General features: G+C 40.3%; 1 long non-coding RNA gene across 2 annotated transcripts; it reads right to left on the bottom strand.

Annotated features, from left to right (window-relative positions):
• Window positions 1-58366: 58366 nt before the first annotated feature.
• On the bottom strand, window positions 58367-121195 carry LOC132398912 (uncharacterized). 2 transcript variants are annotated; one of them, XR_009513843.1, is made up of 2 exons: window positions 121141-121195; window positions 58367-63207 (listed from the first exon to the last, which is right to left on the bottom strand). It is a non-coding gene; the product is annotated as an uncharacterized LOC132398912 (long non-coding RNA). The 2 variants fall into 2 exon arrangements; XR_009513842.1 differs by lacking the exon at window positions 121141-121195 and adding an exon at window positions 65654-66016.
• Window positions 121196-144179: the final 22984 nt, after the last annotated feature.

The raw sequence follows: 144179 nt of genomic DNA, 5'->3' as shown, positions 1-144179 counted from the left end.
AGCTGAATCATGGACCACCTACAGCAAGCAGCTGAAAGCCCTGGAAAAATAACACCAAAAATGCTTATGAAAGATTTTGAGGATCAGCTAGAAGGATGGTTGCAATAACACCAGCATTCTGGAAGAGGCTAACTTGAAGAGCAGCTCCACCCATAATAAAGCAACACTAACTCTGATAGATAGGCCACATCACTGGGTGACTAACTCAAATCTCCCCAAACAGATTTTTTACCCCCATTCGAAGGAAGGTCAGTGAACCCTTGATGGGTAAAGGAAATGCTTCAAAGATAATATCAAATTCAGCCTGAAGAAATTTGACATTACTTCTAAAAACTGGGAAGATTTTGGACATCTGTTCAAGAGGGAGTTGTGCTCATTGAAAGTGGCCTCCACTGTGCCACAGAGAAATGCAAACAGCCAAAAGACCCAATCACTAACCACAGCCACCATTTACTCCTGCCCACACTGCAGCAGAATATGTGGATTCTGGATCAACCTCCACAGTCATTTGAAGACCCACCAGTAGGCAATCTCTTTGAAGAATGTCATACTCAACACAAGTGATTACATTGCACTACTATCTCTAAATAAAAGTGAAGTTTGGGATTGTGAGCTTCATTTCCTCGACTGACTCAGTTCCAACAACACCCAGGAAGCTTGATACAATTCAAAATAAATCAGCCTGCATAAAGACTATCTTAAATAAGTTTCAATCCTCTCTATGTGGAATAGGGCTAGTGGACAGAATGGGTCATGTAGACTTTGAACCTATCTATTATGAAAGGCTGTACTTGTTTGAAAAGGCCATCAGCTTTATGATGATGAGTCTGGGTACAGAGAGGAAATTAAGAACCTGTTGACATGGTGATCAGATTTGGGAACAGCTTCTTTCCAACTGTGATAAGACTGCTGAACAGATCCTGACCCGGATCTGGGCCGTACCTTCCAAATATCTGGACCTGATTTGCACTACTTTACTTTCCCCTTTCTATATTCTAATTATGATCTATAATTTTAATTTTTATTATATTTACTTCATTTTGTGCTTCAGGGAGCACAAAGCACAGAAACAAATGTAACCCCTTGGGTCACCTCAGGCTCGCTCAAAAACAGACAGTACACCATATGCGATTAAATGAGTACAATTTATAAAGGTTACTATAACTAAGTGATTAATAACGATACAGTATATATGAAGAAAAAATAAAGAAAAGGCGCCAAACTTATCAAAGTCCAAACCACTTCGTGCACAACCATTGGAGCTCAATTACTGAAGTCTTCTGGCCACCATTCGTTCCCCTCCGAACTCCTCAACTCGCAGCTCAGGACCATCCAAAGTGGTTAACCAAGCACATCTAGCTTCATCTCCTCTCCTCGGAGTACCTCCTGGCCTCGAACCCCTGCTTGGGGTCCGTTCCTCGCCCAGTTTACAGCATCACATCCTCTCTCTCTCAACCCCTCACGCCGATCTCCCCAAAAGCCTGCCAACAATAGCTTACAGACTCAGAAGAAAGAACAACATTAATCCCAATTGGCTTACAAAGGAATACAATTCTCGTTATCAGTAAACTTTAACCCAAACAAGCTTCCAGCACTCTCTCGCAACAAAGAAGCATTCCTGCTTTTAACAAAACAAAGAAGCCATTTTGATTACATACACAGTAACAAAGGAAAAAGAAGAAACCCCCTTTACACTCTCCCTCCACCAAATAAAAGTCATGTCCTCATGACTACTAAATAACTCGCCACCTTTCCTGCCAACACACCGTAACCCAAGCACAAGCAGTGACATCTCCTCCCCACACAGTAACCCTCACGCCCTGTTCCTCAGGCGCTACTTAGGCCAACTATCTGGGAGTTCCCTAATCCTTCTGAGACCTCCGTACCCCCTCACCCAAACCCTTCAGGCTAGGACACAACTGGGAATACCTTGGGCCCATTACCAACTCCTCTCTCAACCTCTCACTGATGCCCCCCACTGCACACAGCTAACCCTCCCCACTACACCTGACTCAGTGGGGGAAGGGCCAAAGGTCTCTTCCTCAATCGAGGGAAAGTCAGCAAAAGGCAGCATGTACCACACATCCAGCACATTATTCATCGAATCTGTATTCTTCCTCATTCCTGTGATCGGTAGCTGCTGTTTGATCTTCTCCAAACAGAAACATGTGGCCTGCACTGCTCCTGCAGTCTCTTCAGCCTCCTGTTCAGTATTCACTGCACTTCTCTCCAGCTTTTTCTTCCTCATGACTTCGTCCAGATCAACTTTCTCCAGTCTCGCCGTCTTCATTTCAAACTTGATTCTGTAGAGACTGTCACTCACGAGCTGCGACCTTCGCCAGCCCTGGAACGTGTCCAGAAAACACTTTAACTCTGTAGTTCTCAGCCGCTCCTGCAACGACCTCACTTCATAATCTCCTGAGGCAAATCCAAATACCAAGAGATCATTCACATACATCAAAACTCCAAACGCCTCCACATCCCCTATGGTCTTCCACCTGCCCCGCAGGAAGGTTGCAAGGGCTCCAGATATGCCCTGTGGCATCTTTTCAGACCGAAAGACTCCTAGGGAATTTATAACAGCCGTCTTCTCCTTGTCGGCCCCACTCATTGGGATCTGGCAACATCCACTCCTCAGATCCAGCACCTTAAACCACTTCGCACCACTCAGACAGGCCATCGCCTCTCCGGCCCTCAGGGCCATATTCTGGTCACTGACAGTGCGCCTCTTCAACGCAATACAATCCACACACACGCTGCCTACATCTTCCACAGCTTCAGGGGCCAGTCGCCGCAACCTCTCTCTCTCCGAGGTGTCTTCAGTGGTCAACTCCCCTCCCTCGTGGTATTTCGCAGCATCCACTAAGAGGGTCTCACCCTCAGATACTTCCCCCGGGCCATACCACCACCGGCTCTTGTTTGAATTCGGTATCAGCTGAATGCTGTTACACACGTCCACACAAGCAGCTCGAAACTCTGGGTGCATCGACAATGCCTCCAAACAGCACTCACCCGCCTCCTCCGGGCAGGCCCCCAAGCACACCAGCAGGATATTGGTTCTCTCTAGAACAGAAATGCTGCCCATCTCAACAGTGTCCAGACACATCAGCATTAACGATTCATGAACATCAGTCCCCTCCACATTTGCCTCTAAGAACTCCATTTTCACTGACCAACAACCGTCGTCTGGATAATCACCGGCACTGGTACCCCAAATCTCCAGTGTCCTCAATGTCGTCAAGGGTAAATGCTTTCAATAACGGTTATAAAACAAACTGTACAGCAACTTAACCGGTGCCCTGGTGCCAAGGATGGCTTTAACTTGACTTCCATCCATCCGTAACAACACCTGTGCGCTTGGTCCCTCTAAACCTTCAGGAATAGGGTCTGTTCCTTTCGGGAGTTCCTTGGTACATTGCTGGGAACGTACTCCCCCAGAGACCCCAAGCCGTTCCCCCACTGGGCCTCCTCTAAGTTTCCCGACACCTCTGGGATCAACGGAACAACTGATCCCCTTGACAGATCCCCTTGGCACCGCAACTAATTTATCTGCCCCCCTAGCCAAAAGGGATACCCTGAAAACTTTCCACCAATCTCCTGCCACGGATATGTTAAGTCCCCCAGCTGCGGCATTTGACTTCCAGTCGAACCAAAAGCATTTTCCCACACTTTCCCAGAACGGGCAGCTGTCACTTCGAAGTAATTGCGCCCAACAGTTCTAACAACGTCACCAGCCCGCCTACTCAAACCTTCAATCAGTCCCTGTCGCTTTCCCTCAGCCAAGCTCTGCCACTCACCCAACAACTGAGAGGCCTGCTCCACCCACGCCTCTGCCCCTTTAGGGCTGGACATTATTCCAACAACCGGGCGGAGCTCACCACTGCTGAAACATCCCAACCTATCACTCCTCACTCCCCAAACAGTACGGACAACCCATGGTCCCACCACCATTTCGTCAACGCTAGTCGGAACTCAAACAACGCCCTCTGGGGCACCAACAGCCACCCCACCCAACACACACGCAGCGATAACCAGCAATCACACACCCGCAAAGGCACATCAGCTCTTCGCCGCAGACATAATTTAAAGAGGGTGATCACACAGCTTCTACAGAAATCAATCCCGGACGAGCACCCCACAATGTAACCCCCGGGTCGCCTCAGGCTCGCTCACAAACCAACAGTACACCATATGCGATTAAATGAGTACAATTTATAAAGGTTACTATAACTAAGTGATTAATAACGATACAGTATATATGAAGAAAAAATAAAGAAAAGGTGCCAAACTTATCAAAGTCCAAACCACTTCGTGCACAGCCGTTGGAGCTCAATTACTGAAGTCTTCTGGCCACCATTCTTTCCCCTCCGAACTCCTCGACTCGCAGCTCAGGACCATCCAAAGTGGTCAACCAAGCACGTCTAGCTTCGTCTCCTCTCCTTGGAGTACCTCCTGGCCTCGGACCCCCGCTTGGGGTCCGTTCCTCGCCCAGTTTAAAGCATCACATTCTCTCTCTCTCAACCCCTCACGCCGATCTCCCCAAAAGCCCACCAACAATAGCTTACAGACTCAGAAAAAAGAACAACATTAATCCCAATTGGTTTACAAAGGAATACAATTCTCATTAATAGTAAATTTTAACCCAATCAAGTACCAAAGAAAAAATAAGAAACCCCCTTTACACAAATATCACTGTGACGATTGTACGCTCTGGTATCAATTGTCTGGTGACAATAAAGTAAAGTAAAATAAAGTGAAGCTTTAAGTTCCTGTCCAAGTCACAGATCATTCTTTCCTGAACACATCTAGCCATTTCTTCAATGACACAGAATTGAAATACTGAAACGCTCTAAACATTTTTCGAGATGTAATTTGGGATGGTGAATAAGTAACAGATTTGTTGGTATTGTCAGCAATTATCTTCCAAATAATTGATCCTGAATTATTTTTCTCTGCCCAATACATCATTTCAGATACCTATGTACTTGGTGTCAGTGATGAAATGGAGAGAGAACACAATGCCTGTTTAAGTATATATTGATTCTTATGACCTTACACGGGTCTCATTTGTGTTAGGATTGCACTTGAAACTCTGCTTTCCGAGGATAAATAGTGCCCATAGTTTTAAAATTATTTCTAGAGCAGATCAAAAAGGTTATTTGTATATTACTAAAGGATATAAACAATTAACATCTCAAACAGGCCCTGAACTATTTAGTATAATGCATCTATGATTTTTATTTAATTGAAAATTTCTATATATTCCCAGCAGTATCGGGAGTCTTATCTTCTGAGATCTGCACTTTATCTCCCAAATGGTCAACAGCTGAGTTGCACAAGTGATGATGCTTCTTAAATATTCAACAGCAGTAATCATTCAAAATTTCCATGTCAGCAAGTCTTCCCTGAACATGAGTAACTGCAGTCTCTTCTCCTTTGGCAGAGCTACAAATGCTCACTGGGTTGTCGACCCCTGCTGCAATGCATGACTTGGGTTCAGATAAGATCAGTTGTGCAGAATGTTTAGTTGGAAATTACAGAAACATATGCTGCTGTTGAATAAGGTATGGGCTATGAGCCAAAAAGACTCCTATGTAGAATGCTCAGAAATAAAGAATATTCGATGAGTGTTGTCTTCATCAGATGGAACTGGTCATTAGAATATTCAGTAGAATAAAAATGAATGGGTGTTATAATTAGCAATAAGTCTATCCACCAGATTGTTTCCCACCCATGAAGGTTTATTCCAATTTTCTCACACCATTTCACTTTTTGCATTGAGATATTTCCCAAATTAATTTAGCATTATAGTATATGTACAGAGCAATGGCTCCCCCAGTGGTTTATTGGTAATCCAACTAGTTTATTTTGCAACTTGCAAACAATATTTTATCTATAGATGTGGAGTTCAGCACTAATTCTAGCACTACAATGGGCACTCCTCATTGGTAGTCCTACTCAGTCACTGGCATTCAGTTCCATTAAGGATAGACGCCAGGAAGTGATTGCAATTAACCAACAAATTTCTTAATTTTAAATAGTTATTCTATCTCATGCCTAAATAGAATACACACCAGGGACTGTTTATTAGAGAATAAAGGTCATTGCTGATATAGTTCACTGGTGCCTTTGATACCAACAAGGAATGTATCAATTGTCATTTTGTTCCTCATTTGCTTTAAATGAACTTTTATGCATATGTATGCCAACATATTATGTCCCATAGCTGCTAAACATTTGCAAAGCTAAAATCAAAATGGTAGAGTTAATTATCGTAATTTTGTAACATATGGTTAGATCTTCATGTAAAAATCAGTGAGGTTGATCTACGAAGTCACAAACAATGCAGCTTAACAAAAGGTATTATTATACACAAAGGGAAACAGAATTGTATAAAGATACTGAAGGGGAGGAGGAACATTAAGTGAGTTTGGCAATGGGAGTACTTGGCATTGCATCACAGGGAAGGGATGCATCTGGCAGACATGATTATCAGTACACAGAGTTACTGACCCCATTTGGGTTCTCAGGGGAATGACAATCTAAATCACACTGCTTTCTTATGGGAAAGAGCAATGTTCAAAGGCATATATGACCTAACCACATTCAAGAGAGATACAGCAAGAAGGTTATATGCTTAAAAATACAGCTTACTTTATAAGTGAGGGTAGAAATATTGACCACAAATTGCTTTTAAATAGCACTAATAGCATTGTGAAGTTATGCTAAAATGCTTCATAAGAGCTGCCAAAAATTTCATACTGAGTTACACAGATGTCCAAAAACTTGGTAAAAGATAACAGAGTTTTAAGGAGGAATTCAACAAATAGACCAGGCAGCTGAAGGCAAAGCCATCCATCAGCAAGAGATTTAAATCAGAGATGCACCAGAACAGCATAATTGAAGGAGCAGACAGTTCTCAGAGGGTCATAGAGCTGAAGGTGGTTTTAGGGACAGGGAAGACTATGTCCATGGCGAGACTTGAAAATATGGGCAAGTATTTTAAAGGGAACAAGGTGCAAGAACGTTTGGTGAGTATGATTTAACACAGGGTAGAACAGGGGCAACAGTCTTAGATGATCTTGTTTATGTAGGAACGTGAATGGAGGTTGCAGCTAGAAGCAACAAAAGCAGAGCAGCAAATAGTTGCAGGCAGGATGGAGTCTGGCTCTGTTGCAAAGTTGGACATTGCAAGCTCATCTAAGGGTCAAACAAAACCAAAAACTGCAAACAATGTGGATAGGCTCAATCCATTGTCAGTTTGAGGAATATGTTTGCATCAGGGATCAGAACCTCAGTCTTTTCCATACATTGGGGAGGGGGGCAGAAATTTATATTTATTTTGTATACGTCTCAGACAAACAGGGTGAAGTATCAGAGAAATATGAATGGGTAGGAGAAGAGCCAGGTGTCATTTTATTTTTGAGGATTTTGCTGAAGACAACATATGAATGGGGAATTAAAGGAGAAATAAGTAAATTCTAAATGCGAGAATCCCAATGTAGTGTGCATTTCAGGCAGTAGAATTTTCCTTTCAGCAATATTAGAGAACAATAGTCTAAACCATGGATGTTACATTTTGTTATCTGCTACCTAACTGGGGCCATTACCATGCTAAAATGAACACTAATTTCTGGGCTCATGTACCAAATAGATGGGTCCTGCAGCTCAGTTTATGTCTTAAATTACAGCAATTCATGCTATAATCTCAGGGTTTTTTTCTTGTTTTTATTGAGATTCAAGATAATATTATGTACACAAACTTGTTCTGCCTCCACTAGATGAGAAAGGTGAGATAACCAAAGCGTTAGTAATATCAAATTCATTAGCAGCTCTGCGCCAGAAAATATCTTGTCATCAGCCAGCTAATATCAAAGCTCCAAATTTCTTTTTGAATGCTATAATTTACAGAGTATAAAGATCAGTCAAAGATAGTCAGACTGTTTCCAATTCCAATTCTGTTTGAAACAGTTTCACCATGAAAAAATTGTGAACCAATGTCATCTAAAACCCAGAGTTTGAATCACCAGCAGCAAATTCAACAATCAAAAGGTCAAGTATTTCCTTCAAAGAAGGAATTATAAAAGGGCCTCTTACTGAGAAAGCCTCAACAATTTCACTTCTCCATATCAAATAGTATCAAAAACTTGGAAATACAATCACAACAGTCATGTTGTACAGAAGTAAATAATTTAACATACGAACCTACTCCCTTGATAACTACAGACCTGCATTCTCATTGTCAATGATGTTGAATATTTCTGAGATCTAATGTGATTAAACATTTTGCAATACTCAGCTTACATGATTGACTTGGTCACTGATTTGAGAGAAAGGTGTATGGAGCAATTGTTTGGAATTGCATAAAGTCAGAGCAATATTCATAAAGGAACTGGACTATCTGCTTCTCCCACAAGATGTTGTTGGATTGTAAATTCACCACAACTTAAGGGAAAATAAAAAGCCCCATAGACATCTGAAGGGTGAGGTCCAACAAAAAAACCTGTGACCTACAGTTCTGGAGTTCAAAGTTCAATTCCCATTCTGTAAGGAGTCTCTGTACGTCCTCCCTGTGGAATGAGTGAGTTTTCCCCAGGGGCTCCGGTTTCCTCCCAGAGTCCAAAGACATATCCGGTAGATTAATTGATCATTGTAAATTGTTCCATGATTAGGCTAGGATTAATTGGAGTTGTGGGGTTGCTGTGGTGACATAGTTCAAAGGTCTGGAAAGTCCTACTCTATGCTGTATCCCTGAATAAATCATAAATAAATAAACTGATAGTGGGATGAAAGTACCTGCAATCTGCTGAGAAGTACGATATGAATTGGTTTTCCAACACTCAAATTCATCACCAACTCAAATCTCCAAGGACCCACCCCACTGAGAGCTAAGAGAGGAAGACTTATCAAGAATAGAGAGAAGATCAGATATTAGAGGCTGTTGGAAGGAGATTTTCAAATACTCCTCAACGACAATTTCATCTGTGACACAAGTGTCCTTGTCACCACTCACACAGCAAACAATGAAATACAGCCTTGTTTCTATTCCTGATTAACATAAAATCAAAAAAGACTGTAACCCAAATGAAAAATGAAGATGTCCCAGGAGCTGCTGAAATTCTAAAACCTGACAGACGAAGATTTTAGTCAAACATTCACAACCTCCTTTCCCAGATTTGGGAAGTGAAGTACATGCAGGAGACCTGAAAGATGATATAACTATGAACATCACCACCAGACAAGTCTGATTACATTAACTACAGAAGGATATCTGTGTTTTCTGTCACAAGGGAAGTTATAGAAACATAGAAAACCTACTGCACAATACAGGCCCTTCGGTCCTCAAAGTTGTGCCGAACATGTCCCTACCTTAGAAATTACTAGGCTTACCCATATTTTTCTAAGCTCCATGTACCTACCCAAAAGTCTCTTAAAAGACCCTATCGTATCCACCTCCACCACCTTTGCTGGCAGCCCATTCCACGCACTCACCACTCTCTGAGTAAAAAAAACTTACACCTCCTCTGTACCTACACCACAGCACCTTAAACCTGTGTCTTCTTGTGGCAGCGTTTTCCACAAAGCCTCCTCCCAGTGAAGAGCAGGATTCCAGAACGTAGTGTGGTGTGACAACTCCAGGAAAAAATTAGGGTGTAGCACCAGCCATGATATATTGCCTTTTTTGGCCTTGCAGAAGCTTCTGATCAATAAATCCAGACGCATTTTGGAGCATCCTACACAAACATGAATACCCACAAGAATTCATCTACATCCTATGTCACAGTAGAATCAACCACTGTTCAGATTTATTTTAAGACATTAAGATGTAGAAGCAAAATTAGGCCATTCAGACCACAAACACCACTCTGCCATTCAATCATGGCTGATTTATTTTCCTGCTCAGCCCCATTCTCATTCCTTCTTCTCTTAACTTTTGACTTATTCATTAATCAAGAACCTATCAACCTCCGCTTTAAATATGCCCAATGACTTGGCCTCTACAGCCATCTGTGTTAATTAATTATACAGATTCATCCTCTGGCTAAAGAGATTCCCCCTCTGTTCTAAAAGGTTGATCTTCTGTTCTGAGATGGTGCCCCTGGTTCTAAACCTTCCCACTATTAGAAACATAGAACATTGCAGCACAGGGACAGGCTCACTGAACCAGTTAAATTAGTAATCAAATGGCCAACTAAACTGATCTCTTCTGTCTATACATTCTCGATAGCCTTCCATTTTCCTCACATTCATGTGTGTATCTAAGCATCTCTAATGTATCTGCCAGTATGACTACGTCTATTCTATGTCTTTCAATATTCAATAAGCTTCAATGAGATCCCCTCTCATTCTTCTAAACTGCAATGCATACAGACCAAAAGCCATCAAATGCTCCTCATACATTAACCCTTTCATTCTCATAAAGCTCATCTGGACCCTCTATAATGCCAACATATACTTTTTTTAGATATGGGGCACAAAACTGTGCATAACACTCAAAAGATGTCTGACCAATGCCTTATAAAGCCTCAACATTACATCCTTATATAGTCTAGTCCTCTCAAAATGAATGTTAACATCGTATTTGCCTTCCTTACTGCAAACTGAACTTGCAAGTTAACCATTAGGGAGTTCTGCACTAGGACTCTCAATTCCCTTTGCACCTCCGATATCTGAATTTACTCCACATTTGGAAAACAGTTTATGCCTTTATACCTTTTATCAAAGTGCATAACCACATGCATTTCTGCGCTATAGCCCATCTGCCACCTTTTTGCCCATTCGTTTATTCTGTCCAACTCCCTCTGCAGACTCCCTGCTTCCTCAAGACTACCTGTTTTTTTTATCTCTGTATCATCCCCAAACTGTGTCACAAAGCCATCAACCCTATTATCCTGACCATCAACATGTAACATGACAAGTAGCTGATTTACCCCCCGCCCCGCAGAACACCACTTGCCACCAACAATCTACCAGCAAAAGACCCCTTTGTTACCACTCTGCCTTCCAGTCAGCCAGTCTCCTATTCATGCTAGTATTTTTCCTGTATTACCATGGGGTTCTATTTTATTTAGTAGCCTCATGTGCAGCAACTTGTCAAAGGCCTTCTGAAAACCCAGCCAAACTGGTTTATCACCCACCATTGCACCTCACCTTCAAAACTTTTCCTTCTGGGAAAAGTGAATTTGCATTAATCTACAGGACAAATGTTACTTCCACTACAGAACCAACAATCAGGGCCACCTGACATTAATCACTGAACTGTAATGCACAGATGACACTTCCATATGTGAACGTTCCGAGGCCAAGTCTCTGTCAACTCGTTCGTGAAGCAAGCACAATAAGTGCCCATGGCAAGACCCTGGGAAACGTGGACCATTCCCTGTATTTTGAAAGCCACTCTTAAAAAAGGCAGATGTTAATGACGAAATTCTCCATCACCATCATTGTGTAACTACAGCTTCTGGTATCCAAGAAAAAAAAATGGTATTTAAAGATGAAGATCTGAAACATCTGGTAACTCTCAGAGTCTACCAGCACACTCTCTGGTATTCTTCTGAGACATGGACAAGCAGCGACTGTCAGCTCAAAGCACTTGAGACATACCAAGAATGATGTTTTCACAAACTCCTCCAGAACTACTGACGGGATGGTGAACCAACGTCAACATCCTCTCCCAGGCCAACATTATAGTGCTTCAGTTTCAGTGGGTGTGCCATGCTGCTCGCTTGACCAAACCCATAGACCCAAAACAGACATTCTACCCCAGGCTCAGTCATGACAGGAGATTACTAGGTGGAGAGGGGAAATAATTCAAGCTACTTAAAAAAGTATTACATTTCCAGTGACTCATAAATCTCCTGTACATGACCATTTAGAATGGATGGGGAAATATGCAACGGCATTGAGAACTTTAAATCCTTTTGCTACGAGCACAGAGAAGCCAAGCATAAATGGAAGGATGCAGCATCTCTCAAACTACCCACCCAGTAAATCACCTCTTAAGACGTTTGTAAAAGAGTCTACTGATTCCACAACCCTTTTGTCAGCTACCTCAGAGCCTCCAGAACTGGTGTAGGAACAAACTGCTGCCTGTAAAGAGTTCACAAACAAGAAAAAATCTGCAGTTGCTGGAAATCCAAGCAACACACACACAAGATGCTGGAGGAACTCAACATCTATGGAAAAGAGTACAGTCGATGTTTCTGGTCCACCTGAAGGGTCTATTCCACACTGTATCTCAATCAATAATAAAATAAATAAAGTTAGCCTTAATTCCAGGAGATTGCCTGAGAAGAAGAGAAGAACTAGCCAATATTTATTTCTTTGCCAATATCTGAAAGAAAACAGATTACCTAGTTATTATGTCATTATTAGCAGTGGGAGCGTGCTGTGTGTGTAGATGTTGAAACATTTCCATGTTGTCATAGGTTGTAAAGCACTTCATTTAGGGTGTCCTAAACTGAGAAAGTGCAATAATGCGATGTTTTTAATCTTCCTTTCTTATGATAAACATCATTAATATCACTGATGATTAACATCATTATTTTATATTGACTATAGCAAGACAAAAGGTTGCTTAATGAATTTTATAGACATAGTGGGCCAAAGGTACTTTTTTCTTGTTGTATGATTCTTTGACACAAACTAGATGGATAAATTAACAAATTTCACATCACATGCCGGTAATAATAAACCTGATTCTGAATTTTTCAGACGGTGCAAATGCATTATCACAGTGACCATTAGAAATACCCAGTAGGCCAGGCAGTACCTTTGGAGAGGGAAACAGTTCATATGTTTGGTTGATGACCTTTCATCCGACTATAGAAGCAGTCTGATCTCTTTATTATTTCCAGCATTTTTAATTTTTATTTTAGATTTCCAGCATCTTCACTTTTGTTCTTAGGTTTCTGGCTCATAATCATCAGATACTTATGAAGAAACCAGAGTGCAAATAGATTTGAGACTGATGAAAAATATTGTAATGTAATTATTATACCTATTTTCACAGGACAAAGTGTAAGTTTTACAATGTTAGTGAGATATAGCCAGGCTACTAAGCCTGTGCACATCTCTTTACAGAGTGTTGGTAGTAGAGTTTCTGACAGTGCATCAAGCACATATCATCATTCCTTTCATTAATATTACTTGTTTATATTGTACCAGGGCAGCTGTATATGTTGACTTTTATGCTCTGGAATTTATGTTTTGTGCACAATGTAGGGCAGATTTCTGAGTATATTCGCCATGGTTTATAAGTCCCAGTTATGCATTTTACATCTAGCTTGCCTGTTTTCTTCACAGTAGTGGGAGGTGGATACAGTGCATCTTCTGCCTAGAATGGTCAACCCATTCAGCAAGAATAAGCTTATCTCATACACCAGCTTCTGAGGTACCTAGCAAAGCTGTCTCTTGCTGGATTCTCATGTCTACTCCACTTAATGAATTAATTGCATTACAGCATGGCTGCTAAGAGAAATATTCTTAGAATACAATGAGAATGTGCAACCAAGCAAGTTCCAATGCAGACTAAATGACTTGTAGAGAGTCCGGGAATGTATTCAACAATTGGAAAACTTTTAATAAGCCCTTAATATACAATGAAACATCTAATTCTTGTAACCAAATTCATAAAATGTATCTTCCTTGTTTTCATACAAAAGCCTTATTGTGCAGTACAATAATATGTCTCATTCAAAATTCATTAAGTCTTTACATACATTTGCACATATTAGTTATTTATCTTGGGTTATTAAGCTGTGATTACAGAATTTTTTATATGATTGAGGAAAGATTTACTGTCAGGAAATACCTATTGGGAATTAATTAATCCAAAATCTGGAGTTCATCCTCTCAGGACCTGTTTACGTAAACATTCTTGTAAACACAGATTGAAGTAATTAACACCTCTTAGGGGACTTGGCACTCACATACTGGTACTGTGATATTCCACAGCATTCTTCATCACACCTAACCTGCAATTTTGGCACCATTCTCAAGCTTACTGACATTTTATTGGAAAAAGATGTGTTTAACATGTTTTGTATCAGTAAGGCAAAGTTATCACCAACCTACCACCACCTAAAACCATCTGTGAGAAAGCCATTTCCCAGGTCCACAGGTGGAAAGGTGTCAAGCCATTTGTGTTGCTTGCATCATAAACAGTTCTGGGTAAATTACAAACTGTTTACACTGGATAATTGGAGAGGTTTGTCATCCTCTAATATAGGTGAAGCCGATGTCTTATTTTCCCTCTTTCTTCTCAGGCAAACCACTGAGAAGTGCAGAAGAACCATTATTGAATTCAAGTGGGCAGCAATTTGTGACATGTGAGTAATTTGTGCTGACCACTAAATTTCTGTGCAAACATCAGTCTTCTACAGAGATAAGAGAGCACATTAATAAGGCTACAGCATTCTTCATCTTGTCGTATAACAAGATATACATTTTTTCACCTTGTTTTCCTTGTATATCAGAGCTTACTACTCAATTTGCAGCCTTGTCTTCATGAAAACTTTTTTTCCAATTTTATTTCTTCTTTGTTGAAAACAGTAACACTTAATGGCATCAATCTCACAGATGGCAGTAGCCCTTGCCCTTGCCCTTGCCCTTGCAAGAGCCAAGACAGCAAAATCTTCAGCAGGCTATTTGGGATTGGGACAGGAGCTGCTGCCCATGTCCCTCAACCACTGGGGGCATCAAATCCAGCTCCACGACTGCTTTCAGTGAACCTCAACACAAATCTGTTGTCCTAAAGGGTCAAAAAAGTGAAAATGGAAAACTGCCTGTGATTTAATTCCTCTCCAATCAAAAGACTCTTAGTCTGATACTAATATTGTTATAATTGAGGCACCAAAAATAACAAGCTTTGACTGAATAGTCCCATTTCAAAATAGGTGATGGTAAATTTTATCATTAGCCATACCAACTTAGCAGGTCCTTTGCCTTGATTCCAATTCAGGTGCAATGACAAATACAATAAAAATGACCAATGCCTTGCATTATGGCAAATAAATTCAGACATGCCCCAATAGTTTTCTGTCCTGATTATCTTCATTTTAGGATGATGGATGCAGATTCCGTCATTTCCATTATTGTAGGATAAAGTTCCAGAACGGAGTTAAAAACCGATGTTGCTATATGCAGAGCTGGTACAATGTTGCTCATGATTCATTTTCTATTGACTGATTTAAAGACCCTAATGACAAATACAAAAAAATTTTTGAAGCCTAACATCAACCACTAAAGGAAAATGATAAACTCTGCAACTCTGTTTTGTATCAATCCTGTAAAGTGCTTTGGTACATATTATTGTTTGAAGGGCATTAATTAATCAAAGTTGTTGGTGAGAACTGTTTTGTTTTTCTCTCTCTTTTTACTTGCTTTGTTGCAGAACAGGAATGTTGTTCCCACTGGACCCAGCTACCTGTAATTGCTTGTCTTCTCCATTTACATCCATTTTGGAAATGCAACTACATCGGGATACTCTTGGCCACAAGCTGCAGCTTAAACGTGCTGGCTTCTGGCTTATGTCCTAATAGTTTTGGGGCAAGCGTGTGTACTTGCTTCCACTATCTCACTTTATATACATTTCTCAGACAATTATTGGGAGGTCTCATGATCCTGTTTTCCACTCTCCGCCACCTCCAAAAAGACCCAAGTACATTATCTACAAAGAATAAGTCATGAATTCAAGATGTGCTGCAAAAATGTCAGTTCCAGACAGAAATCTAACATTTTACCTCATATTCTTAATTTTAATACCAAACAACAGGTGAGTACAGATAATCAATTTTGGCTTGTAATTGTGTTAATATCTGAGAAGACACATGGACTGATGTGTATCAAGAATAATCATATAGAGGGAAAACAAATGTAAATAAATTGGAAAAATATTTAGCTACCTTCAATTTTTCCCCTTGCTTGTCAAAATATTTCAGCAGAAACTTAAGGATTATGCAAAAAAAAATTACAGCAAGAATCTCTGGACTCCAAATACATTACATAGTGTCAAAGGTTCTGAAATGTCATGACAAACATGATCTCACCCAATGTAAACATCAGCAGTAATATCACAAACAAGAGAAAATCTGCAGATGCTGGAAATCCAATCAACACACACAAAATGCTGAAGGAACTCGTCAGGCCAGGCAGCATCTAAGGAAAAAGATAGAGTCAATGTTTCGGGCCGAGACCCTTCAGCAGGACTGGACATTAACACATTCGGGACTGGATCCTCCATTTTTTTCATCTGAGGAAATACCTCCAGATTCTTTACACAATAAAATTGTGAGCCTCCAGCAGCAGCTCACTCGATTATTAAGTTCGCCTGTTTTCATTATGCAGGTCTCGGCCACTTTCAGCTTACCAAAAAATCTGATTTTTGGCTGTTTTCTAGGTAATGTTGGAATCTTCAGACCAAGTTACACAGAAACAAATACACTGAAAAAATACATTAAATGTATCAGTTTGTGTAATTGATACAGACAACCATGTGCTGCTGTGTAAAGTAACACACAGAGTAGACTTTGAAGTCCAAGAGTAGATAGAAAGTCATTTATACTCATCCATGCAATGATGTTCAAGTGACCTTAGTAAAGTCTTTGATGCAGTTTCAACATACAACAGTAGCAAGGAGCTTTTTTTGTCAGTGAAGAAGGGTCTTGGCCCTAAACGTCATCTGAGTTCTTCCAACATTTTGTGCTTTGTTTGTCATTGTTAGGGCTCCAGAAGTAATTACATTACACAATACAGATTCCACTAGCTTTCTTTATAAATGCTTAATTGATAAAGTTTAACGGCAAACTAAAACTGAGCTGAGTTGATGTAAAATTATCCAGAGGTGTGAAACACGACAACTGCTAGCTGATCTGTTGAGAATTTATTGTATCTTCTGTTTAAAGTATTGCTTTGAATTTATGTGAAACTTTAGAGGTCTGTTTTTCTATGTACACATACACTTTTCCACTTCCAAGCGCAGTTGACCTTCAATTAAATTTTTATTATTATTTGTTACTTATTTATTTATTCTAGAGATGCACAGTGGAGAGTATCCCATCTGGTTGGTCCATGGTCTGGTATGGAAACACCATTGCCCATGAATGAAAATGCCTACAAAGTCTAGTGGAAACCGTCCAGTTTGTCACAGGAAAAGGCCTCCCCACCATTGAGCACATCTACAAGGACTGCCACCACTAGAAGGCAGCATCCGTCATCTACGACCCACGCCATCCAGGCCATGCCCTCTTCTTGCTGCTGCCATTGGGAAGGAGGTACAGGACCCTTGAGACCCACACCACCAGGTTCAGGAACAGTTACTGCCCTTCGACCATCAGGCTCCTGAACCAGTGTGGATAACTTGACTCACCTCAACACTGACTGGTTCCAGAACCTATGGATTCACTTTCAATGATTCTACAACTCATGTTCTCAATATTATTCCTTAATTAATCTGTTATTATTATTACTATTATCTTATTTTTGCACAGTTTGTTTTCTTTTGCACATTGTCGGTCTTTGTGCATCGTTTTTCATTGATCCATTGTTATTCTTTATATCTACTGTGAATGCCTACAAGGAAATAAATCTCTGGGTAGTATATGGTGACATATATGTACTTTGATAACACAGTTACTTTGAACTTTAAGTAAGATTAGTGAGTCCATCACCTTTATTCTTATGACTACTTCAGTGTTTAGTCACTGGAGGGATACCACCAATGCTACTGCCATAATATTCTCCATATCCACTTAGCTATATACACTAGTATGCTCTCTCAGGCTAATAGTCCCAGCAATAAGACTCAAATTATACTCAGTTGGTTCTTTTGGGCAAGTGTCATCTTTTGCATACCTGAACCCAGACTCCCAATGCAAATATTCTACTCCAGATTTTACCAGTTGCACAGAGAAGACAATTCAATAGTGTTCGCAAATAGTCTTGGAAAACTGTAAAATCCTGACTGACTCCTGAGAATCTCTGGCCCACGATCCCTCAAAGCAGAGAAAAAAACATTCAGATGGTGTTTGTTTCCCTTGTAAATAACAGAAGGAATGGACCATGTAAAAATTACAGACCTGTCTGTCCCATCAGGCACCTCCTGCCTGAGGTGAAGAAACATACAGTTCCCTCCTTGACCTCATCACTCACCATAGAACCCAGAAAACTGGAGTGGAGGCACCATTCTCAGTCCTGGCACTATCGGAATGTAAGAAGATGGTTTCTCTGCAAAGCAATGAAATAACCATTTCTGCTTTTAATACCATTTTTAATGTATATATCTGAAAACCTGGAGCTACTTTTGACTGCAAAATTCTTGACCTGTCCGAGAAGGAAAATCTCTGAAGATGATTGAGTGAACTCCCCACTGGTTACTGAACCTCAGAGCTGACAGGAAAGGGAGTTTCACTTTCCATTGTAAAACTCTGGATCTCACATCAAGTCTTAACCGAGTCCATTATAAAAGGAGAAAAATTTACACTTTGAAGAATGAAATATGATAATCCATACATTAGACTGCAGTCAAAATTATGCCCTTGTATGTATTAACAAGCTTGTTTGGAGAAAGCTTCATATGTGTGAAATGAACAATGACCGTAAAACTACATTTGGTCGGTAAAGATAACATCTATTTCAGCGCAATCGAGTTTGCTCCGCCCCAGTTTTCTTCCTCACTTTGTAATGTTTGATCCACAGCTGTCTTATCCTCGACAAGAGTTCTGATCCGTTCCTGTTAACAGCAGTGAACAATTTGTCCCCAGGCAGGAAACAGGTAACATCTGTCAGTGAAATTTAAAGCACCTGCTTCCTTAAAAGATTTTTCAAACCTCAACCAAAGAGATTTTTCATTCCTGAAGGAACTTCACCAGCAAATGCACCAAGTGAAAACATTGGGTTTATATTCAAATAACAATAAACTGATTAAACTGACACACACAACGGATATTTAAGGTAAATACTTCAAGGTCCTCTGAAACTAGGAAACATTGAGGCTGATTTTTAAAATCATGCAAATAGATTTTTATCAATGTGGTAATATTTTAATTACTTTTAAAATTGTGCCAAGAATTTGGATGTTGAAACAGTCCTAAACCTAGTCTATGTGACATCTGGTTTCATATATCACAAGCCAATTGCAACATGAAATTTGGCAGGTTTAGGCAAAATAAAAATTAAGCTGAATTTTTTGTCATTAAGACTTCTCATGATTCAAGATGAGTAAAGATAGAGAAACCAACAAAGAAATGAAATAGCTTTTTGTCATGAAAATACAGGAAGCTTTTGCACATTGTGAAAACAAGAATTTAAATAATACATGACAAATTATAATTATTATAGAGGATTGTATATACTGAAGAAAATTGTAGACAAGCAAACGCCCCAAGTGGAAACAATTAGCATGTAATCAAGTGAGTCAATCAGATGTTGAATGTAGGGAAACAATACTTTTTTTTAGTTTTATCTCCTCTTTATTATGTAGTAGGCTCTGAGTGATGATGTCATTTAGTTCTGTGTCTGAGGCACCATTGGTTTTTCACCACTTTAGTTGGCACACAACTGGGTGGTGAGGTATTCTTTGTTTCAAAAAGCACCTTTAAAAGTAGCTCTTCCATCTATTCAGCAGCTTTCTTTAATCAGCTCCAGCTGGTAAGCATGTCTATGCTGAGGAGCTCACATCAATGGAGGTAGCTTGAATCATGTAATAGTTATAATTGGATCTTCCATCAAACCTACACCACACTGATATATTTGAAGTTTTCCTTGCATTACAGCTTACGAGCAGCATTGCATACTTCTGATATGATGCAATGTGGAACAGTCTAAGCCTACAGAACCAGGTTTAATATCACCTACATATGTCGAGAAATTTGGTAACTTACTGGCAGCAGTAAAATGCAATGCATGATAAAATAGAAAAAAAATTCAATTACAGTAAGTATATATGTTCACATTAAATAAGTATTGCAAAAAATACAAAATAATAAAAAAGAACTAGTGAGGTAGTTTTCATGGTTTCAATGCCCATTCAGAAATCGGACGGCAGAGGGGAAGAAGCTGTTCCTGAAACATTGAGTGTGTGCCTTCAGGCTTCTGTACCTCCTTTCTGATGGCAACAATGAGAAGAGGGAATGTCCTAGGTGATGAAGGTATTTAATGATAGATGCTACCTTTCTGAGGCACCACTCTTTGAAGATGTTCTGGATACTGTGGAAGCTAGTGCTCAGGATAGAGCTTGCTAATTTTACCAACTACACCAGTAATCTGTCCCAACTCCTTCTTCACCGCATTGACAACTGCATTGGTGCTGCCTCCTGCACCCATGCTGAGTTCATCGATTTCATTATCTTTGTCTCCAACTTCCACCTGCCCTCAAATTTGCTTGGTTCATCTCTAACCCATCTCTCTCCTTTCTTGACCTCACTGTTTCCATCTCTGGAGATACAATAGTTTTCCTACTGACATCTTTTACAAATCCACTGACTCTCACAGTTACCTTGTCTATAGCTATTCCCACCCTGTCATTTGTAAGAATGCTATTCCTTTTCTTAGTTCCTCTGCTTCTGCTACATCTGTACTCAGGATGAAGCTTTCTACTCCAGAATTTCCAAGATATCCTCTTCTTTCAGAAAATGGGGTTTCCCTTCCACTCCTATCAAAGCTGCCCTCACAGACATCCCCTCCATTTCCTGCATGTCCGCCCTCATGCCATCCTTCACCAACATTACAGGAATAGGACTCCCCTAGTCCTCACCAACCACTCTTTCTTTATTCATTCATTGAGATACAGCGTGGAGTAGGTTCTTCCAGGCTTTCGAACCAAGCTGTCCCGAAGACCTCCAATTAGTCCTAGCCTAATTACAGGACAGCTTACAATAACCAATTAACTTATCAACTGGTACGTCTTTGAACTGTGGGTGGAAACCGGAGCACCTGGAAGAAACCCACACAGTGACAGGGAGAATGTACAAATTCTTTACAGGCAGTGACAGGAATTGAACCCGGATCACGTACCACCAGGCACATCTTTCCCTCAATCCCTTTGTTTTCCACAGGGATCATTCTCTACTTGACTCCCTTGTCCACTCATTCCTCCCCACAGATCTCTCTTTTGGCATTTATCCCTGCAGCCACGGCAAATTATATATCTGCCCCTGCATGTCCTCTCTCATTTCCATTCAAAGCTCTTAACAGTCCTTCCAGTAGAGTCACTTGAAAGTCATTTATTATATCCTGTGCAGCTTCCTTACAACAGTGAGACCTGATGCAGATTGATGTTTGACCTGATGCTTTGTCGAGCACCTTCACTGTAACAGCCAGGATCTCCTGCTGATGATCTATTTCAATTTGGTGACTTCCTACTCACATGTCTATCTATGGCCTCCTCTACAGCCATGACGGGGTCAAACTCAGTTTAGAGGAACAACCACCTCAAATTCCGTCTGGTTATTCTCTAACCTCATGGCATGAACTTCGATTCTTCCAACTTCCAGTGGGCTCTGTTTAACCCTTCCCTCTTTTTGTTTTCCCTCCATTCTGGTAGCTTTCTCACATCTTCTCCTCTCCTTCTCCACCATTTTGACTTGAACATCACCCCCTTCTCGTTTCCTACCTCCTTCCATGTTCCAATGTCCTCTCCTAGCAGATTCCTTCTTCCTTAGCCCTTTACCATTTCCACATTTCATCTCCCAGTTTCTCACATCCCCCCCCCCCACCACTACTCATCCACTTTTCTCCTCACTTGTTCTTACTTATCACCTGCCTGCCTTTTACTTCATCCTCTAGTGCTGATGAAGGGACTCAGGTTGAAACTTTGACAGCTTATTTCCATCCATTGATACTGCTTGACCTGCTGAGCGCCTCAAGTATTTTTTTGTGCTTCGATGCAATTCTTAATGTCTTGAATGACTAATTTAGTAAAAAATAGACAAAATATGAACAATAAAACAATTAAATGTTTCATTCTAATATTGGTAGATATATAAGTTGGCAGAAAATTGATGTTAATACAAAAATTTAGAGGATACAGCATCAATGCTTTGCCCTATACATTAGACGCCAACCATTTATTAGAAGCAGAAAGCCAGCAATGTAAAAAGGGAATCAGTTTCATGGAATCAAATGTTCCCAACCACTCATCAGAGGGAGCTGATTTGCATAGAGGAGCAATGACCAAGCTGATTTCTTTCTCTCTTGAGAATGATAATTCTAAGGTTAATTGCAGTATTCCTGTATGAGAAATTAACTAACTCAGAACAGGCCAGAGACTGAACCTTATCCCTTCTCGAATTTGTATGACCCTTTGGTATATTAAACAATGCATTTACCTTCTGAGCCATAGAAGAATAAATGTCCTTTGATATTCAATATGTATGTCCCACTCCAAAAATACAAAATTTCAATTCTTGCCTTTTACTTTTGAAATATATTTTTCCTTGAATGTTCAACATTATCATTGTTTACTAAAGCATGTTGTTTTAAAGCTAACATTTTACGTTTCAGTTTAATTCCACTTCGTAAATAGTTACATTGGAGACTTGCCAACATAGCATTTTTTTAAAAGGAATAGTTTAACATAACACATCTGGAGAAAACCTGTATGGGGTCAGATGGATTCAAGCAAGAATGGTTGGATGTCATCCAAGCTTTTTACCCCTATCATTTAAGTGAATGGTCATTGTGATTCATAGCAAGACCACATTGAGATTTCATTATGACTGCTTTAGAAATCTGCAGTGAAAATTTCACCTAGTCCAAACCAAGCCAAAGTGAAGAGAATGTTAATTACAATTATTTAGTATACCATCCTCTTTCTTCTGCCAGGTGAAAGATAGGATCATGTTATAAAAACAACATAAAAAGTTCATATAGGAAAAATATGTAGCTTTTTCAGATTCCTTTGGGCTCTCTGAATTAATAGCTTCTTTTCCAGTTTACATTTCCCTGATGGATAAAACAGGTAGGGCAGAGGCCAGTGATTTTGAGTCATTTCCTCTTTCATTCCTTGGCAATGTATCTCCTGCCTCCTGTTAACTGTCAAAAAAAAACCTTTTTACTATACAAATTAAGTTAGTCCAATAAAATGACCTAAAATTGATTTCTATTCTAAACAGCCAATTCCCACCCCCACTCACTCCTCCTTCATTCAGTCAAGTTGGAATCATGGCCTCTTCTGTAGTTTAACTTTTGCCTGTCATTAGTCATTACAAACATGACCAGATAGGGAAAGAGGATAGAAAAGAATAAATAGTTAAAGTCATTAAAGACCACTGACAACTGGATTGTAATTGCTGAGTTGGTTGGGCCACTCATGTTCTCAGTAATATTTTTATTTGCACAGTTTGTCTTTGATTGCACACTGATCTTTGTCGGACTTTGTTTATCTGTAGTTTTTCATAAAGTTCTATTGTACTTCTATTTTTCTGCAAGAAAATTAATCTCAAGGTAGTACATGGTAATATAGCATATATGTGCTATGACAATACATTCACTTTGAACTTTCATGCATTACATTTGACCTTTAGAAAGGTCAGGCTCAATGAAGATAGGTACCTTCTTGAAAGCATAAGATAAGCTGTGAATATTATTTGTGTGCATAATATAAATTATGTAACAGCTCTTGAAAGAAGCCTGAGAGCAAAAGTGAACCACATGCCGATGAAGGATTGATACACAAATGAAAACTTTTCACTTTTGAACATCTAATCAATCAAACAAAATTACATAATAATGTTTGAGCAAAAGATTAAGAATGTTTTTGAGAGAGAAAAAATTTTAGAGCTATTAAGGAACATTTTGTTGTTCCTCTACAAAAGTAATTGCATCAATCAGCCATTTCCTGCTTCTGATTGTTAGATGCAAAAGCACAACAATTTAACTGGACAGAACATCTGACAAGTCCTTTTACAAGCCTAGGCTCCTCCCTGTCCATTATACACCAAGGAAATCCAACAGCATGAAGATAAATGGCCTAGATCTCATGGAATTAAATACTAAATCAAAATATGTAAGGTCTCAGTTCGTTTCTAGACAAGCTCAATACAGGGAAAGAATTTGGTTTCATTACAGGTGAATTCAATTGCATCAAGATCTCCAAACTTCTGCATTGAATGGCCATTGAGGATGGAGATCCATGACTCTCCCTCACCACAAGTGTTCAACTCACAATTCTGTCAAAGCTATTTAGCCTTCTGCTGAAAGAAAAGCAGAGATGAGTCATTCCAAATTGATATTTCATCTGCCGAGGTTTGACTGAAGAGCTCAAAATTCACCTTGATTGAGCAAAGTTATAATAACCAAGGAAAAGAACTGATGGCTGAAGCACTTCCTTCTGAATTTAAGCAATAGTTTCATTGGTAAATCTAGCCACAAGATAATAAATTTGATCATCAGGCACAGCATTAGGGTGGGAGAGAAAGTGTCTGTGAACTTGTTTAGGATGATAGAAATGTAATACTGGGTAAAGCACTGTCTGCTGTCTTGGCCTCACCAAGACACCATGAGAAATAATGTGGTGGGTTACCCTTGCCTGTTAAGATATATGGAGGTTATTAGATTCCTGCCTGGAAGGTGGGATTGGCACAAAAAGCTGGAAATGCAGTTCAATGTCCTCTGAAAGAATAGTATAGACAATTCATCACAGATTGAATTCATCTGCCAAAGTTTTCTGAATAACATAAAATTCACATTCATTGAACAAAAGTACAGTAACGAAGGAAAAGAACCTTTCCTAGTTTTAGTTCATGATATTCCCCTTTTTATTTTTTTAAACCGGCATTGATCTGTGTCCATCCAAGTGATACATCTACATGAAATGTTGCCATAGAAAATCAGCATCATTCATAAAATATCCTCATCTCCCAGGCCATGCTGTTTTCTCGCTGCTGCCATCAGGTAGAACACACAAGTGCCTCAGGACTCACACCACCAGATACAAGAACAGTTACTACCTCTCAACCATCAGGCTCTTGAACAAAAGGGGATAACTACACTGTCACCCGAAACATCAGCAGTACTTCTCCCTATAGATGCTGCCCAGCCTGCTGTGTTCCACCAGCATTTTGTGTATGTTGCTTGAATTTCCAGCATCTGCAGATTTCCACATGATAACTACACTCATTCTATTTCTGGTATTCCCACAACTGATGGACTCTTATGATTTCATGCTCGTTATTTATTACTTTGTAATTAAATTTGCATTTGTACAGTTTTTTGTTCAGTGATCTTCTTTACAGTTACTGTTCTGTAGATTTGCTAACTATACCCACAAGGAGTCTCAGGATTGTATGTGGCCAGATGTGTCCTGATAATAAATTTCACTTTGAACTCTTTGAACTTGTTTTAACTTCTGTTCAGGGTAAATAAGTTCGCATTAACAACATAGAAAGAAACAAAACCAGTTTGTGATGATAACCATAGTAACATACAGATGCACGGCAATGTGATCCAATTATCAGGCAGAGAATTGTCTAGTAAAATGGCACATTTGACAGACTCCACCAGTTTTATCTGGAGCTTTGTATGAACGATTTTTCATTCACACATAATAATTATCACATGGGGAATGCAAACTTACTTGTGCAATATTCCCACATAGCTAGAGACTTTAAATCATTATTCTTTAAAATGCTGCTGCATCACAGAAGGATAACCATGTGCCAGGGAAAGTGTATGGTCCTCTATTATGAAATCAGGCCTTAATGGCGGACAGGAGAGCCTCTTGAATGTTTCATAGACAGATTTTGGTCACCTAATACTAAGTGCAATAAAAATATATCTTCACAAGCACTTCATTCCTATGATCCTTGTTCACATATTATGGCAACGGATGTTGATACCTGGGATGAGGGCTCCAGCTAACTAAAAGAAGGCCTCACTGGCAAAATGCTAAGAGTTCTGACTTATTGGATGAGAAACCAGTGATATCATCTGTGTTGGGAATCAGCTACAACAGTTGAGGGAAACACTATCCAAGAAATATTCAAGTAGCCGTCCTGCTTCCATTATGGCCTGATTTCCTTCTGCAGGATCATGCACGTCCCCTGCCTCACATTTACTGCACACTCACTAATAATGCTGCAGTTAGGGAATGCTGATTCAGAATGATGCAACTGATGCAATGATGTTACATATAAAAATGTTACCTTTATAGAGCTTTTCGAACCGGTTATGTTCTTTCTTTCATCAGTACGACTATCCATCTGACAATAACGGTAGTCAAGAAGAACCTCATTGTCAGTCGAGAAGAAAAACACTGAAAATGATCCTGGTAATAGTACTGGTGATATTGCTGTATACTGACACCATTTCCCTCATCTTTTCATTACTATTTCAATGCATGGGCACAACAACGAAATGCAAGCTTTAAAATTTCAGCTACTGGCAGTGCCTTTTTAAACAATTTCTTCTGACGTTATTTATCCTTAGTTATTCATTCCTAAACACTACGTGAGGAAATATTTGTGTGCTATACTTGGCTCAGTGTTAGCACTCTCATGGTTACTGTGATTCCAACTGCTCCAACAGTATTTTGAGAACATTCAGTAGTTGTCCTAGGATTGCCAAAAGAATTCTACACTGGTGGAGCTGAAAGCAGAAGATTCTATGACAATATCAAATAAAGCAACAAGGGACTTCTTTTGGCACACTAAACTACGCTTATCCTAAGCTACTATTAAAGCCGGTTACTACATTGTTACCATTACAATGGTGGATCCTTGTTCTGTGTGCTTTAACTGCTATTCCAATAGCTCCAAATTAGAAATTCTTCATATGTAGAAAAGGACATCCTGCTCGCAAACATATTTTATGAACACAATTTATTTCTTTCACTTTTCTTAAAGTACTTCTGATCACAACAAAAAGAAAATGACACATGTTAGAAGGGAGATCAAGCATTTCCAAATGAAATTATAAAGAATATCTGCAATTAAATGGTTAATACTATTAATAATTTTTAAAGTTTAGAATACAGCTCACCAGAAAAAAAACACTGCTATTTAGTAAAGCTTAATATAAACTGTTAGGACATTTCCGAAGATACATTGCTTCCTTCGGAATTTGTTTGCCCTCAAAGGATCAGTCTAATTCACTGGAGTGACCTTCTATAGTGCTAAGCATATGTGCACAAACATGTCAGCTAGCTAGTTGAAGATTGCATATTTTCATGTAATACATTTTCTTACAATATAGAAGGAAGCCATTTGGCCCTTTCAATCTCTACCTGCCCTCAGAAGTATCCCATCAATCATTTTTCCCTCATATAGTTCCCTTGTGAGCTACTGTCAGTCAGATGCTAGTTAACACAGCCCTAGTGATGGAGGATTGAGATAATTATGGAGAAGGATAGGAATGAAATTTTAAATTGGAGAAAAAACAATTTTGACGATGTCATTAAGGATCCGGCAGGTGTGGATTGGGATACTGTAGGCTGTTTTCTAGCAAAGGGACACTTGGTAAGTAGGAAGCTTTCAAAAGTAAAATATTGAGAGTACAGTTTGTATGTTCCTGCTAGAATGAAAGGCAAGACTAAGAGATTAGGGATTCTTGGGTTCCAAGGGATATTGAGGGCCTGGCTAAGAAGAAGAAGTGCACTGTTAGGTATAGGCAGCAAGGAAGAAATTAGGTATTTGAGAGTACAAGAAATGCAAGAGAACACTTAAAAGGGAAATCAGGACAATAGACAATAGGTGCAGAAGTAGGCCATTCGGCCCTTTGAGCCAGCTCTGCCATTCAATGTGATCATGGCTGATCATCCACAATCAGTAACCCGTTCCTGCCTTCTCCCCATATCCTTTGACTCCACTATCTATAAGAGCTCTATCTAACTCTTTCTTGAAAGCATCCAGAGAATTGGCCTCCACTGCCTTCTGAGGCAGAGCATTCCATAGATCCACAGCTCTCTGGGTGAAAAAGTTTTTCCTGAACTCCGTTCTAAATGGCCTACCCCTTATTCTTAACCTGTGGCCTCTGGTTCTGGACACTAAAAGAAGGCATGAGATTGCTCTGGCAGACAAGGTGAAGGAGAATCTCGAGGTCTTCTGCAGATTTGAAAAACAGACAAAGGATAGCAAGGAATAAAATTGGCCATCAGTGTGGTCATCCACAATATCCATAGGGCCGAAAGAGATGGGGGATATCTTAAATGGATTTTTTTTTTTTGCCTGTATCTATTTGGAAGATGGACACAAACTATATAGAACTGAGGCAGAATAGTAGTGAGGTCACAGTCCGTACCCAGATTACAGAAGAGGAGGTGCTTGCTGCCATGAGGCAAATTATGGTTGCCAAGTCTGGAGGGAATGACAACCCCTTTGACCCTGTGGGAGGCTGGTGCAGAAATTGCAGGGACCCTGCAGAGATACTAAAAATATCCATAGGCATGGATGAGGTGTCATCAGTGATAATAAGCCTAATTCTGATTCTGATTCTTGAAGGACAAACCAAGGACAAATTTACACAGTGAATGGTAGGGTACTGAGGAATGTATGGGGAAACAAAGGAATCTGGGAATACTGATCTGTAATTCCTTGATGGTGGCATCACAGGTAGATATAGGGTGATAAAGAGAACTTTTGGCACATTCATAAATCAGCATACTGAATATTGGATTTGGGATGTTATGATGCAGTTGTATTAGATGTCGGTGAGGGAAAATATGGATTATTGTGTCCAGTTCTGGTCACCTGCCTAAAGGAGGGGTATCAATAAGTCTAAAAGAGCACAGAGAAAATTTACAAGGATGTTGCCAGAACTTGACAACCTGAATTAGAGGGAAAAGTTGAATAGGCTAAGACTTTATTCCCTGGAGCATAGGAGAACAATGGGAGATTTGATAGAGATATACAAAAATATGAGGGGTATAGATGGGGTAACTGCAAGCAGACTTTTTCCACTGCAGTTAGGTGAGAGTAGGACTAGAGTTCATAGGTTAATGATGAAAGGTGAAATATTTAAGGGGAACCTGAGGGGGGAACTTCTTCACTCAGACGGTGGTCCAAGTGCAGATTGAGCTGCCAGTGAAAGTGGTGGATGTAGGTTTGATTGCAACATTTAAGATAAGTTTAGGTAAGTGCATGGATTCGAGGGGTATGGAGGCTTATGGTCTAGGGTTGTGTCGATGAGAAAAGGCATAATAACAGTTCGGCACACACCAGGTAGTCCGATAGGTCTGTTTCTGTGCTGAGATGCTCTATGACACTAATTCTCCCATGAGCCACACACAATATGGGTAGCCAAGTAACCTAACAACTATCACATTTTCTGTGGACTTATCATGTTGGCATGGATTAATTGTACTTGTTGTTTGCCAGCAGTGGAACTCTGTCAGCATCAATGGAGGGAAATGGACAATCAACATTTTGGGTCAAGACCTTGCTTTGGACTGGACCAGCTGTGATTCTCCAATACATTTTGTGCAAGTACTGTAAGTGGTTTGTATACCTATACTTATCGTTATGATAAAATTTCCAGTACTATGATATTTTAAAACCTTTTTAAAATACTGTAAGTCATTTCTTTCTTTTTCAATCTTTTTATTAAATTTCATATATAAAAAAAACAGCACATAATAATGAATAGATTACAGATTCAATAAACTTGAGATTACATTAGTAATAGGATTTCTATTAAGTCTGTATTTCTGTAAGTCATTTCTATTGTTAAGAAACAGTTATAAATATTTCAAAGGTCTTTGACAGCAGTGATCTATGAAGAATTATGCTAGGCAAGCAGCATTGAACAGAGCTTTCAGAACAACCTGTACCTGCCTGTTTTCATACTCCCTTTCACCCTCCACCATTACCTTAATTCCACCTCTGTTTATGTCACCTTCAAAGGCTTGTCCAGTCTCCCCTTATATGAATCTGTATTATTCACTTCCACCACTTCCTGTTGTAAAGAGTTCCACATTTTCATTGCTTTTTGGGTAAAAAAAACTTACTTCTGAATTCTTTAATGAATTTTTCAGGGGCTATTGTATTGATAGCCTCCAGGTATGCACTTTCTGAAAAGTGGAAACAGACCCTGTCAAAAGCTTGCATCGATTCAAAGGCTTGTTAGATCACCAAATCAGCCTTTTTTCCTTAAAATTATCAAGATGATCTGGGACAAAGTCTTATGATCACCTGCCTAGTTCTAACAAGACCTAATCATTTCTCTTGGACCATTCCCTCTGAAATCATCAGTGGCATCCAGAGCTCCACTTGACGGGACATAGGAGGGTTAACCACAGGCAAAGCATAGGGATAGAGCAAGTGGGTGGGGGTTAATTGGAATGGGTAGTAGGCTAGTTGGTGTGTTCTTGAATATAAAGCCTTTGTAAATAATTACAAATATCATTGATGTACGGCGTTGATGATATTGAGCAAAGATAAAATTGGGAAGGCCGATAGATTTTCCCATGTTTGACCATTTTTCCAGGCGGCACTGGATAAGGTCAATATTCTGACTAAGAAAATGAGTTTAACATTTCAGGAAAGGAGTAGGATATTGAAAAGGAAGGATTTCTTTTTAAATGACCAATATGTCACAGAGAAAATGATCAGTGAGAACAGATATATATTTCAACAGATAATGGCACCGTATTACCAGGTATGTGGAAGAAGAATGAATCTTGAGGGATCAATTTAAACTAAACAAAGGTCTTCCATGCATAACAGCTATGAATTTTTCAAGAGTGTCCATAGGAAATTCATTGACCAAGTTGATAAAGCTTTTATTTTAATTCTCTTTCCAAAAAATGTTTCTTTTATATATTTGCATACATATGTTTCATGGTACAATTCTAATAAGTTTGAAATACTTCACTATAATGTTCCCTGGGGTGATGATTTCATAGTTGATGATTGTACATTACCTCACTGTGCCTCTGAACTATAACAGAGAAAGCTTTAAAATGAAAAAAAGAAATGGACTAATAACAATGATAGATTAAACCCATGGGTGCCTAATATTCCTTCCACACTCCCTCCTGATGGCAGTGCTGATTGACAGCTACATGACAACTGAACTATCATCGGTCCTAAAGTGCAACAGATGGATATATTCCAGAAAGGAGGTAAATTATCAAGATTTATATTTAGAAAAAATTGATTTCTTGGCCACAAGCAGCTGCTCTATTAAAGAATGGAAACAGAACTCTAATGTGTCAGTTTTGATTAACTATAATTATTTTTGCACATTTGTGGGGTGATGGGATAAAAGTTTGCTTCACATACATTCTGTTGGAAAACACTATTTAAAGATATGGAAGATCTAGAATTTGACCTGATCCTTAATAAAAGTTTTCACAGCGTAGGAAATACTTATCTCAGACTCAGATTCATTTATTTATCTCACGTACATCAAAAACTACCGTGATCTTGCGTTAACAACTAGCATAATGCAAGGATGCGCTGGGGGCAGCCTGCAAGTGTTACACACATCCCAGCACCAACTTGACATGTCCATAACGCTAGGCAGAACCACACAAAACACAACAAAAAGAACACAGAAAGCAAGAAAGCAACAATAGCCTCTTCTTCCCTCCTACCCACCCACACAACTTTGACAACGTGGATAAGTTTGGCCGAAGGACCTATTTCCCTGCAGTATGACTCCTAAAATTCTCTGATTCTATTCTAAAAAATTTTTAGGTAGCACAAGGTAATCATATACTACAGATTTCTCTGTGACTTTAGCGTAGCATAGAATAAACAAAATAGTCACGGATGTAGCCACAAGTGTGGGCTGCTGTGGTGCTTATATCAAAGTTAATACAATAAAGTTGAAGAGCCCACTGGCAGGCACAGAAGAATGATCAAGTACCACATGTTTTGATGTTTCAATCAGTACACTGTTACTAACTAAATCCCACTTTGATGACAAGTGCTCACATTAAATTAAAAGTCTGGGTCTTTCATTGCCAATGAGACAAGTTACTAAGTTACCATTTAATGGAGTTTTTTTGCTGGTATTTAAATCCCCAGGGGCACTGATAACCTTTCAGACCATATAAACACCATGACTGTGTCACAAAATTTTATCTTAAATCTCATTTGTCATTAATCTTTTCAATAATATTTATTATTGGAGACCTACAACTTTACAGAAAAGCTTCTGTCATTTAGATCTAATTTTCTGAATGTTTCAAACAGTTATCTATTTCCCTTATATCAATGTGGTTTTCAGGTTGTTCTAAAGCTTCATGATCTTTGAACATTATCCATTAGTTTTCACTTTTCCTCAGCTTTCTGCATAATGCAGTATTAACTGACTGTAGAGACAGCCTTCGTTAACCTCTTGTTACTGTAGTGCCCTCGGTACTTGGGGCTTTATTTACCTTTCACTTTTCAGGCTATTCAGAAGACGGTATCCATCAATGAATCCTTCACATCTGGGATGTGCCCTTTTGTCATGACTACCATCAGGAGGAAGTACCGAAACCTGAAGACACATACTCAATATATAAAGCAGCATTTCATCTTATGTGTTATATTTTCCTGTCTTTCTGGTCATTTCATGCAGTTCGGTCTCTTTAATTTGTGGTTAAGTGACGGGTGCTAATTTAGCCAATAGTATTGGTTTGCAATGGGTACTGCAGCAAACTGAAGTAAAGTAATTTCCCATATTGCCTGTATAAATGCTGAATGTTCCATGTATAAATATGGAAGTCCAGCACTTCCTGTCAGGTATTCACCAGCAATTTTTTTCCAGAATTCCAGTGTTGCATCATTTATGAAGTCCAAATGGCAGGGGACCAACTTCCTGGCACTTGTTTGCCCAATGAATCCAGACTGGATTAACTCTGACACAGATTACGTGACTCTCTTTATTGTAATGAAGAGAACTGTAAGATTGAGGAGTAATTTCCATGTAATATAAATTGTTTTTAAGTTATCAAGTTAAATAAATGTGTATGTTTGTTCCAAATATTTTTCTAGTAATTTAAGAGTGTTATTTGTTTCTGTTTTTAAAAGGAATGTAATTTTTTATTTTTCTAAATTGGGGATGTGGCATTAGTTAGTGCTAAAGAATTTCTGAGGGTAAGGCTTATTCCAAGCCCAACACCTGAAGATTTTACAGTAAGTTCCCCAAGGCCCTGCACTGCACATGGCATCAGTAACCAAGTCACAGCCAGTTTCCCACACCCTCCCCCCTTAAATGGTCTTGAAAATTATTGGCTTCTAACTGTTAGTATGTTATATCAATCCATGCTTGTTACGAGACACACCCAAGCGTGCCAGCTTCAAGGGATGAGACAGTCTGACTCTCCAGAGTATGGATAGCCGGGTTCAGGACCATCCTGTTGATTGGCAATCATGTTTTGGCACCAAGAATTCAGTATTTAAAGAGCACCCGAATGGAGCCCCAGTGCTCAATCTTAAGCTCAACTGGAGATATACATCTAGTGTTTTGTTTTGTGCTCAGTTGCATACAGTGCCTCAATCCTTGCCTCGGATACTCAACCATTTATGTCCTTCCATCCTTGTTTAGGTCTATTGACACAATGCTGTTGTTATTTTGATGTTGTCATGAATTCGGCAACGACTCTGGCAGCTCTAATGAAAGAAATTCTTCAAACATTTTTGAAAATCACTGAACAAATAAAAAGGATACTTTTCTTAATTCTTTATAGTTTGAGAAATTTTTAAAAGGTTAAACATTTAAAACAGCTAATCATAAAACAAATAATAATATTCCCAATTATTGGAATGCTTGGTTGGAAAATTTTCCAAAAGCGGCCTTTTGGAAAGCACTATAGGCTATTGAAACAAAAACGTCACACCATCTTTCAAGTTTCTTCAAAATAGGCAGTTAGTCTGATCAACCATTTTAGTTAGTTACCCCCATCCCCCTCTATCTATTAACCCCATCTCTGCACTGCACTGTAAACACTTTTTAATCATCTGTTTACCTTGTAAATACATGTTGGTATTTATGTGTTTATGCACATTTTGTTCCATATCCATACTTTAACCAATAACTTTATTTTTACATAATTCTTTATTTTTTATTATTGCTGAATGTCATTGTTTTCTGTTGCTTGCCACACCCTGATTAACACACTACAAAAAATTTCCAATATATGTAAATATTTACGGCTGGCGAATAAAATTGGTAATTTATCTCCTTAATTGCTTTATATCTATTTTTGAGGCACAAAAACATTTTGGACATATTGCAGGTGGCAAATTGGATAACTCGTGAAATAAAATCACTAAATTGAATAGAATGACAATTAGAAAACGCCGGGATTGTTCTCTCCCAGAAAAGAGTTTGATAATGTGGTCTGAATGATTCCTGATGGGACCAGTTTCTTTGTAAACTCTTAAAGGCATGCTTCCCATGGTAGTCAAGGTAACACTTTTTATGGGCACATGAAGAAACCTTCATTCTAAGGAGTCGTTGTATCACATTCCCTATGTTTTCTGACAGACTAAAAACGGCAAATGGCCTGGTACATCACCCTGTCATATATGTCCCGTGAGTCTAATCTGGTCATTGCTGTTATATGTTCCTTAAATCTAACCTGGCTTTGAGTTGATGTGTGGTACTATCAGCATTACCATTCTCCTCAGCAATCTCACCTTTTTTGCTTGTTTTGCACTCTGGTATTCTGTGGAAGGGAAAACAGGTACATCTCCCCATACTCTGCAACCCAAGGAAGTGAACTGGTAGACTGTGCCCAAACCATGCACACGGAGATTCGATAAAACAGATGGCAATGAGACAGCCTGTTGCAAAGCAAATCCAAGGGGAGGGGTTATAATCACAAAAATAAAGACAGTGTTAGTGAGCCATCCTGGCAAGTTTCTAACATCCTCTGCACATGAGAATGTATAGGACTCAGTTCCCTCTCAACACATAAGGACCATCTCTTCACTTGAATTTTCGGAAGAGTGTTGACAAGGGGTCACGTATGAGGCTGCTTAACAAGATAAGAACTCATGGTATTACAGGAAAGATATGAACATGGATAGAAGATTGGTTGACTGGCAAGAGGAAAAGACTAGGAATAAAGGGGATCTTTCTGGATGGCTGCTGGTGACTGATGGTGTTCCAGAGGGGTCGGTATTGGGACTGTTTCTTTTCACATTATATGTCGATTTAAATGACAGAATTGATGGCATTGTGGGCAAGTTTGCACATACAAAGATAGGTATAGGATCAAGTAGTTTTGAGGGAACATGGAGTCTGTAAAAGGACTTAGATTGGGAAAATAGTAAAGAAGTAACAGATAGTTTATAGGGAGGTGTATAGTCATACACTTTGGAGGAAGGAATAAAGGTGTAATCTATTCTCTGAATGGGGAGTCCTTGTGCAGGATTCCCTAAAGATTAACTTGCAGGTTGAGTCCGTGGTAAGGAAGACAAATGCAATGTTTGTATTAATTTCAAAAGAACTCGAATTTAGAAGCAAGGATGTTATTGGTCAGACTGCACTTGCAGTATTGTGAGCAGATTTGGGCCCCTTATCTAAGATATACTGGCTTTGAGAGGGTCCAAAGAAGATTCATGAAAATGATTCCAAGAATGAAAGGGTTAACATACAAGGTGCATTTGATGGCTGTGGGCCTGTACTTGATGGAGTTCAGAAGAATGGAGGGGGGTGGGGAATCTCATTGAAACCTATCAAATATTGAAAGGTCTGGATAGAATGGATGTAGGGAGGATAATTCCTATAGTGGGTGAGTCTAGGACCAGAGGGCACAGCCTCAGATTAGAACAGGGGTTCCCAACCTTTTCTATGCCATAACCACCTACCATTAACTGAGGGGCCCATGGACTCCAGGTTAGAAACACCTGGACTAGAGGGATATCCATTTAGAACAGAGATATGGAGAAATTTCTTTAGCCAGATGTTAGTGAATCTGTGCAATTAGTTCTTGATTAGTCAAGGTGGCAAAGGTTACTGGGAGAAGGCGGGAGAATGGGATTGTGAGCCATGATGGAATGGCGGAGCAGACGTGATAGGCCGAATAACCCAATTCTGCTGCTCCTAGGATCATGTGGTCCTCCAGCCTATTGAGGTGAACTTTCCTCTTGAGTAGGAGTCCTATTCATGGAGATGAGTAAAGTTCTATATTCTCTGGAGGCTAACCGGTAAGCAAGAAGGCATTATGTATGAGGGTAGAATGTCTGAAACGGAGTTAGAGTGGAATAGGTGGTAATTCTTGGGAGAATGAGATGTATGGTGTGTGTGTGTGTGTGTGTGTGTGTGTGTGTGTGTGTGTGTGTGTGTGTGTGTGTGTGTGTGTGTGTGTGTGTGTGTGTATTTGTATGCATGCTGTGGTGAACTATGTGCCTGTCGGGACACGCCCCTGCTGACTGCTCCTGTGGCTCCTCCCACAGGCCCCTGTATAAAGGAGACCTGCGGCCTGAAGATCGGCCTCAGTCTCCAGGACCTTGTATGATAGACACTCACTCCTGGTTCCTTCTTCCAGTCAATAAAAGCCGATATCTCGCCTACGTCTCAGTGTGAGTTATTGATGGTGCATCACATGCATATCTGGGTGGGTGTGTCTTCATACAGTATGTGTGCATCTGATGCATGTGTATGTGGCTGTGCATGTCTACATTGTTCCTACATCCATGTCAGTTCTCGTGTGTGTGGTGAGTGTACCGTAACATTGCAATATATTAATTCAGTTTTATTCCTTGTTGATGGGTTCTCACTCCCAAAGGTGATGACTCCAGCTTTTACATCTCTGGCTGTGGTCCAGGCACGTTTCCTGTGACCCCTGGTGCATCAGTCTTTCTTGCTGGTACCTATGTTAATTATTAGAACTTTGACATTTGGAAATCTGCGAGTTCTCTCCCTCTGCTCTGTACCCCATGTTGTATTGCTGTTGTGAGTGTGCCTTTGAAGGGGTGATGCCTCTCCGTGTAGCCCAGCAAAATGTTGGTAGCTGTGGTCAGTTGAGGTGGTTGTCTTGAGAAGTGCTTTTTCTATCCTGGAATAAAATTCCATACTACTGCTTTTGATATCCTTATGAAAGATTTCATATTTTTTGTGGTGATTTCAATTAGGTATCAACACTAAATGGAAGAATTCTATCGCACATAAAGTCAGGTGTAGTGAAATGCCACTTAAAGACTTGTATTTTGGATTTCCTTAATATTCAACAGGTTGCACTTTCACATTCATCTTGCTTTCTTCAATTTAATTAAAGCTAATAGAAAAAAATTGAAGGAATAGAATTTATGTTCTGTTTGGACACTTTTTTAAAATTCTGTGAAATTAAACTGCTACAGTCACCTATAAAAATCATTCCAATTTAAACATCATGTGCTGAATCAGTGTGGGAGAAACCGCAGGGATTTTTCCTGTTTACTATTTAACTAAACTGTACTAACGAAATCCTTTGCCAAACCCACTAGGAAGAAGGCACTTTCTACAGGCAGGACACAGGAAATGTGAGGATTTACTCAGGGCATCGCCCCAATTCTTCCCACCTAAGGATATGGTCGCTATCAAGTTTAATTACTATACGATTTTCCTTTCATTGGGAGTAAAACAAAAATATATGCAGTATTTCTATGGACATTAGAAGAGCCTTGTTGTTGTTCCAGAGATTTTTCTGAACATCACAGAAGTGAGTAGACAAGGGCTATGTGATGGCACCATGCATACCATCCTGGTAATTTTGTAGTGGAATACTTGATACTTAATCCCCACTTGGCTGGAACAGTAATTGGTCTACGTCCAGGTTCTATATGATGATGTCATGCTGGCTCACAACAATAATTAAAAACAAACTTTTCTCTGGAGGGCACTGTATGTGTTTTCTGGCCTTTGCTATTTATTCTCCTGGGGATCTTTTGTTTAGAACTGAGAGGCATGGTAATGTATGACTTTCTTTCCTTCACTGGATTATATGGAAACATGATTTTAATTCAGCTGATAGGGCATTGACCATTGGGAGCAAACTTATTTGCTAGCTGTGGGAATGTTGTTGGCTTGGAAAGTTATAAAGCAGTGAAAGAGCACACAAGCTCTTCTAATGCAACCTGGCAGCAAATTCCTGATTTACAATAGCAACTGAACAGCATAATATATCTAAACAAACTTATGTATCACCCTCTAGGTATATTCTGCCTCATAACGTACAAGGGCTAACGGCTGTTGTTCCAAATCAATAGAACTTAATGTTGAAGAATACATTGGCTAGAACATTATTATGACATGGACACACATGATATCTGTTGAATATCTTATAAATTTTAGTTTAAGGTCTCATTGATACCATTTCTAACCATTATCAAACTTGGCGCATATAAATGAATGGAAATTCTTACCATTGTGTAGAGTTGGCAGGAGGAATGTAATCATTATAACTTCTGTGCCGTCTTCTCAAGCTTGTGACGGAGCCTTCACTTAATAATAACACTTGCACCTACCGATAAAGACCCCAGTCAAAATAACACCTCTGCACTTTACTGAAGTAGACGTCAAAGGGGGAGACATGGTGACATAAGAAAGAGATTCTTATCATTAATTCACAGTTAACTTGGGTCTTCAAGCCACTTGCAGAAAATAATTTTTTTAAAAATTCAGTAGATAAAAATAAACGTCAATTTTGTACAATGAAATCCTTAACCTTTTCAGATCTCCTTCTTCTTAGCTTGTGTAATACACTACTAAGCTCCCATTAAACACATGGCACTCAGCTCACTCCCACTCTTACTGAAAATCCACCTTTGCTGAATTCTATTGTTGTGGACAGTCCACTGTTGTTGAGTCAGGTCATTTACTTTATCTTGGATTTTATTCCTGCATTAAGCAATTGAAAATTAACTTTTCCATGGATGAAACATAACAATTATCATTGCAAACTCAGTGTGAATTTGGTTTGGAATTTTGAGTCAGTTACAAGAAAGATTATTGTCTCACCTTATTGGCACCATCCTAGCAAATCCTTTAGAGTGCAACTGTTTTTATTGTGTATTTATACCTTGCAATAGTCAGGGTGAAATTGTCTAGTCATTACACTGCAGATAAAGCAGTGTACAAAGGGCAACTTTGCAATACAGCACCGTGTTGCCTTTGCATATACTGGCCCTACAGGCACTCCCAGATGAGCAAATATGGACAAATTTGTCACTTCATAAGCTATCCATAAGACTGACCCTGAATCTAACTTTAGGAGAATTTCTTTAAGCAAGCTAGCTGATGTCCATTTAAAAGTGTACACACTTTTAGATTCAGTCTCAATAAATTGAGAACCAAAGTCAATAAAGCCCAAATAAGTGCACATCAATGTGTAATGCTGCATGTTTATTCTTTTTTTAAATACACATAAAAGCTGCTTCCATTTCTCTTGAAAATACAGCACCGTCAGCAATACCTTTTGTCCTTTTATGGTCTTTTTGGTAGTCTTTGAGCAATTTACTTGTCTTTCATTTGCTGTTGTCTCTTCACTTCACTGAAATAGTTTGATGCAGTTGTGCACTTTCTTCATCTGTTGCATCCAGTAGTTCCTCATTTTATTCAGAATACACCTGAGGTAAATAAGCCTTAATACTTAGCTAACACAAGGATATACGTTTTTAAAAATGTTGGATATACCACTATAAAATGTTTTATTTTGTTGTATACATTTTAAAATCGGAGATTTCTTTTGAACCTCTTGAGCGATTTGATTTTCTGTTGTCAGGACAACCTTGTAGGAGGAGGAAATGAAAACCATTGAACAGAGTTTGGAAGTGAGAGTAGTTAATCCTCTGTGAGAGAGCAACTGCGAAAGATGAATTTGTACTGGACCTTCTCTGAGCAAGGGGTTGTAGGATGCAAAAGGTTGAGGTCTGCTCCTTCAGACAGGATAGACGTGTAATAAGGTGAGCTAATTAAATAATTGAAAGTATAAACACGAGAAAGTCTGCAGATGCTGGAAATCCAAAGCAACACACATAAAACACTGGGGGAACTCCGCAGGTCAGGCAGCATCTATGGAAGAGAATAAACAGTTGACGTTTTGGGCCGGGACTGTCCAATTGAAGTATGACTTAGTTGTTTTCCCTTATCTCTTTGACTTTCTTATCTATGATCTTTCACTTGTTTTGCCTGATATTTGTGCTGCAAAAGGAGAAATTATTACCATGATTAAAGAATTAGGTAGAAAATTTGCTGCCTATTTGAAAAGTTCAAACCAAGAAGTCATCAAACCTACAAAGCTTGTATGTTCACTTTTGCTCCAGTCCCATTGTTGATGGGTCTGAGATTGGCTTGAGTATATTTACTTAATGATTATTCAATTTGAAGAGGTTTAATTTTTCCATTAAATTAGGGAGAGGTTGCAATATTGGGCCAAGGTTATACAATGGAGTCGAATGTCATGGAGTAAGGGTCAAAGAGCCAGGAAGGAGTACAATGTTTTAATAAACTCCACTTCAAGCATTACTTACATCAGCTTGAAAAGTTCGCTTTCTTTCTTTCTGGGGAGGATCAGAATCCAGCTGCCAAAGCTAAAAGGACATTATTCTAATTCACTGTGACCCATTTCTTCTCTATTAGATCCTGACAAGTTGTTTCTGACTAGAATTAGCAATGAAGCACAGTGAGTTAAATTATGAAGTGACTCGGGTGTTACATATGGCAATGCCCTTTCACCTCAGTAAAGTACAAAATTGCTTTTCTGCAGTTTTTGCAATATGTAGTAACACTGATTAATCTCTGATCAGTTTCTAGAAACGAGACATGATAATCTTAATTTTTTCACAACAAATGTACGTTCTTTGCACAGGCACAGAGAATTTGCAAGCACCAGCCTCACTGTTCTTTCCATCCACTAATTATAAAAACTGATTGCAGAGGAAGTGCACCTGTAATATCCCACTGTGCTCCAGCGAGCAAGGATCCTTGCTGATAGCCCGATGTCGCAAAATCTTAACTATTTGTTTTCATGATGATGTGCCTGTTTTTTTAGGCGGGAGGTAAATATATTGTCAGTGCTACCATCTGATCTGTCAGTGACCAATGCCGCTTAGCTTAAATTGTTTGTCCGTGTACATTGAAACACACAGTCAAATGTGCCGTTTTCGTCAAATCAAATCCATGAGAATAATGCTAGGGGCAGCCTGCAAATGTGCTCAACGTAGTGTTCAAGGGAAGTTCTAGTACACAAGTGTAAAGAAGAACAAAATAATTGTTGCTCTAGATCTGATGCAGGATTTTTAAAAAACACAATAAGATAAAGAAAGCAATAATAATAAAAGCACAATAAATATAAATATATAAGAGTTTATATAGGCACAGAGGTGTCTGTATGTAAGGTGATGACAGGAAATGATAAATAAAGGTGGTTGGGTTGTGGAGGGGTGGGTTAGTGGGTGGAGCTGTTGATCAGCATCACTGCTTGGGGAAAATAACTGTTTTTGATTCTGGTGGTCCTGGCATGGATGCTACATAACATCCTCCCTGATGATAGTGAGATAAATAGTCCATGAGTAGGGTGAGTGGGACCATTTATGAGGTTACTGGCTCTTTTCCAGCACATTGATGGTGGGTAGGCTGGTACTAATGACATGCTGGGCAGTTTTGACTGTCCGTTGTAGAGCGTTCCTGACTGCCACAGTGCAACTTCCATACCATGCAGTGATGCAGATGTTACAATGCTCTCTACTGCACAGCTATAGAATGACTTGAGTGTAGATGTACATAATCCAGTTCTACTCCTGGTGAGTTTTCTCAATTGTGCAGCATGTTGTATGGTACCTTGAGTCTGTGTGAGATCTGCACTCCAGGAGTTTGAAACTGTAGTTTCCACTGCTGCTCTGCCAATATAAAGAGTGCTGCAAGTTCTCCTGAAGCCGATTACCTTTTGTCTTGTTGACATTGAGGAAGAGGCTATTCGCCTGGCACCAGGCTTCGAGCTCTTTCACCTCTTCACTGTGGGCCATCTCATCATTGAAGGTGATGAGCCCCACCACTGTCGTATCACTGGGGAACTCAACAACATGATTACTCAGCTGTTCGGCCGGTGTGCGTGCAGAGTGTACGGCAATGGGCTCAGCACGCAGCCCCAGGGGGCACCTGTGTTCCTGATGATGGGGAGGGAAGAGCGGTTGTGCCCCCTGACTATCTGAGGTCTATTGGTTTAGGAATTCCAACACCCAGTTGCACGGTGGTGTATTTAGACTGAGGAGTAGAAGTTTCTTCACCAAGGTCTGTGGGATAACAGTGCTGAATGCTGAACTGAAATCCAGAAACAGCATCTGACATACGTGTCCTTGTTTTCTAGGTGTGTCAGGCCAGGTGCATGATGGATGCTATGGCATCTGTTGTAGAGTGGTTCTGTAGGTAAGCGTGTCCACAACTTACCCTTGGATATTACCCTTGACCCTCTCTCTACCCCACCCTTCTTCCTCATCTTCCCCCTAGCTGATCTTTCCTCTATCCCATAGCCTGATTGATTTTATAGTCCCATAAAGGTGCTCAGCAGGAGTCTATGTGAGTGTTAGGCATGATGGAATTACATAGATAGGAGTCCTCAGACTGAAAGGGTGGGAGCCCTGTCCCTCTAGGCTGCCAAATTTAACCTGATTTTCAGACATTCAGTGTGCAATATGTGTGCTAGCAAAAGCCAGGGTAATACAGTCATTCCCTAAATATGAATGTGCATTGGGACATTTGCTCATTAGTTGAATATCTGTGCATATCCCTACAAAGACCAATAAATTTGACTACTTACACCTACCTCTGCAATTGCTATTCAATTATTAACCTTCATGTTCTCTCCATTACTTATACATTCTTGTACAGGAAGAATATGCACTCAGTGGCCAGTTTAATAGGTACATTTGTATATCTGCTTGTTAATACAAATATCTAATCTACCAATCATGAGGCAGTAACTCAATGCATAAAAGCATGCAGGCATGGTGAAGCGGTTCAGTTATTGGCTGAAACTAAACATCAGAATGGGGAAGGAATGCAATCGAGGCGACTTTAACTGTGGAATAATTGTTGGTGCCAGATGGAGAGGTTTGAATATCTCAGAGAGTCCTAGCCTCCTTTGATTTTCATGCACAACATTCAGACGTCATGTGGCCAAAAATGCCTTGCTACCGAGGAGAATGTCCAGATGGGATCAAGCAGACAGGAAGGCAACAGTAACTCGAATAACCATGCATTACCACAGTGTCAAGATGGTTGTTGTGATGTGTCTAGCGTGGTAGTGTAGTGGGTCGTACTTGTTGCTCTCACTTTCAGCTTCCACCACGGGCTCGTAGCCTCACAAAAAGGACAGCTGAATGTGTAAGTCTCTCCCTGCCAGTACATAGCCTCTCCATCAACAAGTTTCATGTAGGTCCTCCTCAATTGCAGCTCACGGAAACTGAACTCCTTTTGGACTCAGGCTGAACTACAGAGGACAGGGAGGAGGTCTGACCCTGCATACATCACACACAGGCCCATCACTGTGTGGACATGCCCTGGAGCTCGTGAACCAGATCCCCAGCTATGGGTAAATAGCCCCACTGCCTTGTGGGCAGCTTTGGGAGACCCGAAGGCTCCCCAAGTAAACCCAGACAGCAGACCAGGAATGAAGACTCTAAGGCAGATGGATGTCTTTCAACATCCTTCTGGCAGCTCCTGCAGCCAAGCTGATGCCAAACATATTGCTTCATAAGCTTTCCTTTGGACTACAATGGTGAGGCTGAGAGGGGGAGCTTGATGGCTGGGTATCTCAGGAACTTTATACCTTCTGCCCAGGCTTGTGATGATGATCATCATCACCCATTGTCCTTCAAGACAGACGGAAGCCAACCACCACTAATACCCCTACTGTGGTGCTGCAGAAGAGCATCTCCACATGCACAACACATTGAACTTTGAAATGGATGGGCAAAAGACCATCTTTTGATGGTCAAAAGACCATGGTCATTTACAGTAGCAAAAGACCATGGACATGCATTCAGTATTACTTTACAGTAGATACCCAATAATGTGGCAACTGAATGAATATGCAATAGAGAAAACGGGGACTTGCATTTATATGGTAATTTTTCACAAGCTCAAGGTATCCACATACATTTCTTAATCAATGAAACTCTATTTTAACAAACACAAGAAGACCTGCAGATGCTGGAAATCCAAGCAACACACACCCAAGGAACTCAGCAGGCCATCAGCGTCTATGGAAAAGTGTAAAAGCAGTTAGAGTTTCGGCCCGAGACCCTTCAACTGGACTGGAAAAAAATAGAAGTCAGGCTAAGAGGGTGGGGGGAGTAGGCGAAGTAGTACAAGGCAACGGGTGAAACTAGGAGGGGGAAAGGTGAAGTAAGGAGCTGGGAAGTTGATTGGTGAAAGAGTTAAAGGGCTGGAGGAGGAAGAATCTGATCGAAGGCCATTGAAGTCTTCTATTTTAATGTGGGAAAGCTTGCTGCCAATGCACATACATAAGATTTCATAAACAGCAATAAGCTGGTGGTCTATTTAGTGACAGCGCCTGAAGAACAAATCCTAACCAGAACATTGAAGAGAGTTTTCTGTTCTGCACTTGACACTATCTCTTATGTCTATCTGAGAGGACAGACTTAGTTCTGGGTTAGCACCTCTTCCAAACTCCAGTAACTCTAAACACCCACTGCTCTCTGAATACTGCACTAAGGTAGATGTCCAGGTAATGTGCTCAGGTCCTTGGACTTGGAATTGAATTCGCAGCCTTCTGAAACTGGGTTTATAATATTACCATTGAGCCAAGCTGACAGGTTTTCTTTGGTCCTGTTTATCTATGTCAGGAGATATTTTCCCCAGCATGCCAAAACAACACAAACCACTTGAAATTAGACTTTCCATTCTGCACATTCTTGGCACAAACTGTGCTAGATTTAGTGTTGTACATTGTACCAGATTTCACTTTGCTCAGATGCCAAATTTAAGCACCCAACTTTTTAGAAGAATACTCATCTTTAATTGCAGGACATAATGAGATTATACATGCTGGTTTCTGTTTTTTTCACCCATTTTGCTGCTACAGATCATTAAAACAGACAAGTTAAGGTGTGGGTAATGGAATCATCCCCCATGCAATATTGTGTATGATTAAAAAAAAAATTCTCCCTCCCCGTACCATCTGGAATCACGTCCTCAGATGAGCAGGACCCCAGCCATGTGAATCTACGCCAATCAGGAGGGAATTTCAGACTACTTTGCTACTGAGCCAGATGCCACCTCCTCTTCCTCATTTTAAAGATAAAACTACTTGAATGTATTTTCCAGTTGAAGCACTGTTCACAACACATGCACTCAAAGAAAGCAACACTGATATCATACTTGCCAGTAATAATCCCTGCATACAGCACAGTTTCCCAACAGTCACCAGACTTCCATATTTCCCAGGTATTCACTTTTCACAGACATTACCTTCTGGTAACATTAAGCTAATATAACCATTGATATGCTGGCTAATTACTATCATAAGAATTGTTACAAGTCAATTAAGCCTATAAAAGACATAGGAGCAGAATTAGGCCATTTGGCCCATTAAATCTGCTCTGCCATTCCATCATGGCTGATTTGCTATCCCTCTCAACCCCATTCTCCTGCCTTCTCCCCGTAACCTTTAACACCCTTACTAATCAAGAATCTACCAACCTCTGCTTTAAATATACCCAAAGGCAAGCGTCAATCCACTTTAAAATAATTGGTCAATAATTTTGGTTATTGTCATTTGTGCTTTTTGAAATATTCATAAATATATATTTCTGAATTACTATGGATATATTTTCGATGTTTGGCTGATAAATCCAGGATCGAAGATAGAACATCAGATATATTTGAAGCCATCCCTTTAAAAGATATTCAAAAGAATAAAATTTCTATAAAAGACTTGGGTTTAAATTCATAAACCCCATCACAACCTTACGTACTTATCAAAGCTTCACTACCATGTCATTGACAGAAAATCCCACCAGCTCTTCATAGGTCATAGAGATTCTATAAAGCACAGTAAGAGACACTCAGTCCACGGAGGCCATGCTAAAAATCAGCCACCTTATATACATTATTGTCACTTTTAATTCTCCAAGCATTTTCATCAGCTCCCTCCAGATCCCACCACACTTGGGGCAAGTTACAGTGGCTAATTAACCTACCACCCTATGTGGCTCTGGGATGTGGGAAGGAACAGGAGCAACAAAGGGGCCCCACAGGAAGTACACACAAACAGCACCCAAAGTCAGGATTGAAGCCAAGTGTCTGGTGTCACTGTGTCCTGTATATGGCCATGTCCAAAGACTAAGAATAACACATAGACATTTCCCTCTCTTTGCAAGATGCAGCAGGATGTTATCAGTGCCAGCACCACTGGGCACAAATGGCTGTCAATCAGGGCAGCAGGAAGACTAGTTTGGATGGCAGATCCCTGAAGGCCAGGAATGATCCACATATCAGGATTTCAATTAGCCAGCCTCCTGACTGATTGCACTGCAAAGCTTCTGAAATATACTCACTAAAGCACTGTAGTGTCTACAGATGCCCTGCAGCAGCTCACCAAGATTTTTTAAACAGCACCTTGCAGACCTGTAACTATTACAAGTTCAAAGGACAAGGGGGAGAAAAGCACGGTCTGGAAGCTGCTCTCCATGCCACACACCATCCTGCGATGGAAACATATTGCCACTGCTCAGTGTTGTTGGGTCAAATTCCTGGAACTTACCACCCCCACCCCCAACACCATTTTGAGTATATCTACGAATCAAGGACTCTAGTACAGAAAGGAACTACACCACACCTTATTTAGAGCAATTAGGGATGGGCAATTGAATGTTGATTAGCAAACCTTAAAGAGAACAGTATGGAGCACAAAAGATTAAAAAAGCATATTGAAATAAGTTTGTAGGGGCAGAATCAGACAATTTGTTCTTCACCCCAGAAAATCAATTCTATCACTACTCTCCTACTCTGATACCCTATAGGCCATTTAAAGGACTGTAAGGCCCCTTCCCTTTTAACCAGGACCCCTTCTTAGTCTGCTCTTCATTTAACTGTTCCAGAATTGATTCAAGCTCTGCTATGCCTTACTGGAGCTTTCCCATGAAAATAAAATGTAATGATTTTAAAAATTTTCCACCAGGCAAGCAAGTTGATCCATAATGCAATGCTCCTCTCTGAGGACTTTCAAGTTTCTTATTCATATCAACAGCTTCTTAACATGTCAACACATACATTTGCTCTGCATTGAGAAAATTTTACAAACATGATTGGCTACATCCTTTCCAGACAGTTGAGGACATGATTAGATTGAAAACAGTCCCTGAAAAATCTGTAAATTCAAAGATGCAATTCAATACAAATTATCCCTATATCTAGATATCTCTAACTTCATTTCAAAAGGTTTTTGGAACTGTGGTGCAGATGGCATGAAGTTGATCCACAAAATGAAGGCAGCATGCCTGCTGAGGTTGAGTGCTGTCCTGATCCAGCCATGTTAATGTCACGGCCAAGAAATCTTACCAGTACCTCTACTTCCTCAGGAGTCTAAAGAAATTTGGCATGAGCACTTTGACCCTTTTCAATTTCTATCAATGCACCATACATAATGTCCTCTCTGGATATGTGATAGATTGGTATAGCAGCTGTTCTGCCCAAGACAAAGTGAAAAAGAAAATTGTGCAGAAGACATGGCGAGTCTGCAGAGATATAGATAGGTTAAGTGAATGGGCAAAGGTCTGGCAGACGGAGTAAATGTTGGTAAATGCAAGGTCACCCACTTTGGAAGGAAAAATGAAATATCAGATTATTACTTAAATGGTTAAAAAAATTGCAGCATGCTGCTCTGCAGAGGGGCTTGGGAGTGCCTGTGCATGAATCACAAAAGGTTGGCAGCAGGTTATCAAGAAGGCAAATGGGATGTTAGCCTTCATTGCAAGAGGAATTGAATTTAAGAGCAGGGAGGTCATGCTGCAACTATACAGGGTACTGGTGAGGCCGCACCTGGAGTACTGCGTGCAGTTCTGGTCTCCTTACTTGAGGAAGAATATACTGGCTTTGGAGGCAGCACAGAGGAGGTTCACCAGGTTGATTCCAGAGATGAGGGATGAGACTATGAGGAGAAATTGAGTCACCTGGGACGGTACACACTGGAATTCAGAAGGATAAGAGGAGATATTATAGAAACGTATAAACTTATGAAAGGGATAGATAAGATAGAGGCAGGAAAATTGATGAGACTAGAACTAGGGGAGATAGCCTCTAGATTTGGTGGAGTAGATTTAGGATGGAGATGAGGAGGAACTGCTTTTCCCAGAGTGTGGTGAATCTGTGGAATCCTCTGTCCAAAGAAGCAGTGGAGGCCACCTCAGTAAATATACTTAAGACAAGGTTGGATAGATTTTTGCATAGTAGGAGAATTAAGGGTTATGGGAAAAGGCAGGTAGGTGGAAATGAGACCATGGCCAGATCAGCCATGATCATATTGAATGGTGGAGCAGGCTTGCCAGGCCAGATGGCCCACTCCTGCTCCTATTTCTTATGTTCGTATGACCGGAAGAAAGTTCAGAGGACTATGGACATAGTTCAGCACATCATAAAAACCAAGCTTCCCACCACTGACTCTCTCTACACTTATCATTGCCTTGGAAAAGCACCCAACATAATCAAAGATCTCCCCCCACCTCAAACATTCTCTCTTCTCTTTTCCGCCATCAGACTGAGGATCCAGAATGCTCAATGCAAGTACCATCAGGCTCAAGGACAGCTTCTACTCCACTGCTATAAGAATATTGAATGGCTCACTAGTACTATAAGAGTCACTCTTGACCTCACAGTCTACCTCATTATAACCTTGCACATCATTGTCTACCTGCGCTGCAATTTCTCTGTAACTGTAACACTTCATTCTGTACTCTCTTATTATTTTATCATGTAATACTTTAATGCACTGTTGTAATGAATTGATTTGCAAGAATAGTTTGCAAAACAAATTTTTCACTGTACCTTGGTACATGTGGCAATAATAAACCAATTTACCAATTTAATTCATCAAAATCTTTCAGTCTGGAAAAAATCAAGTGCTTAAAAGTTCAAGACTGTCATCACCTAGATTTAGAAAAATCCATTCTTGTCCATATCTGTAGCAGATGAGCATTTCCTTCACTGAACACAAAATCCTACAGAACTCCACCCTGTGTTTCAGATAGGAAAGCTACTCTCTGGACACATTATGCACCCAAAAAGACCCCTTCTCCCCTTCTCCTTCCCAATTATCTTCCAGTGTGCACTACTCTGCTCGTTCTCCCATTAAAACTGGTTTCCAAGAGGAATTTGTATTAATGCACTCATGTCTTTGAGCAGCTAATTTGTGCAGAAGGACTGAAATCTAGGCAGGGTTCTTCAGAGTTAGCCACACCAGCCAACTACGGTCTGTAACAATTTGATAAAAATCCAAAAGGCGCCTTGTTCTCATTATCCAAGGACCGGCCAGGTTAACTGCAATTAATCCAAAAATAATTGATAGTTCTATTCAAAAATACTGGTCAGTATTTCATGCTCTTTGTCATAAGTTCAGCTATACAAAATTAAAGAAATAGAACTGTATGTAATATTGTGTGTGTGTGTGTGTGTGTGTGTGTGTGTGTGTGTGTGTGTGTGTGTGTGTGTGTGTGTGTGCGTGTGTGTGTGTGTGTGTGAGAGAGAGAGAGAGAGAGAGGGGGGGATGGGGGTGCACTTGTGACTGAACTAAAACTGAGCTGTACTGGGAAATACAAAGGTATTTATTCACACAGTGAACCTTCAGGAGAGAACCCCTGACATCATGTTCTATATTTTTTAAACACAAAGATAGCAATAAACAATTAACTTCAGGTTCAATTACTACAATCACAGTTAACTTTAACATTTTGAATATAGTCAGGTAAAATTACAGAATTATATAGTAAAATTGATAGCACATCACAGCCAGAAAGAGAAGAGACAAAACAGAAGTGTTCTGCGCAGTGCATTAACTAGCAGGGATCTACTTTTATAAACATAAGAGATTTTGCAGATGTTTGAAATTCAGAGTAACACACATGAAATGCTGGAGAAACTCAACAGATCAGGCAGCATCTATGAACAGTAATAAGCAGTTGACATTCCAGGCTGAGATCCTTTATCAGATCTCAGGAAGGGGAAAGAAGCCAGAATCAAAAGGTACGGGGAAGGAAATGAGCACAAGCTATAAGGTGATAGGTGAACCCAGGTGAGGGCAGAGGTAGGTGGGTAGGGGACATGAAATGAAGTTTGAAGCTGGAAGGTGATAGGTGGAAAAGGTAAAGGGCTGAAGTAAAAGGGAGGTGATAGGCAGGTGAGGAGGAAAAGGGGTAAAAAGGGGCACAAAATGGGGAATGTAATAACAGAGAAGAGGAGGGAGAGGGACTACCAGAGATTTGTTTTCTTGCGGGCATTCTCAGTAAATCCAAGAACCATAATAGAATCAATGAAGGACTGCACCAATCAAGGCGGAGATACAATGTGCAAAAAACAACAAAATGTGTAAGTACAAAAGAGAAAAAAAAACATTAATAAATAAATAAGCAATAGATATTCAGAGCATGAAGAGTCATTAAAGGTGAGTACATAGGTTGTTGCGACAGTTCAGTGATTGGCAAGCAAAGATGAATGAAATTATCCCTACTGTTTCAATTGTCTGATGGCTGAGAGGTAATAACTGTTTCTAAAACTGCTAATGTGAGTCCTGAGCCTCCTGTACCTTCTTTTAGATGGCAGCAATGAGAAGAGAGCATGACCTAGGTGGTGGGGGTTCCAGATGATAGATGCTGTTTTTCTGTGACAGCATTCCACGTAGATATGCTCACTGGAGGGGAAGGCTTCACTAATGATGGACTGGGCCATATCCACTACTTTTTGTGGGATTTTCTATTGGTGTTTCCACACCAGGCTGAGATGCAACCAGTCAATATATTCTCCACCACACATCTATAGAAGAGTGTCAAAGTATTGGATGTCATGCTAAATCTTTGCAAACTTCTAAGGAAATAGAGGCATTGCTGTACTTCATAATTGTAGTTATGTACTGGGCCCAGGACAAGTCCTCTGAAATGATAACACAGAGGAATTTAAAGTTGCTGACTCTCTCCACCTTTGACCTATTGATAATGATTAGCTCATGGATACCTGGTTTCCTCCTTCTGAAGTCAATAATCAGCTCCTTGGTCTTGCTGACATTCAGTGAGAAGTTATTCTTGTGGCACCAGTCAGCCAAATTTTCAACCTCCCTCCCATATGCTGATTCATCACCACCTTTGATTTGGCCGATGACAGTGGCGTCGTCAGCAAACTTGAATATGGCATTGGATCTGTGAGTAGTCACACTGCGTAAAGCAGGGCGCTAAGCAGACAGCCCTTTGGTTCATCTGTGCTGACGGAGATTGCGGAGGAGATGTTATTACCAACCTGAACTGATTGCGGTCTACAGTAAAGGAAACTGAGGACCCAATTGCACAAGGAGGTATTGAAGCTTATTGAGTAGTTTTGAAGAGATGATAGTATTGAATGCCAAGCTGTAGTCAATGAAGAGCATCCTGATGTATACACATTTGCGTCCAGATGTTCCAGGATTGAGTGAAGAGCCAAGGAAATGGCATCTGCTGTGGACCTGTTAGTCCAGAAGGCAAATTGAAGCAGCTCCAAGTCACTTCTTACATAGTCATTAGCATAGACAGAGTAAAGTGGTGAGATAAGCATGCATCCTTGAACTGTGCGTGTGTTAATTTGCTGTTGAGGAGGAATTGTTATTACTGATCTGCACTGTCTGTGATCTCCCAATGAGAGAGTTAAGAATCCAATTGCAGAAGTACAGAGCCCCAGAATTTCAAGCTTATTGATTAGTTCTGATGGATGATGATACTAAACACTGATCTGTAGTTGATAAACAGCAGCTTGACATTGGTATTCATGCTGTTCAGATGTTCCAGAGCAAGTGGAGAGACAGTGAGGGTGCATCTGCTACATACCTGTTGTGGCAATAGGCAATTACAGCAGGTCCAAGTCCTTGCACAGGCTGGATTTAATCCTAGCTATAACCAACCTCTCAAAGCACAGTGGGTTTGAGTGCTATCAAGCGATAGTCATTGAGGTAGATTGTCATTGAGAACCAATATAACTGATGTCCTTTTGAAGCAGGCAGGATACTCTAACTGCAACAGTGAAAGATTGTACAGTCCTGCACCTTGAACACCTTGATCAGAACAGGCTTTCCTGCCAGGTGTACCATTGGGACGACACCTTGTGTGGGTTCAATTTCTATAAGGATGTTCTGATGTTGACCTCCAAGACAAAGATCATAGAGTTGGCAGAAGCTGTGAGAATTTGCCAGGTGTAATTTTATTCTCACTTTCAAATCATGCAGAAAATGTGTTGAGCTCATCAGGGAGTGATGCATTTATGTTGTCAGGTTCTGCTTTATAGGGACACACAATTCCTGCCACACCTGTTGTGCATCCAATTGTATCTCTAACTTAATACAGGATGCCTTTTTGTTTTCACAATGACCTTCCCTGGGTTTTATCTAGTATTTTTGTAGGGTTCTCGATCACAGGTTTTGAATGTAACAGATTTAGCCCTCAGCAGATTGTAAATCTCTTGGTTCATCCAAAGCTTCTGGTTTGGGTATATTCAATACGTTGTTGAAAACACACACTCATCCATGCAGGTTTATCAACTTTATCAAGTTGGTGATGACTGTGACATATTCATACAGATCTGATGATTTACCTTCCAGTGCATCTTGGCTATTGTATTTTGAATGTTATTTAGCGTATTATGAAATACCATGGATTTATTTACAAATTCAGATGATAGAAAAATCTCCTTCATATTCTTGGATTCTCTCTAATTTAGCTTTTCTATTGATAGTCAGTTCCAACTTATCGAATTAGATCTTTGCTCCTCAAGAAGTTTGTTTCTTGCTCAAGATCTCAGCATCTGCTGCATATCATGTCACTAGCAAAAGTCGGGCCTTGTTCTTGGAGTTCAATGTTACTGTAGGCTCAGATCCTTAACATGTTAATATTTAATGATATACATAAGTCAAATTGATAATAAAGTTTTCAGAAGATTTCTTTTTTGCAATTGCTGGTTCTAGGATCAGAAGCTGTTGTAGATATGTTCAAGGAGTGTTGCCTTTTAGTTGAGAAACCTAACTGAAGGGCTATAAGAATGGCATCCATAAAAATATGCTATCAAGAATAGTGGGGGTAAATACTAAATTGACAAAATCACCAGTACTGCATGACACCAACGGCAATACAGAGATTTGTGTATCGTTACAAACATACCTTCAGCACAGAAGCACTTGGCACTACTTGGATATAGCACAGATTGTGATTTTAAAAGGAACAGTTGGATGACAATAAACACAAATGCATGTATGAAGGAAGCCATTTCAAGGTCCGTGAGAAATACAATGTATGGCAAGCTAAAATAAAAGAAATTAGAAGGAATGAGAGGACATGAAGAAAAAGGTACAATGGGGTCACAAGGGACTGCAGATGCTAGAATCTGAAGCAACAAAGAATCTGCTGGAGGAACTTACTGGGTCAAGCAGCATCTGTGGAAGGAAAGAAATTGTCATCATTTTGACCTAAAACGTTGACATTCCCAATCCTCCTGCAGGTGCAGCTCGATCCACTGAATTCCTCCAGCAGATTGTGTGTTGCTATAGGTACGATAATAAAGATTGTAAATGGGAATTGTGAATGATGACATCAGAATTCCCAGGTTTTAGACTTCTGGAACATTGAAAAATCTGGCAGCTCCGAGACAACCCAGAGTAGCAGGTATTCAGGGGATTTGATACAGAACTGGCTGGCAGACCTTAACTGCAGGGCTTTAACCTATGCTGAGATATTTCTGATTAAGTCATAGGTATCAAAGACTTTCATTGTTTAATGTAGAAAACCATGACCTGAACTTCACCTTCCCTTTGATAGCTATGCAAGATGTGCTGTGTTCTTCTCTACGTAAGTGAAAGAATGCCTTAGTTGTCCACACCAATCCCAAGCTCACACTCAAACCCACAGAGAAAGGGGTGCTGTTGTAGAGCAGTGAACGCTCATCTACTTGCTGAGGCCAGACAACCACTCTCAGCCGCCTAGTCTTACTTACCCCATAAAAAGGGACCCATTTGGGACAATCAGGCCATTGTCTCCTACACCGCATCAACTCTGAAGATTTCTCATCCACTGCCACCAACTTCATATTTCCCTTTACTCCACACTGCACGTTTCTACCTCCTACCCAAGCCACAGAAACCTGACTGTCCAGATAAAGCAATTGTTTCTGCCTGCTCCTGCCCCACTGAACTCATGTCCACATACCATGACTCCATTTTATCCCCCTTGATTCAATTCCTTCCCATCTACATCCATGTCACTTCACATACTCTTGGTCTCCTCAACAACTTTCAATTCCCTGGCCATGATTGCCTCATTTTCACCCTGGATGTCCACTCCCTATACACTTCCATCCCCCATCAAGAAGACCTTAAAGCTGTCTGCTTCTTTCTCGACAACTGACCTGACCAGTTCCCTTTACCATCTGGTGAAATTTGTCCTCACCCTCAGCAATTTCTTTATTGGCTCCACCCACTTTCTCAAAACTCAAGATGTAGCCATGGGCCACTCATGCGGAGCTCAGCTATGCCTGCCTTTTCAGTGGCTACGTGGAACAGTCCACGTTCCTAGCCTTCGCTGATAATGCTTCCCAACTATTTCTGCACTACCTTGATGATTGCATTTCTGCTGCTTCATGCACACATGCTGAGGTCATCAGTTTCATCAACTTTGCCTCCATCTGCCACTCTGCCCTTAAATTAACTTTGTCCATTTCTGACATCCATTTCCCCTTTTTCTCAATCTCTCTGTCTCCATCTCTGGAGACAAACTGACTTTCAGCATCTTTTATAAACTTACCAATTTGCATGGCTGCCTTCACCTCTTCCCACCCTGTCTCCTGTAAAAATGCCATTCCTTTTTCTCAGTTCCTTCGCCTCAACAGTATCTGTTCCCAGGATGAGGCTTTCCTATCAGAATATCAGAGGTGTCCTCCTTCATCAAAGAATGGGGTTTCCCTTCCTCCACCATTGATGCTGCCCTCACCCACATCTCCTCTGTATCCCAGACATCCATTTTCACCCCATCTTCCAACTGCTTTAACAGGGATAGAGTTCTTCTTGTCATCACCTACCACCGAAAGGGCCTCTTCCTCCAACACATCATTCTCCACAATTTCTGCCATCTTCAATGGGACCCTACCTCCAAACATATCTTTATCCCTCTCTTCACTTGCTGCAGAGATCACTCCTTCCGTGCCTCCCTTGTCCATTTATTCCACCCCACCAATCTCCCTCGTGGAATTTAAAGCTGCAAGAAGCCAACATGCTACACCTGCTCATTTACCTCATCCCTCAAGTACATTCAGGACCCTCAACCATCCTTCCAGGTGAGGTATTACTTCACCTATGAATTTGTTGGGGTCACCTGGTGTATCCAGTAACCCTGATGTGGCTTCCTCTACATTGATGAGACCTGATGTAGATAGGAGACCACTTTGTTGGGCACCTTCACTCCATTCCTCAAGAAGCAGAATTTCCCAGTAGTCAAACATTTTTATTTCTATACCTCTTCCTGTTCTGTCATGTTGTTCAATGACCTCCTCTTCTGCTACAATGAGGCCACTCTCAGATTGGAGGAGCGGCGCCTCATAGTTCATCTGGGCAGCCTCCAATCTAATGGCATGAACATTGTTTTCTCCTGCTTCCGGCAATTTTTCACCTCCCCTTTCCCTCTTCTTCAATTCCTCACTCTGTCCTCTTACCTCTTCTCGTCAGCTGCCTATCACCTACACCTGGTGTCCCTCCTTGTCCCTTTCTCATGCTCCACTCTCCTCTCTTATCTTTGCCTTTTGCACCTATCACCATCAAGCTTCTTACGCTATCCCCCCCAACCCCACCCATGTGGCTTCACCTATCACCTTCTAGCTTGTCCACCTTTGAGTGACAGTTATTTGAGTTACTGTTTCCTTCCTTTCAGCTTGAACAGGTCTGGGCATTCTCTTCTGACCTCTCTCATTCATAAGGCATCTTTGCTCACTGGATATATTTTATTTTTTGCACCAAACTCTGTAAACTCTGGTGACCATTGTGAGTGAAAATCCAGTCTGTGAGTTATTCAGACCACCCTATCTAGTGTTTACGGTCATTGTCAAAGTCACTTAGATTGCATTTCTTCCCCATTTTAATGTTTGGTCTGAACCTTTTGACCATGTCTGCATGCTCTTATGCATTGAGTTGCTGCCACATGATTGGTTAGATATTTTCATTAGTGAGGAAGTGTACAGGAGTACCAAATAAAGTAGCCATTGAGCGTGTTAACAGAATGAGAGATCAGAAGGGAAGTTCGCGAAACAATGCCAAACGGGTGCTCATTGCTGCTAGTTTTAGATCTTCTGCAACTTTCCCTCAGATGCTTTTCTTTTGCGAAGTGGACTTAAACGAAAATAACTGTGCAAATCTATGCATGCAAATAAGTTTAGACTTCTATTTTAAAATCATATAGTCTGTCATTTTTATTCAGCTGTTGTTGATCATTTGTATTCAATATATCCCAGTTACAGGCAGGAAAATATATAAAGGTATTAGACAACCTTCCAAGATTACATCTAGCATCGATCCTTTTAGCAGATGATGCACCTGGGTCTTGGACATAAGTTTTATGCTTGTACAACCTGTATAGCATTATCTCATGTTCATTTCTCATATGTCACCAACACTTCTTCAATTCCATGTGGTCCCTATGTGCTAATAAATTAAAATCAGCCCTCTCGGTCTAAAATTCTTCAATCAGCTATATTCCCTTCACTTAATAAAAACAAAAATTACTAGACATCAGGAGATCAGGCTGAGTCCATGGAAAAAGAAACGAAGTTTACATTCCAGGTTCTAGATTTTATTAGATTAGATTTTACTTTATCTGAGTTTTGATGATTGCTTCCTCTCTTTATCCTTCATTCCTTAATTGAACCAATGATTTGTCCTAACTGGTGCCTGACTCCAGAATTCTTCCTAGACTTCCTAGACTATCTTCTCTTCTACTTCAAAAGACTCAATCAAAAAAAAGATTCTGCTTTCTTTTTGCAACAGTGGAGGGAGTGTGAGTGATATTTAATTAGCCAATTTCCCCACAAAAACTGGAACAGAGATGACTCATCCTTTATCCCAAAGGTCTGCCCAAGAAAAAGGCCACTCAATCCCAACAAGTGCCTTAGTCTCAAGTTCTGACAAGCAATGACACGGCAACAGTTGCTTTGTTTACAGGAGCAGATCAGCAGCTAACCTCTTAGAAAATGCACACAAGGCAGAAAAGACAATGTGGTTCTCTTAAAATATGCAATTATGAGATGCAATTATAAGGCTATATCCCAAAATTCATTACACTTTTCCCTGCCCTCATACAAATACAACAAAGTACTCAAAGCCATGCTCTTCTAGAAAGGCAAACATTAGCTAGCAAACTATTAATTTTGTCTATTTAAGTACAGCTCTGAAGAGAATTTTCTAAAGTTCTTTCCAATCTCTAAAGAAAATCATTGAGTCTTTCCATATTTCTGTCCCTCTCTTTAACCTGGCTTAACTCTACAATGAGTACTCAAGCAACATAGAAGTCCAGTCCAGATGAAGGGTCATGACCTGAAATGTTAGCTGTCCATTTCCCTCCACAGGTACTGCCTGACCTGTTGAGTTCCTACAGCAGATTTTCTTTTTGCAGACAGCCTCCACTGTATATTTAAGAATGTTTAACAAAAATGATTGATCTACACTTGATCCCAAAATTATCTAAAGCTGCCAGAGTTACGCTCATCGAATGATTCAGAAGGAAGTGCAACGTAACCAAAAATCCAGACGACATCAGCCATGGAGGCCCTTCTCCTGAGGACAAAGGCTGAGCCCTTTGTTACTGGCGATGCTTGTAATTCATTCTGAGCCACTGATTAGTCTTCATTCATAATTAGCCAAAATTGTAAAGTACTGCTACGTTATGTTCATAAAACAGGGAGAGAGAACAATTTTAATGTCACAAACATTTTTTAAACATGCTTCTCTTTTATGTACAGCAGCACATCAATGAGACCAGCTGCTGCCACTTAGTAGGCAGCACTGCTCTTCCTGTGAAAACCAGCTTTCCCACCATATTTTCACACGCCACATTCACAGCAACCAAGAAACCAGCGCCCTTGCTTTTATCAAAAACACTGTTGAAATTTGCACTAATTTTATGATTAGACTCCAAGCCTATAACTACCAAGCATTAAAAATGTTAAAAGGTATCAATGCACACACATTGGACATGCAAGCTCTTGTGAATATTACAGAATGTTATGGAAACACTGAGCAGAGTCAAGGGCTTTATTGTTACCTTGAAGGTTACAGAAATGATGCAGTTTGCAATATGATTGAAGCCATCAACTTGGAATATTATTGCACACTCAGGATTTACTTCTACAGTAAGCCTATCATTAGTCCTCTAATTATATGCTGAAGCTAGCTGCCAGAATTTCCTTTATTATACTCATGAGCTACATTAAATTGTTTAACTGGAAAATGCTTTTTCTTTCTTTTGGGTGAATTTTAATCTATGCTCTGTGGTTAATAGACCAGGGGAATATATTCTACTTCCCATCTACATCACTCTCTCAAGAATCTGGAGTTCAGAGGTCTTTCTTCCCAAGCACTTGTGTGTAAATTCTCCTTAGAATTCCATCAAATTTTCAGGCTAGAAGATGGTCCATAAATCTCTTCCAACTGCAAGGGACAAACTTAAGTATTATCCATCTGTGCTGCATTACACTGGTTTGGAAAATTCACCCCGGCATCCGAGGAAAGAACAACAGAAACGTTTTGAATTTGTTTAGAGATAAGCTACTCAGCAAAATGGTACCGAAGAAAATTGGAGCACATCTGCAAGTCAGTGTGTCCCTGCTTACATTCAGTGGGGACAAGGAACCAGGAGGCAGTCTGTGACAGATAAGTAGGAAAATGGGCAAGAAAGTGGCAAATGAAAAATAATGTTGGAAAATGCATGGCCATGCACTTTGGCAGTAGAAATAAATGTGTGGACTATTTTCTAAATGGGGAGAAAATCCAAAAATCTGAGATGCAAAGGGACTTGGGAGTCCATGTGCAGAACACCCTAAAGGTAGACTTGCAGGTTGAGTCAGTGGCGAGAAAGGTAAATGTAATTTTAGTACTCATTTCAAGAGATCTAGAACACAAGAGCAGGGATGTGAAGCTGAGGTTTTATAAAGCACTGGTGAAACCTCACCTTGAGTAGTGTGAGCAGTTTTGGGCCACTCATCTTGGAAAAGATGTGTTGGCATTGGAGAGGAATATTTGATGGCTCTGGGTCTGTACTCACTGGAATTCAGAAGGATGAGGGGGGATCTCATTGAAACCTTTTGAATGTTGAAAGGCCTAGACAGAGTAGATGTGGAAAGGATGTTTCGCATGGTGGGAGAGTCTTGGACAAGAGGGCACAGTCTCAGGACAGTGGGGCGCCCTTTCAAAACAGAGATGCTGAGAAATTTCTTCAGTCTAAGGGTGGTGAATTTGTGGAATTTGTTGCCACATGCAGCTGTGGAGGCCAGGTTGTTGGGTGTATTTAAGGCAGAGATTGATAGTTTCTTGATTGGACATGGCATCAAAGGTTACGGGGAGAAGGCCAGGAACTGGGGTTGAGAAGGAGAAAATAAAAGGATCAGCTATGATTGAATGGCCGAGCAAACTTGATGGGCAGATGGCCTAACTCTGCTGCTATGTCTTATGGTCATATGTTGTTGATAAGCTCTAGACAGTCCTTGCCTTAAACCCCCTTCCAATGTCTACCCTCTCCATTACCCCCAGGCCACTCCAAACTTCAGCACAGAATGGACTGCAGCCAACTTTACTCCATTTCCTTTATAGGATCTGCAGTGATCAAAGGCAAGACTATGTATGACTAACTCAATAGCATCTGACACTTTAAGATTTAAGAAGTATTGGAATTCTTCGAGCCCATAGCCTAAACTGACACTGGTGTTCTATGCAACAGGCTGTTTCAAAAGCCAAGGAACTTGGACTTGGATTCAATGATCATTCAACTTATGCAAATGAAGTAATTTATCCTTTTTTCTGCCATAGGTGAATATTTCACATCAGCATTTTACATGCAGATCAGTATTGTCTATCAGTATAGATTGCCTGCTGGCTCTTGGAAAGCTTCTGTTATTTATTCCTAAAATATTTCCCTTCTTAAGTATCATATTTATCTTGACTCACTACTATTGTTATTCTCCTGTTAAAACCATTTTTTAAACTATAATCATAATGATGATTACTATCTGCCTCCTGCTCCAGGTACCAGTTATCAAGTTCGTTCAGAATAGTTCCTTCAGATTCTTGAGCAACACACACAAAAAGCTGGAGGAACTCTGCAGGTCAGGCATCATCTGTGGAAATGATTAAACAGTCAGTGTTTCAGGCTGAGACCCTTCTTCAGGACCAGAAAGGAAGGGGAAAGAAGCCAGAATGGGATGGTGTGGAGAAGGGAAGGATTTCAGGCTAGAAGGTGATAGATAACGCCATTTGGATGGATGAAGTGGATGAAATAAGAAGCTTGGAGGCAATAGTCAGAAAAGGTAAAGGGCTGGAGAAGGAAGAATCTGATAGGAGAGGAGAGGAGTCAAAGGGGAAAAGGAAAGGAGGAAAAGCACCAGGGATAGGTAGTGAAGAGAAAAGGTAATAGGGGGCCAAAATGGGCATTTGAAGAAGAGGGAAGGGAGAGAGGTAAAAGTTAGTGGAAGATGGATTAATCAATGTTAATGTCATCAACTTGAGAGTGGCCACATCGAAGGAATAGAAGAATGGGAATGGGGATTGGTGTCAAAATGCCACCAGGGAATCCTGCTCTTTTCAGATGGAGCAAAGGTGTTTGACTAAGAAGTCCCCCAATCCACACTGGATCTCACCAATGGAGAGGAAACCATATCAGGAGCATCAGATACTTTAGTTGACCCAAACTGTTGCTCCAGTAGTCAAATCGGAGCGGATCCAAGTCATTTTTCATGCAGGAATTGATATGTTTCATCATCAACCTCTCAAAAGACTTTATCACTGTGGATCTAAGTGCTATTTGACAACAGTCACTGAGGCAGATCTCCATGTTCTTCTTAGGTATAAGTGAAGTCTGCTTGAAGCAGGTGGGTACCTCAGGCTGCCAAAGTGAATAGTTAAAGATTAGCAAAGGTCATTGAGACTTAGCCAGGTCCCCAATGTGGATCAGATGGCTTTAATGGGTTTGCCTCCTGAATGCCGCTTGAAGATTGCAGACCCCATGGTTCATCCAGGGCTTCTGTTTGGGGAATACTGAACGATTTTGTGTGGACAAATTCATCTACAACTGTTTTAATAAAATTCATGACAACCATTTTGTGTTCATTCCGATCCACAGACAAGTCTTTGAACTCGGCCCAGTCCACCAATTTGAAGCAATCCCGTAGCTGCTCCTCTTCCTCCCATGATCACTTCTTTGTCATCCTAATCTCTGGAGCCTTGCTCTTTAGCCTCTGTTTATATGCCAAGTGATCGGAATAAAAAAAATTATGAGGGTATAGATAAGTAAATGAGGGTAGGGCAGTTTAAAGTGAGGGGCATTAATTCGGGGTGAGAGGGAGAAGGTTTAAAACAGACCTGTGAGTGGTGAGTATATGGGAGAAGCTGATAGAGGAAGTGTTTATTACAATTGTATCATTGACGAAACACTTAGATAAGTATATGGAGTAGTCGGGATAAGTGGTCGGGCTCTCACAACCAGACTATGTAACAGTTTCTTCCCCCAAGCTATTAGACTCCTCAATACCCAGAGTCTGGACTGACACCTTAGTGCCCTATTGTCCTGTTTATTATTTATTGTAATGCCTGTACTGTTTTGTGCACTTTATGCAGTCCTGAGTAGGTCTGTAGTCTAGTGTAGTTTTTTCTGTGTTGTTTTTTTACATAGTTCAGTCTAGTTTTTGTAATGTAACACCATGGTCCTGAAAAAACGTGGTCTCATTTTTACTATGTACTGTACCAGCAGTTATGGTTGAAATGGCAATAAAAGTGACTTGACTTGAGGGGAGAAGCTAGGAGGTATATGGGTTAAACATAGGACATTGGCACTATCATGGTTAGCATGGATTCCCTGGGCCAAAGAGCCTCTGTTGCTCTGTGACTTTATGACTCTAGAAATTTACTAACAGTTAAAAAGGAACATTAAATTTCCACTGCACAGCAGCCTACAGCTACTCAAATGGATGCAGCTCAGACACAGTAGTGAGGAAATAGTTAGTGGGCATTTTAATGATGCTACACTGCTTTTAAATTCTTAATGTACAAATTGTAATCATTAGTAGCTTAATGCCACACACTTGTCAGCCCTCAGTAATTGGTTCAAGTTTCTAACGTGAAAAAGGCACTGTCCATTCTACCAGTTGTTTATACCAGATACACATATTTTTCTCATTCCCTACAACGTTTCTTCCTGCCCTATTATTTTTTTCAGGGGTAAATTCTTCATACTGCAAGGAAGAACTGGGTTCTTCAGGCTAGACCTGCTGTTGAGACCTCTTTGGAAATTCACGTGTAAGCTCGGAGATGCAGAGTTGAAGCCATTCTGATGGAAAGGTAGAGTACAGAGGCTATCAAAGCAATCTGATGGGTGGTGCAAGATATTCAATCAGATTATAGAGGATGCACATCTTGTCACTATTCTTCCAGTTCATGCTCAACCACAGAAAAGCACTGTAAATGATTCCTCGGCAGGGTGTAGAAAAGTTTTAATGAAAAGGCACCCTTCCTCACTAGTTACTGTAGATCTTCTGACCTTTTACACATAATAATGCATATGTAGTTTGCACTCATAACCCTAGATTTGGAAAATCTACAGCAAGGATATCTGACGATGTCCTGTTGGTTGAGGATTTTATTATCACCGCTCCTTATAATAGTGCCAACAAATATTTGGCACTGACTTGTATCACTGGGCTGAATCATGTTGGCACTGGTCGATCTGTCTGGACTCCAGGTGTATTGTAGCAACAGAGCCCAGCTGTACTGGGATTTCCCACTATTATGCTAAGGATTCAGCCACTCCAATCCTAAACGAGATAGATCTGAAGTCAAATTGGAGACACTTCAGTTGAATAGGGATTCCCAGCCTGCAGATAAGAAGAAAAAGGTTACTTGTCATTTATTTTTAATGTATTTTATTTTTAATTTATTTTTTCATATCACTTTATGGAGCTTTTATTTTTTAATATTTTAAATACATCTGCTTTTATATTATTATTTTAATAATGTTTAAAAGTTTATGAATGTCAAAAAACTATTGAAAATCTTTGACAGCTTTGTCTCCTGTTAAAGGCTCTTTGGCATACTGGGATGATGTCTCAGCATTCCATCATCTGAGACCTACTCACGGCTGAGGACAGCCCCCACACCAGGTCTAAATAAGGCGGAGGCCACAGGCAGCAGGTCAAGTCTACTTGATTCTGACCAGGTCAAGTCTACTGAATAAAGGAATTTTACCAAAGTCAATTATTAGCACAAAGTTACATACATCACTGAGTCATTAGAGAGAATTCCCTACTGAGCTAATTACTCATTGTCAGTCAATTGCCCTTCAATCAACTGAATTTCCTCCGTCTTTTATTGTCTCAGGGTCAACTACCTTCACATTTTTGAAAAACACCTTTGGTCACATGGAAACAAAATGGTGATATAGAGATTAAAAAATACAGCTGGCCATGTAATCATGCTAGGTCACTCAGATAAGATGTTCCCGCTTCACCCCAATCGCAAATCAAGGGCACTGCAGCAAAGGTGATAACTCTGCTATATTAATCAAGAGACTGCTGCTTTAAAGATTTCCAGGCATCATTGATGCAAAAACTGGCTACTTTGTGAATAGTATTTCAGTACTAGGTGCGAGCCCTGCTCTGCGGAACACCGAGACTTTCATTATCTCAGAGCTATCAGGAGTAATTGGCTGTTTTAGGGAGAGGATCCTTTACAAAGTGAGAACATCATCGTTCCATCATTGACACGATCCATCTGTGCCTCAGTGGAAGTTGGACAACATTAAACAATGCAGTAGGCATTGTTTACTATCACCTCTGAATATGCAAAATGCTTATACAGTACCATACTGTTATCAGTATTATAGAAGATTTTTGCAGATTCAGAGGTGAGAGTTTACTGAATTGTTTACTGCTGTGAGAGAGTGGGTCAGACTGCAATATTTTGACATGGGATATTAGCTATTTAATTCCAGTGAGAATAAACCAGCATCACTGCCTGCATGTGGAATGTATGAGAGTTGGTCCTTAACAAAATCTCTGGGGAACCAGAGATAGCTGATCTGCCGAGAAGTTCCTGCTCTGACAAGTGTTCCACCACCTTTTTCACCACCTCCACCAATTCTCCTCCCCATTTTTGTCCTCCCACCAGAGAGGCTAAGGCAAAATGTTGTCTCTCTAATGGTAGAGAATTTGACAGCATGAACCAGATGTCAACTAATCGTCCAGTCCTCTCTGGCAAGTGCTGTCAGGTGTCTCTAGAGAGATGCAGATGGCACCTGATGGCAGTTTGTGCTGGTGTCACTGTGCCACTTGATATAAAGACTGTGAGCTAGATTACGGACATTAAACTGAAGCAAGGAAAAGATGGAAAAAATCTAATTCCCCCAAGATACAGCCTTCTCTGTAGAGTGCAACCAGGTGATTTTTTTTCTCATTGTTGAATGCAAGCTAGCTGTATGTTCATAAAGTGATTATTCTTGTGGTTTTGGTTATCCTCTGGGCTCTGTAGAAGGACATTAGTACGAAACAAAGGCAGCCTATCGTTGCCTGAGACTTCAAACCTCACAAGTTCATGTGTCTACTAACTTAATGGTCTCTGCTTGAGAAAGAGGAGACAATATTCCCTTTTTTCATGAAAAGAGAACCAACTTCCTAGTGACATAATGTACAAGTGAGGGCCTCCATTGGTCAGAGCTGACCATGGATATTGCATCCTAACTGTCTAGATACACAAATCAGAACAGTCCAATATGGAGAGCAAGCTGTTGCCCATGTAGCAAGCTCCCCCTCTGCACGCATCTGATGAACCCAAAGGAACGGCAGAGACAGATACAGTTTGGTACCAAGAGCGTCACAGGAGTTGCCAGTCAGTATTGAACTCAATGTAGGACTGTCTTAGGGACTCCTACTCTGTATTTTCCCTTTAGGATTTACTCCCGAAGCCTTCCCCATGAGTGGGTATAGCCGCAAGTCAGCAGAGGTTTGAGATCAGAGTTTTCCTTCTCCTGGATGAGCTGGCAACCACGGCTGACAAGCCCCTATCTGCCCAAAGTGAGTGGTTTTAACGTGCCAGTATCCTGCCTTTGCCTCTTCCCCTGTCAATAGAAACAGTTCCACCGGGCTTAGTAGCTAAGCCATGCATGAAGGCCAGGAGCTGGACTTGGTTGTCAAAGGCTATTTGAGGCACACGCCATTGGGAGCATTTAATAGGTAGTTGCAGCTTGCCCCCATTACCACCCTCTGACTATAACAACCTTAAGGACTCTGTGGTGTACAACAAAATGGGAAAAAAGGCTAAGATTACCTGGAATAGTCCAAATGCAAGGAGGCTCAGTTTGATGCTGGCTTTTATAGGCTGAATGTCCAGGTTATAATGCATATCTGGATTAGTTACAGATCTCCATCACAACTGCCCTTAGCCTTCAGACGTCCATTGCAACACAAAGAATCAGAGCTAATGCGTTTCTGATCATTCTCTTGTGGTGGGTCTGCAGAACTGTAGCATTCTTCTGTTGTAGTCCCAGGCCATTTCTGTGCAGCATTCTACATTTCTAAGGTCAGAAATGGCAGTACCAGCGGAGTATCTCACCTCACAGCAGTTTTGTGCATCTGGAACAATGGCCTGAGAACTCTGTAATAGACTACAGAAGGGTCAAGTGGATGAGATGGCTGCATTGAATATAATACTATAAAAACATGGTTCTCCATGAAAAGCCAACAAGTATTCTGAAATGTGTGCAATTTCAGCTGTCAGCACTCCAAACAAGCATTCCATGAGAGGTGATGTCAATCAGTGGTTACCCTAAATGCCAAATATTTGGCACATGCTAATGAATATTGCCTAGACCATAAAGACAGAGTTCTGCAATCCAATTCCAAGGCATAATACTTTATTCCAGATTTATTTAATTAAATGAATGTAAACTCCCAGATGCATTGGCAGGATTTGACTTCGTACCACTACATCATTATAATCAGTGTGCCACCCATCTCCATAATATTTCTTTTGTATGTTGGGCGTATATAAGCAGATTTATTGTTTTCTTATAGCGTCTAAACTTAAAATGATAATGTTCAACTCTATCTTCAATGTCATTTTAATAAATATTAATGGTTAATGTCCTTCAGCTTAAATCCACTATAGGAAATGAGCCATTAAAATTTATTCCAGGTGCTCCTAGTGCGGAATCTAGAATTGCTCAAGCCATTAAAATGTTCCAAATTCTCATACTGCACAATCTGCATAAGTGTTAATGGCATGTCCATTCCCTGGGATACTGGTACTGGAAAAGCTGCAATTTACAAAATTTGCAGAAATGTGTAGGGCAGGGCTTATGAACTAGTAGAAGTAATATAATGAAGTGTTATTAAACAAAGGAGGCAATAAATTGGGGCTGTTACCTCACTCACTTTGGACAAAATGTATTTAGAGTGCCAAGAGAATATCTGTAGTGCATGCACATGTTTGTAGAACTAATCATGTAGGACATCAGACTGGCAAGGGCAAACCATTTGCAAAGCCAAGAATCAGAAAAAGCAGAGAAGCTAGATATTGTCAATGTGCAATGTACAAAGAACCACCCACAAGCACTGCCTCACTGGAAGTTACTGTATCAACTTATTGTATATGCCAGTAGTTTGTAGATCTATTTTGTTGATTTATAATACTTTCCAAATATTTGGTGGGTTATAACTTTGTTTCAAGTTATAAAAGGCTCCAGTTCAAAGAGTTTTTCATTAGCTAGTTGCTGTCAGACAAGGATGCATCAGAACATTGTCTGGCCTGGAAGTAAGAACCCTACTTCCTTAGGAAGCAATGAACAATATGTGAAACACCAGCATTTCAAATTATGCCCTTATTTCATCACTTACTATGCCCATCCCTATTCTCCTCTCAATTTTATCTGTTCTTTCTCTACCCTTTTCTTGTTGACTTGTCCATTGCTATTTAAAGGGTTACATTAGAGACCAGCACTTACTTCAAGACAGCTGATTCTCATTAATCACTTTCACATTTCCTCATACTCTGCTTTCAATAAGGAGCTTATTCCTTTCTCCACTGAATCAACTGTCTTGTTTCTCTTCAGATGATAACGTATTCAATACCATACATCTGATATCTCTTCATTTCTCCTCAGCTATAGATTCGCCTCAATTATTGACCACAGTTCCATCTCTTCTGGAACAGAATCAGGAGAGAATTCCCTTTGTCCCGACTCTCCACTATCGTTCATATTCAATGAATAACCTTCCAGAATCTTTGGCAGATTTAACATAATACCACTTAGCTCCTCCTCTCCTCCCCAGTCAACATTCAGAAAAAACATTTGGGTCGATGTCTGCATCATCGATCCTCTTTGCAAAACCTTCCCTTATAACCATGGATTACATGACCTTTTGCCACCTCCCTTCTCATCATCCAAACCCATGCATCCATTGCAGATGAGACATTATTTCTCATTATTTCTGCATTATCCATTGCAGATGAGACATTATTTCTCATTATTTCTGCATTATCCATTGCAGATGAGACATTATTAACAGACAGTATTTCTGTTAACTTGTTTTTAACAACTCATGATGTTTTCTCCTGGACACTGGGAGACACCCATTCAATCAAACATAAAGCTAAGCTTTGAACTGCTGTCACTTTAATTCTCCATCCTTTTCCCACTCTAAACTTACACTACTGTGCTGCCAATATATTTCTAACAAAGCACAGCATAAATTCAAAGAACTATCTGATAGTTTTTTGACCAGACAGTAAAAACCTCACACTCAACACAAGTTAAACCTTATGAACAGTCAGCATTCCAAGTGTTTTCATTTAAGAATTCAAAATTTTTTCTCTGGTAATTTTATAAAAAGTACTCTGCTTTTCCCATTTACATTTCCCAAAGAGCAGTGTTAGAAACAGAAAGAGGAAACAGAAAAAGAGAAAGCGATACAGGCACATAAAATCTTGGCTTACAGAGAAAATATTTGACTTCAACATTGGGCCCTCCGTTCATCATTCATTCCACACTTTTTCTTCTCTTGTGTGAGTTCCACCACATCCATTTAGCCACAGCGTAGAAGAAGAGTGTAGGGTATATAATATTTCAATAATATTGTAACAATATTGTTGAATTAAGCATTCTTTACTTGTTTTAATAATTGTTTAGAGAAGTCCATGAATAACACACATCATGACTCCACCATGTCAAAGGGAGTGACTCACTAAAATAAAATGAAGTAGACATGTTTTCCCAGGCTCCCATGATTTCATTTGATTACATTTTGGAGTTACAAAACATAACAGTGTCAATGAGCAAATTTTAAATTTAACTCAAGATTACTTCCCATCTGTTGAAGTGCAGCACGTATTTTCTTCAAAAGAGGAGACTGACATTTGAGGTTTTTTTTAAAAGCACAGCATATGATTCTTCAGAAGGGTACAGAGCCAAGTTAAAAAATAAGACGGAAAATGGACAATATTCACTGGTTCATAAACAGTGAGTACAGGGTGATAATGATAATGATGATGATGATGATGATGATGATGATGATGATGATGATGATGATGATGATGATGATGATGATGATAATAATAATAATAACAACAACAACAACAACAACACAATAAATAAATAAACAAACAAACAAACAAACAAATAAATAAGCCGAAATGGTTGGATATATCAGAGAGATAGACATGTTGGATTGCACAACAGGTAACTGGGTGATGTACACTGAAACGTGTTATCCCTCTTTGCACTTTGTGCTCATCGGCCAGTTACCTTGCCATTTCTTTAGCATTGTCTGTTTTTAACCAGGTCAAGTTGCCAGCTTGATGCTCAACCCAGCACTGATATAAATGGTGCAAGGGGCCAGATGGATTTGAACCCAGGACCACTTACCTCGAAGTCCCGTGTGGATGACACTACACCACCAGTCGGCTTATATACTGAATTAATTGAGCAGTATTCTGAAGCAAATGAAAAAGCCAATGAAAATCAAGTGCCAGTGTTACTGAGTGTAATAGGTGGAAAGGCATGCAGTTTGCTTAAAAGCTTAATTGCTCCAATCAAATCAGCCGAAAAGAGCTTTGAAAATATTGCAAACGTAATGCAGGAACATTGAGAACCAAAACTATTGCTGATTGCAGAATGCTTCAGGTTTTATAAGCAGAATCAAAAGGAAGAGAAGTCTATTTCAGTTTACGTAGCTGTCCAAGCATTGTGAGTTCAGTGAAGGGCTTAATGATGTACTGAGAGATTGTTTAGTTTGTGGAATCTACAAGAAAGCATTCAAAAATGGATCCTAACTGAAGCACAATTCAAATTTAAAAGAGCTATTGAAATCACTGTATCAATGGAAACAAGCAGAAACGCAACGGAGTTGCCGTCAGGAATGAAAGTGAGCATGAACTAAATTGCAATGCCTGAGCAGAAACCTGCCTAGCTGAACAAATTGGATTACCGTTGAAGCAGGTTTAAAAGGGAAACTTGCAAAAAATGAAACAAACTAGGACACATACAAACAGCATGTCGGGCAGACAAAAATAAATTGGCTGCACAAGATAGAGACAAAGATAAAAAAAAAGTCAAGTTGCATTTTTTAAAAAAGCACTAATCTGCATGCTGTTGATGAAAAATGGAATAACGATGAAAGTGACACAAGACTGATTAGCTTTGAGATATGTGAAACTTACAAAAGACAAGCAGTATGGCTTACATCAGAAGTGAACGGCAAATTCATTAAAATGAAATTGGACATTGGTTTGGCTGTTTCAGTCATTACACAAAATAAATTTGAATGGCATTTCAAAGATACTGAATGGAAGCTCGCAGATATGCAACTAAGAACTTATATTGGAGAAAAGATAACTCCCGTGGGAATGACATTTGTAACAGAGAAATACAACAAGCCACATTGGTAAAACCAGAGGTCCAGGACTGTGGGGACATGAGTGGCTGAGACAACTACAAATTGCTTGAAATTGATTGAACATCCATCCACCATTTGCATGCCACATGCCCTGCAATAGTGTCAACTGAAAGTGAATTAAGGAAGGTACTGGACAATGCCACAGCAAGGATGGCATTGGAAAACTAAAACTTATCAAAGGTAAAATAATGTTAAGTGAAAACGCCACACAGAAGCTTTACTAAGCCTGTCCAGTTCCTAAAGCCATCCATGATAAAGTAGCCAGTGAGCTAGATAGCATGGTGTCTGAAGGAATCCTTTCCAAGGTTACGTGGAGCCATGGGCAACACCAGTGGTCTCAGCTGTCAAGGAGAATGATTCTGTCAGAAACTGTGGTGCTTTTAAGGTCACTGTCAACTCAGTAATGAAAGTAAAGCAAAACCCTCTGCACAGGATACAGGATACCTTTGCAAGCCTTTGGAGGGCAACAATTCAGTAAAGTGGAGTTACCTACAGATGGAGATGGATGAAGAGTCCAAAATGTTTCTCATCATAAATACTCGCAAAAGGTGTTACTGCTATAATAGGATCATTTCTACAGTACCATCTGGACCTGCACCCTGGCAGAACCGTGTAGTACAAGGCACTCGGTTTTACCTGGATGACATCATTATTGCTGGTGAGGAACACCTCCAAAGTGTCAAGACAGTGTTAAAAAGATTAGAGGATTACGGTCTCAGAGTACAATGCAGCAAATGTGAATTCTTTATACCATCCATCACTTAATGTGTTCACACCATTGATGTGCAAAATTTACACAAGTGTTTCGAGAAATTTCAAGCAATGGTAGATGCCCAAAACTAAGGATGTGGCAAAGTTTAAGATTTGTCAATTACTGTAACAGGCTCATGCCAAACCTGGCTACTGTGCTCCACCCTTGAAGTCATTACTACAGATCAGTAAGAAATGACAATGAACAAAGCAGCGTGAAGTGGCTTTTCAAAAGGTAAGGGAAATGGTGACATCAGACACTATACTGACACATTATAACTCACATCAACCAATGAAACTTGCCTGTAATGGTCTGCTATTGAATAGGTGCAGTCATGCCACATGTTATGAGTGATGGAAGTGAACATCCCATAGCTTTAACATCATGTTCACTTACTGTAGCAAAGAAAAATTACGCACAAATTAACAAAGAAGCTTGAGTCTGGTTTGCAGTATAAAACTTTTCAATGAGTACTTGTATGTGAGAAAGTTTACCCTTGATGCTGATCATCAACCACTATTGTCCTTTTTCAGTCCACAGAATGTTGTTTCACTAATGGCAGCAGCTCAAATGCAGAGATGGGCTCTGTTTCTTGACAAACACAATTGTAAGATCAAATTCAAGAGGACAACTAATCATGGAAATGCTGTTTACCCTTGATAAAGGAAATACCTGTAAAATTTCCAAAAGTGGAAATTACCAACAGAGATGATGCAAAGGGAAAATGGAAAAGACCCCACGCTCTCTCAGGTCTACATGGTCATTCAAAATGGCTAGAATGTGCAGCAGAAACTCCATATCCCCCATTTTTACCAGTGCTGGGATGAACTTACCACTGGGAGTCGAGAGGTGTTGTACCATCCAGAGTTAAAGTACTGGAGGAGCTACATGTCGGTCATCTAGACATCGAAATGAAAGCGTTGGCTCAAGGTTTTGTCTGATGGTCTGGGATAAAGTGACGTGTTGCAAGCAGGTTTGTTAGAACTGTTGGAGAGGGTTTAATCTAATTTGGCAGGGTGGTGGGAACCAGAGTGAAGGGACTCAGGATAGGATGGATAGTAAAAGAACAAAGATAGTGTGCAGTCAGACTGTCAGGAAGGGCAGGCAGATGATAGGACAAAGTTGCAGCCAGCAGGGTGTCTATCAGTGCATTAGGAATGCAGAGTCAAAAAGGGTAACAAATACAGTACTCAAAGTGTTATATCTCAATGCACAGAGTATAAGAAATAAGGTGGATGATCTTGCTGCACTATTACAGTTTGTCAGGTATGACGTTGTGGGCATCACTGAATTGGGCTGAAGGATGGTTGTAGTTGGGAGCTGAATGTCTAAGGTTATATGTTGTATCGGAGGGATAGGAAGGTCAGCAGAGGGGTGGCGTGGCTCTGCTGGTAAAGAATGGCATCAAAACTGTAGAAAGATGTGACATAGGATCAGAAGATGTTGAATCCTTGAGGGTTGAGTTAAGAAGCTGCAAGGGTAAATGGCCCCTGATGACAGGTATATACAGGCCTCCCAATGGCAGCTGGGATGTGGACCATAGATTACAATAGGAAATAGAAAAGGCATGTCAAAAGGGCAATGTTAGGATAGTCATGGGAATTTCAACATGCAGGTCAATTGGGAAAATTAGGTTGGTAATGGATCTCAAGAGAGTGAGTTTGTTGAATGCCTATGAGATGGCCTTTTTAGAACAGTTTGTTGTTGAGCCTACTAGTAGACCAGCTACACTGGATTGGGTGTTAGGCAATGAACCGGAGGCAATTAGGGAGCTTAAGGTGAAAATACCCTTAAGAGCCAGTGTTCACAATATGATTGAGTTCAATTTGAAACTTGATAGGGAGAAAGCAAGGTCTGACGTAGCATTATTTCAGTGCAGTAAAGGAAAAAGTGGTACAGGTGAGGAGTTGGCCGAAGTAAATTGCAAGGAGAAGGTGGCAGGGATGACAGCAGAGCAGCAATGACATGAGTTTCTGGAAAAAAATGAGGAATGTGCAGGATAGATGTATTCCAAAAGCGAAGGATTTTTGCTGGTTAGAGAGGAGATTAACGCAATAGAAAGGAAGCACATTAGACTGGAGGATGTGGAATCGATATGGATAGAGCTGCATAACACTAAGGGGCAGAAAACGCTGGTGGGAGTTGTGTACAGCCCACCTAACAGTAGTAGTGAGATTGGGGATGGCATTAAACAGGAAATTAGAAATGTGTGCAATAAAGGAACAGTAGTTATAATGGGTGACTTCAATCTACATATAGATTGGGTGAACCAAATTGGTGAGGGTGCTGAGGAAGAGGATTTCTTGGAATGTATGCGGGATGGTTTTCTGAACCAACGTGTCGAGGAACCAACTAGAGAGCAGGCCATTCTAGATTGGGTATTGAGCAATGAGGAAGGGTTAGTTAGCAATCTTGTTGTGCGAGGCCCCTTGGGTAAGAGTGACCATAATATGGTGGAATTCTTCATTAAGATGGAGAGTGACATAGTTAATTCAGAAACAAAGGTTCTGAACTTAAAGAAGGGTAACTTTGAAGGTATGAGACGTGAATTAGCTAAGACAGACTGACAGGTGATACTTAAAGGGTTGGTGGTGGATATGCAATGGCAAGCATTTAAAGATTGCATGGATGAACTACAACAATTGTTCATCCCAGTTAGGCAAAAGAATAAACCAGGGAAGGTAGGGTACCCGTGGCTGACAAGGGAAATCAAGTCCAAAGAAGAAACATATAAATTAGCCAAAAAAAAGCGGCACACCTGAGGACTGGGTGAAATTCAGAGGCCAGCAGAGGAGGACAAAGGGCTTAATTAGGAAAGGGAAAAAAGATTATGAGAGAAAGCTGGCAAGGAATATAAAAACTGACTGTAAAAGCTTTTATAGATATGTGAAAAGAAAAAGATTGGTCAAGACAAATGTAGGTCCTTTACAGTCAGAAACGGGTGAATTGATCATAGGGAACAAAGACATGGCAGACCAATTGAATAACTACTTTGGTTCTGTCTTCACTAAGGAGGACATAAATAATCTTCCGGAAATAGTAAGGGACCAAGGGTCTAGTGAGATGGAAAAACTGAGGGAAATACATGTTAGAAGGGAAGTGGTGTTAGGTAAAGTGAAGGGATTAAAGGCAGATAAATCCCCAGGGCCAGGTGGTCTGCATCCCAGAGTGCTTAAGGAAGTAGCCCAAGAAATAGTGGATGCATTAGTGATAATTTTTCAAAATTCCTTAGATTCTGGATTAGTTTCTGAGGATTGGAGGGTGGCTAATGTAACCCCACTTTTTAGAAAAGGAGGGAGAGAGAAACCGGGGAATTATAGACTGGTTAGTTTGACATCGGTGCTGGGGAAAATGCTAGAGTCGGTTATCAAAGATGTGATAACAGCACATTTGGAAAGAGGTGAAATCATCGGACAAAGTCAGCATGGATTTGTGAAAGGAAAATCATGTCTGACGAATCTTATAGAATTTTTTGAAGATGTAACTAGTAGAGTGGATAGGGGAGAGCTAGTGGATGTGGTATATTTAGATTTTCAAAAGGCTTTTGACAGGGTCCCACACAGGAGATTAGTGTGCAAACTTAAAGCACACGGTATTGGGGGTATGGTATTGATGTGGATAGAGAACTGGTTGGCAGACAGGAAGCAAAGAGTGGGAGTAAACGGGACCTTTTCAGAATGGCAGGCAGTGACTAGTGGGGTACCGCAAGGCTCAGTGCTGGGACCCCAGTTGTTTACAATATATATTAATGATTTAGACGAGGGAATTAAATGCAGCATCTCCAAGTTTGCAGATGACACAAAGCTGGGCGGCGGTGTTAGCTGTGAGGAGGATGCTAAGAGGATGCAGGGTGACTTGGATAGGTTAGGTGAGTGGGCAAATTCATGGCAGATGCAATTTAATGTGGATAAATGTGAGGTTATCCACTTTGGTTGCAAGAACAGGAAAACAGGTTATCATCTGAACGGTGGCCGATTAGGAAAAGGGGAGGTGCTATGAGACCTGGGTGTCATTGTACACCAGTCATTGAAGGTGGGCATGCAGGTACAGCAGGCAGTGAAAAAGGCAAATGATATGTTGGCATTCATAGCAAAAGGATTTGAGTACTGGAGCAGGGAGGTTCTACTATAGTTGTACAAGGCCTTGATAAGACTGCACCTAGAATATTGTGTGCAGTTTTGGTTCCCTAATCCGAGCAAAGACATTCTTGCCACAGAGGGAGTACAGAGAAGGTTCACCAGATTGATTCCCGGGATAGCAGGACTTTCATATGAAGAAAGACTGGATCGACTTGGCTTATACTCACTGGAATTTAGAAGATTGAGGGGGGATCTTATTGAAACGTATAAAATTCTAAAGGGATTGGACAGGCTAGATGCAGGAAGATTGTTTCCAATGTTGGGGAAGACCAGAACGAGGGGTCACAGTTTAAGGATAAAGGGGAAGCCTTTTAGGACCGAGATGAGGAAAAACTTCTTCACACAGAGAGTGGTGAATCTGTGGAATTCACTGCCGCAGGAAACAGTTGAGGCCGGTTCATTGGCTATATTTAAGAGGAAGTTAGATATGGCCCTTGTGGCTAAAGGGATCAGGGGGTATGGAGAGAAAGCAGGTACAGGGTTCTGAGTTGGACGATCAGCCATGATCATACTGAATGGCGGTGCAGGCTCGAAGGGCCGAATGGCCTACTCCTGCACCTATTTTCTATGTTTCTATGCTTCTATGTTTCTAAAGAAATACAAAATGGCAGAATAGTACAACCATGGCTAACAAGGGAAGTCAAAGTTAATGTAAAAGCAAGAGAGAGGGCATACAACAACAACAAAAAAATAGGGGGAAGATAGAGGACTGGGAAGATTTTAAAAATCTACAACTGATTTGAATTGACTATATTTCTTACATCCTTCACATACATGAGGAGTAAAAATCTCTACATTACGTCTCCGTCGAATGCAATGTGCAATCATAGTAAGTTATAATACTTTATAATAAATAGAACAGTGTAGAAATACACTCAAATCAGCGTGAGTTAATCAGTCTGATGGCCTGGTGGAAGAAGCTGTCCCAGAGCCTGTTGGTCTTGGCTTTTATGCTGCAGTACTGTTTCCTGGATGGTAGCAGCTGGAATAGATTGTAGTTGGGGTGACTCAGGTCCCCAATGATCCTTCAGGCCCTTTTCTCACACCTGTCTTTTTGTAAATGTCCTGAATCATAGGAAGCTCACAACTACAGATGTGCTGGGCTGTCCACACAACTCTCTGCTGAGCCCTGTGATTAAGTTCCCCTACCAGACAGTGATTCAGCCAGTCAGGATACTCTCAATCGTGCCCCTGTAGAAAGTTCTTAGGATTTGGGAGCCCATACCAAACTTCCTCAACCGTCTAAGATGAAAGAGGTGCTGTTGTGCCTTTTTCAACACACAGCTGGTGTGTACAGACCACGAGAGGTCCTCAGTGATGTGGATGCCGAGGAACTTAAAGCTGTTCACCCTCTCAACCCCAGATCCATTGATGTCAATAGGGGTTAGTCCGTCTCCATTCCTCCTGTAGACCACAACCAGCTCCTTTGATTTTGCGACATTGAGGGAGAGGTTGTTTTCTTGACACCACCACGTCAGGGAGATGACTTCTTCCCTGTAGACCACCTCGTAATTGTATGAGATAAGGCCAATCAATGTAGTGTCATTGACAAATTTAATTAGCAGATTAGACCTGTGGGTGGTGACAACAGTCATAGGTATACAGGGAGTAAAGGAGGGGATTTAGTACACAGCCCTGAGGGACTCCTGTGTTGAGAGTCAGAGGGGTGGAAATGAGGGAGCCAGCAACCTGACAGGAAGTCCGGGATCCAGCTGCACAAGGCAGGGTCAAGGCCAAGGTCTCAGAGCTTCCTGTCGAGCCTGGATGGGATTATGGTGTTGAATGCCAAACTCTAGTCCAAAATCAGCATTCTCACATAAGCATCTTTCTTCTCCAGTGTGTAAGGATGGTATGTAGAGCTGTGGCTATTGTGTCATCTGTCAATTGGTTGTGTCGGTAGGTGAATTGTAAGGGGCCCAGTGTGGGTGGTAGCAAGCTGTAGATGTAATCCTTGACCAGCCTCTCAAAGTATTTGCTTATTATTGAGGTGAGTGCGACAGAACACCAGTCTTTCAGGCATGTTACCTTGGTCTATTTTGGTACAGTGATAATGGGGATAATTTGAAGCAGGAGGGCACTGCTGTTGAAACAGAGAGCAACTAAAAGAATCATTAGGAAGGAAAGAAAAGATGTTTCACTCCTGGACAAGCAGTCCTGGTGAGGAACTACAGAGGTGATCAAGTGTGTGTACCTGGAAAGATTATGGACAGAACTGGACCACTCTCCTACACAGTGGAGACTATGCCTGATGTAATCTGGTGATGATACATCGATCAGTTGAGGAGAGCAGAGTCAATTGTTAGAGAAGAAAGGTGCTCAGAGCTGTTAGACCCACTTCCTGCGGACCCAGAGTCAACTCCTACAACCAACACAGAGGAGGACCCAGAACCTGAGATTGTTTCACAGTTACAAGTCTCACCCATCAAGCAGAGAGAACCCCCCCCCCCCCACCACCCCTTGTCAGGAAAGATGTGATCCCACAAGAATAAGAAATCGTACACAGGAATTAAATCTTTAGGCCTGAGTGGAACGATTTAAAATTTACTATGCTGTGGATGTCCATATAGTAGTTGTATTATATAGTATAATGTATATATAAGGTGACTAAAGAGCAACACGTTACATATTTGAGTGGAGATGCATTCTATATTGAGTTGGAGTTTAGAGCTAAGCATGGAGGAGTGTAGTGTACTCAAAATATTTGAGTAATATTTCAGTAATATTTTAAATATATTTGATTAAGCATTCTTTGTTTATATAATTCATTATGGGATATATGTAAGAACTACATGAATAGCATACATCATTACACCACTACATCATAAGGCGCACCTCATTAAAGTAAAATGAAGTAGACATGTTTTGCCAGGCTCCGTGTTTTTCTTTCAATTCGTTTTTGGAGTTACAAAACTTAACAAAGAGCATTCCAAAGTCGGTTCAAAATGGAATCATGTCATATTTCACATAAAACAAAACTGTGTTTTCTGCGTACATCCTCTTATTATTGAGGTCCCAGTGTGCTCCCACCCTATTGCAAGCAACATAGCTGGTTGAGGGTTGCCGTATTTTAGTAGTCAGCACTTGGAAGCAAGTTTACACAGTTTTGGACTCAAACAATCCATGTGTAGACCACACAATCTCAATGTGGTGAGCAGAGTACTGGACTGATTACATTAGCAGGAGTCCATAGAATAATAGGGAAAAGGCAAAGTAGTCTTTTTGAGACAAGACTCAAATATAAACTCCATGGAGTCTCTTCCACACTCACTTCACAGATACCTCAGCCATCCTGGTAAGCTGATCCTGAATCCCTGTAGCCCACTTCTGTACAATGGCAACAATCTGACCTGGAATAATAGTTATCTGAGCTTTTGGGACAGTATATGCACAGCGATGCTGAGCTGGTGTTGCTCGAAATGAAAAATACCATTGTGTTTGGGTTCACAGGCATATGAATGAAGTTGGCCGACTTTTTGATGCAGGAAGGGAAGGCTCCAAGCTCTCTGCCAAGTTAGTGCTGGACTCTTCCATGCTTCTTGACATTGATCATAGGCATTTACAGGAGTCTTTCCAGTATTCCAAGAATTTCATTTTGCTTATACAACAGTGTCTTCTGCATGCTTCTCTGTTAAAGTGGTCACTATGTCCTCTGCAGCATACCTCATGTGCAACCTCACCATCTAATCGGTTGGCACATGTGCTAACCTTGCCTCCTGCCTGGGGTTGCACCTTTGCAGAACCCACCTGCAGTTACCTCCGAACACCATTAGGGTCTGGTTCTGAGCTTCCTCGTGATTTTCTTCGACTGCCTAGCAACTTGAGCATCTAAATAGGAAGAGCAACGAAGAGGAGCGGAGGAGACGTAAGACCAGTAGGATTTGACCAATTGGTGCATTTAAATAAGAGGTGCTTTTAGGATGAGGAGGAATTTATGTGTGGGATATTAGGAATAGCTCAGTTGGTGCAATCTTACTACAGATGATAGGTCCAGCAATTTAACTCTTCATGATGTGATGAAGACATTCTGCAGTGCACCTCCCCCTCCAGTCAGTTTATATTGACTCTGATTTTTGCCATCTTTTCAAGAAGAGGGGGGAATTATAGCCATGAACATTATGCAGTTTGTTTAGTTGAGATGGATTATGTAGTTGATCAATCTCAAGTGAATTGTCAAGGCTTTTGAATGGACATTCAAATGGCATCTACTACCACTGCCATCAGACTCTGGTCACTTTGCCACTGCCCCACTATTCATGTACCCATAATCTCCAATAGTCAAGGTTCACTCCTAATCTTGAATACTTTATCTTAATCAAACGTACTGAATTCTGTTAGCAGTGCACAAGATGTGATATGAGGGTATGAGACTTGCAGCAGCATTAAGTGCGTTTGATTAAGATAATGTTGATAGGTTTACATGAGATATGAGGTTGTGGCGAAGTGATAACTGAGTGAGATTAGTGGTACATTTGGTCGAGTATGCCATTTGAGAGTGTATTCACAGACCTTGACTATTCCCTAAGGGCATTGAACTTCTTCCAACACTGTACGCAGTTGCTCTGGAACTGAAGCCTACTTTGACTTTCTACAGCGTTTTACTCTTGCCCCTTCCCCCACCACATCTCGAGGTAATGTCTCCAACTTTCAGATACACTCTCAAATCTCCATTGCAGCACCGAATACCTGTCAGGTTGCATCTATTGTCATATACACAGCGCTGCCTGGTTGCTGTATCCTCTCACAATATACAAAAGCCACAACAAACTGGCAGGTCAACAGAAAAGTCCATTGACTGCAGACCTGTATATGGCCCGGACAAAGAAATGGAAAACAAAATCAGTGGGGACACTACCACCCTGCAAGCTGTCTTTTCCAAAAGCTCCCTTCTGGAAAAAGCTAAAGGGCTTTTAAAGCAAAGACTTCCCACCATTTTAAAAGACTTTTTCCCAGGCAGTTAATCTCATCAACCATTCTAGTTAGCACCCCACCCCCTTTATCTATTATCCCCATCACTGCACCACACTGTAGACACTTTAAATCACTTTTCATAATCTTGTTTACTTTATCAATACATGCACATTATTTACTTATTCCACATTTTATTCCACATCCGTTTGTTAGCTTTATTATCTTTTTTATTTATATATAATTCTTTACTCTTTATACAGTAATTGTAGAATGCTGTTGTTTTTTGTTGCATGACACACCCTGACCAACACACCATAGCAAATTCCTAATACATGTAAATGTACTGTAAACGGTGAATAAAGTTGATCGTTGATTGCTGTCCATTACAATGAGATAAGATACAATGAAAAACTTGCTTATATCAATGTCATGGATATGTACATTCAGACAACAGTCAGGAAGTAACTTAAGTATAAATTATACAAGACATTGAAAAAAGAGTGCAAAATAAGACATTAGTGCAAAACTAAACATAAACAGAGACAAGTCCAAGGTGGTTCCAAATGGCATGACTAGGATAAAGTGAGCTGTATCAGCTACTGTCTGCACTTGGACACCCATCACTCCTGTACATTGTCTCTCTTCGTCACCTCCCAAGTAGATTCCCCTGCCACAGCGCAATCCCCTTTAAAAGGTGTTTTAATCAGTAGAGGCTAACATTTCACTCACAATATTCCCTCCACCCTACTCACTGTTAGCTTTAACTGTAGAGAGAAATTATATTAATATGCAGGTGTTATTAAATCGGCAGGTTTTCTATATCACAATGAACAAGTGTAGGGAAATCATGATCACCGCACCCATTTTTGGTGGCCATCCAATTTAGCCTAAGAATCTTGTTTCTGTGGCTAAGTTTCTACCAGCATTCTGTTTCTTTAAATTTAACATAAGTGGTATAATTACATCAGTTTTCATTCAATCCTGTTCCATTTCTAAATAATCTTTTCATTTCAGCCAACAATCTTAGATGTCTCCTTCCTTATTTCCCAATTAAAGAATCCCACCATCCACACCACTATCAGAGTGTGAATTGTTTATCTTCCACATAAGGACATTTGCCCCTGAGGTGTCTGCTGAACCTGCAGCGTAGTAACGTGTGAATGTAACCCCACTTCTATGAATTGGTTCCAGTGAATTCAGTGCAGGCACAGCAAGAAGCTAACTCTATCCTCTCAAAAGTCAATTTGCATTTCATTTAATAGTGGCTTATAATATTGGAGCAGAGAAACGTTAAAGTTGATGTTACAGTAGTATCATGTGCAGGCAGGGTTATAGAATCTCTGTCATATGTTCTGATATGTGTCACCTCACATTGAGGCATATGGAAAAAATGTCCTAAGAAATGTGCTGAGCCTATGCATTTTCTTGGACTGTGTAGTACATTGAAGATTCTATGGTAGTTGCAGATAAATGTTTAATGTTTCAAGATGTCAAAATCTGGACTTGGCAGTCTCCCTTAGCTCACAGCATGAGAAAGCTGCATTAGGCGTAGATAGAAAATTTATCCTGGCAAAATGCATTAGGTCAGTCATTGATTCGTTTTCAGATTCCACCAAGATAATTCTTCTAAGTCCCAAAATGCAAAACTCAAATATCTTATAACAAAAGCCTTTTTGTTAAATTTAACTAGAATTGCAGTGACTACTTTCTGCACATCTTAAGCATGTAAGAGGTGGATGAATAAGTAACTTCAACACTGTTCATAAACTGTTCAAGTGCAAATCTGGTCATCGATAGCACCAAGATTGCACATTTGGTTTACCTCAATGTGTGGATTGGATCAAAATACAATTAAGCAGTAGGCCATTTTCTTTTCATCTGCAACATATAATTCATGTGTCAGCCAGTGGCAATCTTATATTTTAGTCAGAAATTTGTGGATTCAAGTCTCATTCCAAAACATGAGCACAAATATTTTATTCTACGTTTTTCTAGAAATGCACACACACACATCTGTACAATACATACATAATTTAGATTAAAGAGCATGTCTATGAGGATAGGTTAAGTGAACTAGGGCTTTTGTTTCCTTGCAATGAAGGAGGATGAGAGACAACTTGATAGAGGTGTATAAAATGGTAAAAAGCATAGCTGAAGTGGACAGCCAGTGACATTTTCCCAGGGTGAAAATGATTAATACCAGCAGGCATAATTTTAAGATGATTGAAGGGCAGTATAGGGGGATGTCAGAGGTAGGGTCTTTTTATACAGAGAGTGATAGGTGTATGGAACACACTGCCAGGGACATTTAAGAGACAATTAGATAGACACATGGATGAAAAACAAAATGGAGGGCTATGTGGGAGGGAAGGGGTAGATTGATCTTGGAGAAGGTTAAAGAGGTGGCACAACATTGTGGGCCAAAGAGACTGGACTATGCTGTACTGTTCAATGGTTTAACTTCTTTGTTCTATTTATATGAGAACTCCAGTATAATACAGGAGTGTTGCACAGATACCCAGATATTCGTTCAAAATTTCTCCTGTGCTTCTTTCACTTTGTTGATTCACCAGACAACATGATCATTCAAGCCGAGTAGTTTGATCATTATTATGCGGCTATTTATCGGACTTTGATGTGTATAAATAGACTGTTTCTATACCTAAATTACAACAGTAAACATTCTTCCAAATTACTTCAGTAACTGCACAGCAACTAGGGAAATAAGAGGTACCATAGTACAGGTCCTCCTTAGCTTATGAACGCAAAAGTTGTGTATAGCCATATATATGAGCAAGTGTTCGGGAGACCAGCAGTCTGGGTTTGTCAGCTGCTGCAGGGCTACAGGCGTCTTCTGCCACCTGGGAACTCAGTTTGTGGCTGCATTTTCCACTTGCACATTGTTCAGGTTATGAACAGCTCACAGGAACGGAACACTGCTGAACCTGGGAAAGACATGGAATCACTTTCCAAGTGGTGTCTCAGCAGGAATTAATGACATAGTTGACCTAAATCTTATAAACCTAGTTTTTTAATAAATGGCAAGCAAACAAACCTCCAGGCCCAGATGAAACTAAGTGCTAAAAGTAACAAGTGAGAAAATTGCGGAAGCTCTGACCTTCATTTTCCCATCTTTCCGAGCTACAGGAATGGCTCTGGAGAAGCAGAGAACTGTTGACACAAACCATTGTTCAAAAGAGGAAGGGATAAAACAAATAATTACAGCCAGACAGTTCAGCATCAGTCATTGGAAAACCAGGAAACTGATTCTGAACAACACTGTTCATGCAGAAGGGCAAAGATTAATGAGAGACAGTCATCGTGGATTTATTGAAGAGAGGTCATACATTAAGGACTCTTCATCTTATTATCTCATGTTTTCATTATTTATTGCTATTTATTTATATTTGCATTTGCACAGTTTGTTGTCTTCTGCACTCAGATTGATCTTTCATTGATCCTGTTATAGTAACTATTCTATGAATTATCTGAGTATGATCACAGGACAATGAATCTCAGGGTTGTATATAGTGACATATGCACTTTGATAATAAAATTTACTTTGAACTTTGTACTTAACTAATTTGGCTGAATTGTTTGTGGAAGTAAAAAGGAGGGTAGCTGAAAGCGGTGCATCTGATGCAGTCTACATGGGTTTTCGCAAGGTTTTTGACTAAGTTCTTGCATGGCAAGCTGATCAAGACTGTGAAGATGTATAGACTCTGTGGCTGTGGAAATCTGTAAAAGTGACTCAGCCCTAAGTAGCACAGGGAAATGATTGACAGGCATATGACTAGAAGCCTGCCTCCATTGCAGTTCACAAAATTGCATCTTTGCTCTCCATCCTTTTGTAATGCCCTGGTTAAGATTTTACTGCAAATGCTGTAGGATATTTTATTTAATAGTTCTCAGTAGAAGTAGAGTGTTTTGATGGTAGTGTTTGGGTTACCATTAAAGATAAGGGGTTGTGCTGTTCAGTTTAGGAGTATTGGTTCAGCTAATCAGGAAGGTGGGATTGGGTTCTAGAGAAAGCTGAGTGTGATACACATTAAAGGGGCAACGTCCTTTTCAGGGGGGAGATGGAGAGAGAAGAAGATCTAGAGAACCAGCGGTGGGATTCAATACAACCAGAATACACGATTCGATAGAGTCTGTGATGTAAAGTTCTATTGGTGACCAGTGAATAGGAGTTGGCGTCATCAGTACATGGACACCTCCAGCTTTTGGAAGACCTGACCTCCACCTTTGCGCACATATGTCTGTTTTAATTACAAGGGGCCCTTTTATTTTTTTCATTTTTTTTCCTTTCTTCTGTTTGATTAAGTGACGTTCATAAATACACCTATCTTATAATTGTGTACTGTGAATAATCTGTTATTTCTTGCCAACAGGTAATAGCAAGTGGGCAGCATGTGCACAGTATTCGCTCAGACTGGGGTGCGGGTGGCTGCAAAATTCCGGCTCTCCCGGTCTGCTGGGACACGAGTCATATCAACCCTAGACATACGGAATTTGAGGAAGGTGGATTTCTCACCGCTGAGTCCATTGGTTTGTTAGCAAGGGGCTAACCAGTCATGTTTCTAGAGAAGGCCTGTAAAAAGAGGTTGCATATGTATTATTGATTCAGTACCCAGTGTAATCAACATGATAAATAAGTTTGTAGATGCCACACATGTTGGCCATGTGCTGGGCCAGGAGGAGGAAAATGTTTAACTTCAGGAGGATGTAAGTGGTCTGTTCAGTTAGGACGGAAACTTGTTAATGGAATTTAACCACGAGAAGTGTGAGGTAATGCATTTTGAAAGTGGGAAGGTGATAACAGAATACACATTAATAAGAAGAAATTGAGGAGTAACAGAAGGATGAATATGTTTTCAAATCCTTAAAGATGATGGACAAGTGGATAAAAAGGTAAGAAAGAGAGAACATTTTCCTTTATCACTGAGGTACACCGTATAATAACAATCTCTTTTAAAATATAAATGAAAGCTCTGTGATGATGACAGAGAACTTTAAATATGGGAAATATTCGGAGGTCACTGAATAATCTAATCATTTTCTTTATTTGGAGCTTTACTACATTTTATCTCCACCTTCATCACCTCAAATCTGCCATTTTGTCTTTGTAACATATATATAAAATGGTGGAAAAATCTATGAGATGCCAGCTGTGCCAGTGACTCCTGAAGTGTGAGGAAAAGATTAAACCACCGCACAAGGAATATACAATTTCCTAAATTTGATAAACTTCTGAGCAGTCAAGCCCAAGTCTGACTGACTCCTATGGATCTCTGCAAGAGTTAGCCTTTACAGTGCCTTAGGGAATATGTGCAAAAATTAAGTTTGTGATACTAGAATTATTGTTGAAATAGTTGCTGGAAGAGATCCTGGGAAAAGAAAATGCACAGACACAGTTAGCAAATTTAAAAGAAAATGGAAATAAACGTCAGGAACACCACTCCAATAAAAAGATAACATTTCCCAGAAGGACTGAGTCATTCAACAAATCAGAGGTATTTAATTTACAACAAGACTAACAAGAAACTCCAAATCTCCTCAGTGGGTATTTCTCAGCATGGAGTTCTCAGTGACTAGGTAGCCAGCTCATTTTAATCATTTCCAGATTTGTGTGGGAGGTCAGGGCCCTGGGGTGCCACTCCATGTCAATTTTATAAACAGTGCAGTTATTCCAGATGGTCGCTGGCTCCAGTCTGGCTAGCAGGTTGATTGGGCCAGACCAGAATAACAACAGGTGGAGAACAGGCTATGGATTGCTCTGGCTCGACACATTCTCCCTCCCCCACCCCTCCACCCCAACTCTCCCACCTCCTCGCAACCCACATAAAACAATTAACTTTTGATTAGAAGGGTTAAGCATATCAGAATGGAAACACAAAATCAGCATTTCAAATGTATTTATTTGAAATAGTTTAAAGAGGTGCTTTAGCACCAGAGTCTGATATCCTGATAGTTTTCAATCAATTTTAAACTGCTCTAAAGTATTTTTGAAAGCTCCAGGTATGCCAGTAGTATCAGTTGTGAAAATGATCACCCTGTGATTTGTGGATCCTACGCAGCAAAATTGACGAAGGTATAATGGTAAAATATTATAAATCCAAATTGCTCAGAACTGAACACAGTTAGCCTAGTGATTAGTTCAGACGGCAATTCATTGCCCAGAATTTGATGGATAGTATACTGATGTCTCTGAGAAGGAGTGGGTTGAGTAAACATTTAAGTTTTTAGTAAAGAGAGGGAGAGATGTTTCTTTTAAATACAGTGTTACAGTCTAAACCTTACAGCAGCAGCCAGGAGCTGGGAAAGAGTTTTGACATTTAAATATCACAACACTGTAGGAGCTCAGTGGAGCAATAACTGAGTCAGTGTTTATAAGAAACTTGCTCACTTCCTTAGGTTTCTTGCTTTCCTATCAGTAATCCAAGCAGTTGGACTCTGATGTCACTTGTACGTACCATGGTGCGAACCTCTCCTGCCAGCTTTTCTCCTGTGCCCAACGCTACCAGAAACAGTTCCCTAGTGGGATATTGCAGAGCAGAAAATGGGAACAGTATTCATTCATGCAATATTGTCCAAAATATTGAATTTGCTTCCTTAATAATGAAAGCAAATGAAAATTATTCTTTGATAACTTTTAAGCGAACGTAAGTTTTATCTTTTGCAATAATAAATGAACTTCTAGCTGCAACTACTTATATCCATTGGTAAAAGTATGGAAGGTTTCTAGGTCACTAAGTTTCCCTCACAGTACTGTTTCTAAGCAGCAAAGAACTCAAGTGGTAGCTTTAGTGAATGGTATTAATAAATATTAGAGCTATAAAAGTAATTTACCACAAAATGTGTCACAGATGTTATCATGTTTTACATCTGTGTAGTGCCTTTAATTTACTCTACCTGCAATATTATAGGGATATTGTCATCAACATAAAACATTATTTGGGGAAATACTTTACTTGGTTTTTAACAGAACAGGAAACTATGCTGTTTTGGCAGTTACTGAAAAATATTATAAACAGCATCTCTTACTACGGAGGTGTTCCAAAGCTACAAATCGTAATCTATCACCCTGTGGCATTCACGTGTACTGCGTTGAAGTGTTCTGAGAGGTTAGTCATGGCTAGGATCAACTATTACCTAAGGAAGGACCTGGACCCACTGCAATTTGCCTATCGTTACAATAGGTCTACAGCAGACACAGCTTCAATAGCTCTCCACTCTGCCTTGGACCATCTGGACAATAGTAATACTTACATCAGGCTGTTGATTATTGACCACAACTCAGCTTTCAACACAATCATACCCTCAGTTCTAATCAACAAGCTCGAAAACCTGGGCTTCTGTACCTCCCTCTGCAGCTGGATCTTTGACTTACTCAGCAGAATACCACAGATCGGAATTAACATCTCCTCCTCGCTGACAGTCAACATTAGCCCTCAAGGAATCACACTTAGCCCACTGCACCCTGGTCAGCTCAAACACTATCTATAAATCTGATGATGACACAACTATTGCTTGACAGATTTTGATATGGTAATGAGGAGGCAGACAAGAGCAAGATAGATCAGCTGCTTGAGAGGCCGTGCAGCAACAACCTTGCATTCAATGTCAGTAAGACAAAGGGATTGATAGTGGGCTTCAGGAAGGGGAAGTCGAAGGAACACACACCAGTCCTCATCGAGGGATCAGCAGTGGAAAAGGTGAGCACTTTCAAGTTCTAGGGAGTCAACATCTCTGCAGATCAATCCTGAGCCCAACATACTGATGCAATTCCAAAGGAGGCATGGCAGTAGCTATATTTCATTAGGACTTTGAGGAGACTTGGCATATAATCAAAGACACTCACAAATTTCTATAGAAGTATCATTCAAGGAAACCATTCAAGCTGGTTGCATCACCATCTGTTATAGAGGGGCCACTACAGAGCTACAGAATGTTATAGGTGAAGTGTTGCCTCACCTGGAAGGACTGTTTGGGGCCCTAATTGGAAGTGAGGGAGGAGGTGAATGGGCAGATGTCGCACTTCTTCCACTTGCAGGGATAAGTGCCAGGAGGGAGACAGGGAGATTAGTGGGGAGAGACAAATGGAAAATGGAATCGTGGAAAGAGCGATTCTGGCAGAAAATGAAGAGTGGGAGGTAAAGATGTATTTAGTGGTTGGGTCCCATTGAAGATGGTGGAAATTGTGAAGAATGATGTTTTGGATGTGGAGGTTCATGTGAGGTAGGTGAAGACAAGAGGAATACTATACCTCGCAAGGTGGGGGGAAGTTAGGGTAAGCACAGATGTCTGGGAAATGGATTAGATGCAGGTGAAGGCAGCAATAATGGTGGAGGAAGGGAAACCCCATTCTTTGAAGAAGGGAGACATCTGTGACTCCTTGGAAAGGAAAGCATCATCCTGGTTGGAGACAAAACCACTGTGAAAAGGAAATGGATTTTACATGACTCAGAGTGGGAAGAGCAATTAGTCAAGAGAGCTGCAGGAATCAGGAGGTTTATAAAAGATATCGGCAAGTAGTTTGTCTCCAGAGATGGAGACAGAGAAATTGAGAAAAGGGAGAGAGCTATTAGAAACAGGCCAGGTGAGGTATTTAAAATATCCTTAAACCCAGATTAAGTGGCAGAGGACCGTAAGATATCTAATGCTCTTTTGTTGTTCTAGAAGGGCTCTAAAATCAGGGAATTATAGACCAGTAAGCCTAACATCAGCAGTCGGTAATTTTTTGGTAGGTATTCTAAGGGATAAGATATATAAGTATTTGAATCAAAAGGGTCAAATTAGGAATAGTCAAAATAGCAGATGGAATTTAATGTAGACAAATCTGAGGTGTTGCTCTTTTGGAGGAGAAACTTACACAATTAATGGTAGGGCACTGAGGAGCACAGAAGAACAAAGGCACTCGGGAATACACATCCAAAATTCCTTGACAGTGGCATCACAGGTAAATAGGGTCAGAAAGAAAGCTTTTGGCACATTGGCCTTCATAAATCAGAGTATTGATTATAGCAGTTGGCATGATCTGTTAAAATTGTATAAGATGTTGTTGAAGCCAAATTTGGAGTATTGTGTGCATTTCTGGCCACCTACCTACAGGGACAATATCAATCAAACTGAAAGAGTAGACAGGATATGGGCTACAAATTACAATAGGAGATAGAAAACGCATGTCAAAAGGACAATGTTATGTTACTCACAGGAGATTTCAATACACAAGTAGATTGGAAAAATCAAGTTGGTGCTGGATTCCATGAAGGAGAATTTATAGAATGCCTGTGAGATGACCTTTTAGAGCAGTTTGAGAATGAGTCCAAAAAGGGAAAGGCTGTTCTGGATTGGGTGTTGTGTATTGAACATGATTTAATTAGAGAGCTTAAGATAAAGGAACGTTTAGAAGCCAGTGATCATAATACGATCGACCACCCTGCAGTTTGAGAGAGAGAAGCTAAAATAAGATGTATCAGTATTACAATGAATTATAGAGGCATGAGAGAGGAGCTGGCCAAAGTTGATTGAAAGAGACACCAGCAGGGTTGACGCGAGAACAGCAATGACTGGGATTTCTGGGAACAGTTCAGAAGGCACAGGATAAATTGAATTTGAACTTACTTAAATCTTACATCCACCCCAAAACATGAGGGAGTAACGATCTTTGCGTTATGACTCCATCACAATGTACAGACATGTGAATTTATAAATCTAATGGCCTGGAGAAAAAAGCTGTCCCATAGCCTGTTGGTCCTGGCTTTAATGCTGTAGTACAATGTGCCAGATGGAAGCAGCTGAAACAGTTTACGGTTGGGATGACTGGAGTCCCCAATGATCTTCCAGGCCTTCTTTATGCACCTGCTGCTGTAAATGTCCTCAAGGGAGGGAAGTTCACACTCACAGATGTGCTGGGCTATCCATACCACAGTCTTCAGTGCCCAGCGATCATGATTAGTGCAGTTCCCATACCAGATGGTGATACAGCTGGTCAGGATGCTGTCAATGGTGCCACTGTAGAATTCTATTCTGAAGGTAGGATTACACAACCATGGCTAACAAGGGAAGTCAAAACAACATAAAAGCAAAAGAGAGGGCAAATAATAGAGTAAAAATTAGTGGGAAGTTAGAGGACAACACAAGGCAACTAAAAAAGAAATAAGGAGGAAAAATATGAAATATGAAGGTAAGTTAGCCATTAATATCAAAGAGGCCAAAATATTTTCAGATATATAGAAGAGAAGTGAGAGATGATATCAGACCACTGGAAAATAACATTAGAGAGGTTGTAATGGGGGAAAAGGAAATGGCGGATGAACTAAGTAAGTATTTTGCATCTGTCTTTACTGTGGAAGACATCAGCAGAGTCTGCTGCAAAACCTTGCCTGGCAAATCTGTTGGAATTCTTTGAGGAAATAATGAGCAAGGCAGACAAAGGAGAATCAGTGGATGTTGCATACTTGGATTTTCAAAAGGCCTTTGACAAGGTGCCGCACATGAGGCAGCTTAAGAAGATAGCATAAGATGTAATACCCATGGTATTACAGGAAGAATGCCAGCATGTTTAGAGGATTGGTTGATTGGCAAGAGGCAAAGAGTGGGATAAAGGGAGCCTTTACTGGTTGACTGCCGGTGACTAGAAGTTTTCCACAAGGGTCGGTGTTGGAACTGCTTCTTGTTATGTAATATGTCAATGATTTGGATGACAGAATCGATGGCCTTGTGCCAGGTTTGTAGACAATACAAATATAGGTGGAGGTGGAGGTCGTGTGGAGGAAGCAGGGAGGCTGCAGGTTTAGGCAGACTTTAGGAGAATGGGCAAAGAAGTGGCAGATGGAATATAGTGTTGGGAAGTGCATGAAGTGTATGAACCTTGGTAGAAGGAACAAAAGCATAGACTATTTTCTAAACTGGGAGAAAATTCAAAAATCTTAGATGCAAAGGGACTTAGGAGTCTCGTGCAGGACGCTCTAAAGATTAACTTGCTGGTTGAGTCAGTGGTGAGGAATGCAAATACATTGTTAGCAATTATTTTGAGAGGACTTGGATACAAAAGAAAGGATAGAATTCTGAGGTTATATAAAGCACTGAAGAGACACAATACCTGGAGTATTGTGAGCTGTTCTGGACCCTTTATCCAAGAAAGGGTGTGCTGACATTGGAGAGGGTTCAGAGGATGTTCACGAGAATGATTCCAAGAATAAAAGGGTTATTGCATGAGGAGTGTTTGATTATTCTGGGCCTGTACTTGTTGGAATTTAGAAAAAAGTGTGAGTGTGGGGGGGGGGGGGGGGAGAGTTCTCATTGAAACATATAAAATGTTGAAAGTCCTCAATAGAGTGGACATGGAGACGATGTTTCCTATGGTGGGGTAGCTTAGGACCGGAGGGCATAACCTCATAGTAGAGGGTCATCCATTTAGAAGGGAGCTGAGAAGGAATCTCTTTAGCCAGAAGATGGTAGATCTGTAGAATTCATTGCCACAGGTGGCTATGGAGACCAGGTTATTGGGTGTATTTAAGGCAAAGGCTGATAGGTTCTAGATTAGTCAGTGTGTGAAAGGTTATAGGGAGAATACAGTTAGGATGGGATTGAGAGGAAAAGTGGATCATCCATGATGAAACAGTGGAGTCGACTCAATGGGCTGAATGGCTTAATTCTGATCCTACATTTTATGGTCTTCTGATCTTATGTCTAAACATTCAAATTTCTAAAATCTATATCACAGCCATACAAAGTGCAAAGACACCTTCAATTGTATCATCACCCATCTCTGCATTCCAAAACAGGCTGAAAGCAAAATCAAAGCCCTCATTTTCAACTTCCTCCTAGACCTCAGCAACCCACCTTTCTCCACTTCCAGACAGCTGTTGTGACCCAATGGAATTAAGAACAATTATTTTTGTTTTTGGAAGAGATATTATATCAGCTGTACTCAAAGTAAGTTGTTTATGACTGCCTGGTGTCTTGTGGAGCTCACATTCAAGTTATTAATTTCAATCCAATTTTCCATTTTGTTCTTCTGCGTCCAGTTCCATATATAGTGGAATCTCAACATTAGCTTGCATCATTTTTCATATTATAGCTCAGAGACACTAAGCATGAAGTAGGGCTCTATAAAATACCTTGTTTGGGTATTATGGTTACCACTCTGTCTGCAATTCCATGCATGACACACATAGACTCATGATTATAGAGCTCCTCATAAAGCCAGCCACATTTGGAATGATATTTGGTTCTTCACACTCACATCCACCAAAAGTATACAGATCATAATATTAGCTCCCTGTCAATGGTGTACTACTTCTCGGTTATTAAAAGTCTATGTATCAGCCCTATGCAAAAGAATCAACAATTACTTGCATTTATGTTAGTGACTGCTGAAAGGAGAATTGGCTCTGGAGAAATGGGACTGTTTGCAGTTTGGAAAAAGTTCTGGACCTATATTTGCTGGAATTTCAAAAAATGATAGTGGATCTCATTGAAACCTATTAAATGTGGAAGAGCCTTGATAGAGTGGGTATGGGAGGATGTCAAATTTAGCCTAGATTGTTGTTGGGGGACATTGTGTGTTTGATAGTTATTTCTTTAGATCATAACATTGTTGGGTGAAAGAGCAGAGGGCTGGTAAAGAAAGTCTATATGCTAGAGAAGGAGATGGGGAGGTAGATTTACAGCAGATGCCTATCTACTGTATCTTTGGGAGGTAGTTCTTTTACACTGACATAAGGAAGGAACTTCACGTAGGGGGTGCCTGAGCTAGCTTTGGCTGCTCACAATGTTGGACCACACAGATAAATACCAAGACCTGCAGCAACTCAGCTGGTGACAGTGGGCTATTAGGCCTTGCAATAATTCTGTGTGCATTGTAGACTTGCATCAAATGGGTTAATCACACATTGCAATCCCAGTATCTATTTCCAGTCCTATTCAGTTTAACCCTAGTGAGTGTTCTTAGAATATTCAGCTCTTTGCTGACGTTCTCTCTGGCACACATCCAACACAAGTCACTCAGGAGCAATCAGGCCCTTGGAACCTGACTTGTTTTCCCTTTCCAGATGACTTTCACTGGATAATCATGTCAGCCTGATGTCGCTCCTCTGACTCACGGCAGCCTGCCTCTTCATTATTAGGATTTGATTCCAAGTCAGATTTATGAACTGGAACAGGTCATTCCGCCTCCTAGGCCTGGATTACCATTCACCCTGGTATCACAACCCAATAGTCCTTCATTCCCTTATTCAAAAACATTTTGCTTGCAGCCTTGAATTTACTCTGCAATGGAGACTCCAAAGTCCACTTGGATGGATAACATCAAAGACTCATCAGCATCCACGAGAATAGAGTCCTTTATTGGCTCTGAGTAGCTGACCCCTTCTTTCAAGACTACAATCCCTCAACGTTTTACCAGGGCAATCATCATCCTTGCATTGGCCCTGTCAAGCAACTTCAGTATGCTTCACTTCTCATGTTTCTGAACTCTGCACATGTCATTCCTTTAAAACTCATACAGTATAATCCTGATTAACCTCATTTTCTATATTGTTTGCAAAGTACTACGTTTCTGCAGTATACCCTTGCCACTTAATGCTGGCCTTTTTCCACTGAAAAAAAATGATCAAAAGTTCTTACTGAAAATGTTCTAATGACTGGCAGCAAGAGAATTGTAATAATGACCAGGCAGGGACAGTCATCCCAGCACTGAATGCTAATTGTAGTTTCGAAATTCTAGTGTGAATCCAATATATCACATGGTCAGATATATAGCATTTCAAAACAAATATTCAGATGTGTATTTGGTTAACATTCAGTTATAAAATAATTGAATCACTTACCCATACTACACCCCAACTATTTAAAATGTATAATTAGTGTTGCTAATGGATTCCTCCCTTACAGAGGGTTCTTTTATAAAAGGGCACTGATAGGTTACAAGAGCTGAAACCGCCTCTGCCTGGTTTAACCTTTTCATTTGTCAGTTTTGTTGTCAGAAAAAGAGTGATTCCATTAAATTCAGACCATAACAATGAAGCACTGAACTGCAATTACTATGCAAATAAGTGAAATGTACTTTTGAGTATTTCCTAGCTCATTGGTATGAGGTAACATGAATAGATTCCCAAAAGCTAGTAGAGAGCTAGTTGAGAACTAGTTGGGAGCCTCAGATCTATCTCATATAAATTTTCAGGTTGATTGATTGCTTCAGGCAAAGTCAAACACCGAGTCCATTGTGGCAGCCCAATTATAATTGTGAAATAACAATGGGCAGAACTAATGCCGCACAGGCTCTGCACATCTATAGCAAGAAAGTGGACTGGCCGGTGTTATCTGAAGGAACCACGGCAGATCACTTATAACATGCCGGAAGAAATACTTAGTTCTTATTTTGCAGCAAGCCAAAAATCAAAAATATGTCTCATTGCTGATCAATGCTCCTTCTTTGTGGGGTTGCCTCTTCCAGCTTCCCCGTCACAACACAGTGGACAGTTTATCTCGAGCTCTCACAGCACACTGGACACACTAAAGCTGATATTGTTTGGGAACACTTTAATGGGTTCAAATAAACAGCATAATGACTCAAATAGCTCTACATATTTCAGTTTGGAGTCAGGAACCTTGTCAGTTTTTCCTTTGTCTCTTCAGTTGGTTCTATACATCCAGCAGGAAGCCCCAGTGTTATCAAGAAGAATCATACAAAATCTCACTGCCTCAAGATGCATAGAGCTAAACTTAAATATGTAGGAGAGCATGAATTGTACTCTCATGCTCGACCTCATCTATTCTCTGGGCTTTTCTTATTCTTGACTAGGAAACAGTTTATTCTAGGTTCTCCATCTCTGGAGACAAGTATACTGGAAGCAACAAAACTCTTGCAATTACATGTTCCTTGAACTTGGAAAATGCCCAAGAACTTAAACCAAAGGAAAAAGAATAATAAAAAAAGAATGATGGCTGATGGCTGTGACCAAAAATTGATTAAATTATTATTTTTAAAAGGATTCAGTGTTGGAGAATGCAGGAAATCATGGAGTGCTTGGGGAAGATCCAAGCAATTGGACCCGATATCATTAGATAGCATTGTAAACAATGAAGAATAGAACGGAAATTAAAATATCAGATTCAGGGGATTAAAATATGAAGCAGGTTGGATTGTTGGGCATAAGGCCATGATAGATGTATTTCAAATCTGGAGTTTCGGGAGGAGATTGCACAGACGAAAAGATTCAAAGACATGCTCAAAGCATCCTGGAAGAAATGCAGTTTTCACAATGATTCACAGGAGCCTCCAGTCCATGAACACTTGAAGCAGACAAGCAGCATTTAGGATTACTTTGAGTACCTCAAGGCCATGTACCAAAGCCACACAGAAGTCCAACATAGTGGTGGAGGAAACATGCCACCTCAGAAACTACCCATCAGCCATTACCTATCATTACCACATTGGACTCGTCAGCCCACACAGAACCACAAGAGTTCCCGTTCTTCAGGGAATGCCTGAGAAGATTCAGATTAGTTTATTGTTATATTCACCAGGGTACAATGAAATTCCTCACTCATGTGAAGCTCACGAAGTAATCATATCATAAATACTGAATTAAGGATGAAGGTAAAGAATTTAAGTTCAATGCATTGAGGAACATGGTGTCCCCAGGAACCAGATGATAACTAGATAGGACCCAATAACAAAACAGAATACAAACAGCTAAAACTTAGATAAGTAATTGCATATGAAAGATGTAAGAGAGGAAGCCAGAAGAGAGGATGACAGTTCAAAGTTCAAAGTTCATACCACATTTATTATCAAAGTATGTATACCCTAGACATCCTTGAGGTTTGCCTCCTTATAGGCAGCTACAAAACAAAGAAACCCATTAAAAAGAAGATTTTCAAACACCCAAGAGGCAAATAAAAAAAGAATCATGTAAACAATAAAAGGAAGCAACGAGCATTCAGAACTGAAGTCTGCAAAGAAAGTTCCTCCAGAGACCCTTAGTTTAGCGCCGAGCCGAGTAAATGCCACGCATCAGCAAGCTGAACTGTCCAGTCCCTCACTTCAGCCCTCGGCACCCTGACCTTTACAATCTGGCCCTTTGCAGTTGAAATCGTCACCCAAACATTGGGTTCAATGGCATTGATACCCTGTGGGGTTTGGGCCCCGCCACCTCGATTCAGCCTGTACCCAACTTTTCCAATTCAGCCCAGCCCTTAAGTCATCAGATTCTGTCACTTCAATATGCGCTGGGGCCTGGATGCCGCTGCCTCGATTCAGCCTGTACCTAACTTTTGCTATTCGGCCTGGCAGTTAAATTGTTGGCCAAGTATCAAGTTCAATTACTTTGATACGCTCTGGGGCCTGGACCCAGCTGCCTTTTTCAGCCTGTACCCAACCTTTCCAATTCGGCCTGATGCTTAAGTTGATCGAACCTTGGGTCTTCGCGCTCACTACCTCACCTCGCCCCAGCTCTGGTGAAACAACTTGCCTTCAAATCTAAAGGAAAGTTACAGGCTATTGTTTGCAATGATCATTTACCAGAAAAAGAGAGATTAATGAAGTATTTAGTTTTTTTTTGTTTCACTGGCCTCCAGCAAAAAGTCACTGAGATTCAGACTGCTTAAAAGGCTTTTTGTTGTGGTCCAGTTGGACAAATATTAACTGGGACATTAGTGGAGGATAAGATGTTTAAAGGACAGGATACAAGTATTTTATAGTGCTTGATTCAGCTTCTATAAAGGAGGGCTTATGGAAAGGAGGCTAATTTTATTGCTGCATCAAACAATGAGGTCTTCAGGTTAACCAATAATTAATTTGTTGAATTCAAACCAAGCCACTAGAAGGGAATGGTGTGCAATTGGAGGTGACACCAGCTATCGCACGGATGCTTGTCACTGACAGGCAGTAGGGAGATGAATTCAATCACACACACTGGGCAAGTTTTTCTTTTTAGGTCCTGTTTCTGAGAGAAACATCAAGGCATTTTCCCCCTGGGGCAGACAGTGAAGACAACTGGTGCATTGCCCGAGGCTACTATCAGTCAATTGCACCTAACAGTGGACCATATCCTCTGAGTGTGATATGAGAAGACCTGAAGGTGGAGAAAACTCACTCTGGAGCTGCTGGGGAGAAACAACCCCAAATGGTTTTTAAAATGTGGCAACAAATGGCTGCTATCTGTATTTAACACATAGTTAATAGAAATTTGAGTTTTATCATTAGTTCTTCTAAATCTCAGATACCGACCTAAGCATACAGGAAGCCAATTTAGCTTTTAGTCTCTATGCTTTAACACTCTCTACAGAAGGTATGCATCATCGACTTAAGCAAAAGTTCTTCTGATGCTACCTTTCCATATTTAGACTTACAACACTAAATTTCTTTCACTTCTATCAATACAATTATTAGCAGCAATCTTTGAAGGACACATCAAACAAATGCATTTCAATAAAGACCATACAATCACTTAAAACAGAAAGGTCACAAAGTAAACAAGAGTTCTAAAAAGCACAGCAGGAGCATTGCAATGTGCACTGCAGCCTGATAAAAAGGTTCAAACGAGGTTTTATCAGTCTTCAACCCTGCACTTCTTTCAAAGCAAGGTATCATTAATCTGAAGTCAACTTTCAGTTTGAATCCACCGCACCATTTGTGATCTATTCTGTTTTAAAACAGTGGAACCAAAATCTCAGATTTTTTTAGCTCCAGAAGCCGGATGGAAGAATATTTACTGAGAATTTCTGCAAAGTACTGCCACATGTTTAACAATCTACTAAACAACAGCACCAGAATATTTGTGACAAATATTGTAAACTTGATGTTCTAGAATTCCAGATTATCACTGTTATGATGAAAACAAATGCGTATCGACTTTGAATTAAAGTTTTACAAATATTTAGATGGTACCGTCAGGCCATATTGGGCGAAGTACTCATTAGCAAGACTAGTAACCTCACACAATATGGAGGAAGACCCTTCAGCCGACCAAGTCAGTGACATCATCATCCGCATCAACCCATATTCTTCTTCCCAGATTCCACCACTTACCTACACACAAAGGACACTGTGGGCAATTAATCTAACAACCTGCACATCTTTGGGAATGTGGAAGGAAACTGGAGAACCGAAGCAACCAGAAATCATACAAACTTGAGATTTGTTTGCTTACAAGCACCCATAAAGCAAGAAACCTGAAAGAACCCATTAAAAAAAGAAAGACCAACACCGAATGCGTAGAGAAAGGGCAAAAACAAAACACAAATCATGAAAACACTAGAAGTGAGCAACAATGTTCTGAACCAAGATGAGCCCTTAGATCTGAACTCCAGAGCAACCCAGAGTAGGCCAAAGCCGGATATCAGGCCATCATATTAGCGGGCACAGAGCACAGCAGAGGGACAGTCTTCATAGTCTCAGGGCCATGGAGAGAGGAGTAAACACCACAGAAGACCAATCGATGTTCTTCCAGTCTATCTGGGCTGGCTTTTAAATGGTCCAAACAGTGTATCATACCTCACACTAGGACCAGAGCCACAGCACTGCAAAATACATTGGGCCTAAACACACTACCCATGGACTCACTCCGGATCTAGATTTCATCGCCCTAACCAAAGCCTCTCACATTCATGATTTCTCCAAATCAGCTCAGCGCCCAGCACGATCCAACCTCACACCCAGGCCAGTTTTCCTCGATTTCCCCTCTGCAAATGGCTCACTCCATCTCCATTGATTCTGCAATATGGTTTAACCCTCCGCTCTGCCTTCGCTGACCTCTTCATTGTTTGCGATGATAATTTATCACAATTTACTTCAGTGATGTTTTTAGTCAAATTTCTTGCCTTTTGAACTACCAATGAGCTGTCACACACATTCAGCAGCACCATCTTAAACCCGAGTTCCACCAGAAGATCCCCAGTGGAACCAAAGTGGACTCACATGGAAGCACTGGAGATCAGGATTGATTCCAGATTGCTCAGGCTGTGAGACAGCAGCACTGTCAGCTGCACCAATGCGCAGCCTTGATCAAGCAAGATATTGTTCATAAATATTTTGTAAAAATAAAGGATCTAATGCTCCCCTGGCATATATGACAAGTACATTGTTCTCGGGCTTCCAGCTGGGTACGAGTATCGATTTTAACCAACGTTTCGATGGCAAACTCTCCCATCAGGGATGATGCCTAGGCATGTCTAGTCCAGTGGTATATATACCAATCAGGTTTCCACTGTCCCACCTTGTTTACAATTGAACTCCAGTTCTTACTTAGAGTGAGACCTTCGTCTTTGTTAAAAAAATTCTCTAGTCATATTTCAATGGTTTCTTTCACCAGATGATCCCAAAAGCCATTGGCACGGCACTATAGTTTTGTACCATCAAAGTCAATCTTATGGCTATTGCAAATGCAATGTTCTGGTACTGCCAATTTCTCCAAGTAATCCAAACAGATACACCTCCTGTACTCCTTGATGCGGGTTTCCACCACACCTGTTCCTGGACATTCTAATACTATGGAAACTGGACTGTAGACTCGGGCATGGTGTCATTCGTAAAGCCAGTGATGTTGTGGGGGTGGAACTGGACCCTCTGACGGTGGTGTCTGAAAAGAGGATGCTGTCCAAGTTGCATGCCATCTTGGACAATGTCTCCCATCCACTCCATAACGTACTGGTTAGGCACAGGAGTACATTCAGCCAGAGACTCATTCCACCGAGATGTAACACTGAGCGTCATAGGAAGTCATTCCTACCTGTGGCCATCAAACTTTACAACTCCTCCCTCAGAGTGTCAGACACCCTGAGCCAATAGGCTAGTCCTGGACTTATTTCCACTTGGCATAATTAACATATTATTATTTAATTATTTATGGTTTATATTGCTACATTTCTTCACTGTTCTTGGTTGGTGCGGCTGTAACGAAACCCAATTTCCCTCGGGATCAATAAAGTATGTCTGTCTGTCTGTCTATCAGAAACCCACTCACACGGACTTATACCTCAACAATAACAACCACCATCACTCCTCCCAAGGTAAAGCGGTTCCTGCTACTTTGATTAACCATGTGAAAACTATTTCTGATCCGAAGAGTCTCCACAAGGAAATAAGAAAATAATGCACAATGTCCCTACTGAATGGCTACAAGGTGAAGGAAATCTTTCAAGGTGAAGGGCTGACAGAAAAACCAGAAAACCTAAAAAGAAGGAGGAACCCACCTATGTTCCCTATATTTCAACGGTTTCTGGAAGGATCACCAGGATCCTGAAGAAATAACAGATTAATAGCATCTACAAACCCATAAGGAATCTCAAATCACAGCCTATGTGGGTCAAAGATGAGCTAGGATTCAGGATGACTGGCATTTGCAGGATTCCCTGTGAATGCGGAGCAGCGTAAATCAGCCAGACGGGATGCATGGTGGAAACCCACATCAAAGAGCACAGGACGTGCATCTGTTTGGGTTACCTGGAGCAATTGGCGTTAGCAGAACATTGCACTCGCAATGGCCATAGGATTGACTTTGACAGTACAAAACTACTGTGATACCCCACTGGCTTTTGGGATGGTCTGGTGAAGGAAGCCATTGAAGTAAAACTAGAGAAACAGAATTTTAATGAAGATGAAGGTCTCACTCTAAATAAGAACTGGAATTCAAATGAAACAAGATGAGGCACCAGAAACCTGATTGGATGAGGCCTAACCAATCAGGAGGGACAGGCAAAGGGGGTATATATAGGCATTGACTAGCCATGCCCAGGCATCATCCCTGATAAAGATGGCAAAGTTTGAACTTGAAAAATTGGTACCTGAGAAGAGTTTATTCAAATATTTTGTCAATTCTTGACTGTGCCATATCTAGATGGCCTTAATAATAATGGAAAATGTTTGAAAACCTTATCAAGCAGCATCTGAAGAAGGGAAAGCAGAGGTAAGGAAGTGCTATTGTCTTCACCCATTCACTGCTTGACTTTTCACAAATGTTGCCTGATAAGTATTTCTGCAATTTATTGCTTTTATTTCAAATTTCTTGCATTGCATTTTTGTTTGCTTTTTATTGACTTAAACATAACATGCTTCTTCTCATATAACTGCAACAACTTGAGATTTTGGTTCAGAATTTGCTAAGTGATAACAATAGCTCAAACTCATCCTTCGAACTCAAAGATGCTTTGATATCCAATCTGGCTTGCAACCTGGTGCTATTTTGAGAAGTTCTGCTGTCTCTAGGATCCATGACATCATCAAGGAGGGTAAGTAGCCAATCAGAAACAAGAATTCTCTCAGATGCAAAGTTTTCAAAGCACTGATTCTAATTCACTTTTTAATCACACTGCAGACAGCAAAGTCTGAAGAATAAAAACAGTAATATTTTAAATGAATGAAAAGTAATTTGTTTCATATACTATAACTGGGATTTTGGTGATTTAAGAGAAGATATGACACTTAATAAAATAGCTTATCAAGAGCAGAACAGCAACTAAACAGCAATTATGAATACGATGCTAAAAACTCAGTCCAACAAGATGGAACACTTTCAACAGCATTTTAACGTTGAGCTTCATGTCATACCACTGATTGCCTGTTTATTGCATCAGTACAGACGGCAATAGCACAACCTGTGGAGGGCAGTGTACTGACAGCAAGATCCGGATTTCTGCATTGTACTCGGGATGTTGCTGTCACTTTTACACAGCCCTGACCATGAGTGTTGACAGTTTTGTTGCCATTACAACGGTACATTCAGTGACTATTTCAAAGGTGGAACTGCTATTTGTGTTATAATAATTGTGTGTAACGAAGGCTAGAAATTATTCTGCTATGATCATGTAACATGGCTGCCTTATATTTCTGTAAGAAATGCTTTGTGTGGCACATTGGACTGATACATGCTCATCTGTGCAAATTGTGCAAATGATAGGAATAAAATAAATCATATCACGAGTTTGCACATCTAGAGAGCTGATCCTTGGGATAAAACCTTTCTGATCTAAACCCTTCCGAATAGCTTTCATTTTTATGAAATTTCATAAAACTTTACTCCACTGTTTGAAATGAAGAGGATAAATATTAATGCAAGTTTGTGCTGTGAGAAACTTCACTAGATTAAACAAAGATTTCATCATAGCAATGAAGAAGTTACATTACATATTGTAATATTTTTCAGGTGTGGATGAATACATACAGCACTGGGAACAAAGGGGTTAAAACCTATTATTTAAGAAGCTCATTAATTGTCTAGAGTCCCTGAGTTCAAGTATTGCACAGTAATTCAGCACTAATGAAATGTAAACTAAAAGTGTAAGTCAAATACTACTTTATGTGCAATCATAAAAGATTCCATTCTAAGATATCCATTGACTCAGAGCTGAACAAAAACAGGCAGTTTAGGCGAGAATTTATCCCCCACTGTTTTGTAATTCTAATAAATTGCTTACATTGTTAAAATTTTGCATTTAAAAGTTCATTTTACGTTTTGTTGATTTATGTTGATCAGACAACCTTTCCTCCTGCGACCAATAAAAAGCATATAAAGACATACACAAGTCCTTATAAGGAGTCTAAAACAGTATGGTGGTGTGTTGAACTGTGCACAGTACTACAAGCACTTCCTTCAAGGGTTTGCCAGCTGCACTCTGGAGACAGCCAATTTAGTTGATGGTTTGTGTGAAAAAAATTATTTCCTGGACAGTTATCACAAACATATAATTATAGCTGTGGTGAAAAGCCGAAGCAGAGAGAAAGAAAAGAGATAAATGACAGAGAAAAAGAAATAAACTAATTCAATATTTTCTTTTAAAATTGCCCCATAATAGCATTAAAAGTTACTGCTGTGATGCTCTGCACCTTTTGTTTTAATTATCCTGCATCTACAATGAGTGCAATTGTTCCCTTTAAAGAACAGTTTTTGTGTTGTGTGAAAAAGAGGTTTTTTTGGTTGCAGGAATGTTTGAACAATAATGGTGACATTGTTTCGAGCTGTTCTAACCGTTTCATATAACCCAGTTAGGAAAGGGTGACCATGGATGCCTTTTGGCCACATGTGTTTACATAAGGAAATGCATGTGGGTTTGGGATGGCGCCTCTTGTCAGCGGCCGCTCTCTGTACTGATGACCCTTACAGAGCTGCTTTTTGCTTCTGGGTACGTTTACTGCACTCCAGATGTGTGCTGGCTCCAGAGTGGCTGCAAAGCGCAGTGAACTGGCATCCCAGGGCTCATCAATCCGTGGGGTAGATCGCCACAGTGGTGCTCTTGGCTCAGGATACAGGAAGGAGCACAGATATTCAGTCTCAGAGCTTCCAGAGATGCTGGTAAGCACTGTGAAATTCTCATAGAATAAATGTCACTTTTATTGCCTGGCTTAAACTGAAACGTCTGTAAATCACACAGCACTCTGGTTGTTCACATACTTGAGTACATTTCACATGATTAGTGTTATGCATAACAGCATGAGACATTGAAACAGAGAAATAGTCCAGCCATGTAAAGGAGTTAGTGAATAACTTCATGGTTTGAGACGAGGATTAGTTCTTTTTTCAATTTTCTAATTCTTCTAGCAAAACCTTTCAGTTGTATGTTGTGTTTTCACTCCTTGTGAAATTTCAAATTCAATTTTCTGAGACAAAAGGCTCAGTTAACCCTGTGAGTACCAAATAGTTTCTCATAGCTCACAGAAGACCAGTTACATTACAGAATAGCTATAGCTTTGGTCCTAGTTATTGATGAGTTTCCCTAAGCTACAAAGTTGTTCCTTTAGTGTTTAAACCCACTGACAGAGAACACATAGAAACATATGAACATCCCATTATTAGTTTGCATTTACGAATTGCAGTTCAGGTCTAATCTCTACTGCACCAGTTGTCTTTCCTGCACAATGTATTTATAACAAAGTAGTAGATATATTTTGAAATGTTTTCTTCTCTTTCTTGGGTAAAATATATAAATGAACAAATTCTTCAATAACAGAGAGTGGTGAATGGCAACGTCATTGGACTTGTGTTTAGAGACTCTTTTCTAATGACCCAAGAGACTACGCACTCCACTGTTTCAACTGGAGTTGTGATAAAGTCCTCCATCCCCAGTTGCCCTCTAGTGGGACTACCCAAATCCATTGCCAATGAGACAGAATACCTGACATTGAATTCTTCACTCGGACAAGCTGACTGCCAAGAAATGACCAGCAGTTGCAACTCATAGTACACAAGGACATGATGAATGTCCATCAATCCTCAGCTTTCTTGTTTGGGCACATTCTAGTCACCGAACAGTGACCAGGCCTGGAGGTGCCCCAGATTAAAACCTGCCACCTAATCTGCACTTTCTTCAGAATCACAATCATGGCAAGGAGGTTATAAAATATTTGGGACTTAGCCTTGCAGATTTTAATGCTTTTGGGATCTTCTGCTTAAATATAAATATGAATGATCTCCAAATATTATACAAATGTACATGCTATATGTTGAGGAAAATAGTTTTAGAAATAATCTAACTGCTATCAATCTTAATTTCTTACATCATTACTAAATTGTGTTTCCTCCTCCTTCATCTTTTTAAGTGCAAAGAAAATTCAGATTTTTTCCACAATATTTGAATAGAATTCTATATAAAACAGACAAACCTATTCTTTGTATTTTGATTATATCTAATGGCTTTCATGGTATATATATATTATGTATTAATAACATTGGGATTCTTTTCATCCATAAAATCTCCTGAAACTACTTTTACAATTGAATTCCAGACAAATCTTAATTGGCAATAATGACATTGCTACTGTCAATGTCTACTTCTTTTTAAGACAATTGATTTTTTTTCTTTTTTAAAAGATCGTTTTGCTTAACCAATTATTCAGGCAAGCAGTAGCACATTCACACACCAATCCTCCCCCTTTATTGATCTGGCTGCTTGAAGTGTGAGACAGCAACCCAGGAGACTCAGGGTCCAGCCCTCCCTCTCTGTGAGAAGTGACAGTTCTTTGATCAGCGTTTCCCTGGCATGACCCCCCTCTAAATACTCTCCTCCTCTCTCTCCCAATCTGACATACAGCTGAGATGGAACATTCAGGGCTTCTGAAATTACCTGCATTTTCTATTCTACTATAGAGCACGAATATGCAACTGCGTTCAGTTCTGTAAGCATCTAACTTTACTTTATAAAATGTTACCAGATAGATATATAAAATAACAAATAACTGGCAGTATGTCCATTGCCACGATTCAGTCTTGAAGTTCCACTAACATTGATGAATGATCTTTTTTCACATGTATTCCTCAGCTGAATTGAACTTAGTTCTCAACCCCCTACACTCAGTAACACTGACTAATGGAAAGAACTTCTTGCTGTTTCTAAAATTTAGTACTTATTTTAAGATCTAAGGGAATTAATGCAAAAAAAAATGAAAGACAAAGACAGCTTCCTGAATGTTTGTGGCAGCAAATGAAAATATTTCTGATCCCACATCAGTTAACCTTTAGTCCTGGGTGAATAAAAGCTGTTAATATCCCAGCAAATATAAAGAATAGAAAAAGCTGGGAATATGTCAGCAAGTCAGGCAGCATCAGTGGAAATAGAAGCAGTCGATGCTTCAGCTATGTGTCCCTTCCTTACAGCAGTTTGCTGATGAATGGTCACAGACCTGAAACCTTGGCCATTCGTCTTTCCACAGATGCTGCTAAACCTGCTGAGTTTTCCTATTGTTCTGATTTCCTGAATCTGCATTTTATTTTTAATTTCCAACTCTGCATTTCTCTGGACAATGAAAGAAAAGATCAGATTTTGGGGAACTCTATAGGCTGGAAGATCTTCAACAGAGCTTTGATTAGAAACAGCAAGCAATTCTCCATGCTCCACAGTGACACTATTTCCAGGACTGCAGTAGATGTCCCAATAATTAAGTGGGAAAATACCTCATATACACTCTACATATGCTGACATTTCCAGAGGCTGACATACATCTCTCATTATCCAAGTTAACATCAAATTCTCAGAATAAACCAAGTAATGAAACCTGGATAAAGCTGTGCAGGACTGCTATAGGGAATCCACGGGAAAAGTGGGTTCTGATTTCACATGATGCCAGAATGTTTCCACTAATTTAATGAATTCCTTATTAACACTGCTGGCATCCCCTGGGTTTACAGGAATGATTACAGCCCGTTAATGAGAGAGCCAGGATCAGTCTCGCAGTACATCCAGTCCAAGTGTTGCAAAGGCACTTCTGAGTCTTTATATTCAGCAGAAACCAGAGAGGATGTAGTGCCAAGCCTAGGATGTGATATATATGCTGTACCTGGGTCTCCATGCTTGGAAGCAACAATGCATTGGAAAATCAGACCTCAGAAGAATGGATTAATTGGTGGAGAGAATTAAAAGTCTACTGTAGAAACATCTGAAAGATATCCATTCGGTAATAAATGTGCACTGGATAATGTGAGGAGCAACTTGGGTCCACTCCAAATTGCCTACCATCACAATAGGTCGACAGGAGATGCCATTTCATTGGCTTTTCTCTCACAAACATCAGGACAGTGAAATGCATATGCCAGGATGATCTTCATTGACTACAGCTTTGTATTCAATACTATCGTCCCCTCAAATCTAATCAATCAGCTCCATGACCTAGGCCTCGGTTCCTCCGTGTGCAACGGGACCCTCAATTTCCTCACTTGCAGACCCCGGTCAGTTCAGATTGGCAAAAACATCTCCTCCGCAATCTCTATCAGCACAGGTGTACCATAAGGTTGTGTGCTTAGCCCCCTGCTCTATTCATTTTATATTCAGAACTATGAGACTAAGCACAGCTCCAATGCCATATTTAAGCTTGCTGATGGCACCACTGTCATCAGCCAAATCAAAGGTGGTGATGAATCAGCATATAGGAGGGAGTCTGAAAGATCTGGCTGAGTGGTGCTACAACAACTTCTCACTTAATGTCAGCAAAACCAAAGAGCTGATTATTGACTACAGGAAGAGGAAATAGGAGGTCCATGAACTTGTCCTCATCAGGGAGTTAGAAGTGGAGAGGGACTTTAAATTCTTCAGTGGTGCCATTTCAGAGGATCTGTCTTGGGACACAAGTGCCATTACAAAGAAAACATGGCAGCACCTCCACTTTCTTAGAAGTTTGTGATGATTCAACAAGATATATTAAACTTTGACAAACTTCTATAGATGTGCATTGGAGAATATCCTGACCGGTTGCTTTATGGTCTAGTATGGAAACACCAATACCCTTGAATGGAAAAGCCTACAAAAAGTAGTACATACAGCAGAGTAAAGCCCTACCATGGGTAAAGCCCTACCCACCAATGAGTAAACCTACAAGGAGTGTTGTTACAGAAAAGCAGCATTCATCATCGAGGAGCCCCACCATCCAGCCATGCTCTCTTCTCCTTGTGGCCATCAAGAAGGAGATACAAGAACCTATAGACCCACACCAAACAGCTTCAGGAATAGTTATTACACTTCAACCGTCAGGGATAACTTCAATCAAACCAACATTAAACTGTTCCCATAACTGAAGGATTACCTTCCAAGGACTCTTTATCTCATGGTCTTGATATTTATTTCCAATTTATTTATAATTATTATTGTGTGTTTTTTTGTATTTGCACAATTCGTTGCCTTTTGCACATTGGTTGATCGCCTTGTGTGTGGGTTTTCATTGATTCTGTTGTGTTTCTTTGTATTTACTGTGAATGGCTGTAAGAAAATGATCTCTGGGCAGTATATAATGACATATGTACTTTGGTAATAAACTTAATTTGAACTTTGATCTTAATCCATTTGCAGGATTTTACCATCATCAACACAGATAGACTAATAGAGAGATACTGGCTCTTTGGATTATTGAGTCCATGGTAACCAATAAGCACTGAAGTTTTACACTGGACTTGCTCTAGCCTATTTCATTCTTCCCACATCCAACATAATTTAGGACTGCCCTGATGATCTACCTGCCTGGTTTTCTGTTCACAAAGAAAAGCACAATCTCAGTGGACTGAATTGCCTCGTCTGTTCTGGAAGGATTCTGTTTCTTCAAACGAAGAACTCATCAATAAGGAGACTTGCAGAAGAGAATTTATAAGTCATCTATCTGTAGACTTCCAGTGCCTATAAAACGTATTTACCAACCCCCCCCACCCCCCAGAAGTTTTCATGCTTTATTGTTTTACAACATTGAACCACAGTGGATTTAATTTGACTTTTTTGACACTGATCAAAGAAAAAGAGTCTTTCCTGTCAAAGTGAAAACAGATCTCTACAATGTGATATAAACTAATTACAAATATAAAACACAAAATAATTGTTTGCATAAGTATTCATCCCCTTCTGGTCAGTATTTAGTAGATGCATCTTTGATAGCAATTACAGCCTTGAGTCTGTGTGGCTAGGTCTCTATCAGCTTTGCATTTCTGGACACTGCAATTGTTCCCCATTCTTTACAAAAATGCTCTGTCAGATTGCATGGGGATCATGAGTGAACAGCCCTTTTCAAGTCCAGCCATAAATTCTCAATTGGACTGAAGTCTGGACCCTGACTTGGCTACACCAGGACATTAACTTTGTTGTTTTAAAACCATTTCTGTGTAGCTTTGGCTTAATGCTTGGGGTCATTGTCTTGCTGGAAAATGAATCTTCTCCCAAATCTTAGTTCTCTTGCAGACTGCATCAGGTTTTCCTGTTATTTTTGCTGCATTCATTTACCCTCTACCATCACAAACCTTCCAGGTCCTGCTGCAGTGAAGCATCCCCACAGCATGATGCAGCCACCACCATGCTTCAAGATTGGGATGGTGTATTTTTGATGATGTTCGGGGTTTGGCTTATGCCAAACATAGCATTTAGCCTGAAGCCAAAACGCTCTATTTTGGTTTCATCAGACCATAGAACCTTCTTCCAGCTGACTTCAGAATCTCCCATATGCCTTCTGACGAATTCTAGCCGAGATTCCATGAGTTTTTTCAACAGTGGCTTTCTCTTTGCCAATCCCCCATAAGGCTGTGATTGGTGAAGCACCTGGGCAATGGTTGCATGGGCAGTCTTTCCCATCTCAGTCACTCAGTTACTAACTCCTCCAGACTTGGCACAGGTTCCTTGGTAGTCTCCCTCACTCATCCCCTTCTCCCATGGTCACTCAGTTTTTGAGGAGGTCTTGCTCTAGACAGATTTACAGCTGTGCCATATTCCTTCCATTTCTTGATGATTGACTTAACTGTACTCCAAGGGATATTCAGTGGCTTGGAAATGTTCTTGTATCAATCTCCTGATTTGTGCTTTTCAATAACCTTTTTGTGGAGTTGTTTGGAGTGCTCTTTTATCTTCATTGTTTAGTTTTGCCAGGATACTGACTCACCAGCAGTTGGACCTTCCAGATTCAGGTGTATTTTTACTACAGTCAACTGAAACACTTTGACTTCACTCGGTGATCTCCATTTAATTAATTACGTGACTTCTAAAACCAACTGGCTGCTCCATTAATGATTTAGTGTATCATATTAAAGAGGGTGAATAAGTTATGCAATCAATTATTTTGTGTTTTATATTTGTAATTAATATTGATTTCTTTGTAGAGATCTGTTTTCACTTTGACATGAGTCTTTTTTTGTTGATCAGTCTCAAAAAAGCCAAGGATGATTCAATGTTGTAAAACAATAAAATATGAAAACCTCCAAGGGTGGGGCAGGTGTGGTGAACATTTTTTATGGGCACCGTACATTATATCTCAGCATGCTATCAGGTCAAATCTTTTCCCCTGAAAAACTTACAACCCCAATGTTACATAGAAATATCCACAATCAACTTTGTTGTGTATTTAATATTTCAGTAATATTTAAATAATATTGTAAATATATAGTTTGGTTAAGCATTCTTTGTTGTTTACATACTTCAGGGCCTGCCAAAGGGTTTCGGCCCAAAACGTCAACTGTACTCTTTTTCTAGATGCTGCCTGGCCTGCTGAGTCCTTCCAGCATTTTGTGTGTGTCGCTCAGATTTCCAGCATCTGCAGGTTTTCTCTTGTTTATGGAGGATGCCACAGCAGTGCTTAAGGTTGGCATTGATAAACACAAACCTATGAAGGGTAAAAGACTGTTTAATGAATATGCCGTACACAAGTTTTGCGAAGACCATCTGGTTGCTTATACCATCCATGATAAAGTAGCCAGTGAGCTAGATTGCCAGGATGCTGAAGGAATTATTTCCAAGACCGAGTGGAGCCCATGGGCAATGTCAGTGGTCTCAGTAGCCAAGAAGGATAAGTCCATCAGAATCTGTGATGCTTTTAAGGTTACCATAGGCCCAGTACTGACAGTAGATCAATACTGACAGTACTGACAGTAGATCAATAGGATAGACGATATCTTTGCAAACCTTTCTGAAGGGAAATAAGAGATGGAAGAAGAGTCCAAAGTGTTTCTCACCATAAGCGCTCACAAAGAACTTTATTGATATATAACCATAACCATATAACAATTACAGCACGGAAACAAGCCATCTCTGCACTTCCAGTCCGTGCCGAAATGATATGATATGATAGAATTATTGTTGGAGTAGAATCTACACCTGCATTCTGGCAGAAATTTATGGACCAGGTACTACAAGGCTGTCCAGGCACTTAATGTTGCTGGATGTCAACATTGTTACCAGTAAGGATGACAGGAACATCTCCAAAATCTCAAAACAGTGTTAAAAAGATTAGAAGATTATAGGCTCAGAGCACAAAGAACAAGTGTGAATTCTTTAAACCAAGCATCACTTATTGAGGTCATATCATTGATGCACAAGTTGACACAAGTACACTGAGTAATTCAAGTTTTGGCCCCAAGGTCAAAGGATTTGTCACTGTGCAGTACGTTTTAGGATACATCAATTACCATAACGGGTTCCTGCCATACCTGGCTACTGTGCTGCACCTCTTGAAATCATTACTGCAGATTGGGAAGAAATGGCAATGGACAAAGCAGTGTGAGGTGGCTTTCCAAAAGACAAATGAAATGGAGACGTGAGACATCGTACTCACACGTTATGATCCACATCGTCCAGTGAAGCTTGCCTGTGACATGTCACCTCATGGTACAGGTGCATTCATGTCACAAGTTATGAGTGGTGGAAGTGAAGGCCCATAGCCTTTGCATCACATTCTCTTACCGCTGCAGAAAAATATTACGTACAATTGAGAGAGAGGCCTTGAGTCTAGTTTGTGGTGTAAAATGTTTCAACCTATACTTGTATGGGTGGGAGTTTACCCTCATAACCACTAGAGTCCATTTTCAATCCACTGAAGGGTGTACTACTAACAGCAGCAGCATGAAAGCAGAAGTGGCCTCTAGTTCTCGGAGGGCACAATTGCAAGATCAAATTCAAGAGGACAACTAATTATGGAAACGCTGACGGATTGTCCTGTTTATCTTTGGAAAAGAATATATCTGAAAATTTTACGTAAGACAACACTAGTTTTTATGTATCACCAGTTTATATACCACGAGTGGACAATTATAAGCAAGCACTTGCTACACTGCACAATGTCACCTGCAGGCAAGAAACAGCCCATCCTGATGCATTTCAAATTATAGTCCCCAACTTTAACCAGGCCTGTCTAAAGAAAACCCTGCCTAATTACCACCAGGATGTAACCTGTTGCACCAGAGGACCCAAGACACTAGACCACTGCTACACTATGATAAGGAATGTCTATCACTGTACTTCTACTACCTGCATATGGTAATAGAGGTGGTCATGGGAACAGTTACAACATTGCTTAGAATTAATGGGCTGGGTCATGTTCAAGAACTCATTTGACGATCTGAATAACTACACCAGGTTTGTTACAGACTTTATTAAAAACAGTTGTGGATGAGGGTGTCCCCACGAAATTATTCATGGTTTTCTCCAATCAGAAGCCCTGAATGAACAATGAAATCCTGAATTTGCTGAGAGCCAGATCAGAGGCATTCAAGTCTGGAGATGAAGATGAGTAGGTATGATCTCTGGAAAGCCATCTCAAGGGCAAAGTAGAGATTCTGGACTCAACAGGAATCAAAGAGGATGCTTGACAGCTGTGAGTTGATTTGAATACCAACAAAGCTAAATCTTACAACATGGAAGACAGCAGAGCTTCACTTCCAAATGAGCTCAATGCTTCCTCTGCTCACTTTGACCACCAGAACAGGGAGAAACCATTATGCACCCCCATGTCTCCTTCATTATGCTCCTGATAATCCTTTGGACTCAGTATCTGAAGTCGTGTGGGCTGCCTGCCTTCAAGAGAGTGTATCCAAGGAAAGCATCCAGTATGGACAGAATACCTGGCTGAATACTGAAGATCTGGGCTGACCAACTGGCTGATGTGTTCACGGATATCTTCAGCCTCTCACACTGGCAGTGGGTGGTACTCATCTGCTCCAAGCAGGCTTCAGTCATACCAGTGTCTAAAAAGACTGTGGTAACCTGCCTCAATAAATAACTCCCAGTGGCATTTACAGCCACAGTGATGATGTTTTTTAAGATACTGCTGTTCAAGCATAGCAGTTCCTGTCTGACTGATGACTTGGATCTACTCCAGTTTTCCTAATGAAGCAACAGGATTACAATGGATCCATTTCATTGGTTCTTCACACAATCCTGGAATATCTGGACAGCAAATACCAAGCTGATAAAGAGCACCCTAATAATGCATTACATAATAATAATCGATTAAAGCTCAGTATTTAATACCATCATCCGCTCAAAACTAATCAATAAACTCCAAGGCCTGTGCCTTAAGGCCTTGCACAATTGGATCCTGGATTTTTTCTCCTGTAGACATCAGTCACTTCAGATTGGTAAAAACATCTCCTCCACAATCTCCATCAGCACAGGAGCACCACAGGGATGTGTGCTTAGCCCCCTGGTCTACTTGCTTTACACCTACGACTGTGTGGCTAAGTACAGTTCCAACACCATATTCAAGTTTGCTGATGACACCACTGTTGTGGGCTGTATCAAAGGTGATGATGAATCAGCATACAGGAGGGAGATCAAAAACTTGGCTGAGTGGTGCAATAACGACAACCTCTCACTCAATGTCAATAAAACCAAGGAACTGATTGTAGAATTCAGGAGAGGGAGAATGGACAGGTCCATGAGCTGCAAGTTATCGGAGGATCAGAGATGGAGACGGTCAGTAACTTTAAGTTCCTAGGTGTCATTACCTCAGAGGATCTGTCCTGGACCCATCGTATAAATACAATTGCAAAGAAAGCACAACAGCACCTCTGCTTCCTCGGGGTTCTGCGGAGATTCGGCTTGTCATCAAAAACCTTGGCAAACTTCTATAGATGTGCGGTGGCAAGCGTGCTGATTGGCTGCATAACAGCCTGCTATGGGAATACCAAATCTACTCAGCAGAAAATCCTACAAAGGTAGTGGATTCAGCCCAGTACAACACAGGCAATACCCTCCCAACCATTGAGCACGTCTACATGAAACGTTGCCATAGAAAAACAGTCTCCATCATCAAAGATACTCACCACCCAGGCCTTTCTCTTTTCTCATTACTGACATCAGTTAGGAGGTACAAGTGCCTCAGGACTCAAACCACCAGATTCAAGAACAGTTACTAACCCTCAGCCATCAGGCTCTTGAACAAAACGGGGTAACTACATTCATTCTATTTCTGGTGGTCCCACGTCAATGGTCTTACAGGTTTTACAGGCTCTTTATCTTGTTATTTCATGCTCTCGTTATTTAATTGCTATTTATTTATATTTGCATTTGCCCAGTTGGTTGCTCATTGATCCTGTTTACAGTTACTGTTCAGTAGATTTGCTAAGATTGCCCACAGGAAAAAGAATCTCAGGGTTGTATGTGTTGACATGTATGTACTCTGATAATAAATTTTACTTTGAACTTTGAACTCCTCTTAACATATTCTCCCTAATGCAAATCAAAAGTCTACCCACTACAGCAGAGATGATCTAAAAGGAAACCAGAAAATACCCCAAGCTGTCTCAGGTTTACATGACACCCAAAATAGCAGAAATCCCATTTCCCCCGCTTTACCAGTGCCATGATGAACTTGCCCTTGATGGGGATTGCCTTGTGTGGGGACTGAGAGTTGTTGTACCATCCAAGCTGAGAGTTAAGGTGCTGGAAGAACTACATGCAGGTCATCTAGACACAGTTAAAATGAAAGCATTGGCTCAAAGCTTCATCTGGTGGCCTGGGGTAGTTCAGCATGCACTTACCATGCACTGTTCGGGATGCCAACATGTCCAGACGAAAGGTGTTCCGAGCTGTCAGGACCACTTCTTGCCATCTGGAGTTAACGCCTGCAACCACCATGGAGGAGGCCCCAGGGACTGTGATAGTTTCACAGCCTCAAGTCTCATCTGCCGAGCAGAGTGACCTCCCTGGATGGGAAGGGCTTTATCCCACAAGGGTAGGAAATCTTCTACAGCAATTAAATCTTTAGACGTGAATGGGACAATTTAAAATTTACTACGCTGTAGATGTGTGTATAGTAGTTGTATTATATAGCATATTGTGTATATAATTGAGATGCATTTTATATAGAGTTGGAGTTTATAGCTAAGAAGGGAGGAGTGTTTTGTATTTAATATTTCAGTAATATTTGAGCAACATTGTAATCACATTTTTGATTAAGTATTCTTTGTTGTTTACATATTTCATTACTGTGTATATGTAAAATTACATGAATGGTATACCTCATTTCGCCACCACGTCTGAAGCACTAAATAAAACAAACTAAATTCATGTTATCCTTGGCTTTGTGTTTTTCTTTTGCATAGTTCTATGTTTGGGAGTTACAAAACTTAATAGCCTTATTATCAGATTATAGCAATGGTTGTCCTTTGTATCCTGCTTTATACCCCTCCAACTGCTACCAACAACCACCAGAGTCATTTGCCCCCACCTCACTTTTACATTTCTTTTTGTCTTTCTCTCCTTGTCTGCCTCCACCTATCATTCAGCGGACACCATCTCCATCTCCACACCTCTCCCCTCTTCTACAGGGCAAAACCTGCCTGTCATCTATCAGCCTTCCTCAGTTCACCAATCACCTCAAACTCCTATTTCAGCACTTTCCTCATCCTCTTTTTCACTAGTTATCTCCTCTCTCTACTCCCATGCTGGGTTTTGAACTGAAAAGTCAACATTTCCGTTCCACCCACAGATGCTGTCCGAGTTCCTCAGCAAATTGTTTTGCACAAAATGACACCCATTTGAGTGTACAACACCACCATTGCTTTTAGAAAAGAAACAAAATAATTTGTTGCTTTAATCTTTAGCCAGCCACCATCCCCTGTATGACACAGGACCAGTAACAAACATTGTTAAGTACCATTATTCCTAGGAAACCTGAATTAGATCATCAGCCAAGACTAGGGTTCGAGCTTCATTTTTCGGCTGGGGATTTAATGTTCTATCTGGATTCCAGAACTTATTAAATGTTATTGCCAAGAGCAATGCTATAAAATAATGCACAATAGATTTTTTCTATAAATAATCATTTTGTAAGGAGTCTTTTAAAACAGTCACAGTACTTATTTTTATATCTTTTTTTAGTAATTAAACCATTAGCATATTTGGTACAGTAATTCCAAACAAAAGTCATAAAAATTCAGTACATTTTGAAACTACTTCTCAACACTGCATCTGGAACAAGGAGGACCTTAGGGTACAGTAAGTGAAATCACATGTAAAACAATCTGTGTTCTCAAGGCTATTTAAGCTAAAAAAAAAGTGGGATCATACATAACATCCCCCTGATTATTTCTCCAGTCAGCAAAAAAAAAGAAGAGAAAGTAAGAATAAAGGCACAGAAAAGAAATTAGCACAGATTAGGCTCTCACGCTACCTATCTAAGTTTGCCACTAAGCAAAATATTTTCCATCATACAACTTTGAGGGTCACTCTTTGTGGGAACTATATTATTTTTGTAGTCATTGGGTGTTTGATAAGTTGTCACGTTCCTTAACTGCAGGGTTCCAAGATGTTTTTTCCCATGTTATCCAAAATCCTATATGAAATCCCACTAGCCTGCATGTGCCTCTGAGATGGATTTATGCTGCAGGTCACCGAGCCTGTAGTTTTGTATCCAGTTTCCCAGCTGTATCAGACTACTTTGTTTTCTTGTCAATAAAAATGTTGCCATGGTCGCATGTTAAATCGTCCATTTCAGACATGTGGTTTTGTTATAAACTTATTGCGTTATTCTAATAGAATATTGCAGAGATGAAGCAGAATGAAAATTAATGGCATTTGCTTATTAGAAAGCTTCTGCTTTCAAACTTATGGGACATCTAAGTGAAGATCAATGAAGAGAAGATAAATCATCTGTTGCTTTTACATCTCTCACAGGACTTCCTAATTTCTTATGGCCAGCAATACTATCTTCCACCACACTTCTCTACCATCATCCAGTTAGGAACATGGTAGTAGAGTGGTTAATCACCACAATTAACCTGGGAATATGGCTCTCGATTCCCTTTAGCAGCAGAGGAATTTTAATTGAAGTATCAAAATAAATCTGGAATTTTTGGAAAAAAAACTTTTCTTGGCAACCATGACACTACTGGATTCTTATAAAATAAAACATCTGGATCACTAAACATAAGGAAAGAAATCTGCCATCCCCAAGTCCTGATGAAGGGTCTTGACCTTGTTAATTGATTACATGAGTGTAATTGGGTGGCGCAGGCTTGTTGGGCTAGCGGAACCTGTTACTGTGCAACATCTCTAAATTAAAAATGAAAATAATATTTCCCTCCATAGATGCCACCTGACGTGCTGAGTTCCTCCAGCATGTGTGTGTTGCTCATATTTCCAGCACCTGCAGAATCTCTTGTGTGCCTATCATTCCTTTGACTGCAGTCACACCAAAGTGGTTGACAGATTAGTCAAGGCGTGAAAAGTTATGGGGAGAAGGCAGGAGAATGGGTTTGAGAAGAAAATGGATCAGCCATGATGAAATGGTAGAGCAGACTCGAAGGACTGAAAGGCCTAATTCTGCTCCCATGTCTTATGGTCTTATGGATATGTCTCTGTGACTGTTCAAGGACGGAGTTACTAGTGACATCCACATCGCATTAATAGAAACAATAACAAGAACATTAAACTACAACCCCCAGCCTGCCCATCAGCGACAAGAAAAAATAGATGAGAATACAAGAAAAAAATAGAACTGGAAGAGACCAATGTGAACTCCAGTCCAATCCATAAATCTCAGAATTTCAATAACATCTTGGAGTACTACATTTGCCTCGATGTTTCAATCTTGATGCTTTAATCAGGCGAGAAGTGCAGTCAATCATGGCCCATCACCTTGTTTCTGAGTGTTTCCACGTGGTGGCTCGTGCTTGCACTTCTCTCCTGGAGTTTTCTCAGGACAGCAGAGCACTAGCTCACTTGATCAAACTAAAGTCACAGACTCCAACAGTTTCAGACTCAAAATTAAAATAGAAAGATTCAGTAGAAGACGTGGAAAAACTGAAATGATTGACTACCTGGGAGATGTCACCTGAGGAATTGCTGTTTACTGGTGCCACCTTGACTGGAATTAGAGCAACTGTTTGAACCCAGTGGTCTTTCCGAGAGGAAGCGACTCAAACCCAGTGGCCCCTTCGAGGGAAACAACTTAAACCAGCGGCCTTTCTGAAGGGAACAATTCAAACCCTGTGGCCTCTTCAAAGGGAGCGACTCAAGCCAACGGCCTTTCTGAGGGAGTGACTTGAAGCCAGCGGCCCCTCTGAGGGAACCGACTCTAAGCCAGCTGCTCCTCCGAGGGAAGCAACTCGAATCCAGCAGCCCCTCCGAGGGAAGCGACTCGAAGCCAGCGTCCTTTCCGAGAAGAGGGACACGAACCTATTGGTCCCTCATCCTCCAAGGGAAGCAACTTGAACATAGTGGCCCTTCCGAGGGAAGCGACTCAAAGCCAGTGGCCTCTCCGAGGGAAGCGACTCGAATCCGATGGCCTCTCTGAGAAGGGCAACTTGAATCCAGCAGCCCAATCCAGAAGGAAGATTGAAATATCAAGGCGTTCACTCTCCTCTGCATTTGCCTTGATATTTCAATCTTCCTTGATGCTTTAATCAGTGAAAAATGTTTCAATGTACAACTGACAAATAAAGCTTATCTTAAACAAAAGTTGTTCTGGATGAGAAAATGAGCTTCCTGTAGAAGTAGTAGAGGCCAGTTCAGTTGTGTCATTTAAGGTAAAATTGGATAGGTATATGGACAGGAAAGGAGTGGAGGGTTATGGGCTGAGTGTGGGTAGGTGGGACTAGGTGAGATTAAGAGTTCGGCTCGGACTAGGAGGGCCAAGATGGCCTGTTTCCATGCTGTGATTGTTATATGGTTAATATGGTTTATATGAAGTAGTGAAGAACAATAGTGGGAAGGATCAGGAGTGATCCCTACCCCTGTTAGCTAGCAATTGCTACAGTGAACAGGATGATCAAATAAGGAAACAATACACTCAATTTAATGCAATGTAACATGATTGGTTTTAATTATCTCAGATCCCACCCATTGTTTAAAGACTGCGTACAATTATTTAATTGCATTGGTCAAGGTTTTCTCACAATTAATCTTAATTGAAATAACTTGGAAAATACAGTTTATAAACATATAAAATGCTAAGTATTTGCAGGAAGACACATGGGGGCCATTTATATGTTAGGCTGCATCCAATTTGCTGATGTGTATTGGTTTCCCACATTAGCATACAGCTGCATAACGTTTACTTTATGCCTGACTCATATACCATTTAATAATTCAGCACACATTTGGACCTTAAGTGCAAACTATACGTAAGTTTCAATTTAGTTTTACTTTGGTAAAAGATGTTCTAATAATACTATCAGGAAGAAAGTAATCTCACCTAATAGATCAAGCATCCTAATTGGTAGGCACTACTAAAGAGATTTCATTTTGTTCAGTTGTCACTAACTTGCCATAGTGGGCCACCAACTTGGCCACAGACCAGGCAGTGAGCTCCCTGCAGTTGAGAGACGTCATCGGCAACCCATGCCTGGGGGCGGCAAGGCCTCAGCTCTGCACACTTCCAATGGGGGAGTGCAAGTGCAAGGGATAGGTGGGACATGTTCCAGGCAGAGGTATGGAACTGCGAGGACAAAAGGCCGTTATCGAAGGCAGTGGAGTTAGGTGCCCTGACAAAATGTGGTCTTCCCAAGCACAAGATCACTTTGTAGAGCTTTAGAGGCTGGAGCCCTTCCGCATTTATTTCCTTCTGCGGTCCATGTATGACACTCTCCCTTACGGCATTACAGCTGCACACATGGGGCTGAGAGAGGGCCCTAACCGCAAGCTTTGTGGTTCACTGGCACACATACTGTCAGGATGCAAAACAAGGACAGTGTAGGTGGCGACATGAGAAGGTCCTGCTGTCCCTTGCTGACACACTGGAGAGGGGGAGGTGTAAAAAAAGACTAGCTGGCGGAAAGGCAAATATGGCAGCCATTTTCATTAAGGAGAGGGCCACGCCAGTCATATCAAAGAGGCCTAAATCCAAACTGCCAAATCATGGATGATGGGGGTTGATGTGGGGAGGAAGCTGCAGTTCCTGGAGGTGGTGCAAATCACACTTTAACAAGATATCGTACTATGGCCCACTGAAGACAAGAAAGTCATCCTGGTGGAGCGCACAGTGCCACGGGAGGAAGGATGCGAGGAGGCCCTGAAGTACCAGTCCTTAGTCTTGGAATGCAGGGACAAAGAATGGCAGACGTGGCTATTCCCCATAGAGATCAGCTGTAGAAGGTTCCCAGCAAGGTCAGCATGGAGGTTGCTGTCTGCACTGGGCCTTGATGAAAAAAGCAAGAACCAAGCAGCTCACAGGATGGGGGAGGAAATAGAAAGATCCTCTTACTGGAAATAGAGCAGGCGAGAGTGTAGTGGTTAAGGTTGAAACACCCTATGAAGGTTGGACACCACCTGACTACATATGTCCCTGGTCAAAGGTAGCTGTATGATGCAGCTTCCTCCCCACATCAACCCCCATCATCCATGATTTGGCAGTTTGGATTTAGGCCTCTTTGATATGACTGGCGTGGCCCTCTCCTTAATGAAAATGGCTGCCATATTTGCCTTTCCGCCAGCTAGTCTTTTTTTACACCTCCCCCTCTCCAGTGTGTCAGCAAGGGACAGCCGGAGTATGATGCAAACAAGTGTCTCTTATTATTGTAACATGATGCTCTTAGCAACATTCTGCTTCCAGGAGATTGAAGTCATGTTGGATAAGGTAATAATTGATACTCTAAGGGTACTCTTAAAGGTATGCTTAAAGGTACACTAACTTGTCTTTTGGATTGTTAGTAAAACTCTAATCTTGGGCTTGCTAAGCTCAACCAGGGATTTTCCAATGAATACACCTCCATTTGCATTTTCTGAAAAGGAAGACCAGAAGATAAAATGCTAAGCATTGGCATCTTCAAAATAAAAAATTCCAGTCAATCACCATCTTTGGAAACAGAAATTAGTAAATGTTTCAGATCAGGATCCTTGCTCAGAACAGGGGTGGTCATGAATGGTTACTTTGGAGCATGCACTCATAAGTATTTAAAAGTCATATTCAGAATGCATTTTTCCTAACTTTCATAGATGCCACAGTAGCATAGCAGCCAGTGTGACAATATTATAGCTCAGGGCACTGGAGTTTGGAGTTCAATTCTAGTGTCCTCTGTAAGCAAGTTTGTATGTTCCTTCCTGTGTGCACATGAGTTCCTTCCACAGTCCAAAGTCGTATAGTAAGTAGGTTAATTAGTCTTTGTAAATTGTCCTGTGATTTGCCTGTGATAGACTGGGCTATATTCAGCACCTTTTGTAGATTTTTCCATTCCTGGGGCATTGGTGTTTCCATACAATTCCATGATGCGCCAGGATACTTGCACTATGCAACTATAGAAGTTTGTCAAAGTTTTAGATGGTATGACAAATCTATGCACACTTCTCAGAAAGCAGAGATACTTTCCTGCCTTCTTTGTAACGACACTTACTTGTTGATCCCAGACAGATGCTCTCATATATGGTAATGAAAAAGAATTTAAAGTTACTCACGCTCTCCACCTCCGATCCACTCATGAGGACTGATTCATGGACCTCTGATTTCCTCCTCCTGTAGTTCAATTTAAAGTTCAAGTTGAAGTTTATTGTCATTTCAACAACATACATGCCAAACAGAACACATTTCTCCAGATCAAAGTGCACAACAAAGTACGTATAATGCACACACAGCACATAAAGTAACATTACCACAAATAAATGAACATTTATATTGCAAGTTAAATAGTAAATAGTACAACGCTCCTGGCACTTCATACCTGGTGAGACATGGGTGGTGGCAGGACTTCAGTAGTCTCATGGCCTGGGGAAGAAGCTATATTGCATCGTAAAAGACTTTGTCCTAATGCTGCTGTACCCTCTGCCTGATGGTAGAGGATCAAAGAGATTGTTGGACGGCTGGGAAGAATCATTGACAATGCTGGAGTTGTATTCAGACACATAATCATTGGTATAAAGCAAGTAGAGCAGGGGACTAACTACCCAGTGATTGAGAAGGAGATTTTGGTGCCAATCCTTAATGATTGGGTTCTACAAGCAAGGAAATTGAAGTTCCTGTTGCATAGGAAGGTATTGAGATCAAGGTCTTGGACTTTAGTGATTAGTTTCTAAGAGATGATAGTATTGAATCTGTATTCAGTGAAAAGCATCCTAGTGTATGCACCTTCATTGTCCAGATACTCTAGAGCTGAGTGAAGAGCCAAAGAAATGGCATCTGGCATTGACCTCTTGTGACGGTAGGCAAATTGGAGCAAATCAAAGTAACACCTGAGGGTGGAGTTGATATGCTTCATGACTAGCCTCTCAGAGTAAGTGCTACTAGAGAATAGTTATTGAGGCTGGTTACCATGTTCTTCTTGGGCATCAGAGTTGAAGCCCAATTAAAGCAGATGTGTATCTCAGACTGTGAGTGGATGAAGATATCCAAAAACACCCTAGCTAGTTGATTAGCACATGTTTTCAGTACTCAGGCAAGTACACTGTCTGCATCAGATGCTCTTTGTGGATTCACAATCCTAAAGCATGTTCTCGCATCAGCCTCAGAGGCTGAAATCATCGAGTCGTCAAGGGTTGCGGGGATTTGGGAATGTGCCTCCATGTTCTGTCAGTCAAATGAAGCATTGAGCTCATCTGGGAGCTTAACCTTATTGTCATTAATGATGCTTGGCTTTCCTTTGTAGGAGGTGATGGCACAGTTGTCAAGAATCCTTCTGTGGTTTCAGTTTGATAGACACTTCGCATGTGAGATGGCTTTCCAGAGGTCGTACCTAGACTTCCTGCACTTTCCTGGTTCACCAGTCCTGAACGCCACCGACTTAGCCCTCAGGAGATGACGGATCTCCTGGGTCATCCAAGGCTTCTGGTTGGGGAAGACTCTGAATGATCTTCTGGCTACACACTCGTCCGTGAGTGTCTTTATAAAGTCCGTAACAACTGTTGCACATTCACTTAATGAGACCTTGAACAATGCCCAGTGCATAAACCCTATGCAATCCCATAGCCACTCCTCTGCCTCGTGTGATCATTTCTTTGCTTGGTAGGCTGTTCCTTGTTTCTTAATCATGGCACTCAATACATCAAGTGCGTGCTTGACATCTGCTTTTGGCGGTATGTAAACTGAAGTCAGGATCATGGCGGTGAATTCTATTGGTACTGGTGGAATTAGCAGATAGTCCACATGATACCTACTTCAACTGGGGGCATTCCCAGTTTTATGAGTGCCCATTTTCTTGTACAATATGAGAAAATAGTGAAAAAGTTCACAAAAACTTAATTTGTATTGCACATAATTGGTACTCAAAATTTCTCAATCTTTTATGCTAATTTGGTCAATTCTGGATGAATTCTACCGTAAAGTAAAACACAGGTTAGTAACCACTATAGACTATTCATTTTGCTCTCGGCCTAGGAACATTTTACCACAAGGGCTCTTTATTGTCAAGGCTAATAGAAAAGGAAAAGTTCGTCAATGCGGCTATGCACAACATGATTACCTCAATGAGCAAAATAAATGAATGAAGTGATAAAAAAAGATCCACAATACCTTCCCATTTGCAGACAAAGAAAATAAGATCATGAGACCATAAGATATAGAAGCAGAAGTAGGCCATTCAGCCCATCGAGTCTACTCCGCCATTCAATTATGGGCTGATCCAATTCTTCTAGTCATCCCCACTCCCCTGCCTTCTCCTCATACCCTTTGATACCCTGATTAATCAAGAACCTATCTATCTCTGCCTTAAATGCACCCAATGACTTGGCCTGAATAGCCGTTGGTGACAACAAATTCCACAGATTTACCAACCCTGATTAAAGTAATTTCTCCGCATCTCTGTTCTAATATGTGTCATATTGAATCATTTTCATATATGCCTTTGCAAGTATTCATCTGATTCTAAGCAATCAAATCCCTTAACTATAACAGAATATATCTGGTGATTGCTTTTAGGGTTACTGTAAAGGGTTTTTCCCCCAAAAGAACTATTGTATCAATGTTTCATAATCTTCCATCCATATTTCAAAATAATGCTGAATATAAAAATGTAGCATGAATTGTCCTGATAATGCTTCCCTTCCCTCTCAAATTCATAATTTTCTTGGTATTCTCTGATGGCACCTGCTGATTAATCATGGGCATTCCTTTATTGGAACTTTGTATGTTTAGCAACAATCTAAACCAAGAATATATCTCTATACCAACTTCTATGCAGTGCCTACACCTGGATATTTGATTATAAAACATTTGTCCTCATTTTGAAATTCTTCATAGTCACACTCCTTCCATTATATTGGTCCCTCATTTCTGCCCCACAATTAAGCCACATTCATCCTCCACAATAGTATCTTCCAATGGCTAAAAATGTCCTATGTTGTTATGCAATCCTCTTGCTCCATTGTCAGGAGTAAAGATTTCCAGCCAGCTCATCTGTAACTTCTGAAATGTTCTTTTGAAACCCTCTTGGTTTGATTGAACAACAAAGTATGACAACTACCCAAGAAGTGTACAAAGAGAAAAAAAAGGGTTATTTTCTTTTTGAGGGCTTGCACATGGCAAAATTTCATTGTTTTGCAGATTTTTTGTTGGTGCATCTCTGACTACTATGCACAGTTAAAAACATTTCAAATCCAATAAGCAAGTTAATTTTGAAGCAATGAAGGGGTATAACTATATTTTGCCAACAACAGGTATCAATAGCCCTTATATTTTAACAGCTGTGAAGATATCTTGTCCTTTTAAAAAATGGCCATAAGCTATTAGCCAGCACAAAACTTTCTCCACAGTTGAAGAAATGTAGGTAATATACACGATGTGCTGGAGAAACTCAGTAGGTCAGGCAGCATCTATGGAAAAGAGTACAGTTAACATTTCGGACCAAGACCCTTCAGCAGGTCCTGTCTGAAACGTCAGCTGTACTCTTTGTACTCTTTTCCATAGATACTGCCTGGCCTGCTGAGCTCCTCCAGCATTTTGTGTGTGTAGCTTGGATTTCCAGCATCTGCAGATCTTCTCTTGTTTGTGAAGAATAGGTTTAAGTTTCATTGACATTATCCTTCTCACAACCTTCAAAATGTATCATTGTCATCTAATTCTTTGTGGTGCTTTTTATTTACAAGCGGTTTCTTTTTATTTACCTACTTGGGTCCACTTACCTTCCCACAACGTTCTCTGGGAATTTTTTATCATGCGAATGAAAATATAACCGTGCAAGTTATTGCTATTGACATTAAGTCCACATGATGCTTAAATTGTTGGTTTGCTCCGATGCTTTTGTATAGTATACCACAAATGATCACTAAATTCCAGAGTTTCAGTTCAGAAAGATATACTCATTCCCAATACATGCATTCCTTTGGCTGATGGCAGGTTCCAAGGATCAAAATAAAAGTTTCTGAAAGATCCATACGTTTTTACACAAGACTCAGCAGAAATATTTCATTAGGTAGAAAAGCTAACCATCAGCAGGATGAGCTTTAAACATTTCCTTGGCAAACTCTGTCCTGTGTTTTTTTGAGTCTTGTTTGGCATTCATTTTCCTTCCTGATTAGAATATGCCTCTGATAAAGATGAAACAAGCTATTCTGGCTTGACTTCCTTCTCCATCCAATAGTTTGATGATCATGATCAAGGTTTAAACTTCCCATCCCTGGAAACCTGCCGGAATCTGTACTTTCAATATTCCAATATGATATCCACTCCAATAGAGCTGGCCCTTGGATCATATCTTGCATGTTGACATGTCCCATAAATTCCTTCCACTTCTTTTTACCTTCCTTTTCCAGACAACATCCTTCTCCCACCACCATTTGTCTTAATTTAGTCTGGGGTCATGCTGTATGAAGATCTCAGATGCATTTATCATGTCCATACATCTGAGAGCTTCTCAAAACAGAAGGGCACTTATGTATATTAGTGTGAATGATTCTATTCCAGTGGATAAGTCTTTAGCTTTATTTTGGCTTCAAAAGGATTAATCATACTTAGTGGGATGGGAAGAGGGATGTTGATATTAATAAATAATGTTGAACGCAACAGAGAAATTTAACTGCTTGTATTAAGTATTAATGTCTCCTCTGCCAAACTTTTATGGAGTTATCATTTAGGCTTTTGGTGAATTATTCTCTCATCTGTTCTCTGCTGTTACTGGAATAAAAATTGTCAGAGGGAAAATGATGCTCTGATTTACATGACTTCTACTACAAATGTTCAACCTTAAAGGTTTCCATGTGCGAAGCAGAGATTTCTACAAGAAGTGACTGAGAGATGAAGTGTTTTTCCACAAAGAATGATTATTGTATAGTTAAACTCACATACACATTATATTAGAGAAATCTGAAGGAAGGGCGAGATGCCAAATGTATAAAAATTACACATATGAATCATTGGGAAAAAATAGTCTGAAAGCAGATTTTGTCAAGTATTGTGGTTTTTATGTACCAAAGTATCTGAAGTCAATTCACAGAAAATGAAGTGATGCAAGCAATGGTGGCAGAGTTTTGGAAGTATATGCCATAGGTGCAACTGGTATATATCTTTTCCAACATTCAATGTATCTTGAATTCAATACATGTTTTTCACAACGCATCGGCAATACTTATTTCCTTCAGCAAACATTTCTGCAGCATTTGCCAACCTGAGTTGTCTGGTGCTTCCCTCTGCTATCTGAGTAGTCTACTTGATGGCAATACCAATAAACATTAAAATCATGGTACCCCCGTCTGACTCCGTTCAACTTTTGCGTGCAAATTCAATGAGAAATCCGTGGTCCCCAATCCAAATATTCCTAGCACTGTTTCTAAGTAAACTCCAGTGCAACCATCAGCAATACTATTCCCCAATTGACCTTCAAGGCACCTTATTTCCCATAATGTTCTCAGGTGAGTATATAATAGGGTCTTACTCCCTTTTAGTAGGACTTGCATGTAACATCTGTGAGTATCTTACCTATTGCTAAACAAGTTTGCTGCTAGGTATCCTCCTGCAAGGTATCTTCCTGAATGTGTAGTTTAATGGCAGTTAGGAATTTGCTACAGACTGCTGTCCCACTGCCATTTGTGATGTAGAGACCATTGTTCGGCATATATTATTGCTAACCTTGATAGTATTTAAAACACTTATTTGGCTGTATTCATAGGCATTCGGTATGTCCTTGCATTTCAGCAAACGATGAATTGCAGTTCTTTGTGTAAGTTACATTCTACTCTCTTCTACAAACATTTTACAAATTTAGTAAAACAACTTTAACTGAACAGAATTGGAGAAGATGCAGCTGTCACAGTCATTATTGCCCCCATTGCTTTACTCCACGAGCTTATAACTGTACTGACCTGACTGAAGCTCCATATTTTGATTTTCACCATATCCAGAATTTGCCCTGCCTTCTCGAAAATAAGTTAAAGAGCTTGAACCAATGTTACCTCTTAAACCACACATTGATCTGTTCTTCAACACTTTATCTTAGAAACTGCCAAAATTGTACTGCCTGCTTCCTCAGAATGACATTATAGTTCTCATTTTCCTTATCTAGCATCTGATAACAGGTATGAAGCTTGTAACCATGAAAGTAGAGAGGAGATTCTGAGGAATAAGATGTACCTGCATTTGGAAAAACAGGAGTTAATTAGAGATAGCATGGCTTGGTGCATGGGTGATCATGCCCATGAATTTGGTTCTTTTTTGAAAGGTGATGGGGAATTTGATTTTTGGCCTATGGCTAGTACTGTGCTACAGCGATCGATACTAGGCTCAATTGCTATTTATCATCCAAATCATTGATTTAAATGAGAATGTACAAGGCATGGATGATTAGTTTGTAAATGTCACTAAAATAGATGGTGTTGTTGACAATGAAATACAGTTATCATGGTTAAAAAAGGGACCTTGACAAATGGAACTTATCGAATTAAGTAAGAGCAAAGTGGTGTAATTTGGGAAGACAATTGGGGTAGGAAGTTCACTGTGAACGGTTTGGGCCTGGAATGTGTTCTAAAATATTGAGACTCTGGAGTGCAAGTACATGGATTCCTGACAGTGGCATCCCAGGTAGACAGGGTGTGAAGGAGGATTTTGACAATCTGCCCTTCATCAGTCAGGGCACCAGGTACTGAAGTTGAGATGTTATGTTTTGGTTGTACAAGATATTGGTGAGGCAGCACATAGAATTTTCCTACGGTACATTGATGACTGCCTTGGTGCTACTTCCTGCACCCACAAGGAGATCGTCGACTTCCTCAACTTTGCTTCTAACTTCCACCTTGCCCTCAAATTTACCTAGTCCATTTCCGGCACCTCCCTCCCCTTTCTCAATCTCACTGTCTCTGTTTCTGGAGACAACTTATCTACTGATGTCTATCAGGACGGAGTCTTACAACTACCTGGACTATACCTCTTCCCACCCTGTTACTTGGAAAAATGCCATCCCTTTCTCTCAATTCCTCCATCTCCACCGTACCTGCTCTCAGGACGAGGCTTTTCATTCCAGAGTGAAAGGAGATGTCCTCCTTTTTCAAAGAAGGAAGCTTCCTTTCCTCCACCATCAACACTGCCTTCAACCGCATCTCTTCCATTTCACACATCTGCTCTTACCCCATCCTCCTGCAACCCTACCAGGGATAGAGTTCCTCTTGTCCTCCAACCGGATGGCAGAAACATCGATTTTTCGAACCTCCAGTAGTGGCACCCTGCACCCCACCCCACCTTCCCCATTCCCCTTTCCCCTCTCACCCTATCTGCTTGCCTGCCCTTTGCCTCCTTTTGGTGTTCCTCCCCCCCTTTTCTTTCTTCCATGGCCTTCTAACCTGTCCTATCAGACTCCCACTTCCCCAGCCCTGTACCTCTTTCCCCAATCAACTTCCCAGCTCTTTACATCATTTCTCCCCCTTCAGGTTTCACCTATCACCTTATGTTTCTGTCTCCCCTCCCCCACCTTTTAAATCTACTCCTCGTCTTTTTCTTCCTAACTTGATGAAAGGACTCAGCCCAAAACGTCAATTGTACTCTGTTCCTTAGATGCTGCCTGGCATGCTGAGTTCCTCCAGTATTTTGTGTGTGTTGCCTGTAATATTGTGTTCATTTTTTGTCACCCTACTATATGAAAGATGTTATTAAGCTGGAAAGATTGCAGAGGAGATGTGTGAAGAACTTGAGGAACTGAATTAGGAGAAAAGTTGAGCCCCTGGGTGGGATTTTATTCACAGAAGTCAAAGCAGAGGAATGTTGTTCTTTGACCATTCCTAACCATCCTGACTGCAGTCTTACATTTGTATTGTTCTTCTTTTTCCATTTGCATGTCTTTACGCACATGTGACACTTTTTCAGATACCTTTTCACACAAGTGCTCTAAAAGCTTCTGGGGAGAGAGTTCCCAGAAACCCACAGTTAATGCTGTGAGAGGTGACCGTCTGAGTACATAAATCTTCCAACTATTAAAAGATCATCTATTTTTTGTGCAAAGTGATTGTACGAATCTGGTCTGCAAATTTTCTTGAACTAAATAATTTAGACAGCATTGTCTGGTTTGATACAAGGCAATTAACATAATCCTTTTTGTTTTACACTGCATCTGTTGAGTAGCCAGTCCCATGCATTCAGCCAGCATCTTGCGCTCTACAGACAGGATTATTTGTTTGAAAAGCTGCCCTTTTACCTTCAGACTGATAAACACACACAAAATCCTGGAGGAACTTTTCTCCTTGGAGCAATGGAGGATGAGAGGTGACTTAATAGAGGTGTACAAGATAATGAGAGGCATTGATCATGTGGATAGTCAGAGGCTTTCCCCCAGGGCTGAAATGGCTAACACAAAAGGGCATAGTTTTAAGGTGGTTGGAAGTAGGCACAGAGGAGATGCCAGGGGTAAGTGTTTTACTCAGAGAGTGGTGAGTGGATGGAATGGCCTGCCAGTGGTGGTGGTAAAGGCAGAAATGATAGGGTCTTTTAAGAGACTCCTGGGTGGCTACATAGAGCTTAGAAAAATAAAGGGCTATGGGTAAAGCCTAAGTAGTTCTAAGGTAGGGGCATGTTCAGCACAGCTTGTGGGCCGAAGGGCCTGTATTGTGCTGTATGTTTTTCTATGTTTCTAACTCCTGCAGTCCTGCTGAAGGGTCTCAGCCCAAAACATCAACTGTACTTTTTTCCATAGATGCTGCTGGCCTGCTGAGTTCCTCCTGCATTTTGTGTGTGTTGCTTGGATTTCCAGCATCTGCAGATTTTCTCTTGTTTGTAACTTCTGATTATTGCTTGCCATTTGCATTAAGAGCTGAAGACCGACTCCCAGCTATACTAAGAAGCTGAACAAAGAATATTGGTTGGAAGTTTAACTTACTCAAAAACAACTCTTTAATCTCTGGAAGCTCACAGCTGTATGTTAGAAAGGTGTGCGAGTAAATAAGAAGGGCTCCAAGCCCTCGACAGTGAATATCCATCACACTACAGAAACAGAGGACAATGAGCATGTACTCAGTGGCCACTTCATTAGTACAGTTGGTATTTAATGAAGTGGTCATTGGGAGCACGTCACCATATTACAACCCTGAGATACATCTTCTTGCAGGCATTCAGAGTGAAAAACTACGCACAAAGCCTGGCAAGCAACCAGTGTGTAAAAGAAGACAAACTGTGCAAAGGAAAATAAATAATATAAGTAAATAAAAAGTACTGAGAACATGAGTTGTGGGGTCTTTGAAAGTGAATCTATAGGTTACCTTCAGTGATCAGTTCAGTGTTGTAGTAAGTTATCCACACTGTTCGGGAGCCTGATAGTTGAATTGTCCGATATGACAACACCCTAATCCACCTCTCCACCTCAAATCCCTTAATGATGACAGGCTCATGACCCCAAATTTCTTCCTCTGCAGTTAATAATCAGCTCTTTGGTTTTGCTGACATTGAGTGAGAGTTTGTTGTTATGGCACCATTCAAACAGATTTCGATCTTCCTCCTGTATGCTGATTTCTCACCACCTTTGATTTGGCCATCAACAATGGTGTCATCAGCAATCCTAAATATGGCATTGGAGATGTACTTAGCCTCACAGTCATAAGTATAAAGCAAGTAGAACAGGGGGCTAAGCCTCTGTACCTGTGCTGATGGTATGGAGGAGAAGCTATTGTCAATCTGAACTGACTAGAGTCTCCAAGTGAGGAAATCAAGGATCCAATTGCACAAGGAGGTATTGAGGCCAAGGTCTTGAAACTTATTGATTTGTTTTGAGGGGATAATGGTATTGAATACTGAGCTGTAATCAATGAAGAACATTCAAATGTATGCACCTTCACTGCCCAGATAATATGCAGCCCACACAAAACGCTGGAGGAATAAACAGTCAATGTTTTGGGCCAGTGTTTTGGTCCTGAAGACCCTTCTTCAGGAATACATATATACATATTTATTTAGCACCTTGTCTTCCCTCCGGACAACACAAAACATCTCTTACTAACTAAGCAGTTTGAAGTTTACTCACTGGCACAGTGCAGAAACCATTCAGTTTGGGGAGGGAATGCCACCACATTATATTGTTAGTAGTATTTTTATTATTATATTTTTTTTGGCTCACGCTATTAAATCCTGAGGTAGGGACATAGGCAAGCACACACCTTTTTTTCTCAATTGCTAGGAGCTTTCAGACTATTAGAAACAGAAAACCTACAGCACAATACAGGCCCTTTAACCCACAAAGTTGTGCTGAACACATCCCTCCCTACCTTAGAAATTACTAGGCTTACCTATAGCCCTCTATTTTTCTAAGCTCCAAGTACCTATCTAAAAGCCTCTTAAAAGATCCACCACCGATGCCGGCAGACAATTCCACACACTCACCACTCTCTGAGTAAAAATCTTACCCCTGACATCTCCTCTGTACCTACTCCCCAGCACCTTAAACCTGTGTCCTCTTGTGTCAACCATTTCAGCCCTGGGAAAAAGCCTCTGACTATCCACACGATCAATACCTCTCATCATCTTGTACACCTCTATCAGGTCACCTCTCATCCTCCTTCGCTCCAAGGAGAAAAGGCTGAGTTCACTCAACTACTGTCGTGGTGCTTAGTATTGTAGCTTTCTGGAGATCTACTTAAATATTGTTGCGTCCGCCTGTTTGCTTTATGTATAATGTAGTGTCTTCGACGTGATACCAATTGTAGATATTACCATTGGGGCAATATATATCCTGTTCGTGTCCCATAGTCTTTCAATTTCCTCTTTTAATTCAGTATTTTCCTGGTGTCTTTCATTGGTGATTTCTGTATGTTATGTGTGTTTGGAATGGCTATATCTATTAAGTAAGTTGTTCTTACTTGTTTACCCTGTAATATTATATCTGGAAGGTTATAATGGATTACCCTATCCTATTATCCTAATAAGATTGGTCATAATATAATTTGTGGTGTCTGACTTTAAAACTGAATCAGGCTTGTATTTATAGTAAGGTGTGATTTCCTTTATGAGTTTGAATTTTAAAGCAAGCTTTGGTGAACGTGATTGTGCCTGTGTAGGTAATTTGATTTGTTGAATTGCTACAGGATCCTGTAACATGTTGGACTGTTTCTGGTTTTACTCGGCATTTTCTAACACATATCATCTTGAATTTGTTGGTCTTTTATAATGTATTTTTGATCATTTTTTGTGTGGACCACCTGGTCCTGTTTTGCCTCAAGGATCCCTTCTGTTTCTGGAAAGAGATCTCCATCTCTGCACTAGATGTTTGACATGTCCTTGTTGACATCTGGTCTGCTTAGATCATGGTGGGGCTGTCTTCCATGGAGGGTCATGTTCTTCTATTGGTTAACCTTTTCTTCAGTGGTGATAATGTCTTCATTTTTCTGGGTTGCTCTCTCATTTAAGTTTAGTGGTGTATATTTCTTACCAGAATTGCCTAAGCTCAGCTGGAGTTTTTGTTAATGTAAATATGTCCTTAGAAGCTTTATCTGACTGTTGAGTAGACTTTTAATGTCTGTGATTCCTCTTCCCCCTTCAGTCATAGGTAGTGTTAATTTAAGCGTATTTGAATGTACATAATGTTTGCTGAAACTTGTCATTTCAGTTCTTATTTTTCTTTGTAAGTTTTCCAGGATTGAGATATTATGCAAAAAGAATATGTAAATATACAGGGATAGCAAAAGTGTTTATTGCCTCTGTTATATTTTTGCTGTTGAGCTCTGTTTGGCAGATTTTCTTAAGCCTTGAAGTAAATTCTGTCAAAATTTTTTCCTTCATTGCACTATGATCTATTTTCTTTCCTTGTTGATATCCCAGAAACTTATATGTCTCATATTCATTCATCAGTTGTATTGTATCCTGCTGCTCTGCTTTGTATTCCATCAGCTCTATTGCACCTTTCTTCATGTTCAATGTTCTGCATTTATTCAGTCTAAAGTTCATGTTCATATCTTTGAAAATACAGTAGTTCAACTTTTTGAATTAATTGCTTTAGCTTTACTGATGAAGAAACATATAATGCCAAATCATCCATGTACAGAAGGTGTGATCAGGTATAGCTCATTTCATTGTTTCTGATTTGATACCCAATTTTTGTCCGATTCAGTAATTAGGAAGCCAGTTTAAAGCTAGACGGAACCATAGTGGACTTAGAGTCACCTTGGAAAATGCCACAGTTTATTTTGATAATGGTGGTTGTTCTTTTTGGGTTGTTAATTGAGGAAATTATAGAATGTCAATGCTTCATTAGATGTTGCAGAAATTGCACTAGTATTGGGTATAGTTCATATATATATATTAAGAACTTCTTTTCACCATGAGTGTGGGACAGAGTCAAATTCCTTTAGTAGTCAATATAACAACATGGAAGTTTTCTGTTTTTATTGGTCCATTATTATTGTCATCATAATCCTTCTCATCATTATTATTATGTGCCTATGATGTGTTGCAGAACATTTATCATTGTACCTGTATGTTACATACTTATGTACATGACAATAAAGTCAACTTCACTTGACTTGAATATTCTAGCCTACATTTATTCAGTTCTATACTGTTTCATTTACATTACGGTACATAGACATGACATTAACTTCATTATAAGCAGTAGTGAAATGTTCTCCTTTTCATCTTTCAGGATAGTCAGGAGGTCATTTTTGCTTGAATATCGTTTACATTAATATATATGTTATAAAGACAGGCTCCAATTTTCCATAGTAAAATTCAATCCTCAAGAAAGGCATCTAGTGCTGGTGACACTCAGTTAGGCAGATTCTGGTCAATTTGAGATAAGCTTCTTTCAGTGCAGAATGATCACAATCCAAATAGCCATGCAGTTCACAAAAACACGAGAAATTTGTAAAAGGCCTGTCACATTCTCTTCGTGCAGTGTTTCTGATAGCAGAAAAGAAATGCGTGCAGAGGTATCAGTGTTATGACCTTTCAGAATGTCTTATCTTAAAGGAGGTCATGCAGATATATCATGCTGGAAGCACTGACCTCTGATTGCCGACACATCACAGGACTTCATTCATCAGCTGTGTGCTTCCAACATCTTGCTTAAATTTGTCACATATTCCAACAAGGGAAGCGGGATATTTCCACAGGCAAGACAAGTTCCAATAAGGACTTTTTAATCCAAATACTTACAATGGAATGGACTAAAAAAAATGCCAGCTGTGGTTGAAGCAACAGATTAGAAACATGTAACATGTGCACTGAACTGTCAACGTAGGTCCTGGATCAGAGAACAGATGTTGGAGTTCATGGCCAGTGGATCTCAGGTGCAAAATAGGCACATTACAGGAGGGCATCAACTACAGACAGGTGCTGATTCCACTACTTTTACTCCATGGAGTGGATGTAACATCTTTAGAACACATCAGCTTTACCCAGCTCAGTACTCTTCATAACTTACAAACAAAATTGCAATGTATTTTTCTTTAGTATTAATGTTTCTATGGCATTAATTCCACAAGCTGTGCAAAATCACACCCAACTTCCTGATCCCAAACAAGAGAAAATCTGCAGATGCTGGAAATCCAAGCAACAAGCACAAAATACTGGAGGAACTCAGCAGGCCAGGTAGCATCTGTGGAAAAGGGTACAGTTGATATTTCAGGCCGAGACCCTTCATCAGGAGTGGATAAAAAGACGAGGGGGTCAGAGTTAGGAGTTTTGAGGAGGGGAGGAAGAAACACAAGGAGATAGGTGAAACATGGGGTGGGGGGGGGGGGGTACAGTGGTGACTACCTAACACTGACTCCTCATCTTTTTCTCTCCAATCCTGATGAAGGGTCTCGGCTCGAAACATCGATTATACTCGCTTCCATACATGCTGCCTGGCCTGCCAAGTTCCTCCAGCATGTTGTGTTTGTTGCTACTTACTGGTCCAGCTGTTTTCCAAAACACATTCAAGGAGTGTTGCTCTCATCAGCCTGTGGAAGTGCAACTGGTATCAGCTGTTGTTCCAAGATGCAGACATGGATTAAGGCTGAATCCTGGGGTTCTCCTGGATCATTTTGATTAAGCCCACACTAATTTCTATCTCATTGTCTTGCCTTCCGCTCTGGTATGTTTTTTTCTTAGTGAAGGGTCTTGCTGAGAGCAGTTTTTTTCCAAAACTAACCTTGCAAAAATTAATCAATTTTCTTCAAGTTTATTATTTTCACCTATTCTCTCTTAAGGAACTAGGAGGAAAGAGAGATAAAATTCTGTGAAACCAATGTCTTGCAGATGCAGCGAAATGTGAGAAATTGATTTGAGGATATATCAGAAATGAGAAAAGGAGAGGCAGTCACTGGGGGAAGGTAAGAGTGAGATACAGCTTTACAGAGAAAATGAAGAACTTCTGTGGATGAAGAAGACCTATTCAGAGACAGCCGGAGAAAGAATGAAAAAGAGAGATGACCGAGCAGGAGAAAGAGTTGCATTGATGCAAAGGTGAACAAAGAGAAACTGTTGAGAATCGGAAGAAAGAGAAGCACATTACACCCCATTGATTGTGAAGCAAAGTGATGCCATTGTGAGGGGGTAAGGGCTTTCTCCCACTGCAGGGGGTGGACAAGATGATTGTTCTCTGGCTTTATTGGGCTTGTGTTATAAATTGGTCTGTCTCCAGCTTTCACATCAGTAAGGGTAATACTTTAGTAATGTGACATTAGTCACATTTAAATGTTGGGCAGTATATGTGCTGTTGTAATTTCAGAAGTTAGCTAATTTTTGGAAATTCTTCCAGTTTGCATTGCCAAACATGCCACACAAAATATATCCCATTACCCTGTCAATTTTTAAGGTTTGGGATTGAATCATGACCTGGGATGAATACTTCCCCGTTCTGCCAACTGCAAGAGTTCTAAGTTAAATTAGCTTAGGCAGGCTCACACGTGTTTCTAGTAGGCATGGACCTGCAAAAAAACAATTGTGTACAACTTCTTTCTATATTGGCAAATTTATTTAAATTGGAAAATTAAATTAAATCCCATTGGGGCATCAGTGACAAGGAATCAACTACTAATCATTTAACACAAGAATGGTGAAAGAGTTTATAAATCTAAAGCCAAGGCATGGAGTGTATTTCCACTGGGAGTGATTGAGGGAGAGGGGTGCATTAAATATAAAAATAGATGGCAACAAGAGAATTACAAGCATTACAAAAGCATCATTACTTTAAACTTCATGACCACAATCAGCAAGTACATCAGAATAGAATTTGGAGATCTTTCATCGAAATATCTTTCAGACTGAAGAACTTGCTTATTTAATTCTACAATAACGCAGTCTTCACATTATTGGAAGTAATTGCCTACAATATTGACCTGATAATAAAACCAGAAATAAAAAGAATGAGGTTGCTTGGCAGTACAGTTTATTCATGACTAAAAGTCTTCATTATGTATTGAACAATGCAAATTTGATCTTAATTTCCCATGAAATACGTGGTGAACCTCTGTGAGGCTGCTTAACAAATCCTCATGAAGAAAGAGTTCTGTATTTTCATTTATGAAAGGCAATGGCATTGACACTTACATTCACGCTAACAATGTCAAGCATCTGGTTTGAGAACAAGAAGGGCTAGGCACACTGGCTGAGCTAGTAGAGCTACTGCTTTTATAGGTCCAATTACAATCCGACGTCCTTTCCTCCCCATGACTGTTTGAGATTCTCCTGTGCTACAATTTCTTCCTACATCCCAAGGGTGTGTAGTTGGTAGATTATGCTGAGAGTGGAGGTGAATGGTAGAACTGGAAACGGTTGTAGCGAATGTGGGAAGAATGAAAAGAAATTGGGATTAATATAGTTGGATGATTAACAGCAGGCAGCTGATGGGCTAAAGGGCTTGTTTCCATGTTGTATGACTAAACAACTCATAAATACAAAACAAAATGGCCAAGAGTGGCATCAGCCTGCACGTGTGGTGAGTTATATAAAATGAGTGGTTAAACAAAGCCTTACATTAGATTTGAATTCTAAATATATCAAGGTTTTTACCTTTCTCTTAATTTTGTTGTTTAATTGTAATACATAAATAATCCTCTTTATCGCCTATAGAAACAATGCCATCAAAAGTGCAAGGTGCACAGACACTAGCACATTAGTGGGGGCATGTCTCGGGAGGAGACACAGTGTGCTATCAAATTTAACCTTATATTTGTACTTAAGATAAATATATATAAGATTATATTTATGCTTCTGATTGAAATAGGATATAGTGTTTATTTTGGATCAAACCCACATAACTATCACTGGAATTTCAGAAGTCTGTGAAATGTAATCAAATTCAACATGCACAGTCCTTTTCTTTGCAACAGCATGTACAACTCCATCAGACTGGAAGGGTTCTAAAGTCATTCTCAACAGCAGTAAAACATTATTCAGTTACTTCTTTAAAAAGAATCTATTCAAAGGGTTGCCACCAGTTTGAGGGTCTGGATAAAACGTGTTTTGTCCTTTAATTTGTTGTAAGGTCAGCGACCTCAACACCAGCTCAGTAGGGACCCAGGAGACTAGATGCTATCCTGGTAATCATGCCTTGTGGTTTGTACAATCAGTAACACAGTTTGAAGCTAATCCTTTCTTCATTATGTGTTTGTTGCAAACTACAGCAAAATGGCATCTTTAACAGTTCAATTGACATCGGCACGTTATAAGCAATAAGAAATGGACAACAAGACTTTTATCCCTAAAGAAGGAAACCACAATAATTTTTCTCACAAAATAATGCCTATCCCACATAAAACAACAGTTGCCTGGATTGTGTAGTGATCCACCTTAGCAACAAACAAAAACTGTTGCAAAGGAGGTAAAAGAATTGGTTCAATAATGATGACCAAAATCTAGCAGGTTCCTTTTAAATCACTGAGAGGAAATCATTCAGTTCAGATAAAAATTGATTGACACAAGCAAAATGCTCAAAAACCTCCATGCGTTAGTGAAAATTTTGAATTAAAAATATGCAATTGTAAAAACAATTCAACAAATGTTAATAATAAGCATACACAGAAAGTGAATTCAGTTTATTTTCTGCAATATCTACATACAGCTCATACAAATAACTTGTCCAATACTTAAAAGCACATGCTACACTTTAGCAGGAAGAAGGAAAACCTAGTAAAACATGTTCCATTTTTTATTCAAAGTTTTTCCTTCTTTCTGCTAAAGTGTAACACAGGAACTCCTGTTAACTGTCGGCTTCCATCAAAGACAAATTAGCAGCCTGTCACTATTACAGTTCTAATTGCTAATTTTAATTTTTTTTTCTGATTTCCTTAGTCTCTGCCATTTTCCATTTTTCTTCCTTATCATTTTACTTTCCCTTCCTCTCCGATCAGCTATCACTCAATTTTTCACATTGTGCATCTGGAGAAGATAGGGTCAGTGAATGGTGCAGACAAGGGTGACATCCTCCAGATGGTCCACAAAACTACCAATTTCACTTCTTTTTCTTTCAAAGGTGGTGCTGCTACTATTGGAGTCTGTGATCTGCATTTTGGTGGTGTGATTTTGGGCAGATTGAACAGTCTGGTGCTTAGCCATCTCCGAGGGGGTTCCGTGAGGTCTCGAGGGAAGTATGTGGCCTAGAGGCCAAGAAAACTGGAGACGGGGTCAACTCCATTCCTCGCCGATCTCGCCAATTAAAACATCAATGAAGACTGAAATCATCGAGGCAAGAGCAGAAGGCGAGTGGGTGTTCAGCGCTGTCTACTAGCCTCTCACTCGCTGCTACTGGAGGAAGGTGTCTGCATATGATTCTCTCTCTCTCTGTCAGAGAATGGTGCCAGAGTGCTAGGTCTTGGGCAAGGTTTAATCAATGCGGTTTGTGGATTGAACATGGGAGTTCATGTTATGACATGTTCCTGGTTTCTGCTTGCTCCTTTTTTGTTGCTATTTTGTGCGTTTTTGATCAGGGCCTTAAGTTAACAAACAACGCAGAGCTAGATTAAACAGAATGAGCTGAACCGAATATGCCTGGGCTGGTTTGGTATTTTATATTCCGTGGTTTTCGCTTGCTTTTTGCCATTTGGGTGATTTGCCCTTTCTTTTTTGTGGGTTGGGGGTTTTGATGTTTTTCTTTGAATGGGTTCCATGGTTTTCTTTCTTCGCTTTGTGGTTGTCTGTGGGAAGGCGAATCTAACAGTTGTGTATTGCATATGTACTTGGGTAATAAATGTACTTTGAATCATTTATTCACAAATTAGCGTCACTATACATTTCACTCTTCCCTTATCTTGTTCTCATACAAGATCCTTAGCTTGATATCTCAGTCAGTCATCGTCATCAAGGTGTACAACACAATTGCAGGTCCTTTGACCTTCAAATCCATACCGTCCTTTTTTTGCCAATCTACACTATCTCCTTTGCCTGCAAATTTTCTTTTCCAAGGACTACATCTTACACAAGAGTCAGAACCAACATGTCTCAGATCGAAGGTGGGGTGGTTGAGATATGCAACATCATCGGCTGGGCGCTGCTTAGGATCCTAACACAGAGTCATAGGGTCATAGAGTAACCCAGCACAGAAATATGGCCTTCAGCTCAACTTGTGCATCATATATAGGAAAGGTAAACACTATATGTGGATAAGGATTTGAAAGTATGGCGGGGGCTGGTGGGAAGAAGTCTAAATAATGGGAAACATACTGGAGCAGAAGGGTATAGCAGGTGTCCCTTCGATGTTAACACTCAAGGTGAAATGAGGAGTCACATTGGGGTAATGGGAAGGCATATAGAGGTGATGAAATGTAGCAGAAACCGGCAAAGTCAAGGATGGGCAGGCAGTTAAATTGGAGGCACGGTGGCCTAGAATTTTGAGAACACTGACAGGGGAGGAATAGAAGGTCATGTAGGTGGATAAAAATGCAACACTGGAGAAAATAAGTCATATTGGACAAAGGTACACTGAGAGTGGGCGGAATGACTCATTGGAGGCAAAGAGAAAGCACACTGGGAGGCAAGCAAGCCCAAGGGTCACAGTGCACATCAGAAAGTGAATGGAAGGCACTGGAAGGTCATTGACTTTAACTAGAGAACCTGCAACTGGTCGAGGCTCATACTGATTTCTTTAGCCATCTGTCCGTTGGAATCAGACAAACTAAACTTTACTTCACTGTCCAGCGAAACATGTATCTTTGAAATCTGATGAGAATCCATTTCTACAGATATGCTGATCCAAATATTCTGAAATGTCAAATTCTCAGAACTAAAAAGCAAGGTTAAATGACAACACAGCTCCTACAAGGGATTGGGTGAATACACCTGGTAGCTTTTCCACACTTAGCTCACGTTACCCAATAACGGGCCACACTTCCATATTCTGAGAAGTCTTAGCTCTCTTTATAAACAAAAATTCACATGATACTTGCAAGGCTAAAGTGATCAAGGTACACCACTCAACACAGGCAATCTTATATTATCATGCTAATTGTACTGTTGAGTGAGGTTTTGTAAGGAGTTCATTCCCCACGTTTATTTCTTCATTATGTGCTGTGAAGACATGTCACATGGTGCAAAATGACAATTTAAAGGGTTAAAAACTGAGTATCTTAACAAGTCATATGACAATCAACTGGATTAACAAATTCCGCAGCATCAAGGGGTCACGTCCTGTTCCCTTTATACTACACCGCAGGCAGTATTTTAGGGCATAGCAGACGCTAATCAGCTCAGCAGGATGTAGGCCAGTGCTGCGACAAGATTCAAAGTGGAAGAATTCCTCCACGGTGCTGGACGACACATGATGTCCCTATCAGTGCTGACTTCAGTACGCAAATAAGACAAAATGCTCAGTGTTCACGAAGAACACTATTTCAATGAACTTCTCATAAAATGCTCCAAACCCCTACGCTTCAATTTGGGTTGCAAAGATTAATGGTATTTCAATAAATTTCTCACAAAATGCCTGTGTATTAATTTGGTCTGCAAACACTTTTGATTGCTCAGTAAATCATAAAACCACCAGGTTTCAAAAGCATCTACTGTTTCAATTAAACGAAGAGAAGACGACAGTCAGCCCCACTCTCTAGAAAGACTTCTAAACCACTCATCATGATCTTCAAAAGACTGGAGTACTCTCACTTATGTTGAGTGCAAACAATGCTTCTCCCCTCTATTCAGCAGCAGCTCCTATTGCACCCCCCCCCCCCCAAAATCCAGCTGCTCTGCTCAACTTTCCATTACTATTTCCAGTAATTCAGCATTTATCCAAAGAACAGTTTATGTTTTCAGTAGAAGGCCACTTTAGGAAAATTCACTGATACATGATTATTCTGGACTCCTTTGTATCTGTAACATCAGCCTTTACCAATAAAATGTAACTTAAAAGCCAGGTGTCATCTTGAACTTGGGTACAATGACTCATCCCAGGAAAGACAACTAAACAATTATTATATAATGTAGAACTCTTTCCATGGGCTCAGCATGCCATTTTAGCTGGACATTGACAGATGTAAGGTTAAGATAAGAACCTACTACTTACCAACATGATGTTGGAGCACATCTCAAACTAACCAAAGCAGGCAAATCAGAAAATATATACACTCATTTTTAATTTCATTTTCATTTTCAATCTTTTATTAATTTCCCAACAGAGAAAAAGATACAAATCAGAGGAGAAGTTTTAGCAAACACATAATACAAAAAAGGTAGAACCAACAAAAGAATATATACTGTCAAGGTCAATTAAATATAATATTGAGCTATTGTGTATAAGCAAGAAACCACAACTCCTCTTGGCAAATCATAGAGATTGGAAATCTTTTTTTTAAATCTCATTTTTAAAATCAAGATTTTCTGGCAAGCATCAGCACTTATAGTTGAATAACTGCCCTTGAGAAGGTACTCATGAACTATCTTCCTGAACTACTGCAGTCATTCTAGGAGGTACAGCAACAATATTGTTGGAGAGGGAATTCCAAAGGTTAAATCCAGAATTTGAAGAAATGACGATGATGTGTGAGAGGGGATTCCCCAAGAGCAGATCCTTCAGGTTCTTTGTGCCAACTTCCTGTGACTGTTTCTTGATGGTGGAAGTCACAGGATTGGAAATAGCTGGTAGAATAGCCTAGGCAAATAGTTGCAGATCATCTTGCATATGGCACACAGTACAGTTACAGCATGTCAGAGGTGGAGGGAATGAATTTTTAGGGTGAATTGGTTGCCAATCAAATGAGCTGTTTTGACCTCAGAGGTGTAAGTGTACTTCGGCATTTGAGCCCAACTGATCTGAGCACAAGGCAAATATTTCACCAATTTCTGCTTGAGCTTTGTAGAGGTCAGTCTCTTTCCATAGGACATTCAGCCTCTGACATGCTCTTTGAAGCCACAGTACTTATAGGGATGGTCCAGTTGGGATAATAAGCAAGGGTAATGCTATTGAATATCTGAAGTTAGTGCTTAGAATCTTGTAGGAGATGGCCAGTTCCTGGCAAATGCATGTGAATGTTGTTTGTCATTTATCAACAGATGTCTTAATATTATGTCATCTTGCTGTTTGCATGCATGGACTGCTTCATTTTCTGATCAACTGTGAACTATACATTGTGGAGTCTATCTTCTGACCTTATTAGGGAAATGAGGTTGCTAACAAAACAACTGATCGTGATTAGGCTCAGGACAGATTTTGAGGAACTCAGGTCCTGGAAATAGTATAGGTGGCCTCTAAAACCACAACAGTCCTCCTCTTCACAATGTGACACTCCAGCCATTGGGAACTTTCCCCCTTGATGGCCACTTACTTCAACTTTTCCACGGCAATTCATCTCAGAATTTAATTCCAGAATTAGATTTATATTTGGAGTCAGGCTGTGATTGTAATACATCTGGGAAAACCTAATCTGAACACTGGTTTGCAGATTTTTTGTGAGAAACTGCTGTTTGAAAGTATAGGCCGTCAGCTAGAGTAGATCAATTGGATGGATGTAACTTGATTAAATTTGACCTGCTCTGTGTGAGCATGATACATGTGGACAATCTTTCACATTGTAGGCCAGATGCCAGTATGAACCTGCCTTGTGAAGCTGAGACAAGTCAAGTCAAGTGAACTTTTATTGTTATTTCGACCGTAATTGCTGGTACAGTGCACAGTAAAAATGAGACAATGTTTTTCAGGACCATGGTTTACATGACACAGTACAAAAAACTAGACTGAACTTCGTAATTAAAAAATACAGAGAAAGCTATACTGGACTACAGACCTACAATGGTCTGCATAAAGTGCACAAAAACAGTACCAGCATTACAATAAATAATAAACAGGACAGTAGGGCAAGGTGTTAGTCCAGGCTTCGGGTATTGAGGAGTCTGATAGCTTGGGGGAAGAAACTGTTATATAGTCTGGTCTTAAGAGCCTGAATGCTTCGGAGCCTTTTCCCAGACGGCAGGAGGGAGAAGAGATTGTATGAGGGGTGCATGGTATCCTTCATAATGCTGTTTGCTTTGCGGATGCAGCTTGTAGTGTAAATGTCCATGATGGTGGGAAGAGAGACCCTGATGATCTTCTCAGATGACCTCACTATCCGCTGCAGGGTCTTGCGATCCGAGATGGTGCAATTACCGAATCAGGCAGTGATGCAGTTGCTCAGCCGATTCCAGTGCACGGCAGCTGCTACTCCAGGGATTTATTTTAAATACACAATTGGCCTGCATTGGCACAGCAGCACAATGCTTCACAGTACCAGCTATAAGCATGGTGTTCGATTTCTGCTGCTGCCAGTAAGGGGTTTATAAGTTCTCCCATCACTGTGTGGGTTTCCTCCAGGTGCTCCAGTTGATATCCACGTTCCAAACACATATGGGTTAGGACTAGTCTTCTTCTTACCATGTCCACAGACAGTCTATACATGGCCCAGCTAGAAATGGACATATTTTTGCACCTTGTTGTTGAGTTCAGCAAGATCTGCAACAGTACGGGATTCCTCTAGCGATGGGCATTGCAGGAGATGTTGCATAGTTTGTGGCTCAGTTCCACATTCACAAGTTGTCGGGCTGGTTGTATATCCCCATTTGCTTAGTGAAACCTTTGAACGACCTACACCAGTCCTCAGTCTGTCAAGGCACTTCCAGGTCGCCCAGTTGTAATTAGCTCCCGGGGGAAGGCTTTCATCCAGTG

This window comes from Hypanus sabinus, chromosome 9 (assembly GCF_030144855.1).
Source record: "Hypanus sabinus isolate sHypSab1 chromosome 9, sHypSab1.hap1, whole genome shotgun sequence".
NCBI lineage: Eukaryota > Metazoa > Chordata > Chondrichthyes > Myliobatiformes > Dasyatidae > Hypanus > Hypanus sabinus.
The sequence above is the reverse complement of the archived record's forward strand: the minus strand, read 5'-3'. Positions and strand labels throughout refer to the sequence as shown.